Below are 129,730 nucleotides of genomic sequence, written 5' to 3' on the forward strand. Positions count from 1 at the left end.
AAAAAACGATAACTTTTTGATTTTTAATGCGGATATTTTGGCAATATCGCGAATTCCGCGAAAACCGCGAACCGCAAAAATTCGAGTGAGTAGTCGATTATACTTAAAATTTAATATAAAAAACGAATATATAATAAAAAAAATGGGGGTTCTCATTTAAAAAAACTAAAGTTGGCACCCGATTCGCGGACTTCGTGAAATTTTTCGCGAATGGCAATATTGCCAAAATATCCGCATTAAAAATCAAAAAGTCACGGGCTTTTTTTGTTTTTCGAAATTTCAAACAGGCTCCGAGAAAAACAATTTAAGCATGAATTCTGGGACACCCTGTATGTGCAAAGTAAATAAAAGACAAATAAATAATGGTGAAAAATGTGCTCTTGTGGTGTAAATTAATCAAAAAAGCAAACAACAATGGTCATGAAAAAAATTGCAATATAAATCAGCACAACTTTTGAATTGCATTCAGTTGTTCCAGTCATATCGCTAGTGAAGTTAGTAGTAAGCCAACCTCAGTGGTGTACCTACGTGAGCGTCTAACTGGAGTATAACCTGCACTGAGCGAGACTAACACTATCCAGAGGCGTTCTCTATCATCAAAGATACGAGACCTTAATCTCTTGGAGGGTTTCAGCAGTCATTATATATAAGTTCTGTGGGTCAACTTGATACGAGACCTTCTTCAGATCATTTTACTGGGATAAAGGAGGTTCTTTTCAGTCCTATTTGGGCAGAATAAATAAGTACCTACCCATTAGGAAGTATTTTACGGTCCCACAGAAAATAAAAGTAGAACTTCACTTTCCGAACTACGGCCAAACTTTACTACGGCCAAAATCACCAAAATCCCAACAGAAAAAACATCTCTGGTGATACGAGTAGCTGATAGAATCCTAATATCATGGGAACTACTAGCGAGTAGGAGTAGAAGTTGAGAAAGTGGAAGTAGAGAGCTATGGACTCGCCGAAATAAGCGTGGATATCCTCTGAAATGACAATACAATAGCATGGTTAGACCAGAATAAAGTAAAATGGAATATGGTAAACATTCTAAAGCAAATCAAGCGTCCCGGGAGACGCGCGAACGTCAATACTTCGAACTAGTGTTCAACTTTTCATGGTTTTTCGGCATTTTCATCAGAATTTTATTCACGCCAGCCTATGTGGATTGGATGGTAGCGTGACGGCGTTGTAAGCGCAACAATGTTGCGGGTTTGATTCCCGCCCGGGCAGAACTTTATCCTAAACAGAACATCTGGCTTTCTCCTATCCTGTCTTCCTCCCTTTTTGCTTTCGGGACGATAAAACTTCCGCTGTTACAGATCCCTCTATCCAACCTCTAAGAAATAGTTTTCATGGTTTTTCGGCATTTTCATCAGAATTTTATTCACGCCAGCCTATGTGGATTGGATGGTAGCGTGACGGCGTTGATTTGCAATGGAAAACGAGTAAAGATTTTTGTCGATGATGAGCACGGAACCTTCTGCATGGCAAGCAAGCGCGTTACCACTAGGCTAACCCTGTCTATTTCTCTCTTTTTTTAATTTAAGCAAGGGTCTATTGTAATTTATTTTTGAAAATATTGTACCAAATACATGAGACCTTGCTTAGACTGCGGGCCTTAAATATAGGGACGCGGACGATGCGTTAAGCTGTGTCCACACTAACAGTCGAATTTACCTCGTCGATCGACCATCTCGTCCACACCATCTGACCCTTAATGGCCTTAACACCCTTGTTCCCTCTTCCTACTGTGAAATTTCGAAATGAAATGAAATTTAGAAACAATCCACGTTCACCCCCTGAGACAGAATTGGAAATCCCAATTGAATTTTCGGGTCTGAATTTCAATGGAGCATTAGTGTTACCTATTGGAAGTGCAAAGTTGACCCTGGTTACGGTCAAAATTTGGTGACTAGGTACTTTAAAAAAATGGAAATATTTTAAAACACTGGTAGGTAACACTATCCCAAATTCCAACTTATCTTTAGCCGTCCAGAAAATATTCAGGGGTTGCAATATTTTTCGAACACTCTGTATTATACCTACCCGTCTAGTTATCAGGGATTAGGTTTCGTGCTTAAATGACCTGACCTCAGACGCAAAATAGTTTGACCTCTCGAAAAGCGAGTAGGGTGTGGGTGGCGAAAATAGGCAAATTTAGTTCAGCTCTAAGGTAGAAACGCCATCACGGATCACGGCACGTGAACTCATGGGGAGAATAGAATAGAATATACCTTGTTTATCCTGCTCGAATGAGACTGAAAAGTCCCTTTACCCCCGCAGTCTAAACAAGGTCTCGTGTATTTTATGGGTTTAACGTTGTACAATGCATAATTATGACAATAGACCTTGCTTAATTATAAAAAAAAAGAAAAAAAAATAATAATAATAATGAGAAGAAGAAATCCTACAACATTGTAGGTAATTTCGTTCAGGACAGCCACTGTCCACACGAATATCACGTCACCTGACCTCAAAAAGCCAGTCGTTCCAAAAGAACAAACCATATCGGTTTAAAACCTGTTTGGACCCTCGGGCCTCCTTATGTTGTAAAATGGAGTAAGCGTTGTTCATGTATCTTCATCGACCAAAGCTTCCTCGTGTTTCCTCCCCCTCCCAGTCTCCTCCTTCCCCTCCCCCCCTCCTGCTATATTCAAAGCGAAGGGTGCGTGTAGAGCGAATTTCTCGGTATAGTCTCATTATTAGTCTTTATCATCACGGGTTAGGTAGCGCGCAAACGGGTCGTAAACGAGGGAAGAAACCAGTTGGACCCTCAAAACCCTAGGACCCAACTGGTAGTCGACTACTTTAAGAAAAAAGTCATGGGACCCAACTGACGTTCATCCGTAATGGAGAACACCTTGACCTTGGAGCTCCATTAGGGCAACCATCCACTATCAGGTACACCTGATCGGGTATACCTGACACCTGATGAGCATCACACACACTATCAGGTAGACCTGACAGGTGCAGCTTAAAAGGTCCGCTTGTCAGGTCTACCTGATACGTGATGAGCACACACACACTATCAGGTAGACCTGATCAGGTGTGCCTGTCGTCAGGTCTACCTGATAGTGAGTGGCTGGCCTTGGGTATTATGTGGTCAATTTCTCAAATAAATACCTAAATGAGGATAAAATTCCACACCTCGTCTGGGTTGAACCCGGAAAATTCTGATTAGCATATAGACATCTGCAGTTTAATATTGGTAGTTCGTCTGGCTTGTAACAGCTAGGTCGCGAGTTCAATTCCCGCCCGGGGCGTATTTCATCCTGAACGGATAGTGTTCTTTTTTTTCTAAAAATGGACGGCATTTTCGCTCTGTTATTTGCCCCCCAATTCTTTTTGCAAACTGGCATGTCAGAAGCCCATTTATTACCCACATATTTCCCAACGTGGGAGTATTAGAGTACCCCGAGTGGGTAGGTATTTGCGTTTTCTTGCTTTCCATTTTTAAATTTAGAAAAAGATTTAAATCCGAAATCATTTTCATTTTTCGACGTAATTTTGCGTGACCTTAGGATGAAGGGGTCTGACCACCCCTGGGGGGTGTAGTGGCCTGACCCCCCCTTGGGGTGGAGGTGGGTGGTTAGCAGAACTATGCCACCCCAAACTACCTTCAGAATTTCCACATCGATAAGGAATTTTTTTTACTATTTTTTTTTTACTAAGGAATGGCTTTTTTTACTATGTATTAGAGTCCGCAAAATAGTCTGACTCGGAAAAGTTAAAACTGGGAATATACCAGCTTGAAATTTCCCTTGCTAAAGATATAGCAAAGGTTGAGTGTGAAGGGCATCCGCTCGTAAAATTTGTTGCCAAAACCAAATGTCAGCCCAAAGCCAAAACCAAAGTAAGGTGCTATACTTAGGGCTGATTGAGAGGCTGACGAAAAAGGCCGACCCCCTCTGTACTGCACGGGAAAATTGGGAGAAAAAGAAGAAGAAGATTAGAGTCCTCAACAATAGTCCGTCCCTTATACCTTTTTTTATTACTATTGTAATAATGAAGGACGGACTAAAAAAGGCAGTAGGTGGTTCAAATGTTTTTGTATTTGACTAGGTAGTTTGACCCCACCCGTCCGCCTCCTCAGATTACCTACCTACCTAAAGCCACCCAGTCCAAGTGAAAGCCAACAGCACAAGTTTGGGTCAGTAAAAGCCAGCAGCACGCGTTTGCCCAGATGGGCACCCATCCGCATGACTATACCACGCGCAACGTTGCTTTTGTAGGTCGGTACGACATGAATTTTTCATTCACAGGTAGGTATTAAGTTGGTCTCGCTGGAGGACGTAAAACTGAGACAAAACCAGCCCTGGGACGGAAGGAAGAAAGGAAGGAAGGGACTGAAGGAAGGAAGGACGGAAGAAAGGAAGGAAGGTACTGAAGGAAGAAAGGAAGGACGGAAGAAAAGGAAGAAAGGAAGGAAGGAATTTTAATTGTGTTAAGCATAAATGCTTGTCACAAATGTCATTCCCTGCTTAATGCACTACACTCAATTTTATGACTCGACTTGGACTCGAACCACCAGCCTCCAGATCCTAAGTCCACCGCGCTAACCACTACACCACTGAGGTTGGTTGAGCAGTGTGAATAAGCAACATTATAGCCTCTAATGCCCCAATACATCAGAACTCTCCCCCATCATAACTATTACCTACTGTTATGTCTCCCCCATCATAACTATTACTGTTATGTAGGTAGATATTATCGATTAAACTAGTCAAGTTTACACGACGGCGAGCTATGCAGGTTGCATATCGTCCACGGAGTCAGGGGTTACACCCTAACAACACTTTCACTAGTATTTCTCATAACAATAGAGTTATGGTGGAGGGAAGGCGTTCGGTATGCTTTATAGGCGCGTTTTTCAGGGGGGTTTCAGGCGTTCAAGGAATTTCAGGGGTGAGTTAGAATGGACCAGGGCCGTATTCAGGACTTTGTCGAGGTGGCCCGAGAGTCCAAACATTGATGTACGGGGGATGCTCCAAATTTTAGGAGTTTGGCCTACAGTAATGGAGAAAAATGAAGGGGGATCACCAGCTTAGTCTGGCTGGGGGACGTTAAACAGGTAGTAGACCAGTTTAGCCTGGCTTCGGGAAGTTAAACAGGGAGTAGACCAGCTTAGTCTGGCTGGGGGAGGATAGCAGTCTGAAATTTCCCTTGCTAAAGAAACAGCACAGGTTTTTTTTACGGCTTTCTTTTAAGTGGCAGGGTTCTCCTAGAGGAGCTCTTCCACCCAACCACTAGGAGCTCTTCCACCCAACACAGGTTGAGTCCGAAGGCAGTAGTAATACATTATAAACATTATTTATTATTTTTTATAATATTAATGTTTATATCTGATGAGAGGCATACTACGGCATGGGCAGTTGGGCATGCTACAACACAGTAAATCAATTAATTAATTAGGTAAATAGGCACCCATATGTGTAGAGTACTGTAGAGGCCTCTTATAGTTTTTCAGCCCAATTCCTAATTTGATTACGCGGTCTTGATGGATGATAGTTCAATTCAATTAGACCAGTGCTTCTCAAAATGTGTGAAGTGGAACTCTAGTGTGCCGCAAGCCGCAAGGTCGCCCTAAGTATGCCGTGAGATTAGGGATTTTTTTTCTTTTTTTTTTTTAACTGATGAGTCAGAGAAAGCTCACAGGCCAAACTAAAAAAAGGCCTGCGGCGCTATTAAAAGGATATTATTTATGTTGCTCTTATACAACATTCATGTGCTGAGAGGGGGTGTCGCGGTGGGAAAAACTTTGAGAAGCACTGAATTAGTCCATGTCTATATGTATGGAGTATGGTACTATGGAATGGTCAACACTGGAGTTATTATTTCAGTAGTTCTCAGTTGTCAATTAGATAATTTCCACCAGGCTCGGTGCTAGGGAAGGCACCCGCGGCCACCCGTTCAAGTTTTGGCCTTCCTAAACGATGTTTAACTTGTTAAGAGGTCCAAAAATCTTCTGCATGATAGGAGAAAGCCAGCCGTTCCGAGAACGAACCTTATCTTTTTTTTTCCAAGTACTTACTTTATTTTTAACAATATTGAACAAGAATAATATAAACAATGGTACAAAGCAAAAGAAAATATTTAAAATGTTCATTAATTTTTAGAATATTTAAAAAATAATGTATTGCAAAGTTTAGATGGATTCCATAAGCATTGGAAGCTTGTGCTGGAATCCATCATATTTTAAAATGTCATATTTATTAAAAAAATATATAAAAAAAAAACATATTTTCTAATAATCTCTTGGAGGGTTTCAGCAGTCATTATATATAAGTTCTGTGGGTCAACTTGATAAGGAGAACCAAAAGGCAGATATATTGTTCAATGGGTATTTTAGGTTATGTGCCTATGTAAGTTTGATGAGCTTTGTTCTGTGTAGGTACTTTATTTCAAGGCAATTTCTCTAACCAAGAAATAATGGGTACCTACTTTCCACAAAATTAGGACATTGTATTCAAATTCTAAAATTACCAACGTGAATAATAAAATTAAATCTAATCAGTGGAGATGTCAAAATTCCTTATTACCTAAAGCTGCGATGAAATTGAATGAACGCCGTGAAATTCGTTTTAGGTATGCAATGTGTCATGCATTAAACACAAATGTGTGAGATCTGAAATATAGTGGAGATGTCAAATTTACCTACCAACCTACCATTGATGTTAGTGGAGATGTCAAAATTCCTTATTGGCAAAAGCAGCGATGAAATTATATAAATTATATTGGTAGTTATTAGGAAACATTAAAAGGAATAAAAAGGCAGAACGGGCTCTAGTCTTGATTTTAAATTATTACATGAAAGTAAAATCAAATCAAAATAATAATAAACTGAATATTAAACAAATTAGGTAGGTACATACATAGGTACTGATTTTCTTCAACCACGATCGAATAAACTATGGGCTAAAAATTCCCGGAGGGACGGACCCAGCTTGTTTGCTGTGCCTCCCCATTCATGAAATACAATTAAATGATATGTATGTATTCCGTGCTAAATGGGAGAAAAAACTACATCTAATATATCGACACATTATATCTATTTAGTCTATATCCGTTTATCTATTTATTTCATGTTTATTATTTAAAATGTATTCTATTCTATGATCAGAGTATCCCATAGTATTATGACCAGAGACCGGCAGATGCCATATTGCCATGACGCCATGCTATTTTGCCACATTTTTTGTGCCATATTTTGGCAAACTAAGTGCCATATTCTGCCAGTCTCTGGTAATGACGTAAGAGTGTGAGAGACACCACTGTCGATCTGTTGGTGGGGGTGCCAGCCTGCTACACAACGTGAATTTCAATGTCTAGTTGTCAGATGAACTATAGCTGTCCATACTAATAGCTGATGTCCAGTAGTTCCAGTAGGTACCAATGCAATTGGTGACTCACAGTACCTACCTCATTTCCTCATCACCTCTCAGTTCACGCTAGATATTATTAAAGTGTTACCTGGCCAGCCTAGTTAGCTTAGTTGGTAGTGCGTCTGCCTTGTAAGCGCTAGGCCGCGGGTTCGATTCCCGCCCGGGGCGGATTAAACAAATTACACTCCTTGTAAAGTTGAATTACTAGTTACAATGTTGGTACTTATTCTAGATATATACATTCATATGAGTAACTAGGTATGTAAGTGCACCAGTGTGCAATTGTGCATTAATGGGCAATCTTACCAGTGTTAAGGGCGTTTTAGGGCCAATGTTAAGGGCGTTATAGGTCCAATATTAAGGGCATTATAGGTCCAATGTTAAGGGCACTATTCAATGGTACAGTCATGTTTAGCGAGCTAAACTTTGGACCTGAAGTTTCGTGGTTCGATCCCAAATCGTCATACAATTTAGCCTAGTCACCTTTAGTGTATTCCTAGGGGAACGACATTTGTAACAAGCATTCGTGCTTAACGCAATTAGAATTCCTTTCTTTTACTGTTCCATCGGGCATTGGCGCATCAAATGTGCCATGAATATTGGCGATTAGTGGATGTGCCAAAAACACTTTCAAACCTTATTAGAACCAGCCTAGTTAGCTTGGTTGGTGGCGCGTCTGCCTTGTAAGCGCTAGGCCGCGGGTTCGATTCCCGCCCGGGGCGGATTTTATCCGAAAAAATTAGAGCTACTGGTGGGGGCGCAATTTACAAGAAGACCTTTGATTTCATAAGTACGTAAGTATGTGTAAGTACAAAAAATTATTCATGCTCACAAGTGTCTCAGTTAAGGCGTTAAGGGTTTAACGCCACTGGTATAACTTCTAAAGTCTTTAAAAGGTAACAGGGTTTTACCCACCATTTAATCTAACCTTTTCAAAATAAATTCCATTCTGATCTTCTCTACCCCTCTCAAGCAGGAGGTGGAAGTCTGTTCGCTATCCATAGTGAATGTGAGTGCTACAATCCGAGGACTGACAGGTGGATGCCCATAGCTCCCATGTTATACAGGAGGAGTAGGAGTGGAGTAGCAGGATTGGGGAAGATGTTGTATGTGGTGGGAGGGTAAGTAAAACCAGTCGTGAACTTTTGGATTCCTGTGAACCGGGTTCGAAGTTGGGTATTTTAGGTTATGTTCCTATGTAAGTTTGATGAGCTTTGTTCTGTGTAGGTACTTTATTTCAAAGCAATTTCTCTAGCCAAGAAATAATGGGTACCTACTTTCCACCAAATTAGGACATTGTATTCAAATTCTAAAATTACCAACGTGAATAATAAAATTAAATCTTATCAGTGGAGATGTCAAATTTACCATTAGGATTAGTGGAGATGTCAAAATTCCTTATTACCTAAAGCAGCGATGAAATTGAATGAACGCCGTGAAATTCGTTTTAGGTATGCAATGTGTGAGATCTGAAATACCTACAGTGGAGATGTCAAATTTACCTACCAACCTACCATTGATGTTAGTGGAGATGTCAAAATTCCTTATTGGCAAAAGCAGCAATGAAATTGAATGAACGCCGTGAAATTCGTTTTAGTTATGCAATGTGTCATGTGAAGAAAACAAAACGAATAGGAATAAGAGAGCTTTCATTTCACACATTTGTGTGTAATAAATGTGTGAAATGAAAGCTCTCTTATTCCTATTCGTTTTGTTTTCTTCACAGGTATGACGGTGCTTCAGATTTAGCTTCTGCAGAATGTTACAATCCTATGACCAATAAATGGACCGTATGATATACTCTCCTCACTTGTCTCTAGTACATGAAGTACACCTAATCCAATCAATCCAACTTGTACATATTGAGTATGATTCCGTTTCTAATAAAAAGACGAGAGGGAGCACGGTGGTGTGAGGGGACAATGAAGGGGAGATGAAAAGTTTGGTGTTTCTTTTTCTTTGCTAGAATTTTGCCGTTAGGAATTCAAACTTGTTTTGAACTCATTGAACTTACAAGTAGTATTGTCCTCTAAATTGATTCAGATCGAGAGTTCATTTACTTTCAAGGTAAGTAGGTATTTCTTTATTGCTAAATAAATAATTATTGCTAGTCTACTTAGGTATATTGTTTATTTATTTGGTTTTCATTCTTATTTTACTGCGACTATAGACCAAACATAATAGATTGAAAATAATACCTAATATGCAGGTAGATACCTATCTATCTATTAGTCAATTAGTCTATTATTCTACTCAATAAATAAATTAGTAATTGGAGAGAGTAGCTTTCCAGCTTTCTACCACTCTGGGAATTTAGAACCTAGATAGTGATTTCATTTCGTTTTATTGGTAGGTAGTTCTTATCAAAAGATCCTGCTTATTTTTCTCCCACCATTGCTCAATTTCGACGAATTTTTCCTGCTGTCCCACATTTCCTCAAAAAAATTTCCCCTTTCACCTGTGATTTCTATCAAATTTCGGAGAATTCTTCTAGCATTCACTGACCTACGCCAATAAAGAGTGCATCTAATGAGGGCACCACATGCATTTGGAAAGGTTTCCGCTCTAATGGAACCGCATCGGACCCATAAAGGCCATAAACTTCGAGCCATATCCTGGGATCATTGAACTTTGAATTTTCCTTATGGCAGCTGATGGAGGTTTTACATTTTAATAAGAAACGTGCACGCAAGTTTTGACGTAACTTACATCTTACATGGCACGACGAAAAGTTCACGTCAGAGCTTTTTATGACCAATCAAGTATTGAATTTTAAAAACCATAGCTGTCTAAACATATTTGGCGTAGGTATACATAATCCATACTCGTAGCACTACCTAGGCAGGTACTTCTACGTACAAAACTCTAAAGAGAAGTAATAAGCCTAGCTACTCGTAGTTTGGTAAGTACCTACTTACATGAAATTTGAGGGATATACATGGCAAGACTCTGCCTACGTACGAGTTCATACCTATTTACCTACTTTTCTGTTCCATGTTGGAAAGAAATATCCAAATCGTCTACAATTTATTTCACACTTGATAGTTTTGAGTTCTGAATTCAAATCCCTGTGTGAGCCTACTATTTCCAGATCATACTAAAATTTTACCCAATTTCATCTTTTTTTTTTTTTTTTTTTTTGAAGAGGCAGGTACCTACTTCTACGTACAAAACTCTAAAGAGAAGTAGGTACGAGTAATAAGCCTAGCTAGTTTGGTAAGTACCTATTTACATGAAACTCGGAGGAATAGCATGTCTCTGCGTACGTACATACCTACCTACCTATTTACCTACTTTTTGTCCCATGTTGGAAATCAATATCCAAATCGTCTACAATTTATTTCATTTGTAGACGATTTGGAATTTTCAAATTTCATAGTTTTGAGTAGGTACCTACTGAATTAAAATCCCTGTACATGTGAGCCTACCCTACTATTTCCAGATTATACTAAAATTTTACCCAATTTCATCTTTATCTTGACCTTATGACCTTTTTTCGTTTTGGCAATCCAAACTTTGGGTAGTCCGTAGTCCGTCAATTAATTTAATTGATTGTTTCTCTCTTAATGATAGTCTTCAATGTTACTGATTTTATTTTCCACTACAGGTTCTACTGCCAGCTTCTAGTCTTCTACAAATATCCTCTGTACGGGAGGCCTGCTGTAAATTCCTCATGCGGCAACTACATCCTTCCAACTGCCTGGGTATCCGTAGCTTTGCAGGTGAGTAAGAGAAAGCACAATATGTGAAGGATAATAAGTTTACACTATAAAATCATATAAAAAACATGTCGAAATTTCATGGAAGGAAAAACCTACTATTGGTAGAGACGTCAAAACTCAATCCTCATTGAAGAAAATCGTGTAGAAAGGAAAAGAGAGAGAAGGAACATAGAGTTCAGATAGTACTATACAGATATAGAAATGTGTGAAAAGATACAAAAGGGGAGCTATGAGGGGAATAATAGAAAGTAAAAAAAGCTTTCAAAAATTAGTGGTGATACCAAATTTTCCACCCCTTTTTGTAGATCGTCAAAAATGGGAGTGTACCTAAAGTAAAATTTAATAGTGGAGATGCCAAATTAACCCACTAGAGTTGACGACAAAAATGGAAGTCTGAGTTGAAATAATACCTAGTTAGTGGAGATGGCAAATTTCCCACTACATCTGGTGTCACAAATTCTTGGGATACAATTATGTACATAGGTACTAGGTACTAAGTATGAGGCTGTGTTTATTAGGCTGAGCTAGGCCATCGTCGGCCTTTAAGCGTGTAAAGTTGGCGGGAAATTCGAAATTTTGATTTTTATTTCCGCAACTTGTACAATCTGAATTCATTTTTTACTTTTTATCTTTAGTTTGCACGTTTATATTATACTTTTCATTTAGATTAGCTATTAAAAACAAGCGAATTACAAAGCAAACAAAAATAAATATAAAATAAATTTTAAAAATTGCCGCCGGGACAGCTATCTCACGTCGTCCGAGCTCATCCTAGCCCAGTACATAAACACACCGTGAAGATACCTACTAGTCCTCGGATTAACCCGAAATGTCGTCTAACCCAAATCGAGCTCACTGAACTTTGTATTATACATCAGGTCAAATCTACAAAATATTAATGTCAGACTTAGAAGGCTAAGAGTGGGAAAGAGGATAAGAAAGGAGAAAGAGGATAACGGAGATAGAGGGAGAGAAAGAGAATAAGAGATAGAGATATAAAAGAGGGAGAGAGAGAGAGAGAGCGAGAGCGAGCGCTTGCGGAATTCCTTTATCTCAAGCTCTCTTATCTCAATTTAATCCAATTTTCGTTGCTCCGAACATTATTCCCTTCTCTGTCTCCCTCTTTTTAAACGATTATTGTGTCGCCTGTTTCTCTGTCCCTCCATGTTCGTCTCCCTATATTTCTGTCTCCTTCTATTATTTTGTCGCTTAAAGGTCCCGATTCTCTCTCTCTTTCTCTCTCACACACTCTTTCTCTTTCCATCTTTTTCTCGCTTAAGGGTACATTATATCCACCCCACAGTACCTCTCTCTCACTCTCTCTCCTACATGAAAACTCTCCTCTCTCTCTCTCTTTCTCCCACAGGAATACTCTCCCCCTCTCTCTCTGTAGAGGCGTCACTAGCCTACCCTATTGATCGCTCCAGAAAGAGAGGGAAAGAGAAGGGGGGAGATTATAGGAGGGGAAAAGGGATGACAATATGGGAAGGTTAGGGTAAAAGGGGGAGGAGGAAGCAGAGCGGGAAGAAGGGATAGATAGAGGGAGAGATAAAGGAATGACGGACAGAGAGAGAGAAAAGGAGGGTGAGGAGGCACCAGAGGGAGGGAAGAGGCGGGGTACACATTTATTTTATCTGGAATTTCATTGTAATTTTGTAGGTAGGTAATTAAATTAAATTTTTGTTCGTTTCTTCATCTTTTTTTTTTACTAATACAGAGAGAGGGTACAGAAAAATAAACATTTTATTTTATTTTAATTTTCTTTCAATTGTCTCGGGAGATCTCTTTTATCTCAAAATTTCTTGTAATTTTGTTGGTAGGTAATTTTTGTTCCATGTACCATTTAAATCTAAAAGGCATTTTCAAATACACGAGTACTTTGAATACGTGGGAGGGCAACACCCTCTTGTAAGGCCTCATTCGTAATTATTCGTATGTAAAACACCTCTAAACAGCTTTCGAAACCATACAAGTAGTGAGAAGTGGAGACAGCAAATTTTTTTTTTTTTTTTTTTTTTTTTTTTTTTTTTTTTTTTTTTTTTTTTTTTTTTACTAATACTCGTACAGGGAGAGGGTACAGAAAAAATAAACATTTAATTTTATTTTAATTTTCTTTCAATTGTCTCGAGAGATCTCTTTTTATCTCAAAATTTCTTGTAATTTTGTTGGTAGTTAGTTTTTGTTCCATGTCATCCATGTACCTTGTACCATTTAAATCTAAAAGGCATTTTAAAATACACGAGTACTTTGAAAACGTGGGAGGGCAACACCCTCTTGTAAGGCCTCATTCGTAATTATTCGTATGTAAAACACCTCTAAACAGCTTTCGAAACCATACAAGTAGTGAGAAGTGGAGACAGCGGTGTTAGGAAATATTGGAGGGTGAAAGTCAAGGAGATTTTCGGGGTCAAAAAACTTTGGAGCGTAGCAAATAGGAAGCTCAAGGTAAGGGTGTACAATGTACATGGCAAGCAAATGTATACATAGGTAGGTAAATAGAAAGCATATGTATAGGTATATAGGTAAATAGAAAATAAAAGGTAAGCGTTCATTCACATCAAAAAATATTGTAACTCGTTTTCTCATAGAAAATTTAACAAAATCGTGCCTTTATCTACCTGTAAAAAAAGCGTACAAAATTCAAGTGTACCAAACTACAAATGCTTTGAATTTTATGTGCAAGATTTATTTTATGGGTTAAGTAACCGGTGGTTTTGGGGGGAAAAGGGGGAATGGAATGAGGGTATACCTGGAAATAAAATGTTCTAAACTGGGAATTTATTAACAGGTTCTCTTTAGGTTTGGAGAAAGAGGAAGAAAGAAAAACGCGGAGAAAGAGGATATAAACTAGGGAAAATATGTCAGAAAGAGAGGATATAAACTTGGGAAAATATGACGGACAGAATGTTATGAGAAGAAAAAGAAAAGCACGGAGATAAAGGAAAAACAGCCAAGAGAGAGGGAGGTCGAAAGGAAGAGTGGAAAGAAAGGAAGATGGGAAGGAGAATGAAGAAGATTAAGGAAGAGAAAATAGAAAGAATGAAAGAAGAGCTTACCTAGATACATAAAGATTAGGATAGTAGGGGAAATGGAAAGGGAGAAGGGGGGAAGGAAGAACAATAGAAAAGTACACGTGTATCTTGACACAATAACGAAAACTAGAACAGAAATGCGTGGCTATCACGCAACTAAAACCCAAACAACAAAAACTACACCATGGATACGTAGATAGAAGAGGGCAGGGGAAAAGGAGGGAAAGGTTGAGAAAAAGGGGAAGGGAAAGAGAGAAAGGGGGGGAAGAACCAAAAAAAGAGAAGAAACAGGGGAGGAAGTCAGAGGAAGGGAGGTCTAAATGGAGGGGGAATGAAAAAAATAGGAAAGGTCGAAATGGAGAGAGAATTCGCTTTCTGGAACGGAAAAATAGAACAGTATAGGAATTAGGAATAGGAAAGCAAAGGCCTTTGACTTGGATGATAAAGTGGGTCAGACTACACGAGGCTGTTTCAGAGGGACCAGTGGCGGGGTTGATTGATGGGAGTATGAGTTGGGTTTAGTTCTAAATTAAATATACGGCCCTACGGGGATGAACGTAGAGTTTTTTTGTGTAGAATCGTAGGTGAGATGATCTCTCAAGTTTGTTATTATTGCAAGGGAGGTTCCTTTCTCTCTAGTATGAGCAGTGAATCTATTTTTCCCCTTATCGGAAGATTCCTTTCCTTTTCCTAAAGACCTAGTTCCTGCCGCCACTAGAATTTGTCCAATCATGGATACGAAACCTTGTGACTTGTAGAATAAAGGCAATTCAAGGCAAGATAGATGGGAATTTGAACTGACATAATTACCTTGGCAAGTTGTATTCTTATCTTGGAGTTTAATTGAATTTGATAAATTGCAGGTTAAAATCTGATACTTATCTAGCTACCTAGGTCAAAATGGAGGCGTTTCATTTTTCTACGTGTTGGTAAAATTTAAAATGATTTATGGTTCCAGTTTTCCAAGATAGCAAATTGGAAATTGCGTAAAAAGGGCTTACGTAATAAACAGTACTTTGCCAAAGTAAGTAAAACAGTACTTTGCCAAAGTAAGTTAAACAGTACTTTGCCAAAGTAAGTTAAACAGTACATTGCCAAAGTAAGTAAAACAGTACTTTGCCAAAGTAAGTAAAACAGTACTTTGCCAAAGTAAGTAAAACAGTACATTGCCAAAGTAAGTAAAACAGTACTTTGCCAAAGTAAGTTAAACAGTACATTGCCAAAGTAAGTAAAACAGTACTTTGCCAATATAATTTTACTAAAGTAAGTGATTTTAATTTACTGATAGATAGTAGGTACATTGTCAATTATTTTGTTAGTAGGTCCAAGATAAGACTTCAAATATTTACCAAAACCGCATTCGAAGGCATTTTCGCGTCAATTTAAACTTTCGATTGAAGGAAAAAGGATGAATAGTTGAATACATACTCGTACAGTTTGGCTGTTTGGCTCCCATGATCATATTTAATTCAACTTGATCAGTGTTCTTTTTACCAACTGATAAGCCCGTTTTTGAATCCCAACAAACTCTCACCATTCTTCCACCTCCTTCTACTGCCTCTAATTTAGGTACATGCTTGCTGCTCTATTTATGGCAAAAACAGTACATTGCCAAAGTAAGTTAAACAGTACATTGCCAAAGTAAGTTAAACAGTACATTGCCAAAGTAAGTAAAACAGTACTTTGCCAATATAATTTAAACACTACATTACTAAAGTAAGTGATTTTACTTTACTCATAGATAATAGGTACATTGTCAATTATTTTGCTAGTAGGTCCAAGATAAGACTTCAAATATTTACCAAAACCGCATTCGAAGGCATTTTCGCGTCAATTTAAACTTTCGTTTGAAGGAAAAAGGATGAATAGTTGAATACATACGGCTGTTTGGCTCCCATGATCATATTTTATTCAACTTGGTCAGTGTTCTTTTTACCAACTGATAAGCCCATTTTTGAATCCCAACAAACTCTCACCATTCTTCCACCTCCTTCTACTGCCTCTAATTTAGGTACATGCTTGCTGCTCTATTTATGGCAACTGATAAATAATCTTGTTTCGTTCCAGTTACTTCGTCACGTCAAACTACCTCTCCTAGCACGGGACTTCCTCATGAATTCTGTCGAGTCAGAAAGTCTGATTAAAGAAAGCACAGAATGCCAAGAACTACTTCTAGAAGCCATGAAGTATCATCTACTGCCAGAACAGCGCTCTCTGTTGACCACCAAGAGAACTCAAGAGCGAAAACCCGAGGGAATGCTGCCCTATGTGTTCGCTATAGGTTCGTAACTAATGCATACTTGTCAATGTCAATACAATTCCAAATTGTAAAGAAAACTGTAGGTAAACGTTTTAACCAGAGGCATTACACTTAGAATGGTATGATAAGTGGCAACTTAGAAAGGTTTGCAATTTTGCATTATGATCTTTGGGTTGAATTAGGTTCAACATCTGTAGATAAACGTTTTAACCAGAGAAATTACACTTAGAATGGTATGATAAGTGGCAACTTAGAAAGGTTTGCAATTTTGCATTATGATCTTTGGGTTGAATTAGGTTCAACATCAAATTTTAATGTCCCAAAAAAATTAGAGCTACTGGTGGGGGCACAATTTACAAGAAGACCTTTGATTTCATAAGTACGCAAGTATGTGTAAGTACAAAAAATTATTCATGCTCACAAGTGTCTCACTTAAGGCGTTAAGGGTTTAACGCCACTGGTATAACTTCTAAAGTCTTTAAAAGGTAACAGGGTTTTACCCACCATTTAATCTAACCTTAATTGCTAAGATATATTTGAGAGTGATGAAAACAACCTAAATAGTGTCGAACGCTATTTTTGTGTCATTGTACTTGCGTTGATTTTTGATCGGGAAAGGAGTTTCCGCTATTAAAAAAATGCTGTAAATCTCATTTTCAAGGGTTCTTTTATTTGCTCCATCACGCTTTCTACTGGACCTTTTCGTATTTCAAGCTACCTACGACCTACAAAGGTCTGTGATTACTTCTTGTCTCTTCATCTGGTAGATTATGATTCATATGGTATCGGCTAGGTCCGTCACAACTTCGTTTACCTCTGGTAATCTGGTATTTCATCTCTCGTATTCCTTCTCTACATGATCCCATAGTCCAAGCTGACCAATTGCTTGATCATGTGCATCAACCCAGGTGCCTCTTGCACAGGCATCAGAGCCAACGTGCACGAGAACATATGGAAGAGGTCAAAGTACAAATGGGCACAGGATAGGATGTAGTCCTGACATTGGACAAACTTGAGAGACTGAGTGTCCGAGATGATGTCCACACAGGTGATGAGGAAGTTGAGGATCTTGAACACAAACACGAGGATGGTGTAGTCCGAGAAGATATGAGACGCGAACCGGAATATCTGCCGGGAGGGAAAGGTTCGGAAGGAGGGATGTGAGGAACGTGAGAGATAATCCTGACATTATTGACCATCGCGAAATCAACACATCGTTTATGGTCTAAGTCTAGGAGGACTAGGAATATGTGATTGGAGGAGTGATTTGGACCAGTAACTGATAATGCCACCAAGATAACAGATAATTTACTATTAAATTTGCCAATCTCATAATAAACTCATTTGAAACCGAGTTAAGTGACAAGTAAAAGTTAAACCTATGGCCTAATGGACCTTTTAGTCTCAGCCGATATCGACAGTACAATTAAGAAATAATTTACTTACGTACGTATACATGACAGCATTTCCGCCCGCCACAAAGAAGTCATGATTCGTATGGTACGCACATTGTGAGAGTACTAGGAATGCTGCACTTGTGATGAAAGCCGCCATGCGGTTCTGAAATTAGAAGAAAAATTCCATGAGTATGAGATTATGAGCAAGTTCTCATTAGTCTCTGATAGTGTACCAAGTTCTCTTACTTTATTAATCATGAATACGTGCCACAACAATGTCGCGTTCTTTTACGAATACCTACACTGTGTTAAATCTCATGATTCTACCGGGGCTCAGACCACCAAATTTCCCAACTTTCGGATCAGTACTGTACCGTACACATAAATGGACTCCAGTAACTCCGATGGGTACCAAGAGGAGTTGTTTAGGTAAATATTCACTACCCTTTTCTTCGATTTTACAAACAACATCGGTATTTTTAGATGGTCAAATCCGTTTTATTGCAAAAGCCGTAAACTAAACTTAAACTTTGACCGTGAGATTTGTGAATAGGGATTTCACTGAAGTGTGAGAGGACGCGAGTAAGACGTAGGCAGGCATCTACATACATAGATAGGGAATCTACCTCCCTAATCGACATCACCAAATAAACTTAACTGGCACTTTCAATTGAAATATTCTTCATAATTTATGGTAATTAATTTCATATTTTCATTTCTTCTCTAGGAACATGCAGTTTTGACGGACTCCTATACGCGTGTGGTGGGTATGACGGAGCCTCTTGTCTAAGTAGCATGGAGAGGTATGACCCCTTGACTGGAGTGTGGAGCTCTTGTCCTGCCATGACCACTAGGCGGAGATATTGTAGGATAGCTGTGGTTGGTGAGTATTCTGTTACTTTTCTGAAATGTTTGGACATGGACACTGATAAATATTAAATAATAATGGAATTATGCGAATTAAACAATGGAAATTTTACTTTCTATTTAACACATCATGTTCATATTGGAAAACCTATTGTATTTCGTGTAATGGAGTTAATCCAAAATTACAAAAAATCTTGAAATGAGTGAAAATATCAATCGGGTTCCCTGAGTTTGGGATGGAAACACTTCCTGGAATTTTTCTGTGATTAGCCTGATTACAAATCATGTGAAACAATCATTTCGCAAACGTCAAGAATAAGCAAACTAAAGTGCGATTTTCTTGTTTATTCCATTCTATAGAAAACTGCCTGTACGCTCTGGGCGGTTTTGATTCGACCAACTACCAGGCGAGTGTGGAGCGTCTAGATCCGCGGATGGGCAAGTGGGCACCCGTTCCGTCTATGAGTAGTAGACGCAGTAGTTGCGGAGTGGCAGCACTAGATGGCGCTATCTATTGTGTGGGAGGAAATGATGGTACGATGTGTATGTCCAGTGGAGAGAGATTCAACGTGAGGCGGAACTCTTGGGAACCCATCGCTCCGATGTTGTCCAGAAGGTATGTCTTTGTGTGAGGGTATTATTGAGAATTTTGAAACATCTTATTTGTTGAGAAATCGTCTGTAAAAAGTCCGCAGAGTCATCCATCATCTAAGACAGCGATTCTCAACCGGGAGTACGCGAGAGACTCTAAGATAGGTTTTAATTTGTTTGCACTTCAAACAATTTTGAACTCTATGACTCGTTTCAGTCAAATTTATGACTCATCAGGTCATCACTTATTTTATTCCTCCTCCACAGATCGACCCACGAAGTGGTCAACATTGAAGGCTACCTCCTCACAATGGGCGGCAACGACGGCAGTTCCTCCCTCAACTCCGTCGAAAAGTACGACCCCAAACTGAACAAGTGGCAACTCTTGACTCCCATGCTAACCAGGCGGTCCTCTATCGGAGCGGCCGTTCTAGAGACTCTCAACATCGAGAAGCGACTGCTGGTGGCGCCCCCTGCCCCTACGTCCAGTGTAAGTCATGGCGCTACTAATATCTGATTCCGGTGGTTCACTTCCTCCGCGTGGAAGTGATGTGCGAGTCCCCTAGCTTCGATATGAGGACGAGAGGGAGCACGGTGGTGTGAGAAGTCAATTCCCAAAACATCACCGGGTATGGAGTTGATATTCAAAGGTGACTTGAAAAAGTTCACACTGGATAAGTTTATGCAACTCGCTGCAGTCAGAGAATCACCTGTTGGGTCGTATACAAATGGACAGTGCCACACGCGTGTATCGCCAAGGCAACGCTGTAAATGCCCAGAGTGACCAGGTTCACGGGGCTGCCACACTCGGTATCACATCGCATCTCTTCATACATACTCAACATGAAGAGACATAGAATACCCGTCAGTTCTGCAATGTACAGGACGTCCAGGTTGTTCAACAGGATCGTGTGGAGGGTCTTGATGTGAAAGATGGAGTAGATGACGCCCGTAGCTACCAGGATTTGAAGCAGAGCGGGAAGAAGGGATAGATAGAGGGAGAGATAAAGGAATGACGGACAGAGAGAGAGAAAAGGAGGGTGAGGAGGCACCAGAGGGAGGGAAGAGGCGGGGTACACATTTATTTTATCTGGAATTTCATTGTAATTTTGTAGGTAGGTAATTAAATTAAATTTTTGTTCGTTTCTTCATCTTTTTTTTTTTTTTTTTTTTTTTTTTTTTTTTTTTTTTTTAAATTCCTCGCAGGATTTGAACGAAGAGAAAGAAGTACACTCGCCTAGGAGGAAGAAGAAGAAGAAGACAGGAATAGGGTAGGGCCGTGAGTTGTGACGGAGGAGAGCCATCTTCTATCTCGGCTAGATCATCTTTACTAGATACCTATTTGAACCTTTCATCAAAATCAGTAAAATAATGTACCAATAAGGTGCATACTTGTTTTTGTTCCTTTATTACACCAAGAGTTCATAAGACTTCCATAACCCATAACCCAAAGCTTAATTTATTTTTTATGAATAAATAATCAATCATTTACCATCTCAAATGGGACCGAATTTCTTCCGTTGACAAATACTCTTCTTCATCAGTTTTCTTATTTGTCGTCATGATGTCAGCTCTGGATTATTTGTTTGTCTTCTAATGAGAGCCTCTAATCTTTGGGTTAGCATTTGTCTGACATATTTTGATAGTCACTCAGGTGAAATTTACTTAGTTACTGAAATTTTGCCAACTTGTGAATGTTATTTTGCCGTTCAAAGATGAACCGGTCAAAAGAGTTCAAACATCCCTTGAGGACACCTTCTTATTTGTGACTTTTTGAGAGTCCGAAATTGTCAAAAATTATTCTTTCAACGAACATTATCTAGGTACCCATAAAATATTAATAATAATTATGTATGTAACTTTGTATCTAGGTAGCTATCTCCAAATTGTCTCTCTATTTGACAACAAAATTTCTGTGATTATGAATTACTTAATTTGTTAATAAGTAAGTACATCCCTACCCTCTTCATCATTTATTATTTTGACCTTTTACACAACCTGATCCCTGTTTTCCAACTTTTCATCCTCTACGAAGTTGTGGATTATCTAACTGTGCACCATTATAAATTTAGAACAACTAGACCTATTGTTTTCGAAGCTGGGATCTTCTCTTTTCTTTTGATCTACATTTTACTTTTTGTTCACCTGCGTGATTTTGAGTTCCGATGCAATCACTACTTTTTAGTTTCTTCAGTAAAACTTGTATGTTTTACTTTCAATTCTGTGATTCGAATTGAAGCTACCTATATTTCTGTCGCTTTCAATTTTAGCGCTTTTTAGATTTTAGATATTGGCATGCTAGGGAAACAATAGGTAAATATTAGTCCTAATTAGATAACTTTGAAGCCCATTTTTTTACCTAGGTAGGTAATAAAAACTTAATTTTGCTGTAGCTGTAAATCTAGAATAGATATCAGAACAATTATCTACAATATTATTACTATTATTAGCTACTATGTTTATTCATACTTACTGCCAAAATAGGATTCTAAGTCCTTGCACGTCAAAGGTTAGATGGTTCTCGTTTGGTACGCGATTTTCTAGATGTGTTGTATTTTCCAAGCTTTCTTTGTAATATAAAACTTGGAAAGTAGAGGTGTACTAGAAGTAAATAATTATGTGTGTACGTCAGTACGTCTCTGTACTGTACCGATTTATCTAGCCTTTATAATAATGATATTCTTCAGCCATATGTTCATAATATTACCTATTGCATTTCTTTTTATATTCCCACATTGTTTTTATTTGTGTCACTTTTGTTTTTGTTTCATAATTATTCCTATATACATTATTTTTGATTTCGTTATTGAAAACTTTTGTAAGCCAAAACTGTGTTAGTAGAGACTAGAGACAACTTTTTGTTTTAATCGAAGAAAAATATATCTGATTTTAAATGAAATATATTGAATATTATATCGATTATAGATTTTATGAAGAAACAATTATTGTTGTCTATTTGTTATTTTAGTCTTCCTAAATTAGTTTTTCTCGGTTCACAGCTACATAGTTACAGGTGTTACGTTAAGAATTTTTAAACCATGGAACAGTATATCTATATTTCACCAGTACAGTATATTAGTATGGGTAAAATAGCTGGGCAAGATTTAAAAGGCCCTAAAAATAGCTAATAATAATTATGAGACGAAAAGTGTTTACTACACAACGTAGTAAAATCGCAGTGGGGTTTCGGCATCTCCACTAACACATCCCTTTGGTATTTGACATCTCCACCAATATATCTCATTGGTAGTTTTGGCATCTCCATCAAGAAATCACAATGGTAGTTTTGACATCTCCACCAATAAATAATCTCGTTGGTAGTTTTGACATCTCCACTATGTAGCAAGGTACACAAGACACAAGTTATTGGTACCTACTAATTTTAGAGAAAGATAGGTACAGGTGTTACGTTAAGAATTTTTAAACCATGGAACAGTATATTTCGCCAGTACAGTATATTAGTATGGGTAAATTAGCTGGGCAAGATTTAAAAGGCCCTAAAAATAGCTAATAATAATTATGAGACGAAAAGTGTTTACTACACAACGTAGGTGCCTAAGGTAGTAAAATCGCAGTGGGGTTTCGGCATCTCCACTAACACATCCCTTTGGTATTTGACATCTCCACCAATATATCTCATTGGTAGTTTTGGAATCTCCATCAAGAAATCACAATGGTAGTTTTGACATCTCCACCAATAAATCTCGTTGGTAGTTTTGACATCTCCACTATGTAGCAAGGTACACAAGACACAAGTTATTGGTACCTACTAATTTTAGAGAAAGATATTCAATTTACGGTTCGTAATCTAACCACTGGCAAAGTAATTAACACGGGAGGTACTACACACCTCACAGACTTGGCGGTTCCCCTCTATGCGCCGCTACTCACAAGCTCTTCTCTACTTGCTACAGTTCACTGCATTTCAATTGTTTTGAATTACTCCAACTCCTAGGTTGTTCTGCAGCTCAAAGTTTCACGGGTCGGTTTTACTATTTCAGTACTCAGTTACTCTTTTACCTTCGCCAGGTGATCGCGTAGAGTGGAATTCGTGATTTAATATTTTTCAAACAAAAATCGTAAACATTACGAGTAATAATTCGATTTTTTACATTTTTGGATTTTGTGCTTTTAGTAATTTTAATTTATTTTGTGTATTTTTCTTTATAGTGTGTAATTTTTCCATTAGTCACCGGAATTTAGAAAACACCTTGTTTTGTGTCCTTTAAACTCATTCAAGTTCATTTTCGTTTTCATACAGCTTGCTAATTAGATTAAGTTAATAAGGTTGCTCTATTTTGAGGGGCAAGTTATTTCGAATTGATAAATAATAATAAAATATTAAATACAATATCATAAGGACACAGTTATTTTTATCAAACATTCAAGTGATTAAATTGGTTTAGATCATAGATTCGGATTTCCCTGTGTTGCTGAACTAATTCTTGTGGATGCTGAATATAACAACAGTCTGGTATCATTATTATTCAAAGGTAATTATCTACTTGACATTAATTTAATTTAAACTATATTTAGGTATTATAAAATCAAGATCCATTCAGGTATAAAAATCCCTTAATAAAATTATAAGCATGCAAATCCATATTTATACAAAATTTTGGAGAAGTCCGTCAAAAATTGATACCTCGATTTAATTTGGTAACAAATTGGTACTCAAGGAATTTCACCCTTCTCAAGAAATGGCCATAGGTAATCTCAAAGCTCAAACCATCTGGATGGATTGTATTTTTGTTGAAGATCCATTCGGTATCTATCAAGAGTATCTAGAAAGCCCATAGAAAGGAAGAGCGACAACCCAACAAGATTAGGTCAACAGTGAAGATGATACTCTTTGTGGTATAGAAAGGCAATAACCAATAAATAAAATCGAATCAGTCCATGTTAACCATGTGAAATAAATCTCATTTTCCCAGCATAAATCACAAGGAGCGTATGACGTATGATATACTCTCCTCACTTGTCTCTAGTACATGAAGTACACCTAATCCAATCAATCCAACTTGTACATATTGAGTATGATTCCGTTTCTAATAAAAAGCTTGTGGTTTGGTACACTGTCCCACAAGTCACTGGTCACTGGTTCAGGAGGCCACAAGCGACAGTTATGTGATTTTATATTACTAATCCAATCAGAGCTTGTTTAATCCAATCACAATCTAGCTAGTAGCTTCTGATATGACTTATACTTATACTCTTAGAACTGAACTAAAGCTCTTTTAAAAGTGGACAAGCATATTTCGAAGAATGCCATAATCAATAAATCGCTTAATATCCAACGTTTTCCCTTGATTTGGTTTAGAAAATAACCAATCACAATCTAGCTAGTAGCTTCTGATATGACTACTTATACTCTTAGAACTGAACTAAAGCTCTTTAAAAAGTGGACAAGCATATTTCGAAGAATGCCATAATCAATAAATCGCTTAATATCCAACGTTTTCCCTTGATTTGGTTTAGAAAATAAATAAAGACTATTCGGATGTTTACATTCTAATAATCGTCACCCACCATGTCTTTCTAAATCAGGGGTTTTCAAGTTTTGTAATCTCGAATTATGATTTAAAACTTCTAGTCATCATAAGTATTCAATAGTATACAGTGTGTCCACTTTTAATGTGCGCCATAGGAAAAATACATGTAAAAACAGTTTTTCTTGTCTCAAAAGTCCCCATTAAGTATTTTAGTTAAACCAAATATGTTAACTCATGTATTTTTATCTGAGGAATTCACTGGTGGTGATTTCATACAAGTTTTATTGCAAAAGCCGTAAACTAAACTTAACCTTTGACCGGGAGATTTGTGAATAGGGATTTCACTGAAGTGTGAGAGGACGCAAGTAAGACGTAGGCCTAGGCAGGCATCTACATACATAGATAGGGAATCTACCTCCCTAATCGACATCACCAAATAAACTTAACTGGCACTTTCAATTGAAATACAGATAGGTCCATCAGGAACACAAATAACAAATAAATTTCCGTGATACTAAAAATTGTAGTAAGGCAATACAAAATATAATCTCTACATATAATAAAGTCATCTGATGGGACGTAAATAATATTTTGGAAAGCACTGATCAGAGCATACCACTTTGTTAGAATTTCTGGGAGTACTTATATATACGGTCATTATGGTCTGCGAAGCAGAAACTTTGGAAAAACTACATCAACATAAACCCAAGCTTGGTTATGGCAAATAGCAGTAGAATTGAGTCTACAATAGGGTCAGATCTGAGGAGGAATTTCAAATGTGCTCGAAATAATTTGTCTGTAGAACACTTTAAATAAATAGATCACATGCAATCGGAAGGTGGATAAGTTTTTTTTTTTCCGTTAGGCGCTTTAATACTATTGTGTCGTTCGCGCCGACCCCTGTTTGTGACTAGATCTTAGTGTAGATGCCAATGGCCTTCATGTACATTAGTGTCGAATCAATTGGAAAAGTTTGGTATTGGTGCTAGAGTACTTATTAAGAGATGGCAAGTTAGCCATTAGTTTGGTTGGGTTTTCTTGATGTAATCCTTTTAGGACGCATCTACATGTTGTAAACTGGACCTATTACTCAGTCTTCAACATGGATGTGCATTTTGCTTTATCTTAAAATGTGCCTAATCTTTTTGGGAGTTCATGAGCAGTTTCATTTGAATTGATTTACCTACAGTTGCATGGAGATAATAATCTAATTCGCAGATCTACAAAGCAACTTGAAAAGGAAATGATCTTCCAGATCTACCAAGTAGAGATACGTCACCTCTGATGCTCTTTGCCGGGATTGTTGGGAGATTTATTTCTCTTCTCTCTCTGCTTCACTAATTTTCTCGTGTCTATCTCATTCTCTCGAAATAATTCAACTCTGACTAAATCTCTACCTGCATGATAAAACAAGAGGGGCCATTGTCACAGATTTATTAACTCTAGTTTTCTTACCGATTCAGCAGAATAAAGTTGAACCTAAATCTGACTCCGAATGACTAAAAAGTCGGACAGTCTTCATATGGCACTACCTACTATCAGATTTAGTTTTATTTTTCAAAGTATTTTTTATTAATAATTTCATTTTCATCAGGGAGCTAGTAAGAGTACAATCATTCAACGGACCCTTTTGTTTTCTATCCGTTAATTTCTACTGAACCTGACTAACCTGTCAGAGTTGAATCTGAATTTCCTCTCCATAGACATTAGTTCTCTGATAAACAGGAGATTGGCACTTGCAAAATTGAAAGATGCACCGACTTAAGTTCTAACATGCACTAACTCAAGCACGGGTACTTGAGGGTGTACAGTGCAACTTGAAAATTGCCCCGTGCACGGTACAAATCCAATCATAACGGTGATCCACCTGATAATGACAGGCAAATATGTGTACCGTACACAAAATTCGGTACACTCGGGTGTAAATTGCTGAAATATTGAAGACGTTCCAGACCATCAGTAATAACAGCGTTCATTACTCTCAACTTATTGATGATAATTACCTACTTAACAGGCACCCACATCAGATACCCGGCGATTAATTCGGTATACTTGGTGGTCAGGTCAGGGCTTTGACTTAGTGGAAAGCTAGGGCAAACCATGTAATGAATACTAGAACCACTATGAAAAGGATTATAAGAAAAAACGATTGAGTAGTTTTGTACAAAGGATCAACTTTAAGTTTATCGGATTGTTTCAGAAATGTCAGAATGATTCAAAATGTCAGAGCATCAGAGCAAAGGTCTTCTAGGGTGAGGACGAGCCAGTCTTCAGTCGAATCCAATTGGACTAAACTGTCCTCAGGCCATAACCTTATCAGAAGTGATGGTCGTTCTTTTGTCAAGGTGTGAAGGTTCTTGGCATCCAGACGTAGCTATTATCAAAGTAATCACATTTACAATCGGGCATATCAAGAGGTCGTTGAAAATCAGCAAGTTGGAACTGATCACATTGGCAAGGGACTTGGAATAATTTTCAACTATGCATTCGGAGAATATCTAAAAACATCTGACGAAACACTTGGTGTCTGATTTCAAAGCCTTTTTGATTCGCCAGACGCCAGAGATCTACCAAAGGAAAGTATAAGATGACTTATTTAGCAATGCTGAAAAGGATCTCCTTTTAATAATGCTAGGCTAGCCGCTGGTCATTCGACTCAGCCTCGTGAGAAAAATAAGTTTCTATGAAGACAGACATTTTCAGTGGCAAAGTGAGTTAAATTCAGATTTGTTCCCAACATCAGTTGGAAGGATCTCCTCACAGAAGTCAATAATAACTTAATAACCTAAAGTAGTTAGATCTATCCTTGGAGCAAAACCTAATGATGTCCCTGATGGTGCGATATGCCATTATGGACACTGTTGATAATTGGAGGAGCGAGTATAGCACCTTATGGTAACAAATAGGAACCTCTCTGCTCTAACCTGGTGAACTCTTTCCATTGTAGACTACCGAGGACTTCATGCTAGTAGTTGTTATATTCTGTCGAATTCTATCAAATTACTTAGATAGGTTACTATAATATCTAGGTATACCTTACCAATTATTTCATTATGCAATTAAATGCATTTCCTAGATCAGGAAACTCGGCATGTAGAATATTGTTGGTACTGTTATGTTAATACGTTGAGGTGTAATAGGAGCTAAATTTTGGAGTTCGGTAATCAACATGACTCGATGAAATAAAAACAAATTGTTCTTGAAAGATGTTTCTTAGGTCACCTTTTCTTTTTATTTTTATTATTATTTTTTTCTATAAGGCGACCATTTTTTAAATCTTCTATGACGCCCAATTCTAGGATTATCATCATTACTCTCAGTATTAGGCATCGCACTGTGAAAGCTCTGTATAAGCTCCAGGATTTTATGTTTTGGAGCACTCTCTCCTTCTCCATTGTCCAGAGATTACGTCAATCCAGCTTGGCATCAGCGTGAAGACATCTAGCTATTGTTCTAAGCTTAGCGCTGAGTCATGTCATTACAATACAGACGCCTAAACCTTAGGGTAAGAATTAGGCACTTCGAAAGTTCTGGTTTTGCAACTTTGTACATTCAAGTACCTCTAAAACAGCACATATGAATCCTAACGTAGCGTACTTACTTCCATCTGGCCTAACAGAACTTCATTACGAGTATTCAGTATTAGGTTGCTGTTGTTTTTTAAACGAGCAGATACCACTTGTGTTGTATAAATACTTTAGTAGGTACTTATATTTGATGAAATTCATCTAATGAAGTACCTACCTAATGACTCTTTGTGTTTTGTACCAATTTCAATAAACTCCGTACCGTACGGTACCCTAAGTAGGTAAGTAAGTTTACTTTCAAAACTGATAGAAGGACATTTGCCAATTAAAATCTTGCCATACTTTTCATGATTGAGGAACATTTGAGATTTTGTCCGCCTAAAAGTTTTTTCAGGGAAACAATCTTGATCTTCCATTTGGGGTTTCAAAAAAGTATGATAAGATTGATAAGTTATGAAAACATTGAGAACCTACCTACCTGCCTATGCGAGATACTGCAATCAATATTATTAAGTAGGTAAATGGACCAGAGGTACTCAGAGGAACTGTAACCATTTCAAAACTTCCTGATAATGACGTTTACTGCCCGTCTTGACACAAGGTTGTTGGTAATGTCACCGCATATTTAGAAAGAAAAATCTCTAGTATCTGAAATATGACACAAGATCCAATTAGAACTCTCTTTCGGAATCAGTACGTAGAACAGGAAGTACCAATTAGAATATAGCCAAATAATATAGCACGATGCGTGGTAGTAATACCATTCTTCATGCCATTGTTTCATTCTCGTTAGAATACCTAACCTTTCCCATTAAGCTTATCCTACAATCTCTTTAGATATTCCACTCAATTTCAGAAATTACCCAATCACACCTCTTCCAACCAAATAATATAGCACGATGCGTGGTAGTAATACCATTCTTCATGCCATTGTTTCATTCTCGTTAGATACCTAACCTTTCCCATTAAGCTTATCCTACAATCTCTTTAGATATTCCACTCAATTTCAGAAATTACCCAATCACACCTCTTCCAATTCCAAATGGTTCCGCAATTAGAAGAGCAACTTTCATGATCAATTTGGTGTAATCTGAAATGAAATTTTGAAACAAAACGTGCTCTGGTGTTTTGATTTCTGAATTCAAATTAGACAAGACACCTGGATCATTCAGAATAGCATGGATTGATATTAAAAATCGTTAGGATTGTAAATGTTATTCATAGAACACGAGTTGTCTTAATCAGGACTTTGGATTATAAAAAGTTCTAAAATCTTCCTATGAGAAAAATAGTGAGATGTTCATCGGAGATTGCAACTGAATATTTCCTCATCAGATTACTGTGGAGGTGAAAGCCGAACCCTCCTCTGCTCCTGTTCTGCTCACTTGTATATCTCCAGGTTGTAAGGTGAACACCTCATGTAGAATAGATACACACTTATCTATAGCTTGGTCCAGGGATAAACTTGACACATTGTCTCTGGTCAGTAGTTGTTCAATGTGTTCACTATTGTCTCCTAGGACTTGAATGTTATTCTCATAGTGGAACACTTCACCTCCTGCATTGATCTTGTAAAGGATTCCACGAGCACCTAGCACAATGTTTGCTGCAAATGGTCTGTAGCCAACCATGCGCGTGTATTGATTGAGTAGGGCAGACAGTTCCTTCATGATCATTACACTTGAGATGGGACTCTCATGAATCACTTGATATCGGGCAGACTGCTTCTTGGCGTAACCACTGAGAGCGCGGAAATCAGCTTCATTTCCACAAAACGACATGCTCATGTTTTCATTGATGTTCACTATTTGGGGACTTGACCATTTCTCCACTAAAATAGAACTCTCACGAGATACTTTGATAAAAGCAAGACCATCAGGTTTGACAATAGCAATAGAAGTGTTGGGGTCATTTCTAACACTGAGCTCTGCCAATTGATATGTGGATTGGAAACTGTCTTCGTTAGCAGTCGATGGCGGCAAATCCATTATAAAATCGTAAAAGTTTCAATTGACTTGATCCAAATTGGCAATAAATACAAATTGGGCTAAAATTTTTGACTCAGCAGATTGGAAATCAAGCCACTAAGATAATTTCCCATGGATCTCATGGCGAACATTTCCCTGATGTTGAAATTACCTAGCTACATAATATTTCAGTATCTACTTCATGGCATCGTGCATCTTTGGTAATTTTATTCCTAAACAAATTGCACAAGAGATCAACTTTACCATTCTCTGCTGTTCATTCTTACCTACTTCATGTCTAAAAGGTTAAATAGCTTGCAGGTTTCATTTGAATATCGTTTCAGTTCCCTTAAACTCCTCACACGTTCCTTTCTTTTTCATTTCTATCTCCCGAAGAACTTTCAGTCAGGTACCAATCTTGGTTTTTTATTTCTCCCGCGTGTTTTAGTAAAAGTATTTTGTTGTACTTTTTTATCTTTTGCCAATTTATTCGCATGAGTGCTCCGGATTATTCTACAATTTTATTTTCCGTTCTTATTCCTACATATTCTCGCACTCTCACTCTGTTCCATACTCCCGAAGAACTTTCAGTCAGGTACCAATCTTGGTTTTTTATTTCTCCCGCATGTTTTAGTAAAAGTATTTTGTTGTACTTTTTTATCTTTTGCCGATTTATTCGCATGAGTGCTCCGGATTATTCTACAATTTTATTTTCCGTTCTTATTCCTACATATTCTCGCACTCTCACTCTGTTCCATGTGGATAAGTTTGGTATTGGTGCTAGAGTACTTATTAACAGATGGCAAGTTAGCCATTAGTTTGATTGGGTTTTCTTGATGCAATCCTTTTAGGACACATCTACATATTATAAACTGGACCTATTGCTCAGTCTTCAACATGGATGTGCATTTTGCTTTATCTAAATGTGCCTAATCTTTTTGGAAGTTCATGAGCAGTTTCATTTGAATTGATTTGCCTACAGTTGCATGGAGATAATGATCTAATTCGCAGATCTACAAAGCAACTTGAACAGGAAATGATCTTCCAGATTTACCAAGTAGAGATACGTCACCTCTGATGCTCTTTGCCGGGATTGTTGGGAGATTTATTTCTCTTCTCTCTCTGCTTCACTAATTTTCTCGTGTCTATCTCATTCTCTCGAAATTGCTCTAACCTGGTGAACTCTTTCCATTGTAGACTACCGAGGACTTCATGCTAGTAGTTGTTATATTCTGTCGAATTCTATCAAATTACTTAGATAGGTTACTATAATATCTAGGTATACCTTACCAATTATTTCATTATGCAATTAAATGCATTTCCTAGATCAGGAAACTCGGCATGTAGAATATTGTTGGTACTGTTATGTTAATACGTTGAGGTGTAATAGGAGCTAAATTTTGGAGTTCGGTAATCAACATGACTCGATGAAATAAAAACAAATTGTTCTTGAAAGATGTTTCTTAGGTCACCTTTTCTTTTTATTTTTATTATTATTTTTTTCTATAAGGCGACCATTTTTTAAATCTTCTATGACGCCCAATTCTAGGATTATCATCATTACTCTCAGTATTAGGCATCGCACTGTGAAAGCTCTGTATAAGCTCCAGGATTTTATGTTTTGGAGCACTCTCTCCTTCTCCATTGTCCAGAGATTACGTCAATCCAGCTTGGCATCAGCGTGAAGACATCTAGCTATTGTTCTAAGCTTAGCGCTGAGTCATGTCATTACAATACAGACGCCTAAACCTTAGGGTAAGAATTAGGCACTTCGAAAGTTCTGGTTTTGCAACTTTGTACATTCAAGTACCTCTAAAACAGCACATATGAATCCTAACGTAGCGTACTTACTTCCATCTGGCCTAACAGAACTTCATTACGAGTATTCAGTATTAGGTTGCTGTTGTTTTTTAAACGAGCAGATACCACTTGTGTTGTATAAATACTTTAGTAGGTACTTATATTTGATGAAATTCATCTAATGAAGTACCTACCTAATGACTCTTTGTGTTTTGTACCAATTTCAATAAACTCCGTACCGTACGGTACCCTAAGTAGGTAAGTAAGTTTACTTTCAAAACTGATAGAAGGACATTTGCCAATTAAAATCTTGCCATACTGGGCTTTAACTTAGTGGAAACCAAGGGCAAACCATGTAATGAATACTAGAACACTATGAAAAGGATTTTAAGAAAAGACGATCAAGTAGCTTTGTACCTACAAAGGATTTGAGTTTATCGGATTGTGTCAGAATGATTCAAAATGTCAGAGCATCAGAGCAAAGGTCTTCTAGGGTGAGCACGAGCCAGTCTTCAGTCGAATCTAATTGGACCAAACTGTCCTCAGGCCAGTCAGGCCATAACCTTATCAGAAGTGATGGTCGTTCTTTTGTCAAGGTGTGAAGGTTCTTGGCATCCAGACGTAGCTATTATCAAAGTAATCACATTTACAATCGGGCATATCAAGAGGTCGTTGAAAATCAGCAAGTTGGAACTGATCACATTGGCAAGGGACTTGGAATAATTTTCAACCATGCATTCGGAGAATATTTAAAAACATCTGACGAAACACTTGGTATCTGATTTCAAAGCCTTTTTGATTCGCCAGACGCCAGAGATCTACCAAAGAGATCTACCAAAGGAAAGTATAAGATGACTTATTTAGCAATGCTGAAAAGGGTCCCCTTTTAATAATGCTAGGCTAGCCGCTGGTCTATGCATTCGGAGAATATCTAAAAACATCTGACGAAACACTTGGTGTCTGATTTCAAAGCCTTTTTGATTCGCCAGACGCCAGAGATCTACCAAAGGAAAGTATAAGATGACTTATTTAGCAATGCTGAAAAGGATCTCCTTTTAATAATGCTAGGCTAGCCGCTGGTCATTCGACTCAGCCTCGTGAGAAAAATAAGTTTCTATGAAGACAGACATTTTCAGTGGCAAAGTGAGTTAAATTCAGATTTGTTCCCAACATCAGTTGGAAGGATCTCCTCACAGAAGTCAATAATAACTTAATAACCTAAAGTAGTTAGATCTATCCTTGGAGCAAAACCTAATGATGTCCCTGATGGTGCGATATGCCATTATGGACACTGTTGATAATTGGAGGAGCGAGTATAGCACCTTATGGTAACAAATAGGAACCTCTCTGCTCTAACCTGGTGAACTCTTTCCATTGTAGACTACCGAGGACTTCATGCTAGTAGTTGTTATATTCTGTCGAATTCTATCAAATTACTTAGATAGGTTACTATAATATCTAGGTATACCTTACCAATTATTTCATTATGCAATTAAATGCATTTCCTAGATCAGGAAACTCGGCATGTAGAATATTGTTGGTACTGTTATGTTAATACGTTGAGGTGTAATAGGAGCTAAATTTTGGAGTTCGGTAATCAACATGACTCGATGAAATAAAAACAAATTGTTCTTGAAAGATGTTTCTTAGGTCACCTTTTCTTTTTATTTTTATTATTATTTTTTTCTATAAGGCGACCATTTTTTAAATCTTCTATGACGCCCAATTCTAGGATTATCATCATTACTCTCAGTATTAGGCATCGCACTGTGAAAGCTCTGTATAAGCTCCAGGATTTTATGTTTTGGAGCACTCTCTCCTTCTCCATTGTCCAGAGATTACGTCAATCCAGCTTGGCATCAGCGTGAAGACATCTAGCTATTGTTCTAAGCTTAGCGCTGAGTCATGTCATTACAATACAGACGCCTAATCCTTAGGGTAAGAATTAGGCACTTCGAAAGTTCTGTTTTTGGAACTTTGTACATTCAAGTACCACTAAAACGGCACATATGAATCCTAACGTAGCGTACTTACTTCCATCTGGCCTAACAGAACTTCATTACGAGTATTCAGTATTAGGTTGCTGTTGTTTTTTAAACGAGCAGATACCACTTGTGTTGTATAAATACTTTAGTAGGTACTTATATTTGATGAAATTCAAGTGTCAAAGAGTCCATTGTGGCTCAACATGCTGTTTACAGTGCTGTTTCTTGCGCCGATATGAAGTCAAGAGGAAACTACAGACTACCTACGGACCTGGCTGTAGGTAGATACCTAGTTAGGTACTTAGGTGGTGTAAATATTAGTGTTTTAATTCTGGAGCTGGAGTCAGCTTCGGAAAGTTTATTGACATTGACCACGAATCTGGAAGTTGTTGGTTTATGCCTCGCTAGCTTTCATATTTTCCAGTCACTGATACGTAGCATTACTAGCTGGAATACACTGATATTCAATTTGGTCTTTGGAAGTTAGGTACCATGACTTTAATATCTACACCGCACACCGATTTGATTGTGTAGAAACCGACAGTCTTGTTTGAACACAGAAAAGAAAATTTGCTCACGTAATTCCGAAGATGTTTTCAATCATACACTGATGGGATCTTCATTTTGCTACAGTATAAAGCTATCTTTGAGATGTTCAACTTCAAAGTTCGTGAGGAAAAAACTTATTTAGGTAGGTATAGGTTGGTAGGTACATATAAAATAGTAAGCACAAGCTCAAGAACCCAACCAAATCCCGGGTACTAGAGATTTTTCTTTCTAAATATTCGGTGACATTACCAACAACCTTGTGTCAAGATGGGCAATAAATTAATGTCATTATCAGGAAGTTCTAAAATAGTTACAGTTCTTCTGAGACCTCTGATCCATTTGCCTACTTAATAATATTGATTGCAGTATCTCGCATAGGCAGGTAGGTAGGTTCTCAATGTTTTCATAACTTATCAATCTTATAATACTTTTTTGAAACCCCAAATGGAAGATCAAGATTGTTTCCCTGAAAAAACTTTTAGGTGGACGAAATCTCAAAATGTTCCTAAATCATGCTTAATGTTCTTCTACATACGTAGATATGTACTATAAGTAGGTACCTACATCATGAGACAGTGGACCCATCGTAAAACTATCTTTTAGGACAATTAAAAAAAAGAATTTTAATTGTGTTAAGCATAAATGCTTAATGTCGTTCCCTGCTTAATGCACTACGCTAAATTTTATGACTTGGCTTGGACTCGAGCCACCAACCTCCCGATCCGAAGTCCACAGTGTTAACCACTACACCACTGAGGTTGGTCTTTTAGGACAATTAAACGAGTAGTTTGGTATTTGAGTCCATCCTAGAGTTACTGACTTTTCCAAAATTCCATTAAGACTAACGGTGTCTTTAATCTTCCATGAAGGAACAAAATGAATGTTTCAATCTACTGTGATTCGATTTGTTTCCTACATGAGAAGGCAAGTGTATTCCTATCAAGTAATAAGTTTACCTACTTATCTAATGTCTACAATATGGGAGTATGATGGTTACTATTGGTAAGTAGAAGTACTATGAAGAAGTCAGTAGTTTTAAAGTAAGAAAAGTGTGGCAAGATTTTAATTGGCAAATGTCCTTCTATCAGTTTTGAAAGTAAACTTACTTATACCTACTTAGGGTACCGTACGGTTCGGAGTTTATTGAAATTGGTACAAAACACAAAGAGTCATTAGGTAGGTACTTCATTAGATGAATTTCATCAAATATAAGTACCTACTACTAGAGATTTTTCTTTCTAAATATGCGGTGACATTACCAACAACCTTGTGTCAAGACGGGCAGTAAACGTCATTATCAGGAAGTTTTGAAATGGTTACAGTTCCTCTGAGTACCTCTGGTCCATTTACCTACTTAATAATATTGATTGCAGTATCTCGCATAGGCAGGTAGGTAGGTTCTCAATGTTTTCATAACTTATCAATCTTATCATACTTTTTTGAAACCCCAAATGGAAGATCAAGATTGTTTCCCTGAAAAAACTTTTAGGCGGACAAAATCTCAAATGTTCCTCAATCATGAAAAGTATGGCAAGATTTTAATTGGCAAATGTCCTTCTATCAGTTTTGAAAGTAAACTTACTTACCTACTTAGGGTACCGTACGGTACGGAGTTTATTGAAATTGGTACAAAACACAAAGAGTCATTAGGTAGGTACTTCATTAGATGAATTTCATCAAATATAAGTACCTACTAAAGTATTTATACAACACAAGTGGTATCTGCTCGTTTAAAAAACAATAGCAACCCAATACTCGTAATGAAGTTCTGTTAGGCCAGATGGAAGTAAGTACGCTACGTTAGGATTCATATGTGCCGTTTTAGTGGTACTTGAATGTACAAAGTTCCAAAAACAGAACTTTCGAAGTGCCTAATTCTTACCCTAAGGATTAGGCGTCTGTATTGTAATGACATGACTCAGCGCTAAGCTTAGAACAATAGCTAGATGTCTTCACGCTGATGCCAAGCTGGATTGACGTAATCTCTGGACAATGGAGAAGGAGAGAGTGCTCCAAAACATAAAATCCTGGAGCTTATACAGAGCTTTTACAGTGCGATGCCTAATACTGAGAGTAATGATGATAATCCTAGAATTGGGCGTCATAGAAGATTTGAAAAATGGTCGCCTTATAGAAAAAAAAATAATAATGAAAATAAAAAGAAAAGGTGACCTAAGAAACATCTTTCAAGAACAGTTTTTTTTTTTATTATTATTTCATCGAGTCATTTTGATTACCGAACTCCAAAATTTAGCTCCTATTACACCTCAACGTATTAACATAACAGTACCAACAATATTCTACATGCCGAGTTTCCTGATCTAGGAAATGCATTTAATTGCATAATGAAATAATTGGTAAGGTATACCTAGATATTATAGTAACCTATCTAAGTAATTTGATAGAATTCGACAGAATATAACAACTACTAGTATTATAGTAACCTATCTAGGTAATTTGATAGAATTCGACAGAATATAACAACTAGCATGAAGTCCTCGGTAAGTCTACAATGGAAAGAGTTCACCAGGTTAGAGCGGAGAGGTTCCTATTTGTTACCATAAGGTGCTATACTCGCTCCTCCAATTATCAACAGTGTCCATAATGGCATATCGCACCATCAGGGACATCATTAGGTGTTGCTCCAAGGATAGATCTAACTACTTTAGGTTATTATTGACTTCTGTGAGGAGATCCTTCCAACTGATGTTGGGAACAAATCTGAATTTAACTCACTTTGCCACTGAAAATGTCTGTTACAGCTGTGTCCGTACAATTAGTGTGTCAGATTGGAATGACTGTTTTACGGATTTTGTCCTTTCTCTACTGAGATAATTGAGTGTCCTTCATTTGTTCAAAAAACTTCTAAACCTCTGAAACCCTCAAAGTTTGAGGACTCATAGGTACAATTCACTTTTAGAAGTGAAGGGTTCATGATTCATCCTATAGATTTGGTCTGGCGTTTCTTGAAGGTGCAACACCTGTTATAGTTATTTCTTTATTGGTATCAATGTACTCTTATTTCTATAGTGATGATCTGTCAGTCATTGTTAAATAAATAAAATCGTCCTTATCCCAGAACTTTGTTACTTGTCGAATTCGAACTGTCTACGTTTCTTCGTCTTTTGCCGTTTTCTATTATTTTCGACATGATTTCAATAATCATCTCTGTCTTCGTCCTGTGTAGCTACATACCTCACCATCATGTTCACACCATCTCATGAGATCTCGCCCACAGTCCAGAGAGACTTTCAAACACAATGGTCAAGAGGTCACCATCTTGGAAGACCTTGCCAGTGACAGGACGAGAGATCAGGACCAGGATTATCACGAGATATCTTCTTTATCTTGATTCTTGAATCCGAGACCATTACGACATTCAAGTCATCTTAACATTCTTAACCCTTGGTGCAGAATCAATAGAGAATCGTGAGATATAATTGGATGGTCTCCTAATGGTTTTAATTGCCATTATTGAAGAGGACATTTGAGCGTATGGACGTGAACTTTTGCAATCTTACCAGAAGAGCTATAGATTCGTGTCGCTCATTTAGCACCTATATGTATCTGTTATGTTCTTAGGGAACTTGCGATGTAACGTGAAGCGTGAGAGTCCTAAACTCTTTCCTATATGTATTTCATCACAACAAATTTAGGTATAGGTAGGCTTTATATTTATGTAGCTGCTTTTTCATCAACTCTTTCCTTTTCACGTCTTTTTTTCAGGGTAAGTTGGCGTTTCATAACCCATGTTCAAATCTAGTGGTCCCATGTGCGAATCATCTGAGCTTCGCACGAAATAAAGAGACCTCATACGCCGAGCCTTTGTGATTATGATTATTATGCAAGGTGATCTTTCGAAAGTCCCATCATTTTGCTCATCCTGCACACATTATCTCTTGGAAGTACTTTCTATGTTGTATTTGACTTGTATTATCTTCATTCTTCAAACATAAATAATACACAAGTAAAGATCAGAGGTCACTAATAGCTAATACCTAAGTACTTTATCTATCTATGTATTATGACTATATTAGGCACACATATTATAGGTTTAATGTATTCAAACTTCTTATTTAATAGGTTATTAATAATAATGTTCTAATTGGATGGTCTCCTAATGGTTTTAATTGCCATTATTGAAGAGGACATTTGAGCGTATGGACGTGATCTTTTGCAATCTTACCAGAAGAGCTATAGATTCGTGTCGCTCATTTAGCACCCAATGTATCTGTTATGTTCTTAGGTATCTGTTGTGTTCTTAGGGAACTTGCGATGTAACGTGAAGCGTGAGAGTCCTAAACTCTTTCCTATGAATTTTACGCCAAATTTAGATAAAGTTTTTATAGCTGCTTTTTCATCTTTCCTTTTCACGCCTTTTTTTCAGGGTAAGTTGGCATTTCACAACCCAAGTTCAAATCTAGAGGTCTAATGTGCAAATTATCTGAACTTCTCAAGTAAAGAACCCACTATTATATTCAAAGACATCTTCTTATATACCGGGCCTTTGTGATTATGCAAGTTGATATTTCGAACGTCCCATCATTCTGTTCGTCCTACACGCATTATCTCTTGTAAGTACTTTCTATGTTGTATTTGACTTGTATTATCTTCATTCTTCAAACATAAATAATACAATAGTAAAGATCAGAGGTCACTAATAGCTAATACCTAAGTACTTTATCTATCTAGATGTATTATGTATTATGACTATATTAGGCACACATATTATAGGTTTAATGTATTCAAACTTCTTTAATAGGTTATTAAATATAATAATGTTAAGATGTTCAATGCTAAATCTGTGGAATTGTACAACGTTTTACTAGAGTATCTCTATATGTACAATATTGTACAATGTACTCCTACATACCTACCTATGAGAATTTCAAGAATACACGAAGAAAATCTCTTTAGGATAGGTAGAAAGACTTGGATGCACTCTCTGAGCCTGGCAGATTTCCCAAGATTAAACTTGGTAATTAAGGAGCGCGGTAGCGCTCCGCCCCGCCAAGTCAAGAAAATTTGACCGTTCTATTTACCCTTACGGTGTAATACTGGGAATGGCCTGACCCATCTTAAGATTACCGCTACCATCGTGGGCATACATCGGGATTTGGTTGGGTTCTTGAGCTTGTGCTTACTATTTTATATGTACCTACCAACCTATACCTACCTAAATAAGTTTTTTCCTCACGGAACTTTGAAGTTAAACATCTCAAAGATAGCTTTATACTGTAACAAAATGAAGATCCCATCAGTGTATGATTGAAAACATCTTCGGAATTACGTGAGCAAATTTTCTTTTCTATGTTCAAACAAGACTGTCGGTTTCTACACAATCAAACCGGTGTGCGGTGTAGATATTAAAGTCATGGTACCTAACTTCCAAAGACCGAATTGAATATCAGTGTATTCCAGCTAGTAATGCTACGTATCAGTGACTGGAAAATATGAAAGCTAGCGAGGCATAAACCAACAACTTCCAGATTCGTGGTCAATGTCAATAAACTTTCCGAAGCTGGCTCCAGCTCCAGAATTAAAACACTAATATTTACACTACCTAAGTACCTAACTAGGTATCTACCTACAGCCAGGTCCGTAGGTAGTCTGTAGTCTCCTCTTGACTTCATATCGGCGCATCGGCGCAAGAAACAGCACTGTAAACATCATGTTGAGCCACAATGGACTCTTTGACACAAAAATGTATCCTTGTCCAGAAGTTCTTTGTGGCAGGCCACTCACATTCAGACCTAGGTGTGCCAGACAGTCGGAGCGTGAGTTGCCCCCCTTAAGTTTCTCTTTGAATGCCGCTAAATACCAGAATTATCGGCACGGAGTACCTACCAAAAACTTGAAAGTTTCTTGATTGAAACGGGAATCTCACCCGAGTCTCCCGAGTACTATGATAAATAATTAGTACCCACTAGGCTACCAGAGGTTACAAACGGAAGAGGCTAAGGTTTGACCAGAGCACCTTTGTACAGCTGAGGTTGGCTGTATCCATAACAGAAAACTATAATGTATCTAGTATCTTCTGATGATATTGAAAGCTAACAATATCCGTACGTACGTACGTACGTAACTTGGTAGTCCTCTTGATTACGATGATCTCTATGGTTTAGTGGTCAGTGGATTGCCCCTACTCATCAACTCATCTAACCCACTGGACGTACATGGGACCTATGAACAGGGAACTTTGTTGGTATAAATTATAAAATCCGAGTAATTACTTATAGTAACTTTGTTCCTGCTATCCCATGCAGGACCGTATTTAGAAAGTTGACGGAGCCCGGGTCCCTCCCCCTCCCGGGCTTCATATTTGCCCCTTGACTATGGGGCGAAATAGAGAGCATCCAACATCCCCCCCCCCCTCCCTCCCTCGTCCGGTACATCACCGTTTGAATTCTTGTCCCTTCCCCCCTCAATAAATCTTTGTACGGCCCTGGTTCATGAGATACTAAAATAAAATAATTATTTATAAAGTTATCATCTTATAGATTGACAGACAGAGGTTGTTCTGGTTACTACGAGAAGGAAGAGTCTTAATAGTGGATGTGCCAAGTTTCCCAGTTGGAAGAGTTCGATTCCCCTAGATATTGAGAGCTCTTACAAAACGAATTTTAATTACAAAAACTGTGATAAGTTTAATAATAATAGTAATCCTAGATCGATTCGAACTGAAAGTAAAAGGTAAAGCACGTATATTCTCATCTATTGAGTTGTTTCATACGGGGAATGTCAGGTGTCAGAAAAAACGGACTTTTTGCTCTGATTTTGTTGGTCGATATTTCAGTCCTTACAGTCGGAGAGGAACTACTGATAACAAAGAAAATCCATGACTACCATCTACCTTTGTGGAGTAGTGAGGGGCCCGGTTTAATCCCAGACAGACGAGACACGATTTTTTTCATCGAAGGAGAAAGATTTTGCAGAAAGAATATTTATAGGTACCTAGCTACTTTGTAGAAAAAGACTGGAGTAAGAAATTTGGACGACAGAAGTTGAAGAAAGAAGCTTGAAAAAGATTGTAAGATGAAAGGTTTTGGTAGAAAGGTTGGAAGAAACTGAACCTGATGATTCAGTGGGTGGCATAGCGGTGTAAGTGTTGAAACAGAATAATTCTCCGCTAATTTCTTTAATATTCACGTTTCATGCTTCACTAATCGCTCTTCTCGCGAACCTGTTTCCTACAATGTGCTCAGAAATTATAGGACCTACAATGCAGTCTAATATGTAGGTTGTGTATTTCAGTACGTGATACAGAGCCCAGGTCATGTATAGGTCAGACTAGATGATTTTGCACCTTCTTGATTCCTAATGCCCTGTGTTACATTAGGACTAGTAAGTCTAGGTTTCTTAATTGTTATCACCTAGTTGCTAATATTTTTCTTTGCTTCATCAGATATCATAAGTACTAAAGTACCTACATAGTTTTTATGTGCCGCTGGATAATCACCTATCATAAGAATGCATATATCTGCGAATTAATGTTGGAAATTGAAATATAATTGAAATAAGTACCTAGGTGAACAGGAATAAACACCTTTCAGATTTTTACACCAGGTAACGATTTATTACACATTGGTAAGGATTTGAATCAGTAATAACCAGGTAGTAAACATAAAATTATGTACCTAAGTGCGAACAGATTTTTTACCCTATAGGTAAATACTGCTGTTTTATGGTGATGGGGGTGGTAGGAGTTTGCGGGGATGATAGTGTCCGCAAAACTTTCTTTCCTGTATATCTTAAATTTATGTTTATTGTGTTCGATACTTATCGTCATTGAACTCCATACTTTCTATGTACCCATAGTAATAGGCATGTAGATTTGTAGATAAGTAATAGAATCAATTTACTACCTACCTAAGTACAGCAAGTACATTGGTATCTAGTACCTATTTATGAAGGTACAATACCACTTCCTACATAACATAAAGACATCAAAAGCAAATGGAACATTCTTGCGTTTGATGTTGTTGTTGTTGTTGTTGTTGTTGTTGTTGTTGGTGGTGTTGTTGTTGTTATTATTGTTGATCTTCTTCTTTTCCTCCCCAAACCGTCGCTAATTCTGAGCGTGTGTATGTGGCACTACTGCGGTACGTTCTGACATCGGAAGCTTCTAGGAAGCAGGTAGGAGAGGTACAACGTACTTCTGTATAAAACTCGGGTTGATGTTTTCACCGATTCCTTCGGATCGGAACGAAAGCAATTTTGCATGGCATTGAAGAGACTAGGTCTAGGTATACAAAATGTAGGAACCACTGAAACAAAGTAAGAAATAACATCAAATAAGAAACACATTACATCGTGTACGGAATGCTCATCATACTGAAAAACATAGATAGGTTGGTAGTAAAAAGTACTTGTCTAAATAGAAAACAATCTAAGTAGGTAGATAAGTAGATATGTAAGTAAAATGATTAGAAGTCGGTAGGAATGTGAGATTACAGGTCATAGTAGTGATATTGATCAGCACAAGTTTACAAGATGTAGGATTTTCTTCGCGTTCATAGATGATAGATCATTTCTCTATTAGATGGTCATAGCTCGTTAGAAATCTACATAGCAATCATCTACTAGCAGATAATCCACGTATTTGTGGTGAGATCAGACAAGCTACTGTCCAATAGTCCAGCAAAATTTTCTCTCTATTGTTTTCTATGTCCTACTTATTAGGTACTCTTTTTATTGGATATCTTACCATCTAGTTATCTACAGTAAGAATAGGATGTACATCAAGGATTAGCTGTGGGATATTTTCCCGATATTTTCACCACGGATTTCCCCATAAGTATAGATAACGGGAAATAATAACTACCTAGTCGAGATGTATGTTTCCAATAACAATGCATGCAAATGTAAATAAGTACTTCCCATTGTAATGAGAGACACATTATCTAGGATTGATAGGAGCAATCATCATTTCAACAGAAAATCGCCTTGGTTTGAAGTACCGATGTCCAGATGACCAATTTTTTTACGAGTCCTGCTTATTTTCTCAAAATCTTTGATCTTCTCGAAATTTATCAGTGAAGTTTTAATAAAAGCTTCAAAAGGATTGATCGCATTTTGCTTTTCCATTGCTCATCAGACCTACCCAAATCAGACCTTTTAACCGATTGTCTTTCAAATGTTCAAGATAGATAATTAGTAAATAGTAAGTAATAGTTAGTTCTTCATTGTATGTATACCTACTTACTTTCATAAGTACCTACAGCTAAAATCACTTTAGTACAATGCCAGGTAGTTCTTAGTTGGCGTTAATGGGTATTTGGTTCTCATGTACTTATGTCATTACAGAGTAGATTATGAATTGTTATTATACTAAATGAATGACTTAATGATATATTTCTTCTTTGAAAGGAGTTGAACAACAGGAAAAAATCTGTTAGTGGATGTCCTATCAAATCTGGTGATCTTCATCAGGAATCGTTTGCTAAGCACCGCATTATTCTAATAGCCCACAGGTATTTGCGATATGGTTATTGTAGTTGGTGTAATATCTATGAGGAACAATGGTCAAGTCGTTTTACGTGTAGTACATGTACCTAGGATTTTGTGGTGATAACTGACACATATCAAAACGTTATAAGGGAAATTTCGTATGTGTGATCACTTACTTTTTCGTAGGTACAAGGCACAAAAGCTTGAGAGAGAACTGGACATGAATAATCAAATTCAGTCTCCAGAAAACGGGATGTCTGGACTGAAAACCAAATCCCAAACTTCCGAAACCGAAAGACCAAAAGTCCTAGCGCCTGAAACCATTCTCTAGTAAATTTTTCGACCTACACACTTAAGTATCACAATAATTAGTGTGGTCAGAAATTCTCACTTTTGCGGGAATTAGCAACGACCTAGATGTGAAGCTGTAACATAGGCCATATGGCTCACATCAGTAGGCTATGGACTAGCCACTATGCCTGATGCTCTAATGGTAATGATGATGATAATGATGATGACTTAGTAATACACATAGTTATTACACTTATTAGGAACGTACCATTAGAAAAAGATACAAAAATGACGGTCCATATGAACATTAGTATCATCATGATGCTCTTGTGGACGGGCCAGACAAGCTCAAATCTAAACTTTCTAAAAAGAGTTCTTAGAATTTCAGCATATTGTTTGGTTGATGGGATGGTCCTCCTACATCTTCCTCAAGATATTGTCGCTGGATTCATCTTCATTTGTATGCATGCTATTGTTCATAATCTTCATATTGAAGTTTAGATTGATTTTTATGTATTAGTTTATTAACTTTCATCATCATGTTTCATAATAGGATAATTTTCTACCATGTAGATCTAGATATACTGAATTCGATGCATAAAAGTAAAAATTTAGGAGATAACTAGGTAACTTCGTACCCATAATTTTGTAACTTTTAGGATATTCCTTAAATCATAGCTGAACATAGAAGCCTTTTACTATCCACAGAGATTAAATAAATTTATCAAGGCGTTACAACCTATAATAAAATTTATAGTAGGCAAGTACTTAATACTTCAATCTACCTATAGGGTAAAAAATCTGTTCGCACTTAGGTACATAATTTTATGTTTACTACCTGGTTATTACTGATTCAAATCCTTACCAATGTCCAATGTGTAATAAATCGTTACCTGGTGTAAAAATCTGAAAGGTGTTTATTCCTATTCACCTACTTATTTCAATTATATTTCAATTTCCAACATTAATTCGCAGATATATGCATTATTATGATAGGTGATTATCCAGCGGCACATAAAAACTATGTAGGTACTCTAGTACTTATGATATCTGATGAAGCAAAGAAAAATATTAGCAACTAGGTGATAACAATTAAGGAACCTAGACTTACTAGTCCTAATGTAACACAGGGCATTAGGAATCAAGAAGGCGCAAAATCATCTAGTCTGACCTATACATGACCTGGGCTCTGTATCACGTACTGAAATACACAACCTACATATTAGACTGCATTGTAGGATGTTTAGATATTTGTTTATAAAGTAGGTAGAGACTATTGCAATATTGGAAACTGATATGCTATTCTCCATCAATCACAATGATATTGTTAACGGAGGATGCTGATATTGATCAAATAAAACGTTTCAAAGACATTCTCATCATTATGTATCAACACATCCACAGATACCTAACATGTATCAACAAATACCTAACATTTATCTATCACTCTATCAGCATATAACAGTGACAGAACGGTACCTATATAGAGGACATCTGAACGCGTCCTCACAAAGACATAATATTATGCATGTAGCTCATCATGACCCTCGAGAATCTCGAGAAATGGATAATGATGGAATTACTGCAGGTTGTGTTTAGGAAAATGAGATTCAGGTTGCAGCTTAGGGAAAAGGAATACAAGTCTGCCTGTTTGGATCATGTCTTAGGATACGCTATTCATGCAGCTCATCATAACATAAAAGTAAGCTACGATAATATATTGAGATTTTATCTCCTGCTCATGGGAATTCTGCTATCATTCTACTGTGCCATATTTAATACTCACAGCTACTGGTATCTCCTTACATACGAGCTTACAATATCCATTCATCTCGACCTCTGTATCTTTGCCACAGATTTATGTGAATTTTAAGATCATCCGTCCGATCTGGCAGGATAGCTTTGTGTTTTAAAGTTCGTTTTGAGATTTATTCACTTCATTTTACCTGGATTATGACTTTGTTTTGACGTAGAATTCTGATAGGTATATTCGTCAGTGGCGTGTTCTTCATTTAAGTTATTGTTTTTTCTCACCCTCTGCTTAGCATTTGGGTACCGAAAATAAGAAGTGATTTAGTGATTATTCAACCTGGATTCTAAGACCACCAGTGGATACGAGTATAGGTACTCTAAAACCAGCATTTGACAAATATCGGCATTAGTATTTTTTGGTCGCTTTGTGTAAATGGTCCAATTCACTGGCGATGCCGTTTTATTAAGAAACGTTCGCTAATCTGCAACCATTCAATTGACGACAGCAATAACCCTTAAATAGTTCGACTTGGGTGCTGACCTCTATTAGGAACCGTTTCCAATATCATCTGGACCGTAGCATCACCAAATCTCTCGGTGCCAAATCCTAATGATTTATGATTATCTCTGAAGAAGATACAGATATGATAAATGAATATAAGATACCTATAACGAAACTGATTTGAAAGCAGAATCCTAAACGGTTTTCACGATCGATGATGGTATCACTTAGAAACTGATTTTTTTGCCCAACAAGGTGTGAAAATATAATAGTAGGTTTACGTATAGATAACTGATCTGTCTACTAACTACTATAATCATAATACCACAAATCTCATTGATCATATTTTCCTCTTGGTATATTTCTATCATTATTTATTGTTCACTAGATTCTCCCTTCCTCTAGTCTCTTTTCCTCTGATTTCTCTCTTTCTTCCTTCTCATTCTTCTCCTCATCCACTAAAAATACTCAACAACTTGGGAAAAGCTCATGTAATTTTGGACTGGAAAGTGTAGTTGGTATTCCTTAAAACTCAACTTGTACATTTATTTTGTAGACCTTGTGAAATACCATTTGTCTAGAAAATAACAAGGAACTGCACAGCGTTTTCCTCACCCCCATTGAATTTATTATCAGATTCTGCGCAAAACATCACTGGATTATCCCTCTGAGCACTTTCCTCTTATTCCAGTTCTTTATAAATCTCAAGGATAGCAAAGAAAGATGGACTGTAAAAGTGGATACAAATTAAATACACCATAATGGTTCTGACAGGTCAAGGAAAGGGGACAGGATCACGATAGTAATCGTAAGCACTAGAGACTAGAGAACTCCCATGCCAAAGTCATAAATCAAATATCATCAGAGAAACATAAAGGTGGAGGAAAATGTGGATCAGTGATTTCTTTTCTTGCTTCTTTCTTGAGAGAGAATGGAAAAAGGACACAAATTAGTGGATGTGCCGAAGTTGCCACTATTTCATTATTTGAGTTTGAGAAAATTTTCAAATTTTTGTGAGGCACCACATCATTGGCACCGGAACCTGCTCAAAGGGATTTATGAAGTTCCTAAAACAAATGTAACCGTGTAGGTAACTACAGCGGAAATATGGACTATGTTATAAATTTGGCATAACCATCATCAGGCCTAGATACCAAGCCTTTATTTGGAGTAACACTATTCTTACTACATATTATATATTCTATTCTAGATAATTAGGTGCTAACTTAGCACGCGCTAATGGTATGAGAAATTAATCAGAATAAATTGAATTGCTTATATGTCCCTGTTCCACAATGATGAATGATAATTCTAGGCCCTCGAGGTCCAAAATAATAATCATAGCAGTATTAGTTAGGTCAGAAAATTAGTAAATTTTTGAAATACCTATACGTAGATTATCAAAATTGGTAGGTGAAGTAGACTGGTAAATTTTTATTTCATTATTTGAGTTTGAGAAGATTTTCAAATTTTTGTGAGGCACCACATCATTGGCACCGGAACCTGCTCAAAGGGATTTTTGAAGTTCCTGAAACAGATGTAACCGTGTATAGGTAACTACAGCGGAAATATGGACTAGGTATGTTATCAAATTTGGCATAACCATCATCAGGCCTAGATACCAAGCCTTTATTTGGAGTAACACTATTCTTACTACATATTATATTCTATTCTAGATAATTAGATGCTAACTTAGCACGAGCTAATGGTATGAGAGATTAATCAGAATAAATTGAATTGCTTATGTCCCTGTTCCACAATGATAAATGATAATTCTAGGCCCTCGAGGTCCAAAATAATAATCATAGCGGTATTAGTTAGGTCAGAAAATTAGTAAATTTTTGAAATACCTATACGTAGATTATCAAAATTGGTAGGTGAAGTAGACTGGTAAATTTATAAATCAAGTATGTACCTATTTACTATGTTCAAAATCAGCAACAAGAGTAACACGTTAATAGCTTAATTTATTACCACTGATGAAAACTTTGGCCGTATTTGGTAAGTCGACAAGTCGGAATAATTACCTCTGTATGTACACATTAGTCCTAAGGAATTCGTACATTAGTACGAAATTACGGGTAACAAGAGCCGTTAAAATTACCTAAGTATAATTTTATTATGAATTCATAGATAGGTCGTAGGTACTTAACGTTTTAAGGCTAATATTGCTCGTACACAGGGATGTACAAACATGATAGTTCAATTTTCAATATAACTTTTATCAATTCTTTTTCTCCTCCTCTTCTTCTTTTTCTTCGTCTTCTTCCTGAGACGCTATTCTTAGTTAGTTGGTATTGTAATGGTCGTGATTTTGATGATCAATTTTATCACGATCAGACTAATACAGGGTGGTCTAATCACAATTTACCTCAAATTTTAAATAAATGCTCGATCTATACTTACGAGTAAAATTTAAAGTAGGTAAGTATACCTAGGAGGTACAAATAGGTCATCTAAATGCATTAATTTGATTAGAAGTTATCTTTATGGATCTTTGATGCTTTGGGTCAGATTATTGCACGACAGATTATTACATCCAACGTAATATTTTTACTACATCCGACCATCCTGTATGCCTAGTGACCTTCCAGACAATCGATATCGATTAACTTTCGATTCCCAGCAAAAAATTGTGATTTAGAGGTACCTACGATTCGAAAAATTGAACCAGACGATTTCATCTTAATGAGATGTAAAAGTATTTGTTCTTCAAACTTAAAAGTATACCATCAGATGATCTTCAGTATGAAAAATTACGGGTTACAAGAGCCATTAAAAGTACCTACTATCTAAGCATAATTTTATTATGAGTTCATAGATAGGTCGTAGGTACTTAACGTTTTAAGGCTAATATTGCTCGTACACAGGTATGTATAACATGATTAATTTAATAGTTCAATATAACTTTTATCAATTCTTCAATATAACTTTTATCAATTCTTTTTCTCCTCCTCTTCTTCTTTTTCTTCGTCTTCTTCCTGAGACGCTATTCTTAGTTAGTTGGTCCGGAGATGCTCCCACGAAGATTGACTCATTGTAAGAACTGCAAGGTGTAAACAGATTGAAGATGAACCAGAAACATTTACACAGATGTAAATCATGCAATCATACTTCATCGGGTTCACGAAGTTGACTCCTTAGAGCAAATAAAATCCACTGGAAATGCCAGGGCCACTATTCATCTCATCAGTGAGAACTTTGAGCTCGTTGGCAAGACCTGTGTTCTATGGAAAGGAAGATGAACCAGAAACATTTACACAGATGTAAATCATGCTATCATATTTCATCGGGTTCACGAAGTTGACTCCTTAGAGTAAATAAAATCCACTGGAAATGCCAGGGCCACTATTCATCTCATCAGTGAGAACTTTGAGCTCGTTGGCAAGACCTGTGTTCTATGGAACTGTCAGCCTCTTGTGTATCCCAGTGTTCACATATAGTCGACCGGCCGTCGATCGATGTCGACTGAACCGCCCACACTGCCTCGATAACATGGATTTATCTCGTCGATCGACGGCGGGTTGCCTATGTTTGGACACAACTTAATAGTATCTTTAGGACCAGGGCAGTTTAGTCCAAGGTCTACAATCTCAAAGTGTTTTAGAAATTTTCATCGAATTTCTACAATAATTTCTGATTATACTTTACTTTTCTCATCTAATTTATTTACTCTTTTCTTATTTTGGTCCATCGAATCTTCTGATTTCTTTTGTTTATTCTTTTTAGGATCAATTTCTTCATTCTATTGAGGTTTTATGTTGATTTCCTTTCCTTCCAAGTCATTTCATTGTTTTACACCGAAGAGACAGAGAGAATGAACTGATCGTATTCAAATGCCATCACTTGAGTTTAATAGTATTCAAGATTTCTGCATTAGATCATTCTAATACTCGTATATTCCAATCCATAGATCAATGTAAAGTTGTAAATGTTACATGGAATCAAGAGGTTAGTGATCGGATGAATCATCTCACCAGCATTAGATCATTCTACTCGTATATTCCAATCCATAGATCAATGTAAAGTTGTAAATGTTACATGGAATCAAGAGGTTAGTGATCGGATGAATCATCTCACCGAATAATTCACATTTCGAATTCAAAAATAGATCAAGTTTTCGCCTCTTGTATCCAATCTTCACAACTTGGGAGGTGAGTAGTAAGTGCCTACCAGACCTACCTATTTCTTCAAGTTTTGGGTGGGTCAAGATTATTAAAATCATTGCAGTGAAGTCATGAAAAATATTGTGAAATTAGATCAATGTTGCGCATATTTTTATTGAATATTATGAATACAACATGAGATAAGGATTATGTTAATTCGTAATTATTTTAGGTGCTGATCTCTTCTGATATTGTTCCAGAAACTGTAGAAGTAGCTTATAGTAAACTACATAATTAGAGTTGTGACATAGACCTCCTTATGTAACAAATTTCGAATTCAAAAATAGATCAAGTTTTCGCCTCTTGTATCCATCTTCACAACTTGGGAGGTAAGTAGTAAGTGCCTACCAGACCTACCTATTTCTTCAAGTTTTGGGTAGGTCAAGATTATTAAAATCATTGCAGTGAAGTCATGAAAAATATTGTGAAATTAGATCAATGTTGCGCATATTTTATTGAATATTATGAATACAATATGAGATAAGGATTATGTTAATTCGTAATTATTATTTTAGGTGCTGATCTCTTCTGATATTGTTCCAGAAACTGTAGAAGTAGCTTATAGTAAACTACATAATTAGAGTTGTGACATACTCAACTCGGGTGTAAAACAAAAACAGAAAGTACCGACCTTTTCTTACCAAAGAAACTTATTGGCAATAATATCAATATCATTTACATAGCTACGTATAAAAGTAGGTACCTATCTTACTTACTGCTCAACTTTAGCACCAATAGTCTATGTTTCTTTACCCGTTAGTATACTTTCACAATATTTTCTTCACATTTTCCCTCAATTTTCTCTTGTAGGATAGGAGTTTGGAAAGAAACCATCTGATTTACGATTATGTCAAACAAATCTGTGTGTGTAGTAGGTTCCTAGGTAGATATCTACCTAAAATACCCATAAGATTGTGTAGGAGGGGAGGAGGAAATGGTGAGCTCGTATATTACTACATATCAAATTATGTAAGTACCTAAGACCTACCTGCTACACCTACTGCTAAAACTATCAGTCCCATTAAAAACCGTTCGCAATAAAGATTTGCCAAATGGTTTGTCAATGCTTGATGATAGCACAATTAGATAGCAATAATGACTTTCTTAACCTTCACTCTGATCTTTGAGCCTGACAGGTTTAGTGCTTTGACAGGTTCAATGATTAATAGTTCGTCAGTATGAACAATGTGATCTCTGACATAACTGAAAATATAGACCATTAACTAGAGCAATTAGACAATTAGTTGCTTTTCTATTAGCAATGTCGACAGCACTGATTGAAGATATCTCTGGTAAACAGGCATCCAGTACACCTACACGAACTAACGCACCTTGCATTGATTGATTTTCGAGATTTCAAGGGTACATTTCAACAGTTATAAGGTCATGAAGACGACTTGAGCTTTCTTTTGTTTGTTCTGCAGAAATATGAGAAATAGTTTCTAGGTCTACAAAATTTTGTGGTATTTGAGTCCTCCAAAGCAGAAGATGACCTTTGGTACTTAGCCGATGTGTACTGCATACCTATTATCCTGGTACCTATATTTTAATTCGTTTACCATGGAAAGAAGGTTATTCAAACTCAATCAAAACCAAATTTTGCTGTCATTGAAAGTAAATATTACGTACCAGTCTAGTTAGCTTAGTTGGTAGTGCGTCTGCCTTGTAAGCGCTAGGCCGCGGGTTCGATTCCCGCCCGGGCCGGATTTTATCCTGATGGGATAATGTTCGTTCTCGGAACGGCTGGCTTTCTCCTATCCTGTCTTCCTTCTCTCCTCGATTTCGGGACGATAAGACCATAGCAGTTAAAGTTCCCTCTGTCAAACCTAAAAGGGCAATTTTGCTGTAGGATTGATTTAATTAATTTTCTTACTTATCTAGTTACCTACTCCTTGAGCTTGAGCACTAGGTGACAACAGATTACTAAATGTTCAACACACACCATTGAGTGGGTTTCAGGTACTGTACCGACATAATCAGAGCAACCTTTTGAGAATTGGTTTGTTATTTCTGTGTACATATTTATGTACCTACCTAGTGACAGTAATCGCGACCACAATACATGTTTATTTATCGAATGTAATAAAGTAATCAATTAATTAATGACCCAGATGTATTTATGTACTTATAGCCAGCATATGATAAAATTACCAAAGATGTCGTTCTGAACAATGGATAAAATCGATGTTGGAAAAATATTCAATAGGAATATTTATACGGATGGGTATACCATTTATAAAAAAATGTATGTTCTGAGTTTTTTATCGATCAAAAATAAATGGAAACTTGTTAAAAAAATAATATAATAATAATAATAATATAATAATAATAATAATAATAATAAATAATAATAATCAAAATAATAATAAGATAATAATAATATCTACATACTCATTTACACTGGTCAGCTGATAACATTTATCCTTATTAGGGTATCGTTGGTGTCGAAAGTGAAAATAAAATTAAGCAACCATTTCATTATTTTATACAGTGACCACGTCTAGGTCTTACTAATCTTGATGTCTTTCCCCACCCAAACTTTATTAATCTTGCGGTTTATAAGGACAATAGTGCTGATATTATAATTGATTTTCAGAGAAATTTAATTGATTTTGTTATGTTGTTTGTTTTTTCAACATGTGTATTGTCAAATAAGTGGTAAAACTAATATGGTGAAACTCATTTCAAAAATTGTACCGTGTAGACTGAGGCATTAGGGAAAAACAGCATAGATATTCAAATAAATAATTATCATTAATTTGAGGTATTATTGCTATACTATTAAGTACTTTACTAGTACCGAATTGTGTTCATTTACATTTAAATGCCTCAGCACATGAACCCTTAAATGTCAACGCGAGTAGGTTGTACCGACCTGATGGTAGGTACATCAAAAGTTTTCCAATGGCGAGCGGTAAAAGAAGAAGGCTTGAACTTTACTTAAATGTCATTAAAATCTAAAATCACTACTCATTACCATTACAGTCATTGCTTGATCTATAAGAATTTATTTCGGATCTTGATCTATAAGAATTTATGGGATGTTCAGACGCTATACCTACACGTCCAAAGTTCGAAGTAATTGAAACTAAGGACCTTCTTAATATTGAACATTTTGATTGGTTTTATAGGCTAGCTATTCTTGGATATTGAATTAAATAAAAATAGAATTAGATTTTTTTTTGGAAAGTTTAAAACAATGTAGTTTATGTGGGGACCGCCTAACTAGAAACACGTTCAAGTATCGTTGGTGAACCAAAACATTAATCTACCGGAACCTCAATTAATAATTTACAAATTACAGAACATGGGAGATATAAATTCATCCTAAATACCATCGCGTTCCAATTTGCCAAAATGACCACGCATAGGACTAACATTTGGACTCTTATCTGATTTCAATAAAAATAAAGCTATTTTTATTAAGGAGAAAGCAAAAATGAAATATAACTAAAGTTAATTTCATAGTGATAGGAAATATTTTATGACACCAAAATCTATTTTGCTACGTTAATTAATATAATACCTATTTTATATTTTTATCAATAGGTCAAATCTACGAAATCCCACCTGATTACATTATGCTATCAAAACTGAAAATTATCTACTAAAAAGAGCCATAAGTTTGGCACTTCTTGACCAAATCTGAAAATAGTTGAGATGCCAAAAATCTCAAATTTCAGAAAACTTCGATACCTATACAGAACTCATACTCGTACCTACGTAGTCCTCCACAAAAAATATTTACATCCTGCATTTTTTCCGACAAACTCACATTTAGGTACGGTGCATTTTCACCTTTTGCACGGTAGTATAACTTGTAGGTATAATAATGTAATGTAGTATTGGCCAAAGGGTAATGCTAGTGCAATGTTATGTATTATCATACGAGATTCTTCGTATTGTTTCTCTTCTGTACCCGAAATGAAGATGACGAAGCATAGCCAACACATTTTCCATTGTGTTTCATGTTGCAATATTATCTAAGAATTCTAAGACATTCATTCAGGAAGTTGAATGCTTGGTTCTGTGATTCTACTGTCAAAATATTTGGTTCAAGTCTACATAGCGTTTTTTGGCAACGAATTCGTTGGTAGGTCTGTGATACGGTTCAAGCGGTTCTAATATTAGTACCTACTAGCCTACTACCTACTAGGTTCAGTAATGAAATTCAGATATTGTAGGTACGTACCTAGATACGTATAAGTATTCGATAATGAATTTTAGTATTCTTGAACTGTTTAAAATTAGTGGAGATGCCATAACTCCCACTTGACGAATGGTCGAGAGAGAAAAGGAATGTGAAACAGCGAAAAAACACGTAAGGATAAGTTAAAGATACCAACATAACTACATCTGCGAACGCACGTGAAACACTGCTCTAGCTTGACTAACATAAACTCAGCAATTTTGTAGAAACTAATTTGCGGATTTAGAAAGCTCATAACTTTTGTTCACTGCGATAGCAATCACCTACTTCTGTACTTGTAAGTTCTCCTACATTCTTCAGCACACTCTAATTGTTTGCCTTTTTTCTTGTCACAACACATTCTGTTGTTATCATCTTGGAGAAAGTTGACACTGTCCTACACAACAACAAAAACTTATTTAAATTAGGTATATAAAAATTAATATAAAAGATCGTATTTTGATAAATTGAGCCTTTAGAATACCTAGGTATTGAAACAATATTTTGCCTTATCCTACATCACTATAGTCACCTGTATAATAAATAATTAATTTCACCCTGCTGTCATTGTTGGTACAATGAGATAGTTTTAAATATTGGGAAGCAATATGGGACAATACATGAGATAGTGAAGGAAATTGAAAGCGTGCAGCCTTGGTAACACGAAGACAAAATAATAACTGCGTGACTGTGTTGAAAAAAGAGCCATACTTTCTTGATAACTGAGTATTTCACAAACTGCACCACCGCCACCGAGAGACGTGTCAAGTTTCAGTAGATCTCCATAAAAATTGCGCTTACGAGCTCACGTGGTGTTACACGCGGTGGTGGCATCTATAAATCATGAAACTAGAAATTAGTCAATGAATGAACACAGGACAACCAGATACGCTAATGGTAAAAGATTTAGTAGCGACCAGTGAGGAAATAAGCAGAAAACAAATGGAAGGATACACACATGTAGATTGTAGAGCTCTGTGAACTTGCCATTGAGTTCATTACCTCTGTTGAACACAGAGCTGATATCACAGGTATATGTAGGTACCTGTGACCTTGAAAGCACAGAGCTATGACCTTGAACCAAGGTCAGGGAGACCCCTGATGACTGAGTTGAAAGAAATTGGTATTGGGTTGTTCAAAAGAGCTTCGGGAACATACGGAATCATAAGTCAAAACGGAACCGGGGCTAACTTGCAGAGTTTTTTAAACCAGAAAAGTGTTCGCACTTTTTCCGGTGGTCACGAAAAGAGGGGTACTCAATTTTCGTCACGCATTAAAGAAACGGCACGAGCCAACACCAATTACTTACCACTCAGTACAATGAAAATGTGACCTATCTTGTTATTTCCGAATTCTGATACTACCTACACAATAAGAAAACTACCTACACAAAGTTATTGCTACAAAACTTCAAAGGAATTTTTAATACACAATCATTATTTAATATTACCCAAAATGGTATTTTAATTAAATTTCAACATTGTTGCCCATATTCCTACACTCATGTGCAAAAATTTGGTACATACTAACTTCAGGACTTTGTATTGAATATTGATATTCATCATCGGGACGCAGCTGCGGCTCAATGAAGTGCCGCAACCGCGTCAGATTATAAGGACTCATCATTATAAACTTGTAAAATCAACAATAGTTTCGTTGAAAATAAGGCCAAGTATAGGAAACCACAGACGATATCTTGAAGACAACAACACAAGCTTATAGCTGGTACCAACAAATGTTTTAAAATATCCAGAAAAGGCTGACAACGATAAATGCATGGAAAATGGGAAATGCAAACTGTCCCAAATTGTTCGTACTCGAGTGTACATCTAGTTGATTTGCATTTGAAGCAAGTAAGGTTGCGCACCACTGCCAGAACCTTGCACCTTGTGTTACCTATCCGTCTCGCAGGAAGTATGGATGTCGACCATCTTCTAAAAATATCCACAAACTTCAGCTCCGAGATTCCCAACACTTTTATTACAGTGTGATATTGGAATAGATGGGAAATCACAAAAATACCACCTACGTAGATGTTAAATTGTTGCATAACCAATGGTTGTTTTCTGGTAATCTAATTAACTTGTAAGAACCTGTAAAATCTTGGACATTTTACTAACTTCTATGATGCAATGTACAAACTTTATTAACATATAAGCTACCTCGAACTTAATCCTTTTTTTTTATTTTTGTTTACTACTAATGCTTTTCTACACAATTATTTCTAATCTTCCGAATATTAATTAATGTAATCTGTTCATCGTTATTCACTCAATGCCTACTAGAGTTTATTTACTGTCATTGTATTTGATCGATTTATTGAAAATTTTGTTGCGAGAGGAGATATAACTGTTCATTATTTGAGTCACTCAACTCATTTTCATTAAAATATTGGTGGCTGATTGCAACATGCTACTTTCGTTATTTTAATATTTACCTTTTGTATGTATACAGAAGTGTCTATCCGTCCTAATAAGGAGGAGCGTGTTTTTTTTTTAATTTATTTAATTTTTGTTTCGTGCTTCCTATTGTGATTTCGATTTGTTTAGAGTTCTTTTTTAATACAAGGAGTTTCTGTGATGTTTAGGAGAAGGTTTTAATATTAATAAATTTTTGTATCTAAGTATAGGTATTATGTGAACAGTATTTTGAAGATTATACTTAATAGACCAATTAAAACGTTGAGGTAATAGGGTGTGAAGCAAATTCAAGCCAAATTTTACTGTGAACGGTGAAATAAATGGAACTCGAATGTCTGTATTATGCCTTTGCATATTTAGAGATAATATATTATGTGCATTCTTTAATATGAGAGTTGTTGTCAAAAGACACTTGATCTAATGATCCACAAACGATCCAATGATGAAATCACTTGCTGATTGGTGAACTGATGGGGCTTTAAAGAAAAAAAAAAAAAAAAAAAAAAGATGAAAGAAAATTTTTTTTCACATTCAGTCCGACACAAGGGGTTGATAATTTGTTAATGGAAGAAGTAATTTTGCGTATCTACTAACTTTCTGGGGAGCTCTGTTTGGAGATAATTTACTTTGTTTCTACAAATATTTGCTGTCAATTTCTTTAATTTTAACACATGTTATGATACCTACTTGAATTTCGATCAGGCTTTTCTCTTTCTACCTACCAGGTATTGACTAAATATCCAATAGAACACAGCACGTAAAATATTATTTTATAGCTTATCTTTTTCATAATTCATTACAGTTACAAAATGATGCAATGTACAAACAAATTTTCGAACATTTGTGAGAACATACTTATAGTACTATGGATTATAGATTACACGTCTTTTAGTGCAAACATCAATGAACTAGAAATAAAAATACCTAGATATATCTAAGTAAAAGTTCGAAATAATTTTAAATTAAATAAAGATGTTCATATTTATTTTCATGAGGTACACTTAATAGGTATTATTAAATCTAATCTTCATAGTACTATTTGATGTTGGTGGGTAGGTAGGTATTATGTTCATCTCAGAATGAACTACTGTCCTTAGATAGAAGATTCCATGTCAATATGGTTTCTATTATAGTAAGTATGATTCTTACATTATCGTGGTGGTAAATCATGTTTGGACGTATACCTACCAACCCAATTCTTATGATGCAATGTACAAACACTTTTGAAAAATACAAATTAATATTTTACTTGTTTATATTCGATGAAATATTATAATTTTTTGTATCTTGCCATTTAAAATATTAATAGGTTATATCAATAGATAATTTATTATTTATAGCAAAAATAGGTACCAACATTGAAACAGCACTTTGGTTAATTATTATTTTTAGTTTTCCTTCCAAAATTCAAATATTTTGATGTATGTGTAGGTAATTCTTAGGTAGAGGTAGTACCTATGCCGAATACCATGATATAAAAAGATAAAAACCTTTCAAGTTTTACTCGAAATTTTACAAGCTTTTAAAAAATTACTATTAATAGATAAAATATCATTAAATACTTACTGTTTCTCTTAGAAAAAAGAAGTAATTTATAAAATTATTAGGATTTTTATATTTACCTTCGATCGGGGCGAAATTTTGCATTTTATTGGTTTATAACTTAAGATAAAAAATGGCTGTGTGATATGTATATTTTTGTATGTATGTAAAAAGTTAATATTGCAGAAAGGAAAATGTAGGTAATTAAAAAAGAGTATAAAGTCCTAAAAAATAATAATAATAATTTTCAGTTTCCGAATCTACAGATAACTATCAAATTTTCTTGTAACTTGGTTGAAACTAATGTCGTGGGTAATTTGAAAATAGAAAAGTGCCTTTTGGTGTAAAAAATGGGCACCTTGAAAAATAAAATAAATGTCATTCTATAAAATGCCTCTTGAAATGAATGGTACTGTTATTTTTCATTCTTCTTCACAGTGAGTTGATATGAAATAATAAAGAAATAAGTAAGTTCCATAATATAAATTTTCCCCCCTCCATTAATATTTGACTAAATATCTATTCTTTTTATTACATCTTTGTTTTTTAAATCAAAAGAGACATTTTTTTTTGTTTCCATTCAAAATCAGTTACAATGAAATTCTGGTTTACAAATTAAGAAGTAGAAATTGTTTTCTAAATTTAAAAATTAGATATTTAATTTACCTACTATTTGGTGTACCTTTATTAAATGTTGTATTGTTTATTAAATATGTGGATGAATCTTAGATGTGTTTTGGAATTTTGTCTGAGAATAAATGATACCTAGATTTGTCAGTAGAATATGTGAATAGCTATTAGCTAATTCAAGACCTACGTATGTAAGTATAGAATTTTCTATTTGTTAGCTTTATACCATTGCTTCGATGATAATCTTATTTAGATCATTAAAGACAAGATCTAATGACTGAAAACATTGTCATAGGTATATTATAAGATTATTAAAACAACTGAAGAAAAAAAGAGAATAATAAAATTCCAATACACAGGATTAAAAATCTGATACTTTCGTTCATGTTATTTTGGTGTTGTCATAGGTACCCTCTCTTTGTATTGAGATTATAACTCGAGAAATTTTCTTCTTTTTTAAAGTGAGTATGGTATTAAAAGTTACTTATACAATTTTATGAAAATTTCAAGAGTAGAGTCTCAGTAGCTTTTCAAAATTATTTCATTTAGTCTCGAATATTATTATTTTATTGAAAATTGTTTACCTCGTGATGTCCCCTTTTGTACAGAAAAAAGCTCGTTGAGATTAGAGCAGGCATGTCAAACTCAAAATGTATAGAGGGCCATTTTTGATATTTGTTGAACATTGGCGGGCCGCAGGTAGAGATTAGAGGATAGTAGGACAACCTCTTTGGATAATTCCTTCCATAATAATTAATGCTAAAAAATTCTGCACAAGAAGGAACATCAACAGAGATATATATTAATTAAAATCAAAATTATAATTTATTTTAGCAAAATTTAAAATTTCCCCTTTTTGGCAATTTCTTTGATCTAGTGTTAAGATTACCCTTTTACTTACCTACTTGTATATCCCAATAAAACTAAATTTAATTATTTCTTCAATCCAAACACACTTATTAATTACGTGTTTCCTTTTGCTAATTAGGTTTATAATTATTTCGAGTAACTTGGGGACGCGTGGGAATCGTTCAGTTTGTTTGGAAAAGGAAAATAAAATTGGTTTGGTGATGTCTAAATATGTAATTACTAGTGGTTGACCCGTCCTTTGTACGGGACCACCACACACACACAAATACACCCCCCACACACACCACACCCATCACACACACTACTTTGTTTCTACAAATACTTGCTGTTAATTTCTTTAATTTTAACACATGTTATGATACCTACTTGAATTTCGATCAGGCTTTTCTCTTTCTACCTACCAGGTATTGACTAAATATTTTTCTTTTGAATTCGTAGAATTGAAGATATGAAATTCTGTTTGTAAAATTACTTATAGGTATCTACTTGCAAAAAATTCTTTTGTGACTATACTATATTGTGATTATTCTTGTTTTTTTTTTTTTTTTTTTTTTTTTTTTTTTTTTTTTTTTTTTTTTTTTTTTTTTTTTTTTTTTTTTTTTTTACAACGCTAAATTTCAAAGAGTGAACAAAGTAAAGATCAAAATTTGTAGGTAGGTACCTATAAATTTCAAAACTGAATCTTTCCCTGAAAACATCATGTATTAGATCCAAATAAACAAGTGTTTAATATTATTACTTTAGTCAAAGGACAAATCTGCTTATGATGTTCATAAATCTGATAAGCAAAATATTTCAAATTTCATAAAGTCTTCATGAGTTACATAATATTATATTGTATTCTCTCGCAGCTCGCATTAATCCCTACCATATTTCATTTTGTTTAATTGTTTAACTTTTTTCTGTGCTGTTTTTGATTTTTTTATTGCTCCGAAACCTATAAGTAATAATTCCGACTGCCAAGTCTATTACGGTACTTAGGTCAAATGATTCATCAAATTTATTATAAAATTAAAATTGAGTAGGTAAAGATGTAGGTATTTTCCTTTTGGGAAATGGTCGGAACCGGTTGTTTTTAGATTATAAATTCAACTCCAACTTGGCTACCAAAGCATATTCTATGGTGTTTACTCACAGGTGTCCATGTATGAAAACATCTCCCTCAAATGAGAGAAAGACTCTGTAATACTTGGATTTTTTCTTCTTTTTTTATCAAGCAAATAGCAAAATTTTACTCATAGGTCCTCTTTTAGATAACAATTTAAAATACATAGCGTCCCGTGGCACCCAACGTGGTCGCACTATCACGCCAAAATCGGAAATTTTCTTGAGCAATACAACTATGTATTACGTACTGTTCCAAATTTTACAGTACCTACCTACGTATTTACCTATTGAAATAAGTCCCAAATATAAATGTATGTAGTCGTTTTTTCCTGCCAAAAGTAAAACTTCTAACATTACATTATTCTAATGTTCCAAGATTTTCACAGATAATAATTCGACCATCTTCTAAAAATATCCATAAACTTCAGCTCCGAGATTCCCAACACTTTTATTACAGTGTGATATTGGAATAGATGGGAAATCACAAAAATACCACCTACGTAGATGTACATGCTTTTTTCTGACAGTCTTGTTTATTTTGAGTTAATTTTACGTTCTTAACAACTTTATATCCAGACGACGATTCAGCATTGGATTTAACCTGAAAGCGTACATTAGGACGTGACTTTTCCTTGTTGTTTCTTACAGGTTTATCTTTTGCATGTATACTTTTTTGGAGGTTGAGCTTACTTTGGATAGCCAAATCTTTTTTATTACATTGTTTTGTTAAAGCAAGGCTCAATCTTTTTTGGTGTTTGGTTTTCATTGGATTACCGCTCTTCTTTTCTTGTTCACACAGTTGCCTTGATTTTGATCGAAGGAAATCATTATTCTCTTCTAAAGCTTTTACTTCTGTGGATTCCTGTTTGTTTAATATTTTTGTTTGAGTTCCTTCATTATTGTGTTCAACATCAGGACTACTGTGAACGCGAAACTGAAATGTTCTCTTGAATCTGAGAAGAATCTTGCGTCATAGTTCTGTAGTCTCCAACTTTTTACCCATAAGTGGATTGCTCAATTTGTTCAAATGATTGTAAATATTTTCATGGTAGAGACTCCTGCCCTCGCTCTTGATACTATCGACAAATCTCCTGTCTCCTTCTCCAACCTTTCGTTCACCACTCTCGTGAGGTAGTTTCAAGGTGTCTTTTGTATGTTTGATAATATTTGATCGACTGAAAAAAGTAATAGAAGTTAATTAAAAAATGACCACCAAAAAAAGAAGGAAAAAAATAGTAGACTTCTTGAATTGTAGCTTTTTTAGCTTCTGAATCCAATTCATTTTAATATTTGTACAACTACAACAAATAACTTCATTGCAAAATCTTGTAATGCCTAGCTCTGAATTTATTACTCGCTCACCTATTACAAGAGTTATCTTCTGTGGAGTCTGAGTTATCGTGGCCATCATGGGACTGAGAATGACACGTCACCACATTCTCATCCAAAGAATCTCTTTCGGAAGCTTGGCTGTAACAAAATAGATTTTCTTTTTGTACTGACTCAAAGACCAATAGACTAAGGCCGGGGGCCACAAGGTGAATTTAAACTCGGTTTAAGCAATCTAATTGGTTATTTTTTTAAAAAAATTCAGCCAATCAGATTGCTTAAACCGAGTTTTAAACTCACTTTGTTGCCCCGGCCTAAAAGGTCAATGATCATTTATTTTGACTAAAACTCCATTTGTAAATTCTTTCGCACAGTCATTGTTTGATCTTGTGAACGGTTCCTATTAATCAAAACAAAAACCGAGTGGTAAAATTTGAAAATCCATTAAAGTTATCAATGTGCTCGAGTCTGTGTAGAAACTTTCGTTTCGTTGATTTATTATGTTTTCATAAAGTTTTATTGGAATTACCTATTTGACCGTGATCGTGTGTGTAACCAGTGTTTTTCATGTAAAATAATAATATCCTACAATCGCTGACGATTCCACGAGGCAAAACCAATCTGATAAACAAACCAAGTAGGTACCTAGGTAAGTGAAGATAAAGCTATCACCCCCCATCTATATAAATAAAATTGTAGATTTGTCTGTACATTGCTTAGAATCGTGAAATTTTTAGTTATTCTTACTCCTTATGCATCCGACAAGAAATTTAATCACCGTCAAGTAACCACACATTTCACATCAACCTACCTTCTGAAAACATCCACTTTCTCTCTCAGCTCGGGCGGATTTTGCCGGAGTACAAATTTGACCTTCTGATCTTCTCGCAGCATCGAACTAAGTGATTACCTAATATATTTAGGTATCTACCTATTATGAACAAAAACCCAACTGAAAAAAATATAAGTCACATGGAATTATTTGAAGATCATTTTGTTACAACAATGGATTAAGATACTTTGCAAGTAAAAAGCCATTACTTCTGCCATAGTACCAACTCACTACCTACATATGTAGGTATAGATATAGATCGATAAAAATAAATAAAATATATACCTAGGTATATAAAAAAAATCACATATTGTTCAACGAGATATACTTAGATACGAGTACCAATAAAAATAAAATGGAAATCAATGGCATTGCTTCAAAATATTATTTTGAGAACATTGCAATAGTAAATTATTACCCATATAGGTGTAGGTACAATATAAAATCATGTGCTTTCTCATTAAAGCTTTCACCACTTTCACCCTGAGAAAAAATTTAATTATATTACTATGCTCATTAATCTATTTTTATGATGCAAAGTACAAATTTCATTTTGTTCTTTTTTTATTGGCCTTTTTGTAATTATAATAAGTAGGTAATTTTTTTACACCCCCCTTTCTTAGACAGAATAGGTACAAAAGTGGTAAGAAAATCTTAGATTGATATTGAAGCAGGTATCTATTTATGAAATAACTTTCTTTTTAAATGATGAAATGTACAAACTACGAAACCTTATTTATTTAGGAATTTAATTTTCTTTCGCCCAAGTCGGATTAAATAATAACCTTCTGTTCTTCCTCATTTAGGAAAACATTATCTACCTACATAATACATTATAATTGTGTAGGTTTAAAGCCTAAATAAACAAATTTAGAAGCTATTGCCATTGATTTCAATAGTTGTGTACCCAACTACATGTGTTTTAAACTTTTAAAAGTTATGCGGTGAGATTGGACAAGGAAATATAATGATCTTCAATTGATTTTGTTTCTTTCTAAATTATTCTTTTTTTTATTCACTCAAAAAATATGGATTGATAACTTTTTTGTATATAACTTTCTATAATTTCAACTTGAACACTTTAGAAATACATAATTAAGTTTCATCTTATAAAATAATTGACTATTAATTTATTTAGCTAATTTCTATTTTACACAAAATTAGCAAAAACATCTTTTTCTATAATTTTATGTACATTTTTCTGTGGTTGATACCTAATTTATGTTGTTTGTATCTTTGTTATTGTCATTGTTATTATTTTATTATTATAAATTGTGTCTGTTTCTTTGAAAGGTAAGTTAAACATAATATTTACAACGGTTTGTTTTAGAATCAAATTTAAATTCATTTGTTCAATATTAAAAATTGAATATGCTATCTACGTAACTTACCTACAGTAATATTATTATTATTATCATCATCAAGATTCAGTCCGACACAAGGGGTTGATAATTTGTTAATGGAAGAAGTAATTTTGCGTATCTACTAACTTTCTGGGGAGCTCTGTTTGGAGCGTACTCTCTAATAAACAAAATGTACAGTCTTAATGAAAACAGGGTTGCCAGGTTAAACATTTAGGGGTTTTGTGAGTTCATTAATATTAATAACCGGGTAGGAAATCAATAATAATTAGCATCCTGCAGTTATCAAGTTATACCTAAAAAAAAAAAAAAAAAAAAAAAAAAAAAAAAAAACCTATGGTAAGTTTTGAATTTCCAGAATTTTCTTTTGTTACGTATGAAACTCTACCTAGACCTAACATAAAAAGTATTATGGCAACAACAACATGGGAAACATTATGGACTGAAACAGAAAAGATATAAAAAAATAATATTACATGGCAGCATATAGCTTCGTATTGATATCATTTGAAATTTAAAAGTATGTTTTTCTTCTAGAAATTATGTTTTTAAAAAGACAACACACAAGCACTCGAGTTCCTAATTCAGATAATAGCCAATTTGTCAGTGTTTGTAATGTAAACGATTAATGCATCTCATTCAGAATTTAGGTCTATCTAAAAACGTAACTGGCCTAGAGGTATACATACAAAAGGTAAATATTAAAATAACGAAAGTAGCATGTTGCAATCAGCCACCAATATTTTAATGAAAATGAGTTGAGTGACTCAAATAATGAACAGTTATATCTCCTCTCGCAACAAAATTTTCAATAAATCGATCAAATACAATGACAGTAAATAAACTCTAGTAGGCATTGAGTGAATAACGATGAACAGATTACATTAATTAATATTCGGAAGATTAGAAATAATTGTGTAGAAAAGCATTAGTAGTAAACAAAAATAAAAAAAAAGGATTAAGTTCGAGGTAGCTTATATGTTAATAAAGTTTGTACATTGCATCATAGAAGTTAGTAAAATGTCCAAGATTTTACAGGTTCTTACAAGTTAATTAGATTACCAGAAAACAACCATTGGTTATGCAACAATTTAACATCTACGTAGGTGGTATTTTTGTGATTTCCCATCTATTCCAATATCACACTGTAATAAAAGTGTTGGGAATCTCGGAGCTGAAGTTTATGGATATTTTTAGAAGATGGTCGAATTATTATCTGTGAAAATCTTGGAACATTAGAATAATGTAATGTTAGAAGTTTTACTTTTGGCAGGAAAAAACGACTACATACATTTATATTTGGGACTTATTTCAATAGGTAAATACGTAGGTAGGTACTATAAAATTTGGAACAGTACGTAATACATAGTTGTATTGCTCAAGAAAATTTCCGATTTTGACTTTTAGATACTTGGTAATGAAGTTAAAATTTCTGTTAGTGGGAAATAAAAACAGATTTTTAAACTTGATACCTTGTAGGTACCTACTTTATAAGTGAATGTGTAGAATGTAGGGGCACCCGGCCATTAATGCTACAATACCCATCTATTGTCTAGTCCAGGCTAAAGCTACCTTACCATTTTTCACCAGAAGATTTTAAGTAGTGTTTTCCTTTCGGAATTTCGCCTCTTCAGAAGCTCGTTTCCCCTCTTTTGGCGTGATAGTGCGACCACGTTGGGTGCCACGGGACGCTATGTATTTTAAATTGTTATCTAAAAGAGGACCTATGAGTAAAATTTTGCTATTTGCTTGATAAAAAAAGAAGAAAAAATCCAAGTATTACAGAGTCTTTCTCTCATTTGAGGGAGATGTTTTCATACATGGACACCTGTGAGTAAATACCATAGAATATGCTTTGGCAGCCAACGTGTTGGAGTTGAATTCATAATCTAAAAACAACCGGTTCCGACCATTTCCCAAAAGGAAAATACCTACATCTTTACCTACTCAATTTTAATTTTATAATAAATTTATTCACCAGCTCAAAACTCTTTTGCGGTATCATTATAATATCTAGTTAAAAAAAAAGTTACCTACTTAAAACTTCGACCATCAGGGATTATGTTCAATTCAAGTCCCAGTTCAGGTACCATCTGTTCATAAGTCATTTTTATAGGTATAGGTGAACATTAGGAACAATTGATTTATCACCGAAAAATAGATTTAATAGTTAATTATGCAAACACATAGACCAATAAACCTGCCCATCATTCAAATGAACAACGAACAGTTTTTTGAGTCTAATTCAAACACAATAACTACAAACCTATACTGACTCCTATAAAATTCAACTAATCAGTTCTGGGTGCAGGGGTTCGTTCCCTTTCTCTTTCTCTCTCCCTATCACTTTCAGATGACCTCTCCCTTGGATCTCTTCCACGTTGATGTTGAGAGTTGTGGATGTGTGTTGTCAGATGTTTGGATAAGTAATCAGCACGTGCAAAACATTTGCCACACATTTCGCAATGATATGGTCGCTCACCAGTATGAATACGAAGATGTCGGGTCAGATCACTTTTGCCACCAAAAGCTCGTCCACAGAAAAGACAAGCGAATGGTCGCTCGCCGGTGTGTTTTCTTACATGTAACTTCAGATTTTCTTTTGATCGCACACATTTGCCACAAAATGGACAAGCAAATGTTCGTCTTTCGCGCTGTCGCTCGGAACTCAACCTCAGTAAATTGAACAAGGATGCTTCACTTGCACCGATTGCAAGCGCTAATGTGTCTACTGCGGTTTCGTTTGAGGTTGAAAGATTCGTAGGCCCTGAAGAGTCAGGCGTTGGAGGAACACTAGAAGGTCTGACTGCCTCATTACTACTTGACACTTGACTTTCAGATGTTGATGTTACTGGGGGTGCAGTCGTTCTTCCACTTACAGAACCTGAAGTAGAAGAAGGAGTAGTTGACTGAGGATGAGCAGTAGAATCGGGACGAAATGGATTATGCAATCTTTCTAAAGCATGATTTAGTCGATGCTTTTTAAACGACTTTAAATAACGAAATTGCATACCACACACGTCACAAGTAAAGAGTTTGTCTGCAGGAAGCCGAGCACGGTGGTTTTGTTCCCGGTGCTTTAGATATGCAGACCTATATCTGTAACTCTGACCACACTGCTCGCACCGAAATGGTTTATCTTCTCCACTGTCATCATCCGGACCTTTTTGATGGAAAAAACAAACAAGGATAAGAATAAACCACTGCACGAGGTTGTGAGGTTTTGGTTTTATGTTTGTTTCTCTCTAGCTCTTAGATGCAATGTAGATGCCTTGGTGTACTTGAATAATCCCAAAGAATATACCTACCTACTCATCCTTGAGATCTTTCATATACATACATCAAACACCTACATTGCATAAAAGGGGCCATTTACCTATCTCGACTTTTTTAATTACAATATTATCACAAGATAAAATGAAAAATAATGTAATTAAAAAGATCTTGAAACGATCACATCAAACGAACCTAAAGTCCCCAAAGTTCTATGTTATTATTCAATACACTCGTACCTTCTTCGGTTTTTCCTCTCACAGGTTGACCAGAATGTTGTAGGGCTGTGTGTTGTTCCAACAGCCAAGTGGTTGGGAAGCCAGCCCAGCATATGGCACATCGGATCAATGTAGAGCTGAACCCCTCTTCAGATCTGTGTCTTGGACCTCCTATAAGTCCTTGCTGCTGCAGAAATGTATAAATGGAGATGGGTGAATCCGCAAAGTTGGCTAGTCCGGCAAACGGAGGGAAAGGTGGAAATTGAAACGCTGGAGTTGATGGCCGACTACTGGTCGCACTGCTATTACTAATTTGATCAAACAATGGAGTCCTTCTCAGAGCCAAGGCCGCACTCTCAAATGCACCTTCCGTCAACGTTACTTCCTGTAAAGAAAACATAAAGACCTAATTGTTAACCTCCTCTTTAAATAAAACACATTAAAAAATAAATAAATAAATAAAATAAAATAAAAACATAAAGACCATACATCTAGGTATAATATAGGTAATCTCTTTAAAGGTCAATACGTTACGTTACGTACTTATTGTAATAAAAGCTTGGAAGGCATGATGATAAAATAGATTATCTGTTAAGCTGAGGATAAATTTGATTTATTTTCTACTGAAGTACCTACCTAGTATTTGAAGCTCTTTTTGACAAATGAAAACGTTATAGATCCACAGGTTCACCTTAAGTGTTTGAATTTATTGATTCTTGAGCTTTGAACTAGAATGCCGGTCATTATAATGATTATTATTATTTATTTTTAACACATATTACCCCACGTATGTAATATTATAATATACCTACATAGGTATTTATGTACCTACTTCAGAATTCCGTTTTCTTCTTCTGCTCGGTACCTAATTCTCCTTTTGAAATTAGATTAGAATTTTGACCTACAAAGAAGATTTGAGAGGAATAAGAACGGTTTTATGTTTTAATTTCAACAAAGGTTTCATTTTATTTATTTATTTTTCTAATAAATGTACCTATTTATATTATAAATATTTATTCTTCATTTTGAATTTTTAAATAGTCTCTATCTATAAACTATGATACAGTTATTTATTGCAGAATTAAGAACAAACATAGGTAAACAAAATGTTGGTGATACTTTATAAAATATTATTGGATAATAATAAAAATAAACAATTTTACAATTTCATATTTTCGCATCAGTACTCTGGTGGATGATTCCTCTGAAGTAAGTTAGAATCATTCTAATATTGTTGGACTTATGCCACATAAGTCCACAAGCATAATAACTAGAAAATATAGAGGGTTACCAACAAATATTATCATAATTTGATGAGAACATGATTTTGTTTGCCATTGGTCTCATCATTTTTGTTCTCTGATACGATGTTCAAAACATCTTTACATCGAACATCTGGATCTAGGTAATCTCTAAAAGCTCTACTTCATATTAACAACAAGAAAATCTCAGTGCTATTGATTTCATTCAGTTATATCAAGCTTAGGGTAAACTATTACTTTATTATTTGACATTGAAAAGAAAGAAAAAAAACTTCTTATCACACTAAAATAATTCTCGTCCAATCAGATCAGTCGAGACCAAAACAAGATTCCATTTTTGATTATTTCCAATATCAAAACGGACCACAGCCTCTTATCTTATCAATGTACTCTCTAATAAACAAAATGTACAGTCTTAATGAAAACAGGGTTGCCAGGTTAAACATTTAGGGGTTTTGCGAGTTCATTAATACTAATAACCAGGTAGGAAATCAATAATAATTTTATTAGCATCCTGCAGTTATCAAGTTATACCTAATAATAAAAAAACACCATCTGGAACGTTCAAGCAGATCTTACTACTATCATTATTAGTACTCTTAGGTACTCTTAAATACAACAACGTTGACATCTGATTTAATCCTTAATCTGACAACCCCTAACAAACAAATTGTAAAAATTAAAAATACATAGGGTATTAAATTTCCTAATGAAAGGCCAAAATTAAAGATGACAATATAATTATCATAGGTTAAGGTACCTAAATTTCGCTAACATGGATCCATTTCTATAGCTTGGAAAAGAATAACTATAGTACTTTTCCGTGAGTGCTACAGCTATAGCAAAAATGCTTCTGATATTCTACTTTTTGGATCAATTACCTAGGGATGTAGGTAATGAACTAAATTTGCAGTAGGCATCGCTTGAAATAAAATGCTACATTAATGATCATTATTTTCAGACTTGTTAAAGAAATCCCAACTAAAAGAGAAAATTCGACGAATAGATGGGGTCTCGAAAAACTTTTTCGTAATCTTTGGTCAACCAAGGAAGTGGAGATTAAAGATAGGGTGTAGGAAAGTTAGGAAATAAATTATTTTATTAAACGCAAAATTTATGAAGAACAAAGAGGAATTACTAAAAAGGGCTGAGAAGGAAGAGGGTAAGGAATGAATCCGTTCAGTGCTGAAGGAAGGAGAGGAGAAAAACGAAAAAGAAGAGAAATTTCTTGTGTGAGGTAAAATTTAATGAGTTGCACATTGCATACACACTTAGTTTCCAGGCATTCATACAAACTGGAATATTCCATACTTTTATGCTGGTGCCATTGTCACGAAATCGAAATACATAATTATGTACCTACCTGATTATAATATTATTTTATCATGCTGTGAAATTGTTATAAATCAATTGAATTTCCTTAAGAGGTTAAGGTTAAGACCATCGGTGTTGAGCAACATCGGGCTTGGTGAGTTTCTGAACAAGAATTTTTAATCGATTTTTTTTTTTTTTTTTTACAGTTAGAACAATAATATGTCACAACTAGGTAGGTACTACGGAATTTTTACCGTAGGTAATAAACCAGATCAATTTTCGCAGTCCTGTAAATACTGTATTCTTGTTTTTTTACTTTCAATTTTTTATACGCGTCACGCTATTTCTAAATAACGAAACGAACCACGCATTTTATACTTTCAGATATCCAGGTCGTCTATCAGCCTAGGCCATTTTCTTTTCTCTTTGCCTTGATAAAATATTCAACTGTACTTAGACGGTAAAAAAAAATGCCTTCAAGTCGCCGCCATGTAACTTTGTTTTTCAGCCAGACAGGCGATTCCTTTTTGTACCTACTATGTATGTACTATGTACCTATATGTGCTATTGCTGTACATTGATTCCCTGTGCATAATTGTAGGTACTATACAACACACATACCTATAAAGGCAGGTTTTCATAAAATATTAAAATTTTCAAAAGGTAAGACTTCGTATTGACGTAGACTCATAGACGATAGAAGTTCTGAATTGAAAAATAATAAAATTTGAAAATCTCAACTGTATATTTAGTAGGTGCCTCAAAAAGTGTGCATTATTATTTCACCAGACCATTTTTGGGAGGAGGGGTTCAAATCAGGAGAAAAATCTAAAACTACTTAAGAGGAATAACTTGATTTTTTTTTTTTTTTTTTTTTTTTTTTTCCGTTTTAACTATTTTTACAATAATAATAGATAAGGTATTAAAGAATCATGTTAGATAACTATACCTATCTTCTTCCCTCCCTTCTCTTATAAGTTGTCATGTTGAAAATTAACTGAAAACTTACCTACAATAAAAACTAATCGTTTGAATAACACATAGCTATTTCTAACTTCGTTATATTTCATAACTGGTTGAAAAAAGGCAGTTTTGCTATTCTAACCCCTATTTTTCATTGTGAAAAAGTACCTCGTTATAATTCGGTGACTCATTTTGAGAGATCATTAGTCTCTCCTTATTTTTCTAAAATGAAAAATAGGTAGCAGATCGGTAAACATTGTTAAAGGGGCTAAAATGTATACTATACCTAATTATAATTTCTACATTCCTAAGTTTCTGTAGATAAAGTTAGATACACTTCCAATCTCAAAAAGAATTTCAATAGATTAGGTATGTATGTAAATAAGTACTCGGTACGTACCTAAAAAAGTCCTAACATTGGACAACTACCTAGAGACGGGAACATTTTTCCTATCTATTTTCATAGGTTTTGCCAACCTATTAGATCGTAACAAATGAAAATCTTGAACTCGTAGATATAGGTATAAATTTATACCCAAACAAAACACAATAATTTCTAGAGTTTCACATTGAGTACATTATACGAGTATATACCTATCTATTACATTTCATATGAAGATTATCCTAAGAATTTCTTGTGGTTATGATAAAAACTATATCGGATTTCAAAAGCGTAATATACATCGAATGATGATGTGTAGAAAAAAATCAGTAAACTCCTACATAATAACTGTCTGAATTAAAATCTCTAATTATTATTGAATTTCTAGTTCTGATTACACTCAAGGAGGAAACTTGCTAGCATCGATATAGAAATAGATTGAGGTGTGAAAGAGCGTTAATATTACACAGATTACACAGGCAAGAACAATGATCAATTTAGATAATTATACCTATTTAAATACCACGAGTAAATAGATTTCTCCGGTTTGGCTTAGTCCCTCTGGTTTGGTACTCGATTCCCATAAAATTTGAAATTCAACATTCAATACCTAATCTACAAACATCTAGATACTATTGTTTTGATAGCTGCAATAGATTTACCTGGCATAAAGGTAAGTGTAGGTAAGTGCTAGCAAGATACTTAATGAGGGTAATAGGTTACAGAACAGAAGTTAACAACAAGGGATTGTATTAACACTGGAGTCAGGGGGTTATTACAAAACACTTCTGGTCTACTCAATAAGCCAAACTTTGGACTGTTAGTACCTATACTCATAAACTTTACCAGATAGGCATAGGTATTACCGAATTACATTGAACCGTGATATTTATCTATTTCATCTATAAGTTTTTATTAGGTAGGTACCTTGCGATTTTCAAACCGTTTTGAGATCTGACTGATTTAGAGGACAGTATTTGGTAATCATACTTTTTGGTAATTCTAGCTCTTAGTTAATGATTTTGATATTCATGTCGCAAGGTGATTTTTGTATGAGACCTAAGACTGGACCATTTATATCTTTGGTAATAGCTAAGAATAAATTTAATAAACCTACTGACCCCAAATGGTTAAAATGGATAAACGATTTAATCCCGGTTTCGTTAAATGGCATTTCTGATTCCACATTTTAGTGATTTTAAAAGGCTTAATGAAGATGGTAGTTTTGGAAATCCAATTTTGTAGATGATATTGTGTTTGTGTGTTTTATTTGTTCCCAGTTAAAAGTACATTGTACCCATTGTATCTACGAAGGTATACGTATTACAGATTTAGGAAGGTATACGTGCTATGATTCGGGATATCAGATATTTTTACGGCAAACTGTGATCATACCCACTTAGTGGCGTAAATAATCTCCCATTGTGAAACAAATTCAAGAGCTATAACTTTTCAACAAGTAAGTAGGTAGCAGGTAGGGGGATTACCAGTTTCTACCAGAGATGAAATCATAACTAAATGTGCTTGAAAATCTTCCGGTTCTAAAAATGGCTGTTCCGGTGTTGAATATGGTGTAACCATGGCAACAACCGGTACCGATTCTACCCTTTTCCTTTCCACGCTTCGCTTCTGACCCGCAGAATCAACAGAGAGCGGAAATCCTTCTCAAAAATTAAAAAAAAAAAAAAATCAAATCAAATCTGGTGATCTTCATCAGGAATCGTTTGCTAAGCACCGCATTATTCTAATAGCCCACAGGTATCTGCGATATGGTTATTGTAGTTGGTGTAATATCTATGAGGAACAATGGTCAAGTCGTTTAGCGTGTAGTACATGTACCTAGGATTTTGTGGTGATAACTGACACATCAGAACGTTATAAGGGAAATTTCGTATGTGTATGATCACTTACTTTTTTCGTAGGTACAAGGCACAAAAGCTTGAGAGAGAACTGGACATGAATAATCAAATTCAGTCTCCAGAAAACAGGATGTCTGGACTGAAAACCAAATCCCAAACCTCCGAAACCGAAAGACCAAAAGTCCTAGCGCCTGAATCCATTCTCTAGTAAATTTTTCGACCTACACACTTAAGTATCACAATAATTAGTGTGGTCAGAAATTCTCACTTTTGCCCATATGAACATTAGTATCATCATTATGCTCTTGTGGACGGGCCAGACAAGCTCAAATCTAAACTTTCTAAAAAGAGTTCTTAGAATTTCAGTATATTGTTCGGTTGATGGGATGGTCCTCCTACATCTTCCTCAAGATATTGTCGCTGGATTCATCTTCATTTGTATGCATGCTATTGTTCATAATCTTCATATTGAAGTTTAGATTGTGTTTTATGTATTAGTTTATTAACTTTCATCATCATGTTTCATAATAGGATAATTTTCTACCATGTAGATCTAGATAATATATACTGAATTCGATGCATAAAAGTAAAAATTTAGGAGATAAGTAGGTAACTTCGTACCCATAATTTTGTAACTTTTAGGATATTCCTTAAATCATAGCTCAACATAGAAGCCTTTTACTATCCACAGAGATTAAATAAATTTATCAAGGCGTTACAACCTATAATAAAATTTATAGTAGGCAAGTAGGTAGGTATTTAATACTTCAATCTACCTATAGGGTAAAAAATCTGTTCGCACTTAGGTACATAATTTTATGTTTACTACCTGGTTATTTACTGATTCAAATCCTTACCAATGTTGTAATAAATCGTTACCTGGTGTAAAAATCTGAAAGGTGTTTATTCCTGTTCACCTAGGTACTTATTTCAATTATATTTCAATTTCCAACATTAATTCGCAGATATATGCATTCTTATGATAGGTGATTATCCAGCGGCACATAAAAACTATGTAGGTACTTTAGTACTTATGATATCTGATGAAGCAAAGAAAAATATTAGCAACTAGGTGATAACAATTAAGAAACCTAGACTTACTAGTCCTAATGTAACACAGGGCATTAGGAATCAAGAAGGTGCAAAATCATCTAGTCTGACCTATACATGACCTGGGCTCTGTATCACGTACTGAAATACACAACCTACATATTAGACTGCATTGTAGGTCCTATAATTTCTGAGCACATTGTAGGAAACAGGTTCGCGAGAAGAGCGATTAGTGAAGCATGAAACGTGAATATTAAAGAAATTAGCGGAGAATTATTCTGTTTCAACACTTGCACCGCTATGCCACCCACTGAATCATCAGGTTCAGTTTCTTCCAAGCTTTCTACCAAAACCTTTCATCTTACAATCTTTTTCAAGCTTCTTTCTTCAACTTCTGTCGTCCAAATTTCTCACTCCAGTCTTTTTCTACAAAGTAGCTAGGTACCTATAAATATTATTTCTACAAAATCTTTCTCCTTCGATGAAAAAAATCGTGTCTCGTCTGTCTGGGATTAAACCGGGCCCCTCACTACTCCACAAAGGCAGATGGTAGTCATGGATTTTCTTTGTTATCAGTAGTTCCTCTCGGACTGTACAGGTAAGGACTGCAATATCGACCAACAAAATCAGAGCAAAAAGTCCGTTTTTTTCTGACACCTGACATTCCCCGTGTTAAACAACTCAATAGATGAGAATATACGTGCTTTACCTTTTACTTTCAGTTCGAATCGATCTAGGATTACTATTACTAATAAACTTATCACTGTTTTTGTAATTAAAATTCGTTTTGTAAGAGCTCTCAATATCTAGGGGAATCGAACTCTTCCAACTGGGAAACTTGGCACATCCACTATTAAGACTCTTCCTTCTCCTAGTAACCAGAACAACCTCTGTCTGTCAATCTTTAAGATGATAACTTTATAATTAATTATTTTATTTTACTATCTCATGAACCAGGGCCGTATCAAGGATTTATAGAGGGGGGAAGGGGCAAGAATTCAAACAGTGATGTACCGGACGAGGGAGGGGGGGGGGGGGGATGTTGGATGCTCTCTATTTCGCCCCATATTCAAGGGGCAAATATGAAGCCCGGGAGGGGGAGGGACCCGGGCTCCCTCAACCTTCTAAATACGGTCCTGCATGGGATAGCAGGAACAAAGTTACTGAGTAATTACTCGGACTTTATACCAACAAAGTTCCCTGTTCATAGGTCCCATGTACGTCCAGTGGGTTGGATGAGTTGATGAGTAGAGGCAATCCACTGACCACTAAACCATAGAGATCATCGTAATCAAGAGGACTACCAAGTTACGTACGTACGGATATTGTTAGCTTTCAATATCATCAGAAGATACTAGATACATTATAGTTTTCTGAGATGGATACAGCCAACCTCTGCGGTACAAAGGTGCTCTGGTCAAACCTTAGCCTCTTCCGTTTGTAACCTCTGGTAGCCTAGTGGGTACTAATTATCATAGTACTCGGGAGACTCGGGTTAGATTCCCGTTTCAATCAAGAAACTTTCAAGTTTTTGGTAGGTACTCCGTGCCGATAATTCTGGTATTTAGCCGGATTCAAAGAGAAACTTAAGGGGGGCAACTCACGCTCCGACTGCAGTTCGAATTCGACAAGTAACAAAGTTCTGGGATAAGGACGATTTTATTTATTTAACATTGACTGACAGAAATTCACGTTACTATACAAATTAGAGTACATTGATACCAATAAAGAAATAACTATAACAGGTGTTGCACCTTTAAGAAACGCCAGACCAAATCTATAGGATGAATCATGAACCCTTCACTTCGAAAAGTGAATTGTACCTATGAGTCCTCAAACTTCGAGGGTTTCAGAGGTTTAGAATTTTTTTTTTTAACAAATGAAGGACACTCAATTATCTCAGTAGAGAAAGGACATACAGGTGACAAAATCCGTAAAACAGTCATTCCAATCTGACACACTAATTGTACGGACACAGCTGTGCAATCCATTACATACAATTCATGCGGAGTTGGGTGCATAACACTTCCAAGTGTTAAAAACAATTTGATCTGCCGCATACGCAACATTAACAAGAGAATATAAGATCGACATAATTGCAATACAAGTAGGTAAGAATTAAAATGGAACAGAGTGAGAGTGCGAGAATATGTAGGAATAAGAACGGAAAATAAAATTGTAGAATAATCCGGAGCACTCATGCGAATAAATTGGCAAAAGAATCGTTCCGAGAAAGAACCTTATCCGTTCAGTATAAAATCCGAATCGGGCAGGAATCGAACCCACGACCCAGCTGTTACAAGGCAGGCGCTCTACCCCACAAGCTAACTAGGTATATAGGCCGGCGAAAATAAAAAAGGAAAATCTACTAAAGAATTGTTTGCAAATTAGTGTTTGTTTTTTTTTTTTTGGTTAGGTATTTGAGCATGATTTCTCATAGGAAGATAGTTCAATATTGCAAGTGTAAAATGGATCAGGAAAAGGGGAGAATCGGTACTGGTTGTTGCCATGGTTACACCATACCTATTCAACGCCATTTTTAGAACCGGAAGATTTTCAAGCACATTTAGTTATGATTTCATCTCTGGTAGAAACTGGTAATCCCCCTACCTGCTACCTATAGATGTACCTACTTACTTTTTGAAAAGTTATACCTAGCTCTTGACTTTTTCACAATGGGACATTATTTACGCCACTAAGTGGGTATGATCACAGTTTGCCGTAAAAATATCTGATATTCCGAATCATAGCACGTATACCTTCCTAAATTTGTAATAACTTCGTAGATACAATGGGTACAATGTACTTTTAACTGGGAACAAATAAAACACACAAACACAATATCATATACAAAATTGGATTTCCAAAACTACCACCTTCATTAAGCCTTTTAAAATCACTAAAACGTGGAACCAGAAATGCCATTTAATGAAACCGGGAATAAATCGTTTATCCATTTTAACCATTTGGGGTCAGTAGGTTTATTAAATTTATTCTGAGCTATTACCAAAGATATAAATGGTCCAGTCTTAGGTCTCATGCAAAAATCACCTTGCGACATGAATATCAAAATCATTAACTAAGAGCTAGAATTACCAAAAAGTATGATTACCAAATACTTACTGTCCTCTAAATCAGTCAGATCTCAAAACGGTTTGAAAATCGAAAGGTACCTACCTAATAAAAACTAATAGATGAAATCGATAAATATCACGGTTCAATGTAATTCGGTAATACCTATGCCTATCTGGTAAATGTACCTTCTTTACCCTATGTACCTTTTACTTTTGCAAAGTTTATAAATATTAGGTACATTACAGTTTAAAGTTTATGAGTATAGGTACTAACAGTCCAAAGTTTGGATTATTGAGTAGACCAGAAGTGTTTTGTAATATGATTACAATAAATTTTACATTGGACTTGTTTTCAGAAGTACCTGCCTACCTACCAATTTTGTTTCAATGAAAGGTATGGTTAGATATTATGGGTACTTGATCTTGTGGTGATAGGCTAAAATTGTAATGGTCGTGATTTTGATGATCAATTTTATCACGATTAGACTAATACAGGGTGGTCTGAGGACTTAAATGCAAATTTACCTCAAATTTTTAATAAATGCTTGATCAGTACTTAAGAGTAAAACTTGAAGTAAGTAGGTAATCTAAATGCTTTTGATTAAGAGTTATCTTTATGGATCTTTAATGCTTTGGGTCAGATTATTGTACGTCAGATTATTAGGTACATCCCAACATAATAATTTTACTACATCCGACCATCCTGTATGCCTAGTGACCTTCCAGACAATCGATATCCATTAACTTTCGATTCTCAGCAAAAAAATTGTGATTTAGAGGTACCTAAGATTCGAAACATTGAACCAGACGATTTCATCTTAATGAGATGTAAAAGTATTTGTTCTTCAAACTTAAAAGTATACCATCAGATGATCTTCAGTATGACCATTACCCATTACTATATTAGATGTTCAAACTTTTAATTTTTTATCTAAATAGGGACCTGTATTTAAAGTGTTTACACAATTTTAGTTAGGTACTTGCGGTCAAAAGTGAAGTAGTGTAGATAGATAAGATACTCATCTGCCTAAATTGTGATTTTGTAACGCTGATGAACTAAAATGAAAGGATGGAAAACCTTGATACTGATTTGTTTACAAAATATTGGTATAATAAGGTTGAGAGGTTGCCAATTTCAGAAGTTTGTCCATAAAATTTAAAACTACCTATTCCAGTAAAATTATGTGTTGTTAAACTATCAATGAATTGTAGTAACATTGAACTCCATTATTCTTACCGTTTCTATTATTACTGGATACTAGGTATTTGTGTTTTTCTACTCCGACTCGAGTTTCGCCTATCTTATAGGCATCTTCATGGGAAACTGACTATTGGGTCAGTGTTGTCAGATGGCTTCAGTGAAATTATACTAGATTCGTGCTAAAATTATACTAAAATTTGAAAAATTATACTAAATCACTCAAAACGACCGCGGACCGCGAAATTCAAAAAATCTCAGTACTTTTGGTCCATGGAAGTTAAGCAACGTCGAGCGTGGTTAGTAATTGGACGGGTGACCGTCCTCTTGTCGGTTGCGGTGCTCTTTGATACTATCAATATTTTGGGCCCTGTTTCATAAATAAATTGATGCTATCGATATTTTAGGGCCTGTTTCATTATTATTATTATTATTATTATTTTTTTTAATTCACCGGTCGCTGCGAAAAAAAAGGTTTTTTCCGTCATGATAGATTCTTACAAATTATACCAAAAATTATACTAAAAAATATCTAAAAAAGTCTGATACTAAAAATTATACTAACAGGTTCAAATTATACTAAATTTAGTATAAATTATACTGATCTGTCAACACTGTATTGGGTTGTTGTTGTTGTTGTTGCTGATAGTGACAATGGGGGTGGGGGTACTGTCACCTGATCATAAATCAGCTGGTTCCTTAGATACACTAGATTAGGGACCGTTTCAACGATTTCGTTCACACACTTCCCGGTTTCTACGGCATTATGGATCTCGATTTGTTCGTGGTAAAGAATGTCCCGGAAGTGCGAGCCTACCCAAAGCATTTTATGTTCGGCCTTGTTAAGATCGTGACCGGTTTCGAGAATGTGTTGCGCGAAATTTGATTTTTCGGGTTTGTTGTTACGCGCCGCGGCAAAGTGTTCGGTAATGCGGGTTTTTAGACTACGTCTCGTCATTCCCACATACATGCATCCACACTCACAACGTAGGCTGTATACTCCACTGAGCTCATCCGGTGGTATAATGTCTTTCCTGTGGTATAATGTCTTTCCTTGAAAATAGAGATCTTAATGTTTCAATGGGCCATCAGGTAGAGTCAAAAGTACCATATTTTGGCTTGGCATCTTGATTGTATCGCATATACCAGTATAGAGTTGATATAAAATCTTTTCAATGGGTCATCAGGTAAAGTCAAAAGTACCATATTTTGGCTTGGCATCAATTGACAGAGGCTACAAGGAGTAGGGATCTTCACAAGTGCATGAATAGCGTATCCTAAGACATGATCCAAACAGGCAGACTTGTATTCCTTTTCCCTAAGCTGCAACCTGAATCTCATTTTCCTACACACAACCTGCAGTAATTCCATCATTATCCATTTCTCGAGAATCTCGAGGGTCATGATGAGCTACATGCATAATATTGTGTCTTTCTGAGGACCCGTTCAGATCATCAGATGTCCTCTATATACCGTTCTGTCACTGTTATAGTGTTATATGCTGATAGAGTGATAGATAAATGTTAGGTATTTGTTGATACATGTTAGGTATCTGTTGATGTGTTGATACATAATGATGAGAATGTCTTTGAAACGTTTTATTTGATCAATATCAGCATCCTCCGTTAACAATATCATTGTGATTGATGGAGAATAGCATATCAGTTTCCAATATTGCAATAGTCTCTACCTACTTTATAAACAAATATCTAAACCATACCACTTACTACACCTACTTTAATTAATTCAATTTCCAGTGGGTACCAAAGTGGGGCTATCCATGTCTGTTGTGGAATCTGTTTCGACCACATATTCAATGCTTCAATCTAGTCGTGGTAGAATTGGTACTTGAGAACTCAAAAGCAAACTGCTGGTAAACATAAATAATATGTAATAGGCTTCACAGTTCTCAATATTTCAAAGAATAGAAAGCCCTGTATAAGGAGGCACTATAGAATTGGAACTTGAGAACTCAAAAACAAACTGCTGGTAAACATAAATAATATGTAATAGGCTTCACAGTTCTCAATATTTCAAAGAATAGAAAGCCCTGTATAAGGAGGCACTCCACTAAACTATTTTGAAGATTACCCACAGTTTCCCTCGATTTTGATTGGTCAATTTTTGGCTCTCGACCAATCACATACGAGGAAAAGTGTACGAGTAATTTACGAATTTGGAAGAGACTAGGTCTAGGTCTAGTATACAAAATGTAGGAACCACTGAAACAAAGTAAGAAATAACATCAAATAAGAAACACATTACATCGTGTACGGAATGCTCATCATACTCTTTTTATTGGATATCTTACCATCTAGTTATCTACAGTAAGAATAGGATGTACATCAAGGATTAGCTGTGGGATATTTTCCCGAGATTTTCACCACGGATTTCCCCATAAGTATAGATAACGGGAAATAATAACTAGTCGAGATGTATGTTTCCAATAACAATGCATGCAAATGTAAATAAGTACTTCCCATTGTAATGAGAGACACATTATCTAGGATTGCAATTTTCTCATCATTCATTTTCAACCAAATCGATAAATCGATAAGTAATTTACATAATTATGTACTTATGCAAAGAGAAAGAAAATCTCTACACTGACATGTCAATTGGATTTACCATATTGCTGAACAGCATAAAATACATGATCTAATATAAAAATAACTAAATACATATAAACGGTTGTATCCATATCCACTGAGAAACATAGATAGGTAGTAAAATGTACTTGTCTAAATAGAAAACAATCTAAGTAGGTAGATAAGTAGGTAGATATGTAAGTAAAATGATTAGAAGTCGGTAGGAATGTGAGATTACAGGTCATAGTAGTAATATTGATCAGCACAAGTTTACAAGATGTAGGATTTTCTTAGCGTTCATAGATGATAGATCATTTCTCTATTAGATAGTCATAGCTCGTTAGAAATCTACATAGCAATCATCTACTAGCAGATAATCCACCTATTTGTGGTGAGATCAGACAAGCTACTGTCCAATAGTCCAGCAAAATTTTCTCTCTATTGTTTTCTATGTCCTACTTATTACTCTTTTTATTGGATATCTTACCATCTAGTTATCTACAGTAAGAATAGGATGTACATCAAGGATTAGCTGTGGGATATTTTCCCGAGATTTTCACCACGGATTTCCCCATAAGTATAGATAACGGGAAATAATAACTAGTCGAGATGTATGTTTCCAATAACAATGCATGCAAATGTAAATAAGTACTTCCCATTGTAATGAGAGACACATTATCTAGGATTGATAGGAGCAATCATCATTTCAACAGAAAATCGCCTTGGTTTGAAGTACCGATGTCCAGATGACCAATTTTTTTACGAGTCCTGCTTATTTTCTCAAAATCCTTGATCTTCTCGAAATTTATCTGTGAAGTTTTAATAAAAGCTTCAAAAGGATTGATCGCATTTTGCTTTTCCATTGCTCATCAGACTTACCCAAATCAGACCTTTTAACCGATTGTCTTTCAAATGTTCAAGATAAGTAATAAGTAAGTAATAGTTAGTTCTTCATTGTATGTATACCTACTTACTTTCATAAGTACCTACAGCTAAAATCACTTTAGTACAATGCGAGGTAGTTCTTAGTTGGCGTTAGGTATTTGGTTCTCATGTACTTATATCATTACAGAGTAGATTATGAATGGTTATTATACTAAATGAATGACTTAATGATATATTTCTTCTTTGAAAGGAGTTGAACAACAGGAAAAAATCTGTTAGTGGATGTCCTAACTATTCCATAAAGGAAATTAGGGGTGGGAGATAAGATGAGGACCACCAATATTCTGCTGGTGCTAGTAGATGTATTAGGGCTTAAGCCTCTAGGTAGTGATCCGTCATCCCGCGCGAAAAGTGTTCTACAAGATGTATTAGGTAAACATTTCCAATCTTGACTGGAAGAGGGAAAAAATTTTCTGTCAATATTCTGCTGGTGCTATTAGATGTATTAGGACTTAAGCCTAGGTACTGATCCGTCATCCCGCGCGAAAAGTGTTCTACAAGATGTATTAGGTAAACATTTCCAATCTTGACTGGAAGAGGGAAAAAATTTTCTGTCAGTGGGTGTGTCTAATTTCCATCTTCATAAATAAATAAAACGAGGAATTTTATTTACCTAATAAACGAATTCTATTAGTGGATGTGCCAAATTTCCTTATTTATATCTTCAAGCTTCAAGTGCCCTATCTATTTCTGTCAGTGGGTGTGTCTAATTTCCATCTTCATAAATAAATAAATAAAACAAGGAATTTTATTTACCTAATAAACGAATTCTATTAGTGGATGTGCCAAATTTCCTTATTTATATCTTCAAGCTTCAAGTGCCCTATCTGATGGTGGCATTTATGTGTAAGAATACTTTTTTCTTACAATAGCTAAACATTAGTTTCCTGTGTACATTGGCATGAATAACTAATGCCCTGGCTACATAAACTTGCAGCTACAACCTATGCATTCCATGGTGCTTATCTTTTTATCCACCGGTGTAAAGTGAGCTAAGTTTTGCAGGTCGTATTGTTTTCACCTTGTTTGTTTTCATTTTCAGTTCTATTCCTCGATGGGCAAGTATTTGAATGTGAATGTGAGTTACATCACTGAGAATAGTCATTGCCGATTTCGGATCTTGATCTATATCTATAAGAATTTATGGGATGTTCAGACGCTATACCTAGACGTCCAAAGTTCGAAGTAATTGAAACTAAGGACCTTCTTAATATTGAACATTTTGATTGGTTTTATAGGCTAGCTATTCTTGGATATTGAATTAAATAAAAATTGAATTAGATTTTTTTGGAAAGTTTAAAACAATGTAGTTTACGTGGGGACCGCCTAACTAGAAACACGTTCACGTATCGTTGGTGACCCAAAACATTAATCTACCGGAACCTCAATTAATAATTTACAAATTACAGAACGTGGGAGATATAAATTCATCCTAAATACCATCGCGTTCCAATTTGCCAAAATGACCACGCATAGGACTAACATTTGGACTCTTATCTGATTTCAATAAAAATAAAGCTATTTTAATTAAGGAGAAAGCAAAAATGAAATATAGGTAACTAAAGTTAATTTCATAGTGATAGGAAATATTTTATGACACCAAAATCTATTTTGCCACGTTTTAATTAATATGATACCTATTTTATATTTTTATCAATAGGTCAAATCTACGAAATCCCACCTGATTACATCATGCTATCAAAACTGAAAATTATCTTCTAAAAAGAGCCATAAGTTTGGCACTTCTTGACCAAATCTGAAAATAGTTGAGATGCCAAAAATCTCAAATTTCAGAAAACTTCGATACCTATAGCTCATATTCGTACCTACGTAGTCCTCCACAAATAGAAAAATATTTACATCCTGCATTTTTTCTGACAAACCCACATTTAGGTACGGTGCATTTTCACCTTTTGCACGGTTGTATAACTTGTAGGTAATAATGTAATGTAGTATTGGCCAATGGGTAATGCTAGTGCAATGTTATGTATTATCATACGAGATTCTTCGTATTGTTTCTCTTCTGAACCCGAAATGAAGATGACGAAGCATAGCCAACACATTTTCCATTGTGTTTCATGTTGCAATATTATCTAAGACATTCAGGAAGTTGGATGCTTGGTTCTGTGATTCTACTGTCAAAATATTTGGTTCAAGTCTACATAGCGTTTTTTTGGCAACGAATTCGTTGGTAGGTCTGTGATACGGTTCATGCGGTTCTAATATTAGTACCTACTACCTACAAGGTTCAGTAATGAAATTCAGATATTGTAGGTACGTACCTAGATACGTATAGGTATTCAATAATGAATTTTACTATTCTTGAACTGTTTAAAATTAGTGGAGATGCCATAACTCCCACTTGACGAAAGTTCGAGAGAAGAAAGGAATAAGTAAGCGAAAAGACACGTAAGGATAAGATATAGATACCAACAACATACATCTGCAAACATACGTGAAATACTGCTCTAGATCTACTAACAGAACCTCAGCAATTTTGTAGAAACTAATTTGCGGATTTAGAAAGCTCATAACTTTTGTTCACTGCGATAGCAATCACATACTTCTGTACCTGTAAGTTCTCCTACATTCTTGAGCACACTCTAATACTCTAATTGTTTGCCTTTTTTCTTGTCACAACACATTCTGTTGTTATCATCTTGGAGAAAGTTGACACTGTCCTACACAACAACAAAAATAACGACAAGAACTTTCTTTATATCTTTTAGATAAAAGTCATTCCAGTACTTGATCCTTATTCACTATTGTAGCAATGTTTATCTAGTAAGCCTTCAGGTAGGTCGGGTTTTCGTGATTGGGTGGTCCAGATTTGTACGTGATTTCGTCAGGTTTATCTCTCCTTAGAAGTCACACCTTTTTGAATAAATGAGAAAATTATCGTAATGGTATCTTTTAGTGAACGAGTATTCACTCTCGGTGGTGTAGTGGTTAGCGGGGTGTACTTCGAATCTGGAGGGTTGGTGGTTCGATGACTGTATTGGGGAATGACATCATTTGTAACATGCTTTCGTGTTCATGCTTAACACGATTGAAACTCCTTCAATGATTCCTTCATTTAGTGAAAGAGCATTGATTTTATCTTCAAATTCAAATCGTTCGTACTCCCTTGAAGTAGAAACTTCGATTCTTTGTAAATAATCCTTCTACAAGTCTTTTGTACAATTACTTCCTTCTACAAACTTCGATCCAAGAAAGTCGTAGCGACCTATAGAAGTGAGATGTGAGCATGTAAGCCATAATGGGCAGAGTTTAGAACATTGATAATGTTATGCTCACACACAACGTACCTACGTACTAATAGAGACATAATAGCTAGCAAGATCTTTGCTTCTGATACAGAAACCAAAACACTTCCAGGCCAGAATGAACACATTATGAATCATGACAATGACGATGACTTTCTGGGGTACATGGATAGCTGATAATAAATTATACACAGAGAAACTCTTTCTCCAATAAAATCAATATTAGGAAATCGTGCAGAAGAAGAGTGGTGCAAGAACTTGTCACCTAGATTCAACGATAGTATTTATCGGATTTTAATTGGGCCTTTTCTTCTTTCCTTGAATGTCAAAAATTGGTACATGGATAGCTGATAATAAATTATACATAGAGAAACTCTTTCTCCAATAAAATCAATATTAGGAAATCGTGCAGAAGAAGGGTGGTGCAAGAACTTGTCACCTAGATTCAACGATAGTATTTATCGGATTTTAATTGGGCCTTTTCTTCTTTCCTTGAATGTCAAAAATATCTTTTGCCTCCGCTCGTGATGTTTCAATATTACAGGCAGTTATTATTCCGTCAGGCGCAGTTCAAAGGTTGTCAGGTTGTATGCAAAATATCCTCCAAACTTCCATCAACCATGAAGCATAAACCACCGCCAAGCTGATAAAATTTCCAGTCGTGATGAAATGTAGGCAAAGTTCTTTTTAGTCATAGAGAATATTTTTTTATTGAATTTGAATTATTGTGCTATAAGTTTTTAAGTTTCGATTATCAATAAATTTTGATCTAATAGCAGCAAACATTTTGCTAGAGATAGGTACAAGTATAAAGCGGGCTCAATATTTTATCTTTGGCAGCAAAAGAGTTCTAGGATGCCGATATACCTAGGCTTATGAAACAGCACTACGAGATTTTTATTGGCATGACTAACTAATGCCCTGGCTACATAAACTTGCAGCTTTAACGTATGCATTCCATGGTGCTTATCTTTTTATCCACCGGTGTAAAGTGAGCTAAGTTTTGCAGGTCGTGTTGTTTTCACCTTGTTTGTTTTCATTTTCAGTTCTATTCCTCGATGGGCAAGTATTTGAATGTGAATGTGAGTTACATCACTGAGAATCGGAATAATATTTATACTGTTTACGTTCATAATACAGGGGCATGTATGATTACTCGTATCATAATGTGTTAACCTATTACCATTACTCGAAATCACTTGGCGAATTGCTCGGAGTCATTTTTTTAAAACAATCAATCATAAGATTAAAATAAAACAATCATAAGATTTCTATTGAACGTATTTGCAAAATGTTATATCCATGATAATGTGTGCAAAAATTACACCAGAAATACCTTACCATTACTCGAAATCACTTGGCGAATTGCTCGGAGTCATTTTTTTTCCTATGTGAATAAAACAATCATAAGATTTCTATTGAACGTATTTGCAAAATGTTATATCCATGATAATGTGTGCAAAAATTACACCAGAAATACCTACTCAAAGCAAAAATATCATAAATAAATATATCTACCTAGTCTATGTAGGTACATACGAGTATTGTAGGTAAACATAGTATATTTTATACTTAGGGTAAGTGTACCATTTATTCGCCCATCTAAAAAACGTACCATTTATTGGCCCACCTGTGGGTCTACGCCACATAAGTCTGATCATTGTTGGACAGTATCTTAAGAAATATCTTCTTGAAGCACAAATCATAAATCTTACCTTTAACCGATGATTACGAAACCAGATTGCAATACCGATCAGCCCTGCAAATAAAAACGGTGTCGACAGTCATTATGTTTCATTCATTTGTAATTGTTATGAGCATTATAAATATTGTAGCAGTAATTGTTATTTTAATAACTATACCATAATAAATATTGAAAGATATAGTAAACACAGACCTTATGGATCTGAGAATGCCGAGCAAACTATAACAATTGGAGTAATGGGTTCTGGATCAAACAAATCATGATTGATTACAATAATTGAAATTACTCTGGTTGTGGGTAGTGCGGAGATTCATTCAGATCTACTTGTACCTATATAGATTATTAATTAGGTTTGTAGGTATTATTGTTTATCAGAACATGGTAACTTCAGGTCATTGAAAATTATGTTATGACAGCCAAAGGAGGGCCTAGTGGCAGAATTCTAGGGCGAATATTGTTGAAAGTTTCCTTAAAGGCATTTGATACTGAATTGTAGGATAATACGTAGATTTTCAATTTATATTCTGAATAATTAAATTTGAACTCAAAGTAATTCTAAGTAGAGAGATCTGAGTTTTGAGCTTAGTCTGCTGGGCTAAGAAACTTTTCAGTGTCACTAAAGTTACCATTGTTATCATCGACTTTACCAATTGGCTCACAACACAAACCATATGGATTCAGACAATATTCATTGATCATAATTATGTACCAACATGCCACTGCAGTTTTGGCATCTTCCAAATTGTTGACTTGATTTACATACGATTCCTTGATCTTGTCAACTAGATTTATTGGCATTTCATCAATCACTTGTATCCACTTTTTTTCTGTTCTGTGGAAGCTTTTCCTAGTGTGCCTTGTGTTTTCCAAATTCTTTCTGTAACACAGGTGATCTGCGATCTTTTAACGGACCACACAGTAAGTTTCGTACAACACCCTGTAGGTATTGACTTTCTTCACATTAAGTAACAAGATGGTTCAAGTATCGATCTATCGACTCCTTTCAGGTTATTCTCCAAGCTCTTATAGATTTTTAAATATCACAGAGCTTAAAGTTTGTCACGACTTTATTGAAATGAAACTAGAGAAAAAATGTGGAATATTGAATACAACACATAACTATGTTGTGATTGCTTTTCAAATTGCATGCCAATGTTACACAACCTTTATGCTTTTCAGATTTCTGTATGAGTACTTCAACGTGTATGTAACTGATGGTGATGTTCAGTTTTCGAATTTAAGTCTCATTGTATCAAGAATCAAGATCTGAAAAGAAACACCGCATCGGCAAAATGAGAGAACACTTTAATAATGTACATAGCTGTTAAAAAAGGTCTACTATCTCTTAACAGTACTTACAATGTACCAATTCTAATCAACTTATCATAGTCCAAAGGATCTTCTCATTTTACAGCAGAATACCCGTGTAAGCTAGTGCAATTTAGTTTATCACAGTAGTTATCAAACGAAGATTAGGTACAGGATAATCATAAGATTCCATGAAAGTCTGTTAGTCTATCTGGCGGATTTTCTGACTAACAACGGATTAACAACGGAAGGTATCTCTTTGTATCTTGTTTTCTTGTGTGATCTGCCGTCAGAGGACCAATTAAGTAAACCTGATACCTCTGTGACATCTGGCGGATTTTCTGACTAACTCGTTAAAGAACACTTTAACAACGGAAGGTATCTCTTTGTATCTTGTTTTCTTGTGTGATCTGCCGTCAGAGGACCAATTAAGTAAACCTGATACCTCTGTGAGCTTTTTTCATTTCTTCTTCCAGTTCATTAGGGAATGGTTGTGGGTAGTTTGTGCTAATGTGCTATGAACATTTTGTCATTGTTTATTTCGCTGAGCATGTTAGAAACACTATATATTCCGAGAAGGATATTTTTTAGGGGTGCTCCTGTGTCCTGTTGTAGTTTCAAGTTACACACGGGAAGTCTTGACGAGGTCTTCTTCTTCTTTTTCTTATTCTTCCTCTTCATCTTCTTCTTTTCCATTGATTGCCCAGTATTTACGAGTGGACATAAATGAGAAAATTATCGTAATGATATCTTTTAGTGAACGAGTATTCACTCTCGGTGGTGTGGTGGTTACCGGGGTGTACTTCGAACCTGAAGGGTTGGTGGTTCGATGACTGTATTGGGGAATGACTTTATTTGTAACATGCTTTCATGTTCATGCTTAACACGATTGAAACTCCTTCAATGATTCCTTCATTTAGTGAAAGAGCATTGATTTCATCTTCAACTTCAAATCGTTCGTACTTCCTTGAAGTAGAAACTTCGATTCTTTGTAAATAATCCTTCTACAAGTCTTTTGTACAATTACTTCCTTCTACAAACTTCGATCCAAGAAATTCGTAGCGACCTATAGAAGTGAGATGTGAGCATGTAAGCCATAATGGGCAGAATTTAGAACATTGATAATGTTATGCTCACACACAACGTACGTACTAATAGAGACATAATAGCTACCAAGATCTTTGCTTCTGATACAGAAACCAAAACACTTCCAGGCCAGAATGAACACATTATGAATCATGACAATGACGATGACTTTCTGATAAGTGGTAAAACTAATATGGTGAAACTCATTTCAAAAATTGTACCGTGTAGACTGAGGCATTAGGGAAAAACAGCATAGATATTCAAATAAATAATTATCATTAATTTGAGGTATTATTGCTATACTATTAAGTACTTTACTAGTACCGAATTGTGTTCATTTACATTTAAATGCCTCAGCACATGAACCCTTAAATGTCAACGCGAGTAGGTTGTACCGACCTGATGGTAGGTACATCAAAAGTTTTCCAATGGCGAGCGGTAAAAGAAGAAGGCTTGAACTTTACTTAAATGTCATTAAAATCTAAAATCACTACTCATTACCATTACAGTCATTGCTTGATCTATAAGAATTTATTTCGGATCTTGATCTATAAGAATTTATGGGATGTTCAGACGCTATACCTACACGTCCAAAGTTCGAAGTAATTGAAACTAAGGACCTTCTTAATATTGAACATTTTGATTGGTTTTATAGGCTAGCTATTCTTGGATATTGAATTAAATAAAAATAGAATTAGATTTTTTTTTGGAAAGTTTAAAACAATGTAGTTTATGTGGGGACCGCCTAACTAGAAACACGTTCAAGTATCGTTGGTGAACCAAAACATTAATCTACCGGAACCTCAATTAATAATTTACAAATTACAGAACATGGGAGATATAAATTCATCCTAAATACCATCGCGTTCCAATTTGCCAAAATGACCACGCATAGGACTAACATTTGGACTCTTATCTGACCTATAGGTAGCTATTGTGGATTATAAACAGAGTGACAGTTTATTATTCCTCATGACTTTATTGTCTGTGCGTTAACATGACTTTAACTTTGTATTGGACGAAGATAAAGATATGTAGTCGGAGGTATATGAAAGTACTTTATCCAACACCTTCAAACTGTCTAGGAAGCGTTTCGTCTTTATTAGAACTCATCAGATAAATAGAGTATGTATCATTGAGTTGCTGGCCAAGACGAAGTAAGAATATTTTTAATCTTCCGGATGGAAATTTTTGAAAAATTTTGGCGGTTCCAATCCAAATCTAGTTATTAAAATCAGGGTACGGACTTTGTAGCATGCATTTATGCTTGACTCAAAAATCCGTCCAATAATATGTAGGTACCTACAAAATTAAAATATGTACTTCACACCCGCGATCTAACGTATTCACTGACTTGACATGATGATTGCTGGGATATTAAGGAGCGCGGTAGCGCTCCGCCCCGCCAAGTCAAGAAAGTTTGACCGCGCTACTAGAGATATTATACGCGACAGGGAAAGTAGCCGTTTTCAGGTAGTTGTAGGCAGACAGCCACAAATGACGGAAGAAAACGGATTGCATGTGTGTGTGTTGGGGCATGAAAGCAGACCAAGTTGAAAAAAAAAATCATCAAAATCAGTTAAGTTTAGCCGGAGATATTTGACTTTAAAAAACGTCAAATTTTTCATCATTTTCTGCTGCTGCTGCTGCTTCTGCTCATCAGAATCGGTTAAGTTTAGCCGGAGATATTTGACTTTGAAAAACGTCAAAATTTTCATCATTTTCTGCTGCTGCTGCTTCCGCTTCCGCTTCTTCTTTGACGTTGACCGCTCTACAGCCTAAACCACTGGACCGATTTTGATGGTTGATGGCTCATTTTTTTTCTCGTGAGTGGTAGGTGTGCCTTTTCATATTTTCAAGGCCCCCAAAGGGCCCCTTCAGCCTTAAATTTGATAAAAGAGTGATTTTTAGGGGAAAAATTCTAAATTATCGCTCGAGTTGATTAATAAGGAAGTTTTGCACTTCGTAGAGTCAAAAGTCGGAGTGTCCGAGTGGTAAGGAGTGTGATCTTTGAATAAACGATGAGCGGGTGGGGTGGGGGTTCGAATCCCACTGTTGTCTTTTTTTTACATAATTTTATCATTTAAAAATATTTTATGGATACGGAACTTACCAAAACTTACCCAATGATGATATTACGGCATTTTCACTCGGAAATGGTCGGAACTTACTTACCCAATGATGTTACTATGGCATTTTTAACTGGGGAATGACCCGAACTTACTAAAACTTACATAATGATGTTATTATGGTATTTTTTCACTCGGAAACGACCCGAACTTACTAAAACTTACCCAAAGCTATTACTATGGTGTTTTTCACTCAGAAATAATCCAAACTCACCAAACCTTACCAAATGATGTTACTATGCCCATTGCCTTTGTACTTTGTTGCGCTATGCTCATACGTCATATTATGTTAAGTTTCTGCAAAAAGTTATGAGATCCCCCAAAAAATACCACTTCGTGGCATAAAAAAGACCCCGCCAAGTCGTTCCTCCCAAAATAAATCAAGTGCCCACAAAAAATGAACAAAAATCCATCCCACCCCAAAAAAGATTGGAAATCAATTTTGTACCCCGCCTTTTATTCACTTCATAATTTGTGTCCTCCTACTTCACGTAGTAGGTACCTACCTTTCTTTCCCCTCATTGCACTCCTCTTTCTCTAATATTACTTCTGCTTCACTGCATTGGCGGCGTGCCGCCTACCTTTCTTTCCCCTCATTGCACTCCTCTTTCTCTAATATTACTTCTGCTTCACTGCATTGGCGGCGTGCCATCGATTTATTTTTAAAGCATTGCACGCCGCCAATGCAGTGAAGCAGAAGTGAGATTAGAGGAAAGAGGAGTGCAATGAGGGTAAAGAAAGGTAGGTGGCACGCCGCCAATGCAGTGAAGCAGAAGTAATATTAGAGGAAAGAGGAGTGCAATGAGGCGAAAGAAAGGTAGGTACTACGTGAAGGAGGAGCGGGGTACAAAATTGATGATTTCTAATCTTTTTTGGGGTGGGATGGATTTTTGTTTATTTTTTGTGTGCACTTGATTTATTTTGGGAGGAACGACTTGGCGGGGCCTTTTTTATGCCACGAAGTGGTATTTTTTGGGGGTTCATTCTTACTGAAATATTATCCATTCATCAAATATCTGTTTTCGGTCTTAATCCACCTGTTATGATACCACTTCTATTCAGCTGAGGTGAGGTGAACGTATTCAGAGATATGTGGTATAGTCTCTCTTCTCCTAGTTACGTATTCTGGGTAGAACCAAAGTCCAGTCAGCCGTGAAAACGATTCCATTTCGGTTCCAACCAATCTCGAAAACCTCAAACTTCAAATAACCAAAAACCTCAACATTGGGGGGTTTGCGGAGAAATAAATGGATTTCGGCGAAGATATAATTGTCCGCATGAAATGGAAAGTTGGGTCTCAGGTGTAAACACCATTTAACTATAATCACTGGCTTGCTTCCTTGAGATGTGTGGGTCCGAGGACCTCATGTGAGTGCTGAAATATGAACGAGGTAAATAGTAGAAAAAAGTGGACTGTTGTATAATACGTCTAAGTATAGTTTCCTACATAATGGTATGTTTACTGTACAACCACACTTCATAATACTGCACTAGTTATGGGAAGTGACATGGGACAATGAGATAGTTTTAAATATTGGGAAGCAATATAGCAATATGGGACAATACATGAGATAGTGAAGGAAATTGAAAGCGTGCAGCCTTGGTTACACGAAGACAAAATAGTAACTGCGTGACTGTGTTGAGCCATACTTTCTTGATAACTGAGTATTTCACAAACTGCACCACCGCCACCGAGAGATGTGTCAAGTTTTAGTAGATCTCCATAAAAATTGCACTTACGAGCTCACGTGGTGTTTCACGTGGTGGTGGCATCTATAAATCATGGAACTAGAAATTAGTCAATGAATGAACACAGGACAACTAGATACGCTAATGGTAAAAGATTTAGTAGCGACCAGTGAGGAAATAAGCAGGAAACAAATGGAAGGATACACACATGTAGATTGTAGAGCTCTGTGAACTTGCCATTGAGTTCATTACCTCTGTTGAACACAGAGCTGATATCACAGGTATATGTAGGTACCTGTGACCTTGAAAGCACAGAGCTATGACCTTGAACCAAGGTCAGGGAGACCCCTGATGACTGAGTTGAAAGAAATTGGTATTGGGTTGTTCAAAAGAGCTTCGGGAACATACGGAATCATAAGTCAAAACGGAACCGGGGCTAACTTGCAGAGTTTTTTAAACCAGAAAAGTGTTCGCACTTTTTCCGGTGGTCACGAAAAGAGGGGTACTCAATTTTCGTCACGCATTAAAGAAACGGCACGAGCCAACACCAATTACTTACCACTCAGTACAATGAAAATGTGACCCATCTTGTTATTTCCGAATTCTGAATAAGAAAACTACCTCCTACACACAAAGTTATTGCTACAAAACCCCAAAGGAATTTTTAATACACAATCATTACCTATTTATTATTACCCAAAATGGTATTTTAATTAAATTTCAACATTGTTGCTCATATTCCTACACTCATGTGCAAAAATTTGGTACATACTAACTTCAGGACTTTTGTATAATCAACAATAGTTTCGTTGAAAATAAAGCCAAGTAGGAAACCACAAACGACATCTTGAAGACAACAACACAAGCTTATAGTTGGTAGGTACCAACAAATGTTTTAAAATATCCAGAAAAGGCTGACAACGATAAATGCTTGGAAAATGGGAAATGCAAACTGTCCCAAATTGTTCGTACTCGAGTGTACATCTAGTCGATTTGCATTTGAAGCAAGTAAGGTTGCGCACCACTGCCAGAACCTTGCACCTTGTGTTACCTATCCGTCTCGCAGGAAGTATGGATGAAGGCGCAAACCAGGTGCTGCGTGTGAGGATATGGGGGAGATAAGCAATACTGGAATAGTACTCAGCACGAGGGAGATAGGTTTAAGGTGTTGTCTCTGATATTGAACTTGGTAGGGAAAAACTATGTTGGGGTAAGTGGACCCATTTCGGTCTCTGATAAGTGAACCGATTTTGGTGTCTGATATTGAACTTGGTAGGAAAAGACTATGCTAGGGTAAATGAACCCACATTGGGTTTCTGGTATTATACCTACTTGATAGAGAGAAAAACTACATAAATGTTGGTTTAAGTGAACTCACTTTGGACTTTGGTATTGTACCTACTTAGTAGAAGGGAAAATCTATGATATGGTAAGGGAACTAGTTGTTTGACACACCTTCTCTTAAATTGTAACAAGTTGACACTGTTTCGCTGATGCCCCGGATCATCTAAAATGTATCTAAACTTACGTCCTTTAGACAAACGGAGTACATTTAGTAGGTACATGAATAGCTGGTTCACTTACCCTATTCTCTCTCTCTCTCTCTCTCTCTCTCTCTCTCTCTCTCTCTCTCTCTCCCCCGCGCTCTCGAGATAGGTTGAAGGTGTTGTCTCTGATATTGAACTTGGTAGGGAAAAACTATGTTGGGGTAAGTGAACCCATTTCGGTCTCTGATAAGTGAACCGATTTTGGTGTCTGATATTGAACTTGGTAGGAAAAAACTATGCTAGGGTAAATGAGCCCGCATTGGGTTTCTGGTATTATACCTACTTGATAGAGGGAAAAACTACATAAATGTTGGTGTAAGTGAACCCACTTTGGACTCTGGTATTGTACTTGGCAGAAGGTAGAAGGGAAAATCTATGATATGGTAAGGGAACTAGTTGTTTGACACTCCTTCTCTTAAATTGTAACAAGTTGACACTGGTTCGCTGATGCCCTGGATCATCTAAAATGTATCTAAACTTACGTCCTTTAGACAAACGGAGTACATTTAGTACATGAATAGCTGGTTCACTTACCCTATTCTCTCTCTCTCTCCCGCTCTCTGACCATGTGTAGGTAGGTACAAGACCTTCTTTTCAGTACACCAATGTGCGTGTGCATTATCTATGACTCATTACAGTCATTACTATTATAATTATAATAATCCTCATTCTAATTCATACGGTCATAACCCTCATATTATTCCACATACATCATAACCCCCATCTACTTCATATTCAAAACCAACCGGTCCAGAATTCCAGATCACAGCTGACTGATTATAATGACTGTATTTACGTTACGAGTATCACAAATCGTTCCAAACATCGTGACCGAGAAAAACAAATAAATAAAAATCTGGTGTGAACATCACACGACTTTCTATTACATTTGCAGAATACGTAGGTATTTGACAAGAAATAGAAAATAAATGTAATAAAAGGGAAATTTGTTGACACAGGGGAGTATCGAACCCGCAACTTCTCAACTGTAAGTCGGACAGTTCTAAAAGTAGTATGATTCTATGGAATCTAAGTACATATGTTCATTATTTCATTAGATAGTAGATACTGCATTTGATACGAGTATTTTATGTCTAAAGACTGTTGACGACTTTATAACTGAACCATCATCTGTTACTGGACATTTTCCCAGACATGAAAAGCTTTTACGCCCGGATTTATGGTCCTTGCAGAGCGTGTCCGCTCTGTAAGTGTATAGTGTACCTACTCCCTCTGAAAGTGTACTCCAGCTGAAACATTTACCTTTATTTCAAGTTTTTATAAGGAAAAAAGTACCAATTTCAATTCATTAGTATGTAGGTAAAATTCTGACGTCTTTTTTTGGACTCTCTGGAACTCATTAGCTTGACTACAGACCACACCGTGCAACTACTAATTCTGTGAAAAACCCTGAAAACTCTCTTTAAACTCTCCCTTAAATGAATTATTAAAGTGAATATTACGAGTATGATTCTATGGAATCTAAGTACATATGTTCCTTATTTCATTAGATAGTAAATACTGCATTTGAAACGAGTATTTTATGTCTAAAGACTGTTGACGACTTTATAACTGAACCATCATCTGTTACTGGACATTTTCCCAGACATGAAAAGCTTTTACGCCCGGATTTATGGTCCTTGCAGAGCGTGTCCGCTCTGAAAGTGTACTCCAGCTGAAACATTTACCTTTATTTCAAGTTTTTATAAGGAAAAAAGTACCAATTTTAATTCATTAGTATGTAGATAAAAGTCTGACGTTTTTTTTTTTACTCTGGAACTCATTAGCTTGACCACAGACCACACCGTGCAACTACTAATTCTGTGAAAAACCCTGAAAACTCTCTTTAAACTCTCCCTTAAATGAATTATTAAAGTGAATAAACCACTTTTTTGACATCAGGGGATCCCAAAACGAATATTTCCAACCATTTCCCGATTTTGAAAATTTGGACCGATTGCAAATTTGTGAGAATTTTTTTGATTTCATGAATGGAAGAAGTAATACATTGAAATAATATGATCCATCGTTCACAGAAGTATATTAGATGAAGTATGATGTATACCACATGTAGAACTAATTATTCATATCAAAACCATTAGGAAGGATAATGGAGTTAATGGACTGGTAGTCACTATAGCTGGAATAGTCAGTAGTTCTAGTACTGCGTGAGTGATTAGTGTAATATACTAGTATAGTATCAAGAGTAGTATGGTTGTCTAGGACTTCAATTTGAGATTCTTTACTTACCTATATCTTTGATTGGAACATCCTATAAATGGCATTTTCGTGAATATACTTTCATTCTTGTGATATCGTATTGTTGGTGAACTTTTTTGTTCTACCAGAAAGCTTTTAACTTGTAGAAAGTTGTAACACACGAAAGTGGATCAATAGTGTTGTAGTTGTGTTCTAGTACAGTCCAGACACAGAGTAATTCAAAAGTAAAGAAGATAGGTAGTATAGATACATAGTCCAAATCATTTGGAGACAATGGTCAAATCCTTTCTAAAATTTGTTAAAAATACAACTAGGTACTAGGAAAACAGAATGCCAATAAACCAAGAAAACTCCCATGTTTCTGTTCATCATATTTGGTGGTATCATGGTAGAATATCTGGTCCCAGACTGTCCAATATTTACAGTTATGTCTAGCTACTTATCTAACTTATTTGTAAACATCTTCTGGTGCATCTACTGTCGATCAACAGTCTGTGAACTTATTTGTTTACCAATCACCGGCTACTGTGAGAGACACTATGTTCCGGTCATTCCGATTTGAATTGACTCTAACACCATTATCATGATCAACAACATTTCTCGTAAGATATTCGTCTTCGTGACAAATCTTATCATTATCCAATCATACCTGATCAAACCATTGTCTAGGTTCATCAAATCATCTCCTTGCACTTGGATGACTAGCACTTCTCCTACTTGATCTACAGACGTGACAGTGTTACTTCTGTGTTTAGATGTTCCAGGATAACTGTTTCTACTATTCTTCTAATAAACAAGTTGATCCTTCTAATTGCTGACAATTGGTGATTCTCATGATTTTTTTTTATTATCTCAGAAAAAACTATAAAAATTAAAAAAAATATTGAGACTAAAACGAAGAAAACAGCAGAATCCAATATAATTTACTGGCCAATATTTACCTCAGAGAGTCTGCCGCCGTTTCTTTGTACCACTCGTTTTCGTAGGATTGCAGCCACATAGGGTTCGAACCCTCTACACTGTGCATGTTTGTGTTAGGTATCACCCTGGCAGTCACCGCACTGGTTCTCGTGGCATTCGACTCCGTGGAACCTGTCGGTTTAATTAGAAATAGTATAATTAAAGATTTTGAAGAAGAAGAAGAATACCCAGATAGAGATACTGCTCCCTGTTCCCCCTCTCATAAGATACCTCCGTATATTTCTTAAGTTAACTGTTGAAGAAGAAGAAGAAGAAGAAGAAGAAGAAGAAGAAGAAGAAGAAGAAGAAGAAGAAGAATACCCAGATAGAGATACTGCTCCCTGTTCCCCCTCTCATAAGATACCTCCGTATATTTCTTAAGTTAACTGTTCCTAGTGGAACGCAATTGAAAAGTTAACAGTCGTTAGTATTAGTATTAGTGCTTTATTTCGACTGTCGAATTAGGACATGTAGTCCCATTATCTCAACAGTTTAATATTGCACCACTTTATTTATTTGAATCATAAAGTACAAAATGGTAGGTAACAAATTACATAATAATAGTGGTAACAATAGTTAGGTAACAATCGTTAGTGTCAGTTCAAGAAAAAACTACCTACTTATTGCTTTATGAGAAAGCTTTCTTCATCCAAATCCATGGCACATTAAATCTATTTGTCCCTTTTATATTGGAGCATTGATTAAACAAGCCTGATCTTGGCAACAGATTCTCACAATACAGGTTTCAACTTTAAATGAACTTATTTCCGTTTAATAAAACAAACCTAACACAAATCACATAAAACAAAATACAAACGTACCAAACGCGGATACCGTAGCCGCTTTGATTTGACGCTGATAATACTTGCGTTGGGATACGCAGATCCCCACTATCGTGGTAACAATAGTTAGGTAACAATCGTTAGTGTCAGTTCAAGAAAAAACTACCTACTTATTGCTTTATGAGAAAGCTTTCTTCATCCAAATCCATGGCACATTAAATCTATTTGTCCCTTTTATATTGGAGCATTGATTAAACAAGCCTGATCTTGGCAACAGATTCTCACAATACAGGTTTCAACTTTAAATGAACCTATTTCCGTTTAATAAAACAAACCTAACACAAATCACATAAAACAAAACTAAATACAAACGTACCAAACGCGGATACCGTAGCCGCTTTGATTTGACGCTGATAATACTTGCGTTGGGATACGCAGATCCCCACTATCACAATGATGAGCAAAACTAGGAACATAATGACGCCGGCAAACCAAAACCACGTGACGTTGTCCATGTGACCTGCCCGCAGGATGGGTAGTGCCTCGGCACCTTGAGTATCCAGCACGTTGAAGTCCTGGAAAGATTTCAGATGGTGAAGGTAAATAGTGTGAGTTTCATGGTAAATTCATCAAGGAGGAATTGAAGTTGGTAATCGTTGACATCCCTGACATAGATCGTGAGGTCTAGATCAGAAGTGAGAGGAGTAGGGACACCCTGATCATAGATCTTGTTTAGGAAATTAGGGGTCAGCTCAGAGTCTCAAGAAGAAAGCGGCAGCGGCGATATCACTTTAAATATATCAGTTCCCAATAAACCATGGTTGGTAATCGTTGACATCCCTGACATAGGTCGTGAGGTCTAGATAAGAAGTGAGAGGAGTAGGGACACCCTGATCATAGATCTTATTTAGGAAATTAGGGGTCAGCTCAGAGTCTCAAGAAGAAAGCGGCAGCGGCGATATCACTTTAAATATATCAGTTCCCAATAAACCATTGGAGTTAACCAACCTTGGGTGTGGATGGTTAGGGTGAGCATCTGGAGTATCGCGTGCTGCTGGCTTTCCCGCTCAGGCTGGGTGAGGTAAATGTGATTTGACGGATAGCTTGTCGCCAAATATGTAATTGGGTAAAACTCCGGCTCTAAAGAGTCTGTAGACCTCAGCAGTTATGCAGTGACGGTAAGCATATACATTATTATATATACAGTGACGTTAAACCAAAAATAGTGATTTATCGTTTATATTTAGTTAGAACCATTCTTACCTTGAACAGGACATCGAGCTGTTCAATATTGAGATCAATCATCTTGAGTACATGGTCCACCTCCATGACGGAATGATCTCCCGGATCCACAAAGTGAAGATACAAGTCGGTCCGGGTCTTGTCCACTTTCCCGTCTTTGGTTTCGTGAACCTTACACTCGTCCACGTTGACTATGGCACCAGTTACGTTTCCTAGAACACTGCGAAACACACAAGAAGGTACTATGAAATAAATGAGAGAATGAAGTTGGTCATTTCTGTAGTGATTAAAATTAATAAATAAGCGCAAAGTGGTCTATTGTAAGGAAACACTATACATTTTGGCGTTATTATGAAAATGTGGCAATGATTTTTTTTTTTTTACTAGGTATCAAACTTGTCAAGAGACGTAGCTATAGCTACAATCGTCAAAGCCAGCTTTCCTTCTTGGACTGGGACTTACGACTAATGCGCCTGGAAAACAGAACAAGAAATTTAATCACCGTCAAGTAACCACACATTTCACATCCACCTACCTTCTGAAAACATCCACTTTCTCTCTCAGCTCGGGCGGATTTTGCCGGAGTACAAATTTGACCTTCTGATCTTCTCGCAGCAAGTAGATGACCACTTTGGCCGTATCCGTGAGTCCTCCAGTGTCATTTGCCATCAGTATGAAGTCGAAGTACCCTTTCATACCTTTTTGAGGATCAAAGTTGAGGAAAACACTTCCCGTATCTTCATCAAGAATGAATGGAGGCTGCGGTATGTTCTCCATTCCCTCACTCAGACTGACTCGTATGGCACCGATGATGAAGTATTTGACGCGGGCGTTTATACCTGGAATTTTGACATTGTGTTTAGGTATATGTAAAAGTAAGCTAGCCTACATCTACAAGAACGTCTTCTACTAAACGCAGCCGTTATCACTATGAACATTTGTCTAGGATTCTCAAACTTTGATTAACTTTAACTTTGGTTAAACATGCATTTAGTTAGCGATTTTGACTTACCCAAATCCTTATCAATAGCTTTGATTTGCAGCAGCTCCGTGCCGAAATCCGCATCTGTAGTGACACCCCCAGTGAAAACTTTATGTACAAATTGAGGTGCATTATCATTGATGTCCAAAACATTGATCACCAGTCTGAGTAAGGAGTCATCCCGACTGTCAAACTGGACATTGCCTTCTATTCGAGGTGGATTAATACAATCTTCGCTTGCTTTAACAATTAACACATGCTTGTCTTGTTCTTCTCTATCGATCTCACGCACCGTGGTTATCTTGTGACTCAGCGGCTCCAAATGGAAATAGCCGTTCTCGTTACCACTAATGATATAATAGCACACAGGGAGTGAAGGTTTCTCTAGAATGTCAATGTCATCCCTATCCACTGTATTGATCAGATCATATCTCTCACTACCAGGCTTCTGGTGTTCTGTGAAGTTGATGGTGAATTCATCAATGAGGAATTGAGGTTGGTAATCGTTGACATTCCTGACATAGATCGTGAGGTCTAGATCAGAAGTGAGAGGAGTAGGGACACCCTGATCATAGGCTTCTACTCGAATCTGATAGAGTTTCTGTCTCTCCCTGTTGAGAGGCTGTCGGAGGGTGATCAATCCAGAGTGCGGGTCAATACTAAACGTCTGGAAGTCTCCAATCATATCTTGCTTCAGTCTATATTGTACCATGGCATTCTGACCTATATCATCATCCGTGGCTTCCACGGTAATAACTGCACTTCCCACTGTGGCATTCTCCGGAATACGAATTGTCACGTTATGTGTCGGACTCACAAATCTTGGAGCGTTATCATTGTAATCCGTGACGCAAATGGGCAGGTCCTTGTAGACTATATTTGGAGGTGTACCCAAGTCTTGTGCCTGGATTCTCAAAGTATAGTTCCCATACTTCATTTTCAAGGGTCCTGATGTCACAATGCGAGCAGATGAATAATCTATACTCATTATGTTGAACAATCCTGAAAAAGAGATTAATGTAAAGTTAGAAATGTTGGAATACATTGTGTATTAAAAAATAGTATTCTTCTTTAAACAAAACAAAAATAGAAAGTAGGTAAACAAAACATGGTAAGATGTTAGGATACTCATTATGTTGAACAATCCTGAAAAAGAGATTAATGTAAAGTTAGAAATGATGGAATACATTGTGTATTAAAAAATAGTATTCTTCTTTAAACAAAACAAAAATAGAAAGTAGGTAAACAAAACATGGTAAGATGTTAGGGTTTCAACATACCTTGGGCATTTCCTTGGACAATATCAAACTTGACTTTGCCGTTGGGCGTGCTAGGATCATCCTTGTCCACGGCTTTCACAATGAACACACTCTCCATAGGTTCATGGAACTCGGTAATTAGAATGCAAGATTCTGGGAAATTTTCAAACACGGGTTTTTCATCGTTAACATCAATCACATTGACGAGGATTTGCTTGAACGCATTCCTGCTCTCACCGCTCATGTAACCGTACTGGTAATTGTCCCAAGCCTCAATGATGAGCATGTAGGAGGATTGCTCCTCCCGGTCCAAATGATCAGAAATGTTCAAGGTGCCCGTCATGGGATGGATTTGGAATTTGCCATGGGAGGAGATGCGGTCTAACAAATAGGTGATCTTGCCATAGTCTCCCGAGTCCTCGTCCTTTGCTTCTATGGTTGCTATCTTTGTACCTGGGGAGAAGTAAAATGTACTTTTAACGATCTATTTTTCTTTGTCTCTTTTCTAGTTTTAGTTATTGGGACTATAATTAGCAATAAAGAAAAGAAAAAGAAGAAGTAATAGATTTGATCTTACTAACGTTACTAACCTAATGGGGTGTCTTCTCTGATGGATAACTGATTTAGAGTACCAGGAACAAAGTACGGGTTATTGTCATTCTCGTCTAAGACTTGTATGAAAACTTCCGCATAACTCGATCTCGGCGGAATTCCAGAATCCGTCGCTCTAACGCTAACGTTGAGCCACTTGTGTTGTTCATGATCAATCTTGTTAGCCACCACAATCTCTCCCGTGTCTTCATCCAGGTTGATCAGTTCTTTTATCTTGGGCATCGCTTCGAGGGAATATTTGATGGTACGGTTCTTATCTTTATCCTCAGCTACTACATTGGCGATGTTGATCCCCATCTTGCTGTTTTCGGCTATGGATCTCTTGTAGAATGGTTTCTTGAATACTGGGCTGTTGTCGTTCTCGTCTTCTATGATAATTGTGAGAGTCCCTGCAAGTTGAATATGGGAAAGAAATCAGCATTCTAGAGAACTCTTGGCAGAAGATAAAGCTTTTCTTTAAAAGATTTTCTTTGAAATTTAAACAATTTTGAAGTATGAAGATAATAACATAAACTTGACCTATTATGTACGAATGTTCTTACGTATAATACACTAGTGGTTCTGTGAACTGTAGACCTCACTAGATTCTTTTGCCTAAGCTAGTCTTTGTCTAAATGGGTAACCCTATGTAATAGACATGTGTATCAAAACAGAAATAAAAGTAAAAGTATCGACACCTCTTATGTAGTAGGTACCTATATCTAAAAAAAAGAGGTGACGATCATTCTAGAGAACTCTTGGCAGAAGATAAAGCTTTTCTTTATAAGATTTTCTTTGAAATTTGAACAATTTTGAAGTAGGTATGAAGATAATAACATAAACTTGACCTATTATGTACGAATGTTCTTATAATACACTAGTGGCTCTGTGAACTGTAGACCTCACTCAGATTCTTTTGCCTAGGCTGAGTCTTTGTCTAAATGGGTAACCCTATGTAATAGACATGTGTATCAAAACAGAAATAAAAGTAAAAGTATCTACACCTCTTATGTAGTAGGTACCTATATCTAAAAAAAGAGGTGACGAATACCTATAAACCTGTCAATCCTTCTAAAGAATAAATTTGAAGAAGGGTTGATTTTGAACCTTTTTTTAAAACAATAGATTTACCAAACATTGGGATTATTTTTATAGATAGAACAGAAGGGTATACAAGGGTCATAAATGCGGTAATTTATCTATTACCATTTTCAAAAGTTTGAGACCAAAATTGGACCTGGGACACCAAATTTCAAGGATCGATGTGTCTTGATTAAAGGACCTCAAAATTTCAAAGTTTATCGAAATCGGACCAGGCAATCCCGAGTTAAAGCGGAACAAATAAACACATAAATAAACAAACATCTGAATTAAATGCAAAACGGTCGAGTTAAAACATAGACCTTCACTTCCTTCGGTCAACAAGTTAAATTGTCTAGATAGGTGTAGGTATATTACGTTCAGTAATACCTGTAGCAGTTTGTTTTCCTTTGACTCCGGCCAAATCTTCAACGATCAGTCCAAGTTTAATCGTCTCCACTTTTTCCCGATCAATGATTTTGACGATCTTCAATTTTCCGTCCACGGAGTTCAAATCAAATGCCGATAGATAATTGAATTCAGATGGTTTGATGATGGTACCGTCTTCATTTCTGCCTTCAGAGTTATTCAGGTCGATTCTGTACCTCAGCACTGGCTTCAGGTCAGGATCTATGGCAACTATTTTGTGTATGATGGTACCCACCTGAAACCGAATGAAAGTTTATTATTGTCTGGAAATTACCTAAATTACTGATCGACTGATCAAAAAATTTCTTTGAACTTTCATTAATCTTTAAGATCTTTCGTTTTCCCTTACCGGTGTGTTTTCCTTCACATAAACTTGACCAGGATCTAGGAGTACAGGTGGTTTGTTGTTCACATCCTCAATAGCAATGTCTACACTGACTTGACTGTGTCTTTGTTCTCGTCCAATGCCTCCATCAATAGCTAGCACTTCCAAATGGTACAATGAGGTCTTGTTCTCTGTGAGATCTGGGTCTAGGTTAGCACCTGGGGAAACTCTAATGATCCCAGTGCTAGCATCAATGATGAATTTGTCTTGGGCACCAGACTGGATTCTGTACGCGACCAGATTGTTAGGGGACGACGCATCCAAGTCAATTGCTGTCACCTGAAATGTCACATGTTTGGATACAGTATTCCTTTAAGTACATATTATTTTCTTAGCGATCTTAAGTAACCAAGGAATTCGATATACCTAGATGCTTGTAATAAGTCACCCTTGATAGGAACCCAGAAAAATGATCATCGGTTTTTCAAACTCACCTGGATGACAGTGCTACCTCCCACCAGATCCTCAGACACGGTACATTGGTAACTCCCGTGCTCAAACTGGGGACTATTATCGTTAACATCCTCCACATAAATGTTGACTAGAACTTTACTGCTCAGACTGGGCACTCCCAAATCTTGAGCCTTAATGTACAACTTGATGCTACGACTGTTAACACCTAAGCGATCGTTCTGGATTTTGGCAAGATGTTCGAAGTCGATAGCTTGCATTGGTTTGATGATACCTCGCACTGGATCGATTGTGCTAAAAGTAGCACCATTCGATTTCGCGTGAAAAATCACATGAAATTAACTATTCACATGCTTGTTTGGCAACGGGTCACGAATAAAAGGGAAATTTGTCGACAAAGGGGAGTATCGAACCCGCAACTTCTCAACCGTAAGTCAGACAGTGCTAAAAGTGGCACCATTCGATTCGGCGTGAAAAATCACATAGATTAGAATATTCACATCCGAATGACCAAATGTTCTCGATGTCTCTTACCGTTTTTACGAAATAAGGGTTAAGCAACAATGACTTTGGTGGGAATGACCCGAACTTACTAAAACTTACATAATGATGTTATTATGGTGTCTTCTCACTCGGAAACCACCCGAACTTACTAAAACTTACCCAAAGATATTACCATGGTGTTTTTCACTCAGAAATAACCCAAACTCACCAAACCTTACCAAATGATGTTACTATGCCTATTGTCTTTGTACTTTGTTGCGCTACGCTCATACGTCATATTTTTCTAAGTTTCTGCAAAAAGTTATGAGATCCCCCAAAAAATACCACTTCGTGGCATAAAAAAGGCCCCGCCAAGTCGTTCCTCCCAAAATAAATCAAGTGCCCACAAAAATAAACAAGGTACTGCGTGAGTGATTAGTGTAATAAACTAGTATAGTATCAAGAGTAGTATGGTTGTCTAGGACTTCAATTTGAGATTCTTTACTTGCCTATATTATTGATTGGAACATCCTATAAATGGCATTTCCGTGAATATACTTTCATTCTTGTGATATCGCATTGTTGGTGAACTTCTTTGTTCTATCAGAAAGCTTTTAACTTGTAGAAAGTTGTAACACACGAAAGTGGATCAATATGAGTAAATGTAGTTGTGTTCTAGTATAGTCCAGACACAATGTAATTCAAAAGTAAGGATGATAGATACACAAGTCCAAATCTTTTGCAGCGAATGGTCGAATCTTTTATAAATTTTGTAAATAATATAACTGGGTACATGGAAAACAGAATGTCAATAAACCAAGAAAATTCCCATGTTTCTGTTCATCATATCTGGTGGTATCATGGTAGAGTATCTGGTCCCAGACTGTCCAATATTTACAGTTATGTCTAGCTACTTATCTAACTTATTTGTAAATATCCTCTGGTGCATCTACTGTCGATCAACAGTCTGTGAACTTATTTGTTTACCAATCACCGGCTACTGTGAGAGACACTATGTTCCGGTCATCATGTAGTAATAGGTACTTGATTTTTGACCTAAATGTAATTTCAAGGTGGAAACAATAAATAGGTAGGTAACTACCTACATAAACAATACATTTTCTTGAAGTTCTAATTAGATATCTAAGTGCTAGTTAAGTATCTACTACCTACTACTTAAAACGTACGTTCAAGTTTGCAGTCAGCAATCTTCAAAATTCCACCATTCACCTAGAAAAACCTTGCTTTTCTTCTTGTTTTCCAAGACATTGAGACGTGCTCAGGGAATTATTGGTCAAATTATACTTTTGTGGAGATCCGCTGATCTTTCTTTAACTATTGTCGCTAAATCCTTCATTACAGTGGATTATTATCAGACATTTCCCATCTTCAGATTATTCACCCTGTAATTGACGTGCACGATTCACCCTAGCATGAAAATAAGAGCTATACATCAGTAGAACTTCAAGATCCAAAGTGCACCTCGCACATCGTTGTCATAGGTCTAGTAAACGTTGCAGCATGGATGTATGTATTGGAAAGGTTAACGATATATTGCAACTTTGCAGAAACCTTTTTTTACCTTTCATTTCATTATGTTTCATGCCAGCTAGCTTTGATGCCAGCTTAGTGCTCTGAGAGCTACCTTCCAAGTCAAAGGTTCTGGATTCTATGGTGAAGGGAAAATATGAGAGCATAGGATTTTGCTCCAGAATATTCAAGAATATTGTATTCCTAGAATACCTACTTACTCGTATGTATTGTTAAAGAAGGCCACTGTGGTGTCAATCATTGGGTGCACGCAGCACGATTGGTGTAGGTGATAATTACGTGAATATAATGGCATGATTATTGAGATAGGGCAATAGTTCTCAAGCTTGTTCAGTAGAAAGGAAGTAGGTACCTACCTAAGAAAAATAATGAAATGATTCAGAGTGTTATAGAAACAATATTGATAATACCTACCTACAAGAAAAGAAACCGCAAAAAGTCGGAAATATCTGATTTTACGTTTTCCGGGGATCGAATAAGCGGAACACGAAATCTGGAAGACTTGTTGAAAGAGTCCTGGTAGTTGTCTATCGGTCGATACTCGATAACTAGAAAACTTTTGCAGCAACCATTTTGCTGTTTTCCATACCAAATTGACAACTAATATCTTCAATGGTCTTATCGCTTTTGTTCCAGGAACGTTTATCTATCGTCTGAGAGGGGCAGATCCTGATGGAGATGTTCTGACCTTCGGAGTTCAAGGCCATGGACACGATGTCATACGGATTGAAAATCTCAACTCCAATGAAGCCAACATCTATCTCAATAAAGAACTGGACAGAGAGGTAAAAACAAAAAATAATCTTCAAAATATTAATCTTGTTTTTAGGTTAACGAAGAAAATTTGGGTTAGGAAAAAAATTGTCTTTATGGCGTGGCGTGGCGTCCATGATGGAACAATACGATCAAATTGGGTTGTAGGTTGTTACCTACAACTTGGAATTTTGAAACTGATTTATTTACTCGAAGGCCAATTTTATTGTAAGTATTCACAAATCATTTTTCCTCTTCTTTGGAGATCGGACACTTTTGTAAACAGTGAAAGAGAAAACCGTCTTTTTAATTACATAATTGAAAGGCTAAATTATCTAACCTCTTGTTTCCTATTCTCAGGTTCGGGATGAATACTCTCTGGTGCTAACTCTCACAGATGGCCGCATCGGCGAGGGTAACTTCATCACTCAAAGTCTTCTCATACTGGTGGAAGACGTCAATGATAACGAACCCATCTTCAAACCGTACCAGCCCACCATATCGGTGAAAGAGGATAGCGGTCCAGGTGTTCTGACTACGCTGGAAGCAACGGATGCTGATGAAGGACCATATGGACAGGTAGGGAATTTCGAAAGGTGTTCCCAAACATAGTCGTCGATTTACATCGACCGTCGATTTACATCGATCGACGGCCGTCGACTATGTGAACACACGTAAACACTTTGATACGGGAATAATTCATTAGACAAGATAAACCTCAGTTAAGTCAGGGCTTCCCATTATAGTATCAACCTCAGTGTTGATTTGGTGGGTCTTCCAATGACTAACGTTTCAAATTAGGGCATTAAATATATCAATTTCAGTAGTAGGTACTCGTATTGTGATAACTTCTAAAGATTTGTTCGATTTTCTCTGCTTTCCTAGGTTGTCTATCATCTGGAAAATGTGGATGGAGATGAGAAGGATTTGTTTTCAATTTCCACCGTCAACGGGAAAGGCGTCATCAAGCTCATTGGTAAACTGGACTATGAGAATAAGTTTCTTTACCAGCTCAAAATTCTGGCCGTGGATCGATCTAACAACGATAGGGTGAGTTTCACTTAGGGTATGATTTCATTCCGAGATTCCGAGATAATAAAAAAAAAGAGAACTCTGAGAACGTATAGGTGGTACACGTTCAGTGTTTTCAATAATAGAAAATGAGATACCTACAACAAGAAAATGTCATAATACCTAATTTAATGGTACAGTTAATTTTTCCTAACGGAAGATCCAAAGACACAATCACGAACCCTGGACCTCGGCCTTTACTGGTGCCATAATACCCTTCACTTTGCAACCTGTCTGACATTCAGAACTGTATTGCAAATTCATCGTATGACCTTTTATATTTCTTAGAACACCTATCACGACCGGGTTCTTTCCTGATATGGTCTACGAAATGATGACCAAAGGCGTCCTAGCTTACTAATCTTCCGAGGAAAACTGTCTTTCCATGTCTTGATTGGGCCATTTATCATATAGGTCGGATGAAATATAAGTCAACTTTTGTTTCTTCATATTTTCAGAGGAATACAGGCACAGCTGCCATTCTAGTGAAAGTGCAAGATGTGGAGGATCAACCACCCGAGTTTGTGGCAGTCAGCTCCGTAACCAGAGTCAGTGAAGATGTACCAGTTGGAACCTCAGTATTGCAGGGTAAGATAGCTATAACTGAAGAGTAGGCAGGTTGTATCATTTGCTCATATTGATCCCAGACTGTTCCAATTAAGGATCACGGTCCTCCCCGGAAAGTCAAAATTTGACAGCACTCCTAAGAGATATTATACGTTTTGTCGTTGCCTAACGAGTTCCCTATTAATTTCAGTGAAAGCCGTAGATGGGGACCGGGCTGTCACCTGAAATGTCACATGTTTGGATACAGTATTCCTTTGAGTAGATATTATTTTCTTAGCGATCTTAAGTAACCAAGGAATTCGATATACCTAGATGCTTGTAATAAGGAACCCAGAAAAATGATCATCGGTTTTTCAAACTCACCTGGATGACAGTGCTACCTCCCACCAGATCCTCAGACACGGTACATTGGAGATCTTTCGTTTTCTCTTACCGGTGTGTTTTCCTTCACATAAACTTGACCAGGATCTAGGAGTACAGGTGGTTTGTTGTTCACATCCTCAATAGCAATGTCTACACTGACTTGACTGTGTCTTTGTTCTCGTCCAATGCCTCCATCAATAGCTAGCACTTCCAAATGGTACAATGAGGTCTTGTTCTCTGTGAGATCTGGGTCTAGGTTAGCACCTGGGGAAACTCTAATGATCCCAGTGCTAGCATCAATGATGAATTTGTCTTGGGCACCAGACTGGATTCTGTACGCGACCAGATTGTTAGGGGACGACGCATCCAAGTCAATGGCTGTCACCTGAAATGTCACATGTTTGGATACAGTATTCCTTTGAGTAGATATTATTTTCTTAGCGATCTTAAGTAACCAAGGAATTCGATATACCTAGATGCTTGTAATAAGGAACCCAGAAAAATGATCATCGGTTTTTCAAACTCACCTGGATGACAGTGCTACCTCCCACCAGATCCTCAGACACGGTACATTGGTAACTCCCGTGCTCAAACTGGGGACTATTATCGTTAACATCCTCCACATAAATGTTGACTAGAACTTTACTGCTCAGACTGGGCACTCCCAAATCTTGAGCCTTAATGTACAACTTGATGCTACGACTATTGACACCTAAGCGATCGTTCTGGATTTTGGCAAGATGTTCGAAGTCGATAGCTTGCATTGGTTTGATGATACCTCGCACTGGATCGATTGTAAAGTTGAAAGATTTGACACTTGTGTCGATGATACTGAAGTAAATGGCACTGTTATCGGTTCCTGGAACAGGCAGAGGCATTGCTTTTTGACATGCACAATATTCTTTAACGCAAATACAAAATACAGTGAAAATTATAATTATAAGTAGCTAAAATTACAATCTCGCCATTCTGTTATATTTCATAAAGGTCCAACAAATCTATCAAAATGCGGAGTTTAACAACTATGCTAGATCAATCTAGAACTCACCATTTTGATCCATATCCGTAGCTTCTACAACTAACGGTGTCTCATATTCTGTTATATTTCGTAAAGGTCCAACAAATCTATCGAAATGCGGAGTTTAACAACTATGCTAGATCAATCTAGAACTCACCATTTTGATCCATATCCGTAGCTTCTACAACTAACGGTGTCTCAAATAATCATAAAAAACCTACCTACTTTATATTCAAATGTATAGTGCCTACCTTTAATAACAACTGACCTGAGAAAGGATTTTTAGAAGATTCAGGTTGCTATCAAATAAAATGAATGTTAAATCAAAAAGTACCTATTGAATTTTCTTTGAAAATTTCAGTGATCAATTTCACCCTCATCGCCAAAGAGGTTGTGCAGAAGTTCCCCAAACATAGCATGGTTCCTGTGACCGTCCTGATTCGAGATGTCAACGATAACTCCCCAGAGTTCAGCAAGCAAGTTTACGATGTGTCCGTGGCTGAAAATGCCGTAAAAGGCACAACTGTGGGCAAAGTGCAGGCATTTGATGAAGATACAGGCATGTTTGGAACCGAAGGCATCCGATACACGGGTCTGGGAGGCAGTGTGGCTGACATGTAAGTACAAAGTTTTGTCCAATCTTACTGAGAAACACAATTTTTTGAAATATTTAGAAAACGGCTTCACCGAATGCAAAAAGGAAAAGTAGAAAATGTGTTCAAAGTCCCTGTAGAAGAAAACTTACCCACAATCTTAAAGGTAGAAAGGTATTAATAAAGGACGCGATGGTTTTCAGTGACAAAAAAGTTGGTTCCGAAATTCTGAATGATATGTCAAAGATTAAATTCCAAACTTTATTAATTCAGCGGTTACTCTTCCTATTCCAGGTTGAAGTTGGATCCAATATCCGGAATCCTTACAGTGAATTCCGACATGCCACTCTTTGATAGAGAACAGGCGGCCCGCCATTTCGTCACGGCAGAGGCCCGGGATGAACTGGGCTATGGAAACAGGTAAGTCTAGAAAAAAGTAAGCCCCATTCTTGTATTACTTGATGATAATATTGACATAGAACAGAACAAAAGATCCGATCGCATACCTAATAATCTGCACATCTGCAGTAAGATAAGCCCTTGGCATCATAACTCACTAGCTTCTCACTAGTTTTACATATTCTGGCAAATGTTTCAGGAATACGGTTCAAATCATCATCAACATTCTGGATAAAAATGACAACGCTACTCGAATTAAGAATGAAGCTTCGTTGATGATCTTCTGTGGTGTAATCTCAAAAGTTCCCATGTCTCCTTCGATAAACATTTGGAATGTCCCATTTTTCCCCTGTGAAATTAGGAGGGAAATAGGTATAGTAGAAGTCATTTTCTTAAAGGTACATCTGTCTGTCTCTCTGTCTGAAGGAGCAAGTAATACGAGGTTGAGTGCCATCCAAATTCTTTTTCGATAGTGTAAACCAGCAGCATGTTAGGCCAGCCACTATCAGGTAGCCCTGACAGGCGGACCTGATGAGGTGTACCTGTCAGTTCTATACCTGATAGTGGCTGGCCTTACTCACCTGATCATAATCAAACACTTGAGGCACCACACCACCCAGAAATGTGACCGGAGTATTGATCACAGAATTCTCATGGATCTCGGCCACGTATCTTGGACTTCGGAAGGTGGGTGTCTCATCATTCACATCCGTTATGATGATAGTCACCTCCGTTTTGGCGGTGGGCGCTGGCTGAACCGTTTTCGATTCTTCAGTAACCTGAGGAAGAGAAGATTGTTTGAAGGAAATTCGTCATTCACGTCCGTTATGATGATGGTCACCTCCGTTTTGGCGGTGGGCGCTGGCTGAACCGTTTTCGATTCTTCAGTAACCTGAGGAAGAGAAGATTGTTTGAAGGAAATTCGGTAAATTTCTGGGTTTTCTTATTTTATAATGCCGGCCTTAAATCCGTCTGATGAAGAGGTTAAACCCACTTTACTGGCACAGGAAAACGAATAATACGATATTTGAAATTTGATATCTCTAGTCTCTTGTATAGGCCACACAATTTTTGAAAAAATATATTCTTAAATACATATTTAACAGCTAGAGGACGAAAATACAGGAATGAATGAATACTCCACATTCTCCTAAGCTGGTACTTACCTTGATTTCCAAAATGTAGGGGTTTTCTTATTTTATAATGAGCCAGAGATCCGGACAGCAAACCTTAAATCCGTCTGATGAAGAGGTTAAACCCACTTTACTGGCACAGGAAAACGAATAATACGATAATTGAAATTTGATATCTCTAGTCTCTTGTATAGGCCACACAATTTTTGAAAAATATATTATTAAATACATATTATTTAACAGCTAGAGGACGAAAATACAGGAATGAATGAATACTCCACATTCTCCTAAGCTGGTACTTACCTTGATTTCCAAAATGTAAGCCCCGTTGTTGCTGGTGGCACTTTCCCGGTCCAACTCTTTCAATGTAAATATGTTTCCCGTGTTAGGATCAATATCGAAAATGCCCTGACTGCCACTTGAGATTGAATATAGTATCTTGTTATTGATTCCACGGTCCCCATCTACGGCTTTCACTGAAATTAATAGGGAACTCGTTAGGCAACGACAAAACGTATAATATCTCTTAGGAGTGCTGTCAAATTTTGACTTTCCGGGGAGGACCGTGATCCTTAATTGGAACAGTCTGGGATCAATATGAGCAAATGATACAACCTGCCTACTCTTCAGTTATAGCTATCTTACCCTGCAATACTGAGGTTCCAACTGGTACATCTTCACTGACTCTGGTTACGGAGCTGACTGCCACAAACTCGGGTGGTTGATCCTCCACATCTTGCACTTTCACTAGAATGGCAGCTGTGCCTGTATTCCTCTGAAAATATGAAGAAACAAAAGTTGACTTATATTTCATCCGACCTATATGATAAATGGCCCAATCAAGACATGGAAAGACAGTTTTCCTCGGAAGATTAGTAAGCTAGGACGCCTTTGGTCATCATTTCGTAGACCATATCAGGAAAGAACCCGGTCGTGATAGGTGTTCTAAGAAATATAAAAGGTCATACGATGAATTTGCAATACAGTTCTGAATGTCAGACAGGTTGCAAAGTGAAGGGTATTATGGCACCAGTAAAGGCCGAGGTCCAGGGTTCGGAATTTCAAAGTTCATCAAAATCGGACCAGGCAATCGCGAGTTAAAGCGGAACAAATAAACACATAAATAAACAAACAAACATCTGAATTAAATGCAAAACGGTCGAGTTAAAACATAGACCTTCACTTCCTTCGGTCAACAAGTTAAATTGTCTAGATATGTGTAGGTATATTACGTTCAGTAATAGGTACCTGTAGCAGTTTGTTTTCCTTTGACTCCGGCCAAATCTTCAACGATCAGTCCAAGTTTAATCGTCTCCACTTTTTCCCGATCAATTCAGGGTTCGTGATTGTGTCTTTGGATCTTCCGTTAGGAAAAATTTACTGTACCATAAAATTAGGTATTATGACATTTTCTTGTTGTAGGTATCTCATTTGTTATTATTGAAAACACTGAACGTGTACCACCTATACGTTCTCAGAGTTCTCTTTTTTTGATTATCTCGGAATCAAATCATACCCTAAGTAAAACTCACCCTATCGTTGTTAGATCGATCCACGGCCAGAATTTTGAGCTGGTAAAGAAACTTATTCTCATAGTCCAGTTTACCAATGAGCTTGATGACGCCTTTCCCGTTGACGGTGGAAATTGAAAACAAATCCTTCTCATCTCCATCCACATTTTCCAGATGATAGACAACCTAGGGAAACAGAGAAAATCGAACAGATCTTTAGAAGTTTACAGATCGAACAGATCTTTAGAAGATCGAGCAGATCTTTAGAAAATCGAACAGATCTTTAGAAGATCGAACAGATCTTTAGAAAATCGAACAGATCTTTAGAACAGATCTTCGTATCTACTACTAAAATTGATATATTTAATGTCCTAATTTGAAACGTTAGTCATTGGAAGACCCACCAAATCAACACTGAGGTTGATACTGTAATGGCAAGCCCTGACTTAACTGAGGTTTATCTTGTCTAATGAATTATTCCCGTATCAAAGTGTTTACGTGTGTTCATATTTATAGTCGACGGCCGTCGATCGCTGTAAATCGACGACTATGTTTGGGAACACCTTTCGAAATTCCCTACCTGTCCATATGGTCCTTCATCAGCATCCGTTGCTTCCAGCGTTCATTCGATTCTTCACTGCGATCATTTGCCATTCACTTGATCACTTGATGTCTGACTTTGAAAAAATATTAATTTTGATTTGTTTGCAATGTACATTTTTTATTTGTTTTTCTCGGTCACGATGTTTAGAACGATTTATACTGCTAGTGTCCAATACATTTCTCAGAACAATATACATCTCGTTAGTGCAAGCATCTAAAATTGGAATGATGGAATCGTTTCTTTTGTGTTGGATTCTTATTTGGGTCAAACGCAGATTGATAGATCCAATAAGCTATAAAGTCCATTATAAAATATCTAGCAAGGTGTAAGGCTATTTCAGCAAGGACCTTGGACAATCAGATCGGTTCTTGTTTCTATCTGAGAGTTCCGATTGAAATTCAGATTAACAAGATCGAAACAATACCTAAGTACTTATGAAAGGTAGATGCATGATACTCGTGTTTCCCTAAATCCTTGGTCAACCTCGTTTATGCAAATAGCACAATAGCTGATAGGAGTGGTTATGAATGAGATTTCTTTTTGATCAGGTCCGAATGAGCGAATCCGTAATCCTCTTTCTCGATAAGCTAATGCCTATTATCTATATGTATTCTCGCAAAAGTTCAAAGAACTGAGGCATGAGTGAGTAGGTACTCTTTTTGCATCATGCTACAAAGGTTCATCAATCTTTACTTGCGTTAAAGTTCCGACATATTTGAGATGACTACACGCTATGACTGTACCTCCCAGACCGATCTATTTACCAGAAGTTACATGTGTATTTACATGACTTAATGTACAATAAATTATGTATATAGAAAAAGAACTATGTAGGAAATCAGTTACATACATTCATACATAAGTACATATAGATACTCGTAGAGTTTGTACTAGATAGCTTTTGTTGCAATTTTAGTGGATGTGTAGCTTGATGCACTTCATCGATTTCTCGCCTATGAACCCTCTTACATTACTGTTCAAATTTTGCACGAGTCATGATAGGATGGAGTGTCAAGAAACTTTTCCATTTTCTTTAATATTGACTCTGGTGTCTCAATGTTGCATGATAGCCCATCACATGCATTGCATGACATCACATCAATGTCTAAGCAAAGCTTCTCCGAGTTTTTTCAACCGTATCTCTCGATTTACAAAAGTCTGTTCAGGTTATAAATACAAAACCTTTCAAAGTTTCTTTCCTTTCTTGAAAAGTGTTGCATCAAAACTCATTAAATATGCATAGAAGGTTTTAAAAGTGAATGTTACACTAGGAGAATCTTCTTCTATGTTATCACTTTCAAAGTACTTGGCACAGCCATTGTTTCAAGTACTTTTAGTTCTTTAGATGTCTAGTTCTTTAGATCAGCAATCTCGTTTTCGCAATGGATAGATAAAATCACTAAAGGTTGTTGCAATAGTGATCGATATACCAATATATCAAATAATCTCACTTGGTATACAGTTTGGTCAGGTCTTTATTCAACTTATGTTGGAGTTTTCGCTTTTGGTACCAGAGATTTATCACATGCTCGTAAGTAATCCCAATAAAGTCACAATCGTAGAGATTACCTTTAACATCACATTGAGATTTTCAATCCGTATGACATCGTGTCCATGGCCTTGAACTCCAAAGGTCAGAACATCTCCATCAGGATCTGCCCCTCTCAGACGATAGATAAACGTTCCTGGAACAAAAGCGATAAGACCATTGGAGATATTAGTTGTCAATTTGGTATGGAAAACAGCAAAATGGTTGCTGCAAAAGTTTTCTAGTTATCGAATGATAGACAACTACCTACCAGGACTCTTTCAACAAGTCTTCCAGATTTCGTGTTCCGCTTATTCGATCCCCGGAAAACGTAAAATCAGAGATTTCCGACTTTTTGCGGTTTCTTTTCTTGTAGGTAGGTATTATCATTATTGTTTCTACACTCTGAATCATTTCATTATTTTTCTTAGGTAGGTACCTACTTCCTTTCTACTGAACAAGCTCGAGAACTATTGCCCTATCTCAATAATCATGCCATTATATTCACGTAATTATCACCTACACCAATCGTGCTGCGTGTACCCAATGATTGACACCACAGTGGCCTTCTTTAACAATACATACGAGTAAGTAGGTATTCTAGGAATACAATATTCTGGAGCAAAATCCTATGCTCTCATATTTTCCCTTCACCACAGAATCCAGAACCTTTGACTTGGAAGATAGCTCTCAGAGCGCTAAGCTGGCATCAAAGATGATGAAATGAAAGGTAAAAAAAGGTTTCTGCAAAGTTGCAATATATCGTTAACCTTTCCAATACATCCATGCTGCAACGTTTACTAGACCTATGACAACGATGTGCGAGGTGCACTTTGGATCTTGAAGTTCTACTGATGTATAGCTCTTATTTTCATGCTAGGGTGAATCGTGCACGTCAATTACAGGGTGAATAATCTGAAGATGGGAAATGTCTGATAATAATCCACTGTAATGAAGGATTTAGCGACAATAGTTAAAGAAAGATCAGCGGATCTCCACAAAAGTATAATTTGACCAATAATTCCCTGAGCACGTCTCAATGTCTTGGAATACAAGAAGAAAAGCAAGGTTTTTCTAGGTGAATGGTGGCATTTTGAAGATCGCTGACTGCAAACTTGAACGTACGTTTTAAGTAGTAGGTAGTAGATACTTAACTAGCACTTAGATATCTAATTAGAACTTCAAGAAAATGTACTGTTTATGTAGGTAGTTACCTACCTATTTATTGTTCCCACCTTGAAATTACATTTAGGTCAAAAATCAAGTACCTATTACTACATAAAAGCAATTCCTACATAATACATAAGAGAATTGTTGGAAAACGTTTTCACCTTTCCATAAAGTTTTGCTGGAGTAAAATTCAAGGCAATGAAAACTGTAAGATTGTTACTGAGTTTTCCAATCATATCTTTATAAAGAACCTCTCTTAGGTCGAGGATTACTGAGGTGTATTAATTGGTACATACCTGTAAAAAACCTCTCTTAGCTCAGGAATTACTGAGGTAGATTAACGAGTGATGGTAATAGCTAATGAGAGCAAATCCAGGATTGACCTAATTTGTAAGATTGTTATTGAGTTTTTCCAGACATATCTTTTTAAAGAACCTCTCTTAGGTCGAGGATTACTGAGGTGTATTAATTGGTACATACCTATAAAAAAACCTCTCTTAGCTCAGGAATTACTGAGGTAGATTAACGAGTGATGGTAATAGCTAATGAGAGCAAATCCAGGATTGACCTAATACCTCACAAAAGGATTGAACTCGTTGTAGTGTTAATCCGATTTGGTAAGTAGAATCCGAGCTAGAATCAATATTATGATACAACTGGCGATGAAATAATGAATCCCGAAGAAGAACATACAACCTGCAATGTAACTCCTAATAGGGTCTCCCACAGTTACATACCTAACTACAGCTGATGTGAAATTTATGATCTAACCACCATCACGATTGACTAGCGTATTGTTTTCAAAGCTTTGAACTTAACTTTTGTCATTTTCAAGACGATAACTTTTATGGTTCAATTTTCATTTAATTACAAAACTACAACAGGTTTTGTTTGGAATGTTTAGATTTATGTAGGCACTCAGGGCTCAGAGAATAGGAACAAAATGTGAAGGATTGGAAGGCATGTTTACTTATGGAAATGTACCTATGTTTCCCCATGACTGAAAAGCTTTTGCACTAGGCAATCATGGTCTTTTCGAAAATACCGAGAACGTAGAAATCAGTTTAGAGTCTAAACTTTAGACGGAGTGTATGAGAATGTATGCCCACTCGTGGTACTTTTAATCATTTGCATTTATAAAAGTACATTGTTCTGAAATTCAAAATCTATTATGAGCAAAGGCAAATGGCCCTAAAGGATGCAAAGCTTTTGCACTAGGCAATCATGGTCTTTTCGAAAATACCGAGAACTTAGAAAACAGTTTAGACGGAGTATATGAGAATATATGCCCACTCGTGGTAGGTACTTTTAATCATTTGCATTTATAAAAGTACATTGTTCTGAAATTCAAAATCTATTATGAGCAAAGGCAAATGGCCCTAAAGGATGGGTTAAGCTTCTAAAAATGTACCTAACTTGACTTACCTGCAGGTGTGTCCGGTCCTTCTTTGAGTCGAATGACGATCTCGGTTTGTTCATCGATGATAAATCGCGGCGCCCGATTTCCACTCACACTAGAGTCTACCAATATGGCGGACAGCAGAAGATAAGTCCCTATAAGCAGCACGTGTTTTTCCTTTACCCTGTTGACACCAGCATTCAAAAGATTGATCATTCTTCCTGCTGCAGACACTCATTTAGAAGTTGTTGACACTCAACATTCTAAGAAATCCGTTTGGAAACAAAATCCTTGATGGTGATTTAGTTTGAAGGATATTGAACTTGGCATTTTGATTAATGAATGGAACGGTTCACATATCTGCAACACAGAAATCAGAAAAGAACTTATTGTTTTATAACATTATTCCTTGGAAATTGAATTGAATTCCTTGGAAATTAAGTGATTTAGGTACCTAAGATTGGAACGAAAATAAATCTATGAAAAAGAACTCATTAGGACTGAACTTATTTTAACAGAAGTTCAAACAGTTTTGCAAATTGGTTTCGATCATCAGGTAGGTACACACAGCTCTGGAAATCGTATCTCGATCATCGATCGTGATTTTGATTTAAATCAGGACTTCTATATTTTTCTAGCACTATCATTACATAAACCCTATACCTAGTGGAATCTCGTTTGGAAACAAAATCCTTGATGGTGATTTAGTTTGAAGGATATTGAAGATGGCATTTTGATTAATGAATGGAACGGTTCACATATCTGCAACACAGAAATCAGAACTTATTGTTTTATAACATTATTCCTTAGAAATTGAATGATCCAATCAGAGGTGATTTAGGTACCTAAGATTGGAACGAAAATAAATCTATGAAAAAGAACTCATTAGGACTGAACTTATTTTAACAGAAGTTCAAACAGTTTTGCAAATTGGTTTCGATCACCAGGTAGGTACATATCTCTGGGAATCGTATATCGATCATCGATCGTGATTTTGATTTAAATCAGGACTTCTATATTTTTCTAGCACTATCATTACATAAACCCTATACCTAGTGGAATCACTAGAAGGTAGCTGGTATATTACTGAATGACTTGCTATAGGTGAGTGAACAGTTTTTACTGTGTGCAGGTTAGTTATACGTAGAATCTTTTAGTTCCTGTTTAGGTAAGGACTTCGTTCAATAATAATAGGACATAGCAAAATTATGTTTTCTTATTGTTTGGTTGTTTATTCTGCTCAAATATGTCTGTTTACCATTTGATTAATTTGAAAACACAAATATCTTTTCAAATGTGCTTTGAGAAGGATTTTAGTTCGGTCACGCTTTTGGATATTTCCTTTACATATTATGTTTTCTTATTGTTTGGTTGTTGATTCTGCTCAAATATGTCTGTTTCTGTTTACCTTTTGATTAATTTGAAAACACAAATATCTTTTCAAATGTGCTTTGAGAAGGATTTTAGTTCGGTCACGCTTTTGGATATTTCCTTTACAATCAAATTTATTAATCTCTATTATAATATTCAAACGTTGAGAGCCGGTTTCTCATGTCAATCAGCAGGAATTAGGTTTATCCCGATCCGAAATCCTTTCATCAAATCAACAAAGATCTAAATATTATTTGCAGAGTAATATTTTCATTTGATTCTTCACTGCGATCATTTGCCATTCACTTGATGTCTGACTTTGAAAAAATATTAATTTTGATTTGTTTGCAATGTACATTTTTACTTTCTATTACTACAGTATAGCGAGCTATACTAGTAATGATTACTTTCTATTACTACAGTATAGCGAGCTATACTAGTAATGAAAGTATTGCAATCGGTCCAAATTTTCAAAATCGGGAAATGGGTGGAAATATCCGTTTTGGGGTCCCCTGATTCCAAAAAAGTGGTTTTTAGCCCATGGTCTGTACGTAACGTACGTACGTACGTACTACAGGTTTAAATGGGAAAAAGTAAATAGTTGTGAACAAAATATCTCAAGAACGGTTTATCGTAGAGAAATGAAATTTGGTATGCTATCCCGGCATGGTCCAAGGACGCGACTGTAACAATTTGGTAAAAATCGGATAATCACCCATCCAGATATTAACCAAAGTAATTGTTACTTAACCCTCATTTCGGGGGAAATGTTGAAAAGGTTGGGAACAAAATATCTCAAGAACCGTTTGTCGTAAAGCGATGAAATTTGGTATGCTATCCCAGTATGGTCCAAGGACGCGACTGTAACAATTTGGCAAAAATCGGATATGCTACTTTTAGTACTCTCTGACTTACAGTTGAGAAGTTGCGGGTTCGATACTCCCCTGTGTCAACAAATTTCCCTTTTATTACATTTATTTTCTATTTCTTGTCAAATACCTACGTATTCTGCAAATGTAATAGAAAGTCGTGTGATGTTCACACCAGATTTTTATTTATTTGTTTTTCTCGGTCACGATGTTTGGAACGATTTGTGCTGCTAGTGTCCAATACATTTCTCAGAACAATATACATCTCGTTAGTGCAAGCATCTAAAATTGGAATGATGGAATCGTTTCTTTTGTGTTGGATTCTTATTTGGGTCAAACGCAGATTGATAGATCCAATAAGCTATAAAGTCCATTATAAAATATCTAGCAAGGTGTAAGGCTATTTCAGCAAGGACCTTGGACAATCAGATCGGTTCTTGTTTCTATCTGAGAGTTCCGATTGAAATTCAGATTAACAAGATCGAAACAATACCTAGGTACTTATGAAATGTAGATGCATGATACTCGTGTTTCCCTAAATCCTTGGTCAACCTCGTTTATGCAAATAGCACAATAGCTGATAGGAGTAGTTATGAATAAGATTTCTTTTTGATTAGGTCCGAATGAGCGAATCCGTAATCCTCTTTCTCGATAAGCTAATGCCTGTTACCTATATGTATTCTCGCAAAAGTTCAAAGAACTGAGGCATGAGTGAGTAGGTACCTACTCTTTTTGCATGCTACAAAGGTTCATCAATCTTTACTTGCGTTAAAGTTCCGACATATTTGAGATGACTACACGCTATGACTGTACCTCCCAGACCTATCTATTTACCAGTGTATTTACATGTGTATTTACATGACTTAATGTACCTACAATAAATTATGTATATAGAAAAAGAACTATGTAGGAAATCAGCTACATACATTCATACATAACTACATAGATACTCGTATAGTTTGTACTAGATAGCTTTTGTTGCAATTTTAGTGGATGTGTAGCTTGCACTTCATCAATTTCTCGCCTATGAACCCTCTTACATTACCTACTGTTCAAATTTTGCACGAGTCATGATAGGATGGAGTGTCAAGAAACTTTTCCATTTTCTCTAATATTGACTCTGGTGTCTCAATGTTGCATGATAGCCCATCACATGCATTGCATGACAGCACATCAATGTCTAAGCAAAGCTTCTCCGAGTTTTTTCAACCGTATCTCTCGATTTACAAAAGTCTGTTCATGTTATAAATACAAAACCTTTCAAAGTCTCTTTCCTTTCTTGAAAAGTGTTGCATCAAAACTCATTAAATATGCATAGAAGGTTTTCTATATAAGAAAGAGGTACTGAAGTACCTTGTATATTTAGCAAATAATAAAATATAATACAATAGAATACAATGTGGTAGGGTGTCAGCTCCAGTCTTAAATAGGTTGACTTTGACTGACATGAAAAATAAAATAATAAGAGATCTTTTAAAAAGAAAATTTTAAAAATACAGCTTTTAAAGTAGATAAAGGAAAAATATTGCAAAAAACCTAGCTAGGTATAAAAAGATTCTTATGGGAGAAGGTTTTAAAAGTGAATGTTACACTAGGAGAATCTTCTTCTATTTTATCACTTTCAAAGTACTTGGCACAGCTATTGTTTCAAGTACCTTTAGTTCTTTAGATGTCAAGTACTTATATCAGCAATCTCGTTTTCGCAATGGAAAGATAAAATCACTAAAGGTTGTTACAATAGTGATCGATATACCAATATATCAAATAATCTCACTTGGTATACAGTTTGGTCGGGTCTTCATTAAACTCATGTTGAAGTTTTCGCTTTTGGTACCAGAGATTTATCACATGCTCGTAAGTAATCCCAATAAAGTCACAATCGTAGAGATTACCTTTAACATCACATAATCCTAGATATGGCTTTCATGTGAGTGTGAAGCCAGATGTCTCCTGGAATGATCTTTGACACAGTTATAATAAGGTACAGCAGGTACATGCTACAAGGAGTACCCACATAGCTTTGGACCCACAAGCTATCCGCCAAGTGTAGAAAACACAGCACATCGCATGCCATATGGATATGGAACAGAATGATCACGCAACACACAACATTGTAGAAGACACACTAATTATCAAAACTAATTGTCAGCAATTAGAAGGATCAACTTGTTTATTAGAAGAATAGTAGAAACAGTTATCCTGGAACATCTAAATACAGAAGTAACACTGTCACGTCTGTAGATCAAGTAGGAGAAGTGCTAGTCATCCAAGTGCAAGGAGATGATTTGATGAACCTAGACAATGGTTTGATCAGGTATGATTGGATAATGACAAGATTTGTAACGACGACGAATATCTTACGAGAAATGTTGTTGATCATGATAATGGTGTTAGTGTCAATTCAAATCGGAATGACCGGAACATAGTGTCTCTCACAGTAGCCGGTGATTGGTAAACAAATAAGTTCACAGACTGTTGATCGACAGTAGATGCACCAGAGGATATTTACAAATAAGTTAGATAAGTAGCTAGACATAACTGTAAATATTGGACAGTCTGGGACCAGATATTCTACCATGATACCACCAAATATGATGAACAGAAACATGGGAGTTTTCTTGGTTTATTGGCATTCTGTTTTCCTAGTACCTAGTTGTATTTTTAACAAATTTTAGAAAGGATTTGACCATTGTCTCCAAATGATTTGGACTATGTATCTATACTACCTATCTTCTTTACTTTTGAATTACTCTGTGTCTGGACTGTACTAGAACACAACTACAACACTATTGATCCACTTTCGTGTGTTACAACTTTCTACAAGTTAAAAGCTTTCTGGTAGAACAAAAAAGTTCACCAACAATACGATATCACAAGAATGAAAGTATATTCACGAAAATGCCATTTATAGGATGTTCCAATCAAAGATATAGGTAAGTAAAGAATCTCAAATTGAAGTCCTAGACAACCATACTACTCTTGATACTATACTAGTTTATTACACTAATCACTCACGCAGTACCAGAACTACTGACTATTCCAGCTATAGTGACTACCAGTCCATTAACTCCATTATCCTTCCTAATGGTTTTGATATGAATAATTAGTTCTACATGTGGTATACATCATACTTCATCTAATATACTTCTGTGAACGATGGATCATATTATTTCAATGTATTACTTCTTCCATTCATGAAATCAAAAAAATTCTCACAAATCACGTTTGCTTTCAAACAGAATCATTTACACCAGCGATTCTCAATGTGAGTCAAAAAGGACACCAAGTTAAATCTACGCGGGAAACTAGAAATTTAAGCTTTATGATAAAGCCTTTATCCATTCAAAAGTATAGCATTTATCCATGCCAGAAATTTTGTAAGTGCCAGTATTTCAAAGGATTTGACTAAGAAGACCTTATTTTAAGAGACTTGGAAATGACGGATTGGAGAAATTCCAGTGGTTCTAAAGAACATATTCAAAGGAGTGGTCCTCCGAAAAAATGAAACAGAAGTTTTGTAAGTGCCAGTATTTCAAAGGATTTGACTAAGAAGACCTTATTTTAAGAGACTTGAAAATGACGGATTGGAGAAATTCCAGTGGTTCTAAAGAACATATTCAAAGGAATGATCCTCCGAAAAAATGAACACAGGATCAAAAGAAGTAAAATATTAATGAAGAAAAATTGAGAGGTTCATTATGAAAGTAGAAGGTGGCAATGACGACTTGTCAGAAATAATGAAATTTTCAAAGTTTGAGAGTCGCTCGATTTACACCAAACCGAAATGAAATTAAACATCTTGAAATAGTACTTTCTCTAACCTATGCAAATACTACCAGAAATTTTGTAAGTGCCAGTATTTCAAAGGATTTGACTAAGAAGACCTTATTTTAAGAGACTTGGAAATGACGGATTGGAGAAATTCCAGTGGTTCTAAAGAACATATTCAAAGGAGTGGTCCTCCGAAAAAATGAACACAGGATCAAAAAAGTAAAATATTCATGAAGAAAAATTGAGAGGTTCATTATGAAAGTAGAAGGTGGCAATGGCAAGTTGTCAGAAATAATGAAATTTCCAAAGTTTGAGAGTCGCTCGATTTACACCAAACCGAAATGAAATTAAACATCTTGAAATAGTACTTTCTCTAACCTATGCAAATACTAATGTGCGTAGTCCCAACTTTGTTGTATCCAAGATCCAGAACTCTGGACATTATGGGGTTTACATTTTGTTGTGGGCTTCACCACAAAGCTATGGAACTATGGGTCATTTTTTAATTCGAAATTTTATACGATTACTTTGGTGGTTTTTTTGGTCATATATGTGGGGAAGTCAGTTTCATACATGAAATATAATTGTAATAGTGTATCTAATTATTTTTATATTCACTTTAATAATTCATTTAAGGGAGAGTTTAAAGAGAGTTTTCAGGGTTTTTCACAGAATTAGTAGTTGCACGGTGTGGTCTGTGGTCAAGCTAATTTAATTCGAAATTTTATACGATTACTTTGGTGGTTTTTTTGGTCATATGTGTGGGGAAGTCAGTTTCATACATGAAATATAATTGTAATAGTGTATCTAATTATTTTTATATTCACTTTAATAATTCATTTAAGGGACTGCGTCACGGATTACAATGACAATGCTCCAAGATTTGTGAGTCCGACACATAACGTGACAATTCGTATTCCGGAGAATGCCACAGTGGGAAGTGCAGTTATTACCGTGGAAGGTAATTATAGTCCCAATAACTAAAACTAGAAAAGAGACAAAGAAAAATAGATCGTTAAAAGTCCATTTTACTTCTCCCCAGGTACAAAGATAGCAACCATAGAAGCAAAGGACGAGGACTCGGGAGACTATGGCAAGATCACCTATTTGTTTATCGATAGAGAAGAACAAGACAAGCATGTGTTGATTGTTAAAGCAAGCGAAGATTGTATTAATCCACCTCGAATAGAAGGCAATGTCCAGTTTGACAGTCGGGATGACTCCTTACTCAGACGATCGATAGAGAAGAACAAGACAAGCATGTGTTAATTGTTAAAGCAAGCGAAGATTGTATTAATCCACCTCGAATAGAAGGCAATGTCCAGTTTGACAGTCGGGATGACTCCTTACTCAGACTGGTGATCAATGTTTTGGACATCAATGATAATGCACCTCAATTTGTACATAAAGTTTTCACTGGGGGTGTCACTACAGATGCGGATTTCGGCACGGAGCTGCTGCAAATCAAAGCTATTGATAAGGATTTGGGTAAGTCAAAATCGCTAACTAAATGCATGTTTAACCAAAGTTAAAGTTAATCAAAGTCTGAGAATCCTAGAAAAATGTTCATAATGATAACGGCTGCGTTTAGTAGAAGACGTTCTTGTAGATGTAGGCTAACTTACTTTTACATATACCTAAACACAATGTCGAAATTCCAGGTATAAACGCCCGCGTCAAATACTTCATCATCGGTGCCATACGAGTCAGTCTGAGTGAGGGAATGGAGAACATACCGCATTGAGAATCCTAGACAAATGTTCATAGTGATAACGGCTGCGTTTAGTAGAAGACGTTCTTGTAGATGTAGGCTAGCTTACTTTTACATATACCTAAACACAATGTCAAAATTCCAGGTATAAACGCCCGCGTCAAATACTTCATCATCGGTGCCATACGAGTCAGTCTGAGTGAGGGAATGGAGAACATACCGCAGCCTCCATTCATTCTTGATGAAGATACGGGAAGTGTTTTCCTCAACTTTGATCCTCAAAAAGGTATGAAAGGGTACTTCGACTTCATACTGATGGCAAATGACACTGGAGGACTCACGGATACGGCCAAAGTGGTCATCTACTTGCTGCGAGAAGATCAGAAGGTCAAATTTGTACTCCGGCAAAATCCGCCCGAGCTGAGAGAGAAAGTGGATGTTTTCAGAAGGTAGGTTGATGTGAAAGAAGACTGTCAGAAAAAAGCATCTGCTTCTAAGAATACTGAAGCTAAAGCACTGAACAACATGGAAAATGTTATAATAATAGCTAAACCAAATATAACAACTATATCTGAAGTGTAAAAAAAAAAAAAAAAATCATTGTCACATTTTCATAATAACGCCAAAATGTATAGTATTTCCTTACAATAGACCACTTTGCGCTTATTTATTAATTTTAATCACTACAGAAATGACCAACTTCATTCTCTCATTTATTTCATAGTGAAGAAACGAAAAACAAAATAGAGTGTAAACATTATGAGAAAGAAAATGGGAGAATGGACAACTGTAATATAAAGCAGGTCAAAAACAATGTGGACGAAAGCAATATTAGTTTCCCAAAAGCAAACGAAAAGAAACGAAAAACAAAATAGAGTGTAAACATTATGAGGAAGAAAATGGGAGAATGGACAACTGTAATATAAAGCAGGTCAAAAACAATGTGGACGAAAGCAATATTAGTTTCCCAAAAGCAAACGAAAATATGTGTACAATAGAATTATTGGGAATATCTGATGACTCTGATATGGACAAAGATAGTATAGCAACTAAGGGAGAGCAAATAAAGTCTTGCACTACAAATAGCAACTTTTCCAGCATATCTAGGAAAATTTTGACATTCACAAAAAATGACGATCTTTGTTCTGCAAAAGATATTCACAATAGTTCAAGTGATGACTTACTTAGTTCCAAATGTTGAGTTAGTTAAGTAGGTAAGTACCTACTTTCTCACATTAAGGTACTCATTATTTTACTTCCTAATTGGGACTTGACTGAAAAATATTGAATCTGAGAGTGTGAATGTACTTTGGCCCCGGCCATTAATTAATACTAGTTCTTTTTATTTCGTTTTCATAATTTATAATAAATACTGTAGTAGGCAATTGAGACCAAAACATCTCTTGTTTTGTATGTATATTAAATATGTTTGTGTAAATATAACATTATTATAGCGTAATTATTATATTTATAAAAAATTCCATGTTCACTGTTTTCATTTGTTAATTCATTCTATAAACGAGTCTCAAGTAAACTTATTTTATCTCGACGAAATTTCGCTTCTGAGAATTGAACATATCTATATAAATAAAATTGTAGATTTGTCTGTACATTGCTTGGAATCGTGAAATTTTTAGTTATTCTTACTCCTTA

At 36.1% G+C, this 129,730-nt stretch overlaps 6 protein-coding genes and 1 long non-coding RNA gene across 9 annotated transcripts; 3 read left to right on the forward strand and 4 right to left on the reverse strand.

The window, feature by feature from the left end:
* The first annotated feature begins 8,314 nt into the window (after positions 1-8,314).
* On the forward strand, positions 8,315-19,846 carry LOC103507183 (kelch-like protein 17). The gene is made up of 6 exons (XM_008471634.3): positions 8,315-8,506; positions 9,112-9,164; positions 18,178-18,225; positions 18,524-18,679; positions 19,024-19,279; positions 19,522-19,846. Exons 1-6 carry the CDS (start codon positions 8,427-8,429, stop codon positions 19,769-19,771), a joined length of 843 nt encoding a protein of 280 aa, XP_008469856.1. The 5' UTR covers positions 8,315-8,426; the 3' UTR covers positions 19,772-19,846.
* Positions 17,039-20,953, reverse strand: LOC103507182. Of its 2 annotated transcripts, none has more exons than XM_026822124.1 (5): positions 20,747-20,953; positions 20,464-20,491; positions 19,965-20,219; positions 17,850-17,959; positions 17,039-17,527 (listed from the first exon to the last, which is right to left on the reverse strand). In XM_026822124.1, exons 1-5 carry the CDS (start codon positions 20,815-20,817, stop codon positions 17,326-17,328), a joined length of 666 nt encoding a protein of 221 aa, XP_026677925.1. In that variant the 5' UTR covers positions 20,818-20,953; the 3' UTR covers positions 17,039-17,325. The 2 variants fall into 2 exon arrangements, with proteins under 2 accessions (XP_026677925.1, XP_008469854.1); XM_008471632.1 differs by having other exon boundaries at positions 17,846-17,959.
* Positions 20,954-29,604: 8,651 nt separating this feature from the next.
* LOC103507194 (proteasome subunit alpha type-2-like) lies at positions 29,605-30,261 on the reverse strand. The gene has a single exon (XM_008471645.1). The coding sequence runs from the start codon at positions 30,259-30,261 to the stop codon at positions 29,605-29,607; it is 657 nt and encodes a 218-aa protein (XP_008469867.1).
* Positions 30,262-58,087: 27,826 nt separating this feature from the next.
* On the forward strand, positions 58,088-60,479 carry LOC113466584. Its single transcript, XR_003390940.1, has 2 exons — positions 58,088-60,134; positions 60,216-60,479. It is a non-coding gene; the product is annotated as an uncharacterized LOC113466584 (long non-coding RNA).
* Positions 60,480-62,347: 1,868 nt separating this feature from the next.
* LOC103507197 (cadherin-23) lies at positions 62,348-120,715 on the reverse strand. Its single transcript, XM_026822120.1, has 25 exons — positions 120,382-120,715; positions 117,828-117,943; positions 116,235-116,276; positions 115,676-115,840; positions 114,789-114,918; positions 114,447-114,619; positions 113,592-113,789; positions 113,235-113,359; positions 112,393-112,658; positions 111,528-111,859; positions 111,071-111,385; positions 108,836-109,019; positions 108,278-108,364; positions 106,236-106,492; positions 105,766-106,080; positions 105,378-105,651; positions 103,907-104,317; positions 103,338-103,769; positions 102,088-103,059; positions 101,611-101,914; positions 101,097-101,295; positions 100,210-100,408; positions 99,033-99,183; positions 62,856-62,963; positions 62,348-62,668 (listed from the first exon to the last, which is right to left on the reverse strand). The coding sequence occupies exons 1-25, from the start codon at positions 120,569-120,571 to the stop codon at positions 62,464-62,466; spliced, it is 6,150 nt and encodes a 2,049-aa protein (XP_026677921.1). The 5' UTR covers positions 120,572-120,715; the 3' UTR covers positions 62,348-62,463.
* Positions 67,011-68,931, reverse strand: LOC113466583 (zinc finger protein 358-like). Of its 2 annotated transcripts, none has more exons than XM_026822126.1 (2): positions 68,528-68,931; positions 67,011-67,899 (listed from the first exon to the last, which is right to left on the reverse strand). In XM_026822126.1, the coding sequence occupies exons 1-2, from the start codon at positions 68,904-68,906 to the stop codon at positions 67,307-67,309; spliced, it is 972 nt and encodes a 323-aa protein (XP_026677927.1). In that variant the 5' UTR covers positions 68,907-68,931; the 3' UTR covers positions 67,011-67,306. The 2 variants fall into 2 exon arrangements, with proteins under 2 accessions (XP_026677927.1, XP_026677926.1); XM_026822125.1 differs by having other exon boundaries at positions 67,011-68,178.
* Positions 120,716-126,621: 5,906 nt separating the features above from the next.
* On the forward strand, positions 126,622-128,526 carry LOC113466578 (cadherin-23-like; the record flags this gene model as incomplete). The annotated part of the gene is made up of 5 exons (XM_026822121.1): positions 126,622-126,650; positions 127,212-127,327; positions 127,409-127,563; positions 127,599-127,854; positions 128,223-128,526. Coding segments are annotated over exons 1-5 (860 nt in total), but the record flags the coding sequence as incomplete, so codon positions are not given.
* Between the last annotated feature and the right edge of the window lie 1,204 nt (positions 128,527-129,730).

The sequence above is a fragment of the Diaphorina citri genome, unplaced genomic scaffold, assembly GCF_000475195.1.
Source record: "Diaphorina citri unplaced genomic scaffold, Diaci psyllid genome assembly version 1.1 scaffold295, whole genome shotgun sequence".
NCBI lineage: Eukaryota > Metazoa > Arthropoda > Insecta > Hemiptera > Psyllidae > Diaphorina > Diaphorina citri.

Coding starts and splice junctions, on each gene's coding strand:
- LOC103507183 (XM_008471634.3), top strand. CDS start 8,427: ATGCCCATAGCTCCCATGTTATACAGGAGGAGTAGGAGTGGAGTAGCA. Junction 9,165..18,177: donor ATGTTACAATCCTATGACCA/ATAAATGGACCG, acceptor TGTACCGTACAC/ATAAATGGACTCCAGTAACT. Junction 18,226..18,523: donor TACCAAGAGGAGTTGTTTAG/GTAAATATTCAC, acceptor TTTCTTCTCTAG/GAACATGCAGTTTTGACGGA.
- LOC103507182 (XM_008471632.1), bottom strand. CDS start 20,817: ATGACGACAAATAAGAAAACTGATGAAGAAGAGTATTTGTCAACGGAA. Junction 20,492..20,746: donor ATTCGGTCCCATTTGAGATG/GTAAATGATTGA, acceptor TCTTCCTCCTAG/GCGAGTGTACTTCTTTCTCT. Junction 17,528..17,845: donor ATGCTGTCATGTATACGTAC/GTAAGTAAATTA, acceptor CCCTCCCGGCAG/ATATTCCGGTTCGCGTCTCA.
- LOC103507194 (XM_008471645.1), bottom strand. CDS start 30,261: ATGGATTTGCCGCCATCGACTGCTAACGAAGACAGTTTCCAATCCACA.
- LOC113466583 (XM_026822125.1), bottom strand. CDS start 68,906: ATGTTTTCTTTACAGGAAGTAACGTTGACGGAAGGTGCATTTGAGAGT. Junction 68,179..68,527: donor GAGAGGAAAAACCGAAGAAG/GTACGAGTGTAT, acceptor TCCATCAAAAAG/GTCCGGATGATGACAGTGGA.
- LOC103507197 (XM_026822120.1), bottom strand. CDS start 120,571: ATGATCAATCTTTTGAATGCTGGTGTCAACAGGGTAAAGGAAAAACAC. Junction 112,659..113,234: donor TTGTCATTTTTATCCAGAAT/GTTGATGATGAT, acceptor TTTCTCAGTAAG/ATTGGACAAAACTTTGTACT. Junction 111,860..112,392: donor CAACCTCTTTGGCGATGAGG/GTGAAATTGATC, acceptor TGCCTGTTCCAG/GAACCGATAACAGTGCCATT.